The sequence below is a fragment of the Rhinatrema bivittatum genome, chromosome 6 (genome assembly GCF_901001135.1).
Source record: "Rhinatrema bivittatum chromosome 6, aRhiBiv1.1, whole genome shotgun sequence".
Taxonomy (NCBI): Eukaryota; Metazoa; Chordata; class Amphibia; order Gymnophiona; family Rhinatrematidae; genus Rhinatrema; species Rhinatrema bivittatum.
The window spans coordinates 327,298,237-327,422,917 of record NC_042620.1 but is presented as its reverse complement, the minus strand read 5'-3'; the positions used below and the strand labels follow the sequence as shown (position 1 = coordinate 327,422,917).

Here is a 124,681-nt window from a genome sequence, read left to right as displayed (position 1 = left end):
AGCAGGAAAGGAGACAGCACTCCCAGGAAGAGCTTTAGTGGAGGCTGCTCCAAGCTCGGATCCAAAACAACGGGAGAGATAATCTCCACTCTGCAAGGTACTGTGTGGCGTGAGCAAGGCAACATGGAGGAGGGAGGAAATCGTTTGAGGGCAATTGTCAGCTGGAGATTGGGATTAATTCTGCAACAAATACACTAGACGGGATCTGGACTGCCTTAAAATCTATAGAACAATCTATTAAATCCCTTTCCCAAATAACACTGGATACTAGAGAACAAACTATAGCAAACAATAAGTTAATAATGACCTTTAACACAAAGATGGATGGACTTGAAAAAAGAGTGGACTTAGAGAAAGTTCAACAAAAATTAATAATATCTGAAAAAATAACGGGTAAGAGACGAGGGAATAGAGAATTCATTGAGAGCCCATAACTTGAGGGTATTGAATTTTCTGGTACAACAGTTTACTTCCCCCTTGGATATGTTCAGATTTATATGAATCAGGTTTTGAAGATCCCAGAAGCTGCAACACCGGTGATTGTAAAGGCTTATTACTTACAGCAAAAGGACTTAAGATCAGAGCAAGCCACAGTTGGACCTCAAGTGGAGAATTTGGACTTAAACTTTCTGGAAACCTCTCTGGACTCAGAGATCAATATAAGGAAGCCTATGCTTATTTCGTTTGCTTTTCTTTCTGAGAGAAATTCTATCTTAAAAAATGTTTCTTAGAAATAGACAGGCATCCTTTTTTGGGCATCTTATTTGGATCTACCCTGACGTTATAAAAGTAACCCAGATGAGACGAAAGGAATTTCTCTCTATGAGACCCGAGGTTGTCCAGCTAGGTGCTAGCTTTATATTAAAATATCCAGCAAAATGCTGTATAAGATATAGAAATTTACAATATGTTTATACAGAACCAGACCAGCTCAGAGCCTTCTTACGTGTACCCACCCGCAAGAAGCTCCTGTTGCCCCCTCAGAGTAATAAGGCCATAGCACTAGTGGGCAGAGTCTTTTCTTTTTAAGTAATTGAATTTTCCTAACCTGACGCTCTTTCTGCCTCCCCCCCCCCTCCCTGTTCTTATAATTTAGTTGTTAGATACACTGAAGACAAATGTATTGATTATATTTTTTTCTTCTTGTCATTATTGTACTTTGAACAACAACTTATTTTCTGTACAAGTGTTCTTGGGTAAATTTCAAAATTGAAAATAAAGAATTGAAAAAAAAAAAATAAAGAAATAGTTTTCAGCCGACCAGTTGTGCAACCACAGGAGAAGTCAAGCTCCTATCACTGACACCACTCCTTGAGCTACAGAGCGCAGCAAATCATAGCCTGCATCTGCCAAAAGCACCTCTCCTGGCTCTAAGGACGGACCATCTTCACCAAGAACCTCCTGGGCATAGCGGGTCAAAACCTTGCCCGCACCACCATACAGCAGCAAGCAGACACCTGCACACTAGGGCAGCCACTTTTGGAAACTGAAGTTTCTCTCTCACCTTACAGTCTACAGGGTAAATGCCTGCCAGGGTCCTACCCTCTTAAAAATTCGCCTCTAGTACACTCCACTCCAAATCATTCAGCTCCTGAACCGCTTCATGAACAGAAAAGAATCAGGACGCCTTCCATAAACTGGCCATAAAAAGGTCTTTCTTCTGCAGCACTCATATCAAACTCGGCTGCCTCCGTTCCCAATGCCTTCAGCATCAGAGACAAGCCTAGCAACTTGTCACAGTGGGAATAAATGTACAAAGATCCTGTGCAGCACCATGTCCTGGTTATTATCTCACCTTCCTCCAAGACTACGTCTGCTAAATCACCAAGAGAAAAAGCAGAGTCACCAGAAGAGTTCTCCGAAACAGCAATATCCCCCCTCTCCCCTCCAGTGCTGGTCATGCCTCGGAGGGGGAGACTGTGGTCTTGGGCATTTCTTGCTCCTTGGGGAGGGTTGCCTCAGCTGAAGTTTTTCTCTTAACCCCAGACACCTTTCTTCCTGAGCTCTGGAAAAAAAAAAAAGTGTGCAGACCTTTAAAAAAGAAATTCCACCCAAAAGAATGACACCAGATCCATTCCCGGCATCATAGGGTTAGATAAGGAAATCTCAGCCCCTGTGGAAATAAGTAAAAGGGGTGGGGGGGGGGAGAGCTCCTCCCCCTCTCTGGGAGATTCCAGAGGCTCCTCCCTTCCTCAGGTGTCGTCCTCAGCTGGCCTCCTCCATTCTGGAGGAAGAGGCACCTGCAGCAGTAAAATCTGTTGGCCAAGTCCCCTTGAGCCTCCCAACACTTTGGCACAAACTAAGAGAGAGGCTGGACTGGTCGCATGCAGCAGGCAATGCAAATGAGAAGCCTCTTCCCATGCTTGCTGCCTGGTGATGCAACTTCCACACGCAGCTGCTGAAAATCAAAATGGCACCCATGCTTCTTTCTGCTGCACAGGAAGTGCGTGTAGGACTCTGCCAGTGAAACTCACTCAGAAGCGTGGGCAAGAGTCTCCAGCTTGAATTCAACTTCCCCAGAGAAGATTCGCCGCTGCTGCCGGGAGGCACCTGTAGCCCTGAGCCATGCCTCTGGAGAAAAAAAAATGCTTTCTTTGAAGTACCCAAACACAGCCGTCAACTGGAGAGGAGAAAAGCGTAGCAGAGGGAAAAAGGAATTGAGCCTAAAGCTTCCTACCTCAGCTGGAACAGTTGAGTCTGCGAGAGAAGGGAGCTAACAGGCCTTCGCCACTGAGCTCCTCGAAAAGATTCAGGACCAACTGCTTAACTGAGGGAGGACGGCATACTATCACCTCAAGGAGTCTTCCTTCCCCTGTTGCACTCCTGACAGGCCTATCTACTTCCACAGAAGGTATGCATGTCTGCCATCTGCTGGGGACAGAGAATACTGGCAGGCTGTCTGTGCAGCATCAGCAAATCCGTGATCTCTGTCTCCATCTGCTGGCAGGATTGCATAACTCGCCAAATATCCGGCTATGTTTAGCGGCCGCCACTTACCCGGGTAAGTATTTACCTGGTTGAGTAGATAACCGGATATTTTGGGGGTGGGCAATGAGTAGATAGAGGCTGGGAAACTTAATCTGGTTATCTTAACTGGATAAATCCCTAAAATTCAGCCTTACCCAGTTAAATTAACTGAACAAGTTAGAGTTGCTCAATAGCAGGAGTAAAGTCATCCAGATATAACTTATCTGGCTAGCTAGAACTTACCCGGTTATATTCAGCAGCAAATCCGTGCCAGTAAATACCCCCTAACTTATCCAGATTACGTTCTATCTGGATAATTTATGATAACCAGATAATCTTTGAATATTGGGCCCAGCATGTTGAGTTTGTACAGCTGTCAGATAGCCTTATTCTGAGTAGCATAGATAGGAACAATTTGGCAGACGGGGTGGGCTAAATGGTCTTTACCTGTTATCTTCTACATTAATGTTTTATTTTACATTTGCTTTCAGCAGGAAGAATTGTTTTCAAAGCATCCAGAGCTATATATATATATATATATATGAAAACCACTTTTTTAATAGTATATATATATATATATATATATATATATATATATATATATATATATATATATATATATATATATATATATATATATATATATATATATATATTAAAAAAAAGTGGTTTCATTACGTTATTCCGTAATGAAACTGCCACAAACCCATTATTAACCCTGTACTAATCAATCAGGGTGATTCATCTGCAGCACCAGGCTCTTCTGTTACAGATTATCAATTTTTTATTTTTTGTAATGAAAACCACTTTTTTTTCTTCACACACAGTTTTCTCTGACGGTACAAGGAAACAGTACATGGCAAACACTATAGATCTATCCACTGCCTCATGCATGGGGACCTTCATTTTCAGATTTTAATTTTCCTGGGAATTTCAATGTGATTAAATAAAAAAAAAAAATTGGTGGAAAAGTTATTTTTTCTCCTTTATTATAACACTGAAATTCCCAGGAAAAATAAAATCTGTAAACAAAGGTCCCTGCTCAGGCAGTACTTAACGCAAACTCCCCAACTGTGCACCACAGCACAATCACCAGCTCACAAAAAAAAGCAGCACTTACCTGCAATCCTAAATTGAAGTAATACTGCAAAACTTTAGGGTCTGAAATTTAAATAAATAATTAGAAGGGAAACAAATACAAGCTTTCCATGCCCACAGAAAGCCTTTCATTAGCAAGCAGCGTACAATACATTAGAGCATCACAGTAATTATGCGAGCCATAGGATATTTAATGAGGAATTCTACCCTACTGAATGACGTTAGGAGCTATAGCATGGTGCAGACCCCCCCCCCCCCCAAAAAAAAATTCCTAAGTCCCATTCTAGGAGCAGAAGTGTTTTCTGACAAAGGTAAAAATTTACTACAAGAAAAATGAGAAATTACTACTTACCTGATAATTTCCTTTTCTTTAGGACAGTCAGTTGAATCCAGAACAAAGTGGGTTATGCACCTCTACCAGCAGATGGAGACAGAGCAATCTGATGTCACAGTTGCCTGCCAGTATTCTCTGTAAAAGCAACTGTGGACAGACTAGCAAAACACGATTAAAAACAGATAACCATTTCAATACTCAGCCAAAAGGCAACACTGAGCTCAGACAAGAAATTATCATTAGACTAGGGACTGAACTAATTTACCAGTAATCCCTGTAATACACAGTCACACAGGAGGACCACACTACAATCATTCAGCAGCCAAGAGAGGGAAGCTGGATTCATCTGACTGTCCTAAAGAAAAGGAAATTATCAGGTAAGTAGTAATTTCTCATTTCTTAGCATCCAGTCAGATGAATCCAGAACAAGCTACTCCCGAATAGGGCGGGAGGCTGCCCGCGGTCCAATTAAAACCACACGTGCAAAGGCTGCGTCTTCTCGGGCTTGCACATCAAATGATGGAAAAGGGTGGTGTAAGGAGGACCAAGTTTGCATCTCGGCAAATGTCAAGAGACAATTTCCGCACAGGCTCAGTAACTTCCAGATATCCTGACAATGTGTTTCTTGACATCCAAGTGTTGCAACAGATGATACTCCTCTACATCTCTCTATCTGTCCAGAGACGGGAGGGGAGATGGACTGACTCAAATGAAACTGAGTGACCACCTTCAGTATAAAGGAAGGAACAGTATGCAGCTGTATTGCCCCCTGGATTCACCCAGAGGAATGGTTCCCGGCAAGACAAGGCCTGCAGTTCGAACAAATTGCCACAAGAAACACCATTTTCAAAGTCAGTAAGCGCAAGGACAGAGTACGCAGCGGTCTAAACTTAGGGCCTGCCGAGAAATCCAATACCAAATTAAGACTCCATAGGAGCGTCGGAAAACACAAAGGAGGGTGAAGATGTTTTACTCCTTTCAGGAAACGGGGCCACATCAGGATGAGCTAACAGAAACCACCATTCACCTGACCTCTGTAAAAGGCAAGAGCCACCACCAGTACCTTTAATAACTGAAGGCCAAGCCTTATTCAAGCCATCCAGCAGAAATTCCAAAATGAGCAGGATCTTGACCAAAGAAGGAAGAGTACCTCAATCCTCACACCAGGCCTTAACACTCGCCAAACCTGCATTTAGGCCAAGGAATGGAGAACTTTCTAGCTCTTAGCAAGGTAGAAATCACTGCCGCATCAAGCGAGCCCGTTCAAGGGCCATACTGTAAGAAAAAATCAAGTCAGATCTTCGTGAAGAACAGGCTCCTGCCACAGCATGTCCCCCTTGTGCTGGAAGATGAAGAGGAGAGTCCATCAGGAGCCTCCACAGATCCACATACCACGATCTCCTGGGCCAATCTGGAGCTACCAAGAGCCATGGACGAAAAGCATACAGCAACTTGTCTTACAGCCGCTCCTGCACTAGGGCATCAATCCCCAATGACTTCAGCTCTCTCCTGCGGCTGCAGAACTTTCGCATTGCGCAAAGTCCCCAGCAGGTCTAGGAACGGGAGACCCCAGTGATCCAGAATCAGTAGAAATGCCTCGTCTGACAATGCCCACTTCTCCTGGGTCCAGACTCTCCCTACTGAGAAAGTCTGTTCTTACTTTACTTTGTCTTTTCCTGCTACGTGCGAGGCTGAGATCATCTGAAGATGCACTTCTGCCCATTCCATCAGGTGATCTATTTCCTGTAACATTAGTTGGCTGTTGGCTCTTGGTACCTCCCAGCCGATTGATGTATGCCACAACTGTTGCATTGTCTGACATTATCCGGACCGATCGACATGCGGCCTGTCGCAGAAATGCAACATGCTAACCGAACCGCCCTGGCTTCCAGATGATTGATGTCCCCAGAGAGACACTTCATTCCAGCGCCCTTGCAAGGTCAGCCCCCGACAGTGAACTCCCCTGCAACAGGGCAATCACCTGGGGAGTCACCAGGCAGCTCTCTTCCAGCAACTTGGCTCGAATCAGCCAATCGTTCAAATATGGGTGTACTAGGATCTTTATCCTCTCTCAACTCTATCACAGCTACTACCATTACCTTGGAAAAGGTCCTGGGAGCAACGGCCAGACCAAAGGGCAGTGCCCGAAACTGAAACTGACACCCCAGAACTGCGAACCACAGAAAATGTTCTAGTTAGATGGGAATATGAAGATACACTTTGGACAGATCCAGAGAGGTCAGAAATTCTGACTGCACAGCCATTATCGCAAAGGGCAAGGTTTCCATGCAAAAATGTTCCACTCTCAGATGACAGTTGACACCTTTGAGATCCAGGATGGGATAAAAAGGGCAGCAGAAAAATAAATAGAATATCGCCCCATATTTTGAGACATGGGCACTGGAACTACAGCCCTCAGACTGAGAAGCCTTGCCAATATACCCTCCCACTGCCTGCTTCTTCTGCAGGGAGTCTCCATGAACACATCCCGAGGAACACTGGCAAACCATCACATATCCTTCTCGTATCACCTCCAGGACCCACTGATCCAATGTGATTTTGGCCCATCTCTGACAAGAGAAGCATCCCCTTATCTCTTTTCCCAGCGATGGGTCGGCAAACCTTCATTGGGAGGCTTGGGAGGTCCCACTCCCTGAGCCTGCGCCCCTTCTGGGTTGTCTGAAAGGTCACTCCTCTATAGTCGAAAACGTGCCCTCATGTTAAAAGAGCGTGGCATTTGCTTCTTATCCTCCCGGCAGACGAGGAAGTACTTACTGGCCAGTTTCTCCAACTCGCTCCCTAATAAGAGTGAATTTGTTGGTTAGCCTTGGAGGTCGCATCGACCGACCAATTTCTCAGCCATAACTGATGCCTGTCGGCTACTACTGAAGCTACCCTTCTGGCTGAAGTATGAACCAAATTACAGCCCACATCCACCAAGAAGGCAGCAGCTGGTTCCATAACTCCCCCCCCCCCCCCCCCCCCGAGTCATTGACCTCCTGGGAGAGAAGCAAAGAGCGAGCGAGCCAGCAAGGAACAAGAAGCGATCTGCAAGGTCATTCCCACTGCTTCAAATGCTTGCTTAAGGATAATCTCTATCATGACTATCCTTCAAGGCCACGCCTTCTTCCACGGGGAATAGTGGTCCACTTGGAGACTGCGCACACAAGTGCATCTACCCTTAGAAAACGTAAATCGCTCTTACCACTGGATCCAGAGGGTACAGGCCTTTCAAAATTCAGCCCCCTTTGAAATTAGCCTCTGGGATGCCTCACTCGAGATCAATTTATTTTTGACTGGCCTCCATCACAGGAAAAAAACAAGAGGCTTTACGAAAGGAAACCAAAATGGGATTTCTCTTTGGCTCAGACATGGAATCTGCCCCAGGAACCTCGAGCAGCAACAGAGGCGTGCGTCTAGCTGTGTTTTGTTTTGTTTTTAAGATGCCCAAAAATTCTAGGCATCTCACACCAAGGCGTCCCCCTAGGATAAGTGCTGCACAGAAATGTGCAACTTGTGCACACAGGTAAGCATGTGGCCACTAAAGGAGCGGCTTAACTTGGACGCAAAGACTACAAGGCCCGACTAAGCATTCAAAAACTGGACACACAACCTGGACGCCCAGCTAGATGCACAGATTGAACAGACAATCCTGTAGAGGTCAGCCTGTACAAAGCATGCAAAAAGCCATTGAGGCCTATCACATTACGCAGCGAAAAAGCCTAGCCTACAGAGGCTGCTTAACCCGCCAGGCTAACCCACGTCCCTCGACCTCCCATGGAGCAGGATGAATGTCAGAACAGCTCGCTGAGCACAGAGACCAGGGGAAGGAGGAAACCTTACAATAAATACCCTCTCTCTCAGTCTCTAATTTTTTTTTTTTTTTTTTTTTAAAGATTACATGAGCTTTGCCTTACCTGGCTGAGCACAGAGGAGGGTCTCCAGCTGTGGGGGGGGGGGGGGGGAGAGGGCATATACCATCACCGCCGCGCTCTGTTTCCTGCACCGCCGGCTGAAAAACCAGCTACCGGACGAAGGCATTTATCTGAGGGACCACGGAAATCAGCTCAGGAGTTCTCGACTGGGGGAGGGACCATTTAGTATCACAGCAGGAGAGCGGGGCAATTAATTTTCCTTTTTTTAAATTCTCCTTCTAAAAGCTGAAGCAATCCCCAGTAGGGAGATGCACATCCGCCATCTGCTGGAGACGGAAAATAATGGCAGGCTGATGTCACTGCAGGAGTGTATATACTGTGACATCAGTTTGCTCTGTCTCCATCTGCTGGTAGAGGTGCATAACCATTACTTGTTCTGGATTCATCTGACTGGATGCTAAGAAAACAGCCCTTAAATTAGATCAGAAAGCAGAGGCAGAGTTTCTAAAACTGTCCTGGTGGTGTCTATGGGAGCTTGTCCTAGGTGGCATGTTATAGCAGCTGTGGGCATTTCTTGCCAAATTCCTATTAACTGACCCCGGAAATTAAGATCATAGGGGTCAATATTTAAAAAAATCTAGATGCCTAATGCAAATTTTAGGCACCTAGATTTGCAAAACTTTCTCTCTGTTCACCGACATTTAGCTATTTCTTTTCAGGTACAGATATTTAGAAACCTAAAAAGGTGGATGGAGCATGTCAGGCAAATTAGGCACTCAGTGCTGAATTTCCAGAGCTAAGTCCCCAACCCAGGCACCTATATCTAGGACAAGATTTAGCAGGCCTACACTTGGCCTCAGTCTCACATTTTCAGCCTAAAAACTTAAAATTTCAGTTCTTAAATTCCTATCAAACTTCAGGCACCTAAAGAGAAGCGTCTTCCTTGACAAGAGGCCCACAATCTCCCCACGCCCTTCAGCATGCAGTGGAACCCAAATTTGTACCATCTGACGTGGTCATTTCCAGCTCATCTCTGCATCGTTTACAGTCATGGGTTCAGGCCAAGATTTAGGGAACACAATCTTCCTGCTTACCTCAGACTTCTACACAATAGTAAAACTCCTAAACATCAAAAAAAGAGACTACATTTTGACTATTCTCTCTCTTTGCTGTATGCGTGTGGCACTAACTACAAATCTCAAAGCACCCCCACCCTGACAAGAAAACCACAGCTCTGAAGGACTGATTCATTGCCAGCTATATTAGATTTGGGTTTACATGGGCATGTTTAAACTAACCTATCGGATTCGCCAATTCAAGTCTTATGCATAGTCCAAAATGTTGGACCAGATTAGGTAGTCATACTGTGAAAGAATTAAAAATATAGAGAAAAGCTCAACTCCTTTGGGGACATTTCACTTCTCCATATCCCCTTTAGAATATTTTCAGACAGCGTTATCAGATTACAGATTATGTCCTGCGGAAGGTACCTTACCTCGGGGGAGATCATTGCCACTGGGATCGCAGGAATATGGCGGTGGTGGCGGCAGTGGGACGCTCCCAGGATCCACCGTCTCATTAGCAGGAGGTGGGGGTGCTGGAGGAGCGGGTAAAACGAGAGGGGCACCGACGGCAGCACTGGTTTAAAAAAAATAAAAAATATATTCAGTATCACGAAGAACTGTTGCTTAAGAGGACAAGGTGGGCAGTTTACTGAGGTGTCACATGCATTATATTTTATGGCACAAATTTCTTAAATAACTTTGCGTGCAAAACACTGCTTTCTGGATTTAATGTTTAGCACACTATAATGCGAGAAGTAGAAGCTAGTGACGCCTGCCCTGAGCTGTGAAAAGAGAGACTCTGGGCTAGTTTGCCTTGTTTAAGGCTTTAAGCTGTTGGGGTAAGGGCGTTGCCAGATTAGTCTATGCAACTGCCAATACGGGCTGATGCAATAATTCACATGGACAATGTGATTGGCTAATTGAGTGTTTCCAGCAGTTAAGATTTACGATGTGTGGCCATATATGGGGTCTGCTGGGCAAGTGAATAAATCAAATGCTAGGTAAATGGTGCAGTCAGACTGAACTGTTAATCACAATATGCAAAGTGTAGAGTCTAAAGACTTCAAAATGACGTCTCTCCGTGCTCTCTTGAACATTTCCCAGTAGTGTTATCTATTAATATGTTACAACTATCTTGGAGTAGGAGGTTCCTTTATGACAACATGAGCAATGACAAACGAAGGCAAAAAGACTGCAGGTACAACAAGCAAATGGCTGGAAGGAAAAACAAATTTGAACCTTGGTTTTTATACAAGTCCAAATGAAAGACCAGAACACATTGTGGAGTAGGAGCTCAATATGAGAATACAAGGGAGCACAGTCAATCAACCAAGCATGAACCATACCCTAGTACTCAATCTGCACGAGTGTAAACGTAGAGCGCTTTTATTTGGCACAGTGGTGTGTATTACCCACCTGGCCTGAGCTAAGACAAGTTAATACAGTATAGGATATTAATTTTATTATTCTGTTACAATAAATCTTTATAAAAGATCTGACCCAAAGAGATCCCCTGACCCCTCAAAGTTCAAGCCAAAGGAATGGATGTTTTTCATTCCTGGGAGAAGAAGAGAAATAAGGAGAACCGTAGCACCAATCAGGATACTCCCGGAGGAAGTTGGATAAGACATAAAATGTTTATCGGGCTGATTGTGTAAAGTGCGCTCGGCCATGTGCACTATTTGACACGTGGTTGGGCCGCGTGCTTTCAACATGCGTCTATAACCCCTTATACCGTAAGGGGTTAGCATGTTGAAAATATCCTAACGATATTAAGTCAGAGGAAACCAAAAATGTTAAAATAAATAAAAATGTGCCAGCCAGTCTGGTTAGGAGAAACGGACGCTCAATTTTAAACGGCATCCGTTTTCCTAACCGATGATTGTTGGTGGGTTCGGAAAACAGACGCTCGTAAAATTAAGAATCCATTTCCTGAACCCGCTGACAGAGTCCGCTTTCCTGGACAAGAAGGTGCTAGAGGTGTGTAATTGTCCCTAGTGCATCCTTTTAGCACAACCCCTCTTAAATATAGGATTGCACGTCCAGGAAAGGTGGCTGGGTGCTCATTTTCCCATATTTCTTACTGAATCAGCCTGTATGTATGACATATGGATTAAGGGATGCGTAATATGGACTTTAAATTGTCATCTTGACCAATTCAAGTATTATATCCACCATTTTGGGGGCGGAAACTCCAAAACTGCCCTTAAATTAAGATGGGATATGGAAACAAGTATCAGATAAAGCCATTACAGAGTCACTGATTTTTGGAAAAAACAATTATGTAATGGACTGTACAGAATAAAGAACTTGTACATTGCCATTCATTTCAATGTATAATCAGTCATCAGTAAAGTTATACTGAACTGCATCTCAGGTCCAGCAAGATTATAGATATTAGAGACTTAGGACAATGCTCAGGGTCCTGGAGAGAGAGTAATTCCTCCTGCGGCCCCCACCCCCAACCAGAAAATCGTGGAGAAGGAGGGGCTAATGGAAGGTATAGGAAGTGTGAACATAAGCAGCCTATAACGAGGAGTACTCTTGGAGGGATAATGGAGGACACTTGCAATCCTTGAACAGACAAGGTAGGTAACAACCTAATTCCTATTGTGCCCTGCAGTTTCTCACAGCTAGGACTACACAGGTTAATCTGCTGCATACCCCAGAGTGAGGCTTGGCATGCATACTCCCCCGCCACTCATCACAAGAAGGAATGTTGTAACATTCTGCACTGTGATTGGTTAGGAGGCAGTGACTTGCGTTATCATTGGTTATATTGCATCAGTTCTAGTGGGGGATATACCTTATCCGGATAAATTACGAGGAATATTCAGCGACACGGTTGTGCCACTTAATATCTGCGTATATTTCGCTACTTGGCCAGAGAAGTTATATCCGGCTGAGTAAGAGTAGATCTATGGCTGGTCTAACTTATCCGATTACTTAACCAGAAAACAGCAAATACGGCTACTTATCCGGCTAAGTTAACTGGAAAGTAGTGCCGCCCTGATTCACCATTGCCTGCCCACAAATTGACAGAGTAAAAATAAATAGCCAGATAAGTGACTTCTCCAGCTATCTAGCAGCCGCTGAATATAACTGCATATTCAGCAGTTCATTAGATAGCTGGATAAGTCCTGAGTGCAGGTTGAATATCGGGCTCCTAGAAACTTGTCTAGATAACACTACTTTACCTATTGGCTATATGCAAATAGTTTTTTTTCTGTTCATTATTCTATTTGTTAATAAACTCTTTAGTTTGTTAACTCTGTGATTCATCATACCAGCATGTTTTATATTTAGTCCTGTAGGTACAACATTTGTAGGAACTGTGAGATCCCTGAGCTTTGTGGGGTGTCTCAGTGTCCCTAGAAACCACTAGGTGATAACTCGCAGGCAGGGAATTTGCCTACATACAAACAGAATCCAGTTGGTGGGCAGGAGGTTGCTGGTGTAGGGTGCACATGGACAGGTAGGCCTGAAGTGTGCTATGGACCCTCCAAATGTCCACAAGGTTAACCAAAAATGGTGGCCAGTGGTGAGATATTAGGATCAGTACGTGAGCTAAAGTGAAGCTCAGCACCTGCTATGCGATTCAAGGTGGTTTTTGCTCTGCAACCTCCAGATACAGAGCATAGCAAATGACTGCAACAACAGTGTTAGTTTGATTTACTGAATCGCTTTTCTACATTAAATCAAGCAATGCACAATATAAAAATCATATACATACTATTCAAACACAATACAAACCAAAACATTCACCCCATTCAGTTCTTGTTGGTAGAGTTACATAATCATCTGAACACAGCTAAAAGATGATACCGGGCAGATGGCAAACCGTGGCTACGAGGCTGTGGATATGCCTATGCTAGCAAGAGGATATCCGAATGCCCACAGTGATCTGAAGTTTCTGGAGCCACTCATTCCGGGAAAGGAGTATCAGAATATCCTGAGATCAGACTCCTAATGGCGCAGGCCCAAAACGTAGCAGGGCCTGGCACAGTGTCAGCTGAAATCTAGGATATCTACACATAACTGCATCAGGAAGAACAATATATTTAAGAAAAAACATCTTTTGCTTTAATGAACATAAGAACATAAGAAAATGCCATGCTGGGTCAGACCAAGGGTCCATCAAGCCCAGCATCCTGTTTCCAACAGTGGCCAATCCAGGCCATAAGAACCTGGCAAGTACCCAAACTAAGTCTATTCCATGTTACCCGTTGCTAGTAATAGCAGTGGCTATTTCTAAGTCAACTTAATTAATAGCAGGTAATGGAGATAAAGATCTAGTCCTTTCCGTCTTCATATCAATCCCATGCCCAGGTGCAAGTGCTCTTTGGCCCAAGTGCTGGGCAACAATTGGATAACGAAGAACCTCCAGGAATAGAAAATGAGGTGATATCTGAAAACGGATGTAGTCACCCTGCGTACCCAGAAACCCTTAAACATTATCAGAGGTCATAAAAGGAAGCTGATTCTGCTGGGAGACTCAAAGGAACCAATTTGGGTAATAATTTTGATGGGGACAACAATTAAATGCTTTCCAGGATCCTCAGCTAGTAGAAATGCCAACCAGTAGTCAATGCAATTATAGAAGAAAGTAGTATCAATGTTATCATCTATCTGGGGACCAATGACCTTGCTAGACACGTTATTTTGCAGTTCAGAAAGATTTCCAAAACCTGGGGATGAAGATTAGAGACATGGCAAAGACTACTTCCTTTTCAGATGTTTATCTATTCATGGAAAGGGGGAAGGAAAGGCTCTGCCATATAGATAACTTCAATGTTTGGCTCAACGCATGGTATATCTCAAGTACATTTGGTTACATTGGTGGATGGGGGCCATGTATGGAACAGTAAGGATGGTCTACATTTGTCCGGAAACAGGATGCTAAGTGAGAAATTCAGAGCATATATCATGAGGCATTTAAACTAGAAGGCAGGGGTGGCCATGAAATTGCCATGTCACCCCCCCCCCCCCCAAAGCAATATAGGAATTGGGAGAATAAAACAAAAAATCAGCTCAAAATAGCAGAAAAGATGACTAGGAAGAGCAGCAATCTTAGGGAGACAAGTTGGAAAGCTACGACCACAAATGCTTGTAGTCTGGGCAATAAAATCCCAGACCTGCAGGCCTTAATGGTGGAAGCGGAATTGAAGATAGCTGCCGTAACAGAGACCTGGTTCATTGAGTCTCGTGATTGGGATACGGCCATACTGGGCTATAACTTAAGGACAGAGAGGACAGAAAAGAAAGAGTAGCAGCTCTTTATGTCAAGCACAATATCCAAGCAACTGAACTGGAAGGAATGTGGGGGTAGAGATGCAGCATTATGGGCCATCCTGAAAAAAAAAATGATGGTGCATTCATTGTTACTGAAGTGTTTTACAGCCTGCAACTCGAATGGAAGAACTCAGATCTGGTTGAAGACATCCAAAAGGTGGGAAAGAAGGGAGACGTGTTGATTGTTGGAGATTTTAATCTGCTGGAGAATCCCTTGTATGGAATATACCAGAAGTAGAGAGACAGTGGGCGCCCTTCAAGGGGGCTCTGTTCAAACAAATGGTAATGAACCCACGAGGAAGGGAGCTACACTCACCTAGTGCTTGACCAATGCCGGGCGGGTGCCCACCTGAGCACCAGTGATCAATAATATTCTTTGATACTGCAAATAGGATACAGAGAGGTCACACAAAGACCCGAGTTTTGAATTTTAAAAATAAGGACTTTGTCGAAATGGGGATGTACCTGGAGATAGAATTAGAAAACTGGAAGAAGAGAGTTGGAAAATTGGGCCAAAGAGAGCAATTACAAAGGCAACAAATCTGTATGTTAGAAAAGTAAACAAAAGTAAAAGAATAAGAAACCGATCTGGTCCTCAAAGGGATGTGGCTGATAAAATAAAGGCAAACCAACCCCCCCCCCAAAATAAAAACTAAACAGCATTCAAGAAATATAAAAGATCCCAAAAAGGGGAACATAGGGAAGAATATCTGGAGAAGACTGAAGGGAGACGAAGAAAGAAAACAAGAAAGCAAAAAGTAAGACAGAAGAAAGGATTGCCAAAAAAAGTGAGATGACAAAAACATTTTTCAGATACAGAGAAAGGAGAAAGGTCCGAAGTGGTAAAGTGAAATTGAAAGGTGAAAAGTATCAATGGGTGGAGAAAGAAAGAAATGGCAGAAATATTAAACGAATACTTCAGTTCTGTGTTCATTAAAGAGGACCCTGGAGAAGGACCGTCGCTAGTTAACAAGAAACTGGAGGGGAGTGGAGTAGATGTAACTCCATTTACAGAAGAGAATGTATGGGAAGAGCTGGGGAAACTGAAAGTGAACAAAGCCATGGGGCCTGATGAGGTTCATCCCAGAATACTGAGAGAGCTCAGAGATTGCCGGTGGATCCGCTGTGTGACCTGTTCAATAGATCCCTAGAAACGGGAGTGGTGCCGAGTGATTGGAGGAGAGCGGTGGTGGTCCCGCTTCACAAGAGTGGGAGCAGAGAGGAGGCTGGTAACTACAGACCGGTTACATCACCTCGGCGGTGGGAAAAGTAATGGAGACTCTGCTGAAGGGAAGGATAATGAGCTATCTGCAATCCAGCAGGTTGCTGGACCCGAGGCAGCATGGATTCTCGAGGGAAAGGTCCTGTCAGACAAATCTGATGTTTCTGATTGCGTGACCAGAGAATTGGATCAGGGAAAACGCTGGATGTGATTTACTTGGATTTTAGTAAAGCTTTTCATACGGTCCCACAGACTCATGAACAAAATGAGAAGCTCGGGAGTGCATCTGGGGCAGTAATCCAAAGAGCTGTATGTGATGGGGGGGGGTGAAAGTCTAATGCACACTGACTGGGAGAGGGACCGTGCTGTGGTAGTGTCCGATGACCTGAAGACAGTGAAGCAATGTGACAAGGTGAGAGCTAAAGCCAGAAGAATGCTGGGCTGCATAGAGGAGAAGCCAGTAAGAAAAATGAGATGGTGATGCCCTTGTACAGGTCCTTGGTGAGGCCTCACCTGGAGTACTGCGTTCAGTACTGGTGCCCATATCTCAAAAAAGATAAAGACAGGAGAGGCGGTCCAAAGAAGAGAGTGACCAAAATGGTGAGGGGCCAGCATTGGAAGACTTGTGAGGAGAGGCTGAAGGATCTGAATATGTATATCCATTGAGGAGAGGAGATAGGATACAGACCTTCAGATACTTGAAAGGTTTTAATGACGACAATCAAACCTTTTCTGCTGGAAACAAATCAATAGAACTAGTGGTCACGTAATGAAACTCCAGGGAGGACGACTCAGAACCAATGTCAGGAAATATTTCTTCATGGGGAGGGTGGTGGATGCCTGGAATGCCCATGAACATGAAAACAATGAAGGAAGTCAAAGGGCATGGGATAATCACTGTGCATCTCCTAAAGGCAGAGGATGGAAATGTAATAAGAGCGCATGGGGGTAACTTGCTGGTGTGGCAGTTGCTACCCTTACCCAATAAGCCTTCATATTGTTGATGCAACTCCAACATTGCTCTCTGCTTCAACAGCAGAGGGAAAAGGGGACTTGGATTCAGACTGCAACAAGGGCCTCGACTTTTACAGTTTGGGGAACAAATAAACATGGGGGTAACTAAATGAGGCTTTTATTACCCTTACTTTTGATGCAGCTCCATCATTGCTCTCTACTTCCACAGCAAGGGTTAATGGAAATTGGATTCAAACAGTATCCGAAGGCTCTGACTTTTACTGCCTGGGAAACTGATAAGCACGAGGATAACCCGCACAGTGCAGCGGATACTGGCATGAGCTTGCTGGGCAGACTGGGTGGATCATTTGTTCCTTTTCTGCCATCAGTTCTGTGTTCCTACATTTCTGAGACACTTTCTGTGAGTCACTGGCATCAGCACTGCTCTAAGTCTACCAGGGTCACTGCACTAAGCAGCAGGCTTGCCTCACTTCACAGGCACAAGCAAGACGATGATGTGCACAAAACGTGGCTGGGCCCAGACAGGAGACTAATGTGAGCAGCATGGTCAGTTCATGGACCTTGCTTTTAAAAAAAAAAAAAAAAATCAACTTTTCCATCCAACTACTCTCACAGATTGGATGCTGTGCATTCTTTATGTAAAGATTAGTACTGTCTGTTTGTAGGAAGGATACTTAAGAAAATAAAAAAAAAGTCTCCCAATCTATTATTAAACTCTACAACTTCCATGCCATATGCACTAAGGATAGGGTCCCATTAGGCAGGCACCACCTCATCTTAAAATATATGGGCAATTGCATTTTGTAAGTTCAGCAGGCTGGTCTGTGGCTCTCTGGGACCGGAGATACTCTCTTAGGTTTATAGGCTACATTTATTTTTTGCTCAAGGCAGAATACAATCACTTCACATCAAGATTGATCTATGACGAGACGTGGAGTCACCGCTATCCTGCAGCTTTCCTTTACCAATAGTGGTTTCACTCAGCCTGAAGGCGGTCTTCAAAACTTTACTTTTTTTTTAAACAAAAGCAGCTGCATTTCAGTCTTAATGCAAACACTGGTCAAGAGTGCAAGAAAGCAAGCAAAGCAGGTTCCTTTCACTCAAGGTTTTAATTTCCTTCACCTTCTCTCTGTTTTATCGATGAACAATACAGGGAACCAAAGGTGTTAGCAACGAGGGTCACTCTCCCACAGAGGTGGATTAGGGGGCATATGCCAGGGGAAAGTCTCTATTGTGAAATGTTTCCCCCTGTATGGCCTCCAGCGCTACCACAACTTGACCCAACTGATGAAGATGTCATTTGCTTTCATATGGGCTGGTCAGTGCTGAAGAGGAGAAAGCCCCCATGAATTAGTTTATAAAGCAGAGTCGACTACCATTTCCCTCCAGTGGACATGATTTAGAAATGGTTTCCTTTCCATAATCAGATTATTTTTCCCTACATAGATTAGAGCAAACCTTTATAGCTCCACAGAGGATTAAACACATTATAAAAACACAGCAGGAACTACAGAGGTGCCTTGATTTTTAAGTCACTCGTGACCCAGTAAGAGACAACAGAAAGGCCATCTCCCCAGCTGCAATGTTTCCACTGGGGGTAGAGGAGCATAAAACTTACCACACTCCACCCAACACCAGCACCTTTCCCCCTGTGGCTTTTATCTAAACGTTTAACCTTTCCTTACCTCTTCCCTCCACGCCTGTCCCAAGCATGCCCAGAATCTTAACACAGGTACAGTTTTCTAAAGAGCACACTCCGGAACATGTGAAACCATAAACTCTCTGCACAAATCCACAATCACTTTACTAATTGATGTTTAAGGGATACACCTGAAGCTGGGCCTTCCCAGACCTCAGAAGCTAAATGTACAATATCTGTCTGCCCAGTGAGGGATATTATAATGGCATCCACTCTTTCCTGGGACTAATACAGCCATACAAGTCGTTAATCCATGACAGAGGAGGTTAAGATTGCTACCTGCTCATTTACTGGTGTGGTGGTGGTGGTGGGGCAGGGTGGAAATTCACAGAACCGTACAGATTAAATGCTGGATCCAGCCGGTCCTAAAGATAAGATAGCAAGAGAGCGCCATCTCCTGTTCACTCTTAGCTACTGCATCTCCCCAGGAGGCATTAGCTGTTACTGCAGGAGACTGCAACAGTTCACAGTCTGTTCTATTGGGATGGGGGGTGGGGGAATCCAAACTGTGAATCCCACCTCCTTCCCATATACCTCAGAAGTAGCAAAAATCTCAAACACTTCAGAATGAGCATAGGATGACCATGGTATTTTATAAACCTACATCTCAAGCACAGCAGCAGCAGTGCACGGGTGCACACTAAGGAGGCAGGAGAGGAGTCTGGCAGCAGAAAAAGGAGATGGCAGGACCCTTATAGGGACACAGGAAGGAGAATAGAGCGAGGAGGCAGGAAGAGGAGAACATAAGAACTTGAGTCAGACCAAGGGTCCATCAAGCCCAGCATCCTGTTTCCAACAGTGGCCAAACCAGGCCACAAGAACCTGGCAATTACCCAAACACTAAGAAGATCCCATGCTACTGATGCAATTAATAGCAGTGGCTATTCCCTAAGTAAACTTGATTAATAGCAGGTAATGGACTTCTCCTCCAAGAACTTATCCAAACCTTTTTTGAACTCAGCTATACTAACTGCACTAACCACATCCTCTGGCAACAAATTGCAGAGCTTTATTGTGCGTTGAGTGAAAAAGAATTTTCTCCGATTAGTCTTAAATGTACCCCCTAGTCCTATTTGAAAGTGTAAATAACTGATTCACATCTACTCGTTCAAGACCTCTCATGATCTTAAACCTCTATCATATCCCCCCTCAGCCGTCTCTTCTCCAAGCTGAAAAGTCCTAACCTCTTCAGCCTTTCCTCATAGGGGAGCTGTTCCATTCCCCTTATCATTTTGGTTGCCCTTCTCTGTACCTTCTCCATCACAATTAATCTTTTTTTGAGATGCGGCGACCAGAATGTGCACAGTATTCAAGGTGCGGTCTCACCATGGAGCGATACAGAGGCATTATGACATTTTCCCTTTTATTCATGTCAACTTCAGGACTGCTGCGGAGTCACTTGCTAGGAGGCCCTTCACAAACGCGGGAAGGCTCCACTAAGGTTGCTAGCTCTCCCCCTCACAGAAAAACTGGGGTCTGTTGGCTCAGCACTGCTGACCCAGGAAGCCGCGGGACAACTTTTTTTTTTTTTTTTTAAACTAAAAACTTCTTAATCAGAAAAAGAAAATAACTGCCCCCAACGTTGGGGGATACTTTCCTGAACCAGCAGTCACGGAGAGGGAGCCTGCTAATACTTAGGATGGATCAGGTAGGGAGTTTTGGGCAGAGCTGAGATAGACGAATATGTTATTTGGCTAATGCTGATATTTGGACTTAGCCAAGGAAGCGATTCAGCAATGTTAAGATGTAAACGCAGAAGGTTTTAAGTTATCTGGCAACGTGTTCCCAAATAGCTAATTGGTGATATTCAAAGAATAACTGCTGGTTAAACAGTGATTAATGTTAAAAACCCCCACACACTGAACAAAACACCTCCCGAGCAGACCTTACATAACCTACCAGTGTTGCTGAGCATTGCGCTTTGATAGTAACGTCGGCAGCTTACGCCACCAGCACTGCCATCAGAGCAATGCTGGACAGACCGGAAGTTGGATACAAGATCCAAGCTGCCCGTAAAGCTTGGGGGGATGTATGAGGTGGCTCAGCAAAGGTGGAAGGATACCTGGACTTTGAGATGTACAACAAATATATAGCTGGTTAGGTTTCAAAAGTTATCCAGGTAGGCCTGGTGCATTGCCACAGACCCCAGCTGATGTCTTGTTTTCCTTTTGCTCCATAACAACCAGGGTTTCTTGAGTTCTGTTACTGGGTCTCCACCACCCTTTCTGTGTTTACTCCTGAGCCTGCTCCTTTGATTCTTACAAGAAAGACACTTGTTCTAGAGCCTCCTAACCTCAGCAAAGCATGTCTGCTTTTAACAATGTTGACCCTATTGGGATGTGTCTGTAGAACAAGCCACGCCCTTGGCAATTCAGTTGGTCAGGACGTACCTGGTCTTCCTACGGCAGCTGGCGTCACAAGGATGGGCTGCACGGCTGTTTGCGCTGGGACCGCTGACGTTACAGGGCTGAGGGCACCTGCCGAGGTGGAAGTGATGACTGGAGCTCCACCGGCATTAGCACAAGTTGAGGTAGATATCACGGTCGTGTTCACCTATGGAAAAGTGAGAAGAAAGCATTCAGTGGCCACACAGCTCTGAGAAGGGAGACCGCGCCAGCCAGAAAGATCAGATGGTTGGAAACGGGGGGGGGGGGGGGGGGGTTATGGAACTTCAGGTTTACCGAATGCTGGAAATGTATTTCATGTCACCACGTTGGACTGTACTAAGTTCGTTAGTTTTGAGCTATTAGGGCTTCCGTACTGCTCTCTGCGTGCGCACTTGACTCCAGATTCTGTGCGAGTTTACTTTATTCAACACAGAGCTGTAAATCAGCACTGCTTTTACAAAAGAGGAAACCTCCCTGAGTGGGAAGCGACAAAGGTTACTGGTGATGGAGCTTACTCAGAGGAGGAGGGTGCTGTGAGTGTGTGCCTCAAGGAATCAGTCCTGCAACATCTTAGTGAGCCGCATAGCGGAAAGGACATTCAGCAACGGTTTGTCTTTTGCAGACAACCACCAAACATGCAACAGGGTAGACCATCCAGGAAGGAGTGGCAAAACATGAGGAGGGATCCGGCAAAGCTCAAGGAAAGATCTGGAGACTGCAGCTAAGATTTAATGCTAAAAAATGCAGAGTAATGCATTTGGGCTGTAAAGTTTTGAGGGAGAGGTACAGTAATGGAGGAGAAATTCTTCTAAAACACAAACATAATACAGAATCTGGAATGACTGTATTTGATGATCTTAGATGGCCAAACAGATGCATAAGGCCAGAAAGATGCTTGGCTGATTAGGGAGAGGACTGGTCAGCAAGATAAAGGGAGGTGACGCTGCCCTTAGGTCCCTGGTGAGGCCTCACTTGGGATAACCGTGCACAGTCCTGGAGACCCCACCTTCAAAAGGATAGAAACAGGATGGAGCTGGTCCAGAGGGAGGCTACTAAAATGGTCAGTGGTCTTCATTCTAAAGTATATGAGGATAGACAAAGATCTAAACGTGTACACCCTAGAGGAAAGGCGAGATAGGGGAGATACGATAGAGACATTCAAATATCTCCCAAGGTTTTCCCATGCACAGGATGTGAGCCTTTTTCAATGGGAAGAAGGCTGTAGAACGAGGGGTCATGAGATGAGGGTGAAAGGGGATTCAGGAATAATCTTAGGAAATATTTCTTTACAGAGAGGGTGGTGGATGTGTGGAGCAGCGTCCCAGTGTAACTGGTGGAGACAACATCAGTATCTGAATTCAAGAAAAGCCTGGGATGCCTGAGGGAGTGCTGCGAATTGTAAAGGCTACACAAATTAAGTGGGTAGGCAGAACGAGATGGACCATCATGTTTCCACGAAAGCAATTTTAAAAAATGTGGTCTGAAAATGCTATAAATCAAACTGAAATGCTGAATTCCAGCAATTATCTAACCTGGAGATTTGAGATCCTTTTTTCTAAAAAGAAAATGGATTTTGGACAGATTCTGGTCCATCTGATGTAAACAGCTACACAGGAAGTAAAAAAGTGTCTTGAAGTAAAAGGATCAGGATGCCATGAATATAATGGTCAATACGTTAAGCACCTCACAAGCAGGTCTTGTATTAACCAAACTATGGCAAAAGGTTTCTGGCAACATCTGAAGTGGGCAAATAGAGGATGTAGCCTTGAAGAAAGATCTGAGCCTTAAGTGTGAGATAAATCTCTCACGTGGAGAAGGAAGAGTCTGCTACTCCGTACATGTAATGTGGGGAATCGTTAGCTGCACTCCAAGCCCTAGGAGCCAGAAGTTACATCACTAGGGATACCATGGAGTGGCTAGAAGTTTTGATATGTGCAGTATATCTGAGCTGACTTCAGAGAAAATTAGTCATGCGGAGGAACGCCACTAGAAAAGGGATTGCAACAGGTTCTTGAATTGGCATTGGAGAAAACTTCAGAGAAAAAGAGACAGAAAATAAAATGCTACCATTTTAAGAAAATTTGGACATTTTACAAGAGAGACTGCTATTTTGTACTTAAGGGAATAATCTTCAATACACAAAAGGAATTAAATATTTTTTCAGTAATGAAATGGATCAAAGCTGAAAAAAATAAAATAAAAAAAAATCAGAGCTAGAGGGTTGTTTAATGATGTGACCGCAGGATTCACCAAGCAGCAATATGCATTCCATGTAAAAAACAAACTCTATAGATCAAAAGAGAATTGACAAAGCCATTTTCAGTCGATTCTGGTGCCTGAAATCATTTAACTGGTCAGTGTGAATTACTCGATACTACACTGCAGTACAGGACAGATCTAACACAAATGGCAGATGGCACATCCAAGGAAGCTGTAGGATTAGGAAGTATTTAATTTAGGCCATATGGGGACTACGACTATGAAGCTGAAGATGTACTCTATGTATCTGAAGTAGCTGACAAGTCTCATATCTGTTTCCAAATTAACAGATGCTGAACTGAAAGTGATTTGTGAAAAACAGTCTTGAAATAAAAAAAAAATGGCAAAGAAATTCCGTTCACTGCATGAAAAGGCTGTGGCATTACCGAACGAACACCGAAGCTATACCAGTAGTGATCATGCAAATATTGCACAAGTATGCCAATCTGTGGCACGAACACTTTGCACATTTGAGCTATGACAAATCTATGAACAAAAGTGGACAAAATAAAAAAAAAAAACACGCAGGCGTTTATGCTATATGTGAAGGCTGCATCAAAAGATAAAACATTCAAGAAAAGAATTTGAGGCAAGTCCTAATCCTGGGGGAATTCTGCGCTACTGCGGAGCGCAGAATTTGCGCACAATTCCATCCTCCCTCCGACGCAGAAAATAGCACAGGAGACCCCGGCATGCCGCGGGACGCACTCTGTTCGCAGCGGCCAAGATGGAAGGCACCCCGTGTGCCGGAGGTGTGCTCGCTCGTGGTGAAGAAGGAAGGCCCCGGTGAGAGAGAATGTGCGTGCGTGAGGGGTGGGATGCTTGAGTGTAGGTGTCAGAGAGAGGGAGCCTATATATGAGGAGATTGTGAAGGTGTGTGAGTGTGAGAGAGAGAGAGAGAGAGAGACTGTATATGAGGTTGTGTGTATGTGTACTAGAGAGAGGGAGCCTATATATGAGGAGATTGTGAAGGTGTGTGAGTGTGAGAGAGACTGTATATGAGGGTGTGTGTATGTGTACTAGAGAGAGGGAGCCTATATATGAGGAGATTGTGAAGGGTGTGTGAGTGTGAGAGAGAGACTGTATATGAGGGGTGTGGTATGTGTACTAGAGAGAGGGAAGCCTATATATGAGGAGATTGTGAAGGTGTGTGAGTGTGAGAGAGAGACTGTATATGAGGGTTGTGGTAATGTGTACTAGAGAGAGGGAGCCTATATATGAGGAGATTGTGAAGGTGTGTGAGTGTGCGAGAGAGAGAGACTGTATATGAGGGTGTGTGTATGTGTACTAGAGAGAGGGAGCCTATATATGAGGAGATTGTGAAGGTGGTGAGTGTGAGAGAGAGACTGTATTATGAGGGTGTGTGTATGTGTACTAGAGAGAGGGAGCCTATATATGAGGAGATTGTGAAGGTGTGTGAGTGTGAGAGAGAGACTGTATATGAGGGTGTGTGTATGTGTACTAGAGAGAGGGAGCCTATATATGAGGAGATTGTGAAGGTGTGTGAGTGTGAGAGAGAGACTGTATATGAGGGTGTGTGTATGTGTACTAGAGAGAGGGAGCCTATATATGAGGAGATTGTGAAGGTGTGTGAGGGTGAGAGAGAGACTGTAATAGAGGGTGTGTGTTATGTGTACTAGAGAGAGGGAGCCTATATATGAGGAGATTGTGAAGGTGTGTGAGTGTGAGAGAGAGACTGTATATGAGGGTGTGTGTATGTGTACTAGAGAGAGGGAGCCTATATATGAGGAGATTGTGAAGGTGGTGTGTGAGTGTGGAAGAGAGACTGTATATGAGGGTGGGTGTGATGTGTACTAGAGAGAGGGAGCCTATATATGAGGAGATTGTGAAGGTGTGGTGAGTTGTGAGGAGAGAGAGACTGTATGAGGATGTGTGTGTGTGTGTACTAGAGAGAGGGAGCCTGTGTGAGGGGCAGTACTGAGAATGGGGTCAAACTCTGGAACTGGCAATAGAGTGGAAGGGAGAGTTACTGTCAGGTGGAGGAGTTGGGGCCTGAGGGGGCAAAGTGGCCAGGGGAGTAGGGAGAGCGAGTGGAAGGGACACTCTTACAGTGAATTTCTAGGGAAATTCTGCTCAAAATATTTAAAATTCTGCATCTTTAAGAAATAACTTTTCTGTACTAATTTAAAATGTTATTACTGAACTGTCATGTAAATTGTGTTATTTTGACCAATATGAAGTTTGCAGAATTTGTTTTGCGCAGATTTCCTGTCTATTAGCTCCGACTGGAGCTAGTAGACATGGATTTACGTGGACTGATGCGCCAGTGGATTCTATTGGTGATAGCTGGTGTATATTTATATTACTGCAGCCAGAAGCTGAACGTATTTCTCCTTAGGCACAAAGAAAGTTCTAAATACTTTCACAGACCTATGTACAAGAAGCTGAAAGTGGTCTGTACCGATAATGGAGAGTTTATCACAAAAGAATGAACATTTCATGCAGGCATATGGACTGCATCATGAGAAGACAGCTGCATATTTCCTTCCCAAAATAGAACTGCAGAATGTGTTAATCAAACACCATTAGAAGTAGCAAGCATACTGGCAAGTTATGGACTACCAGCAATAAGTACTGCGGCTCATGTTAAGTTACTGAAAGAAAAGTCTCCATAAGAACGGGCAAGCAAGAGGCACTGTTTCCCCACCCTCTCCTGGAGGCACATTTAACCAGTCAGGTTTTCATGGTATCCATAATGAATATGCATGAGATAGGAAATTGGTTCTTACCTGATAATTTTCATTCCTGTAATACCATGGATCAGTCCAGACTCCTGGTTTTGCCCCCCCTCTAGCAGAAAGAGACAGAGAAAATTCTAAAGGACTGATATATATAGCAGGGCGCCACCTACAGTCCTTCAGTATTGCTCAGTCACAAAGCAGAATGGATGAAAAAAACAAACTATATACTCTAACCTATATCCTTTAACTGGATCACTAACCCCAATTGGGAACAGAACCCGATGAATACGGAAAACAAGAGTGATCTGCAGATGAAAAAGTATACAATTGCTGAAAAGAGCTCTCCATTACCTGTATGTGCCAAGTGGGCGGGATCTGGACTGATCCGTGGTACTACAGGAACGAAAATTATCAGGTAAGAATCAATTTTCCTTTCCCTGTACGTACCCGGATCAGTCCAGACTCCTGGGATGTACCAGAGCTTTTCTTACCTGGGATGGGATCCTTAGAGGCCCGCTCTCAGCACACCTTCTCCAAATCCACAGACATCCAGGAGCCTGGACATCCAGACGGTAATGTCTAGTAAAAGTATGTAAAGATTTCCATGTCACCGCTCTGCAAATCTCCTGCGGTGAAATTTGCTGACATTCTGCCCAGGACACCGCCTGAGAACGTGTAGAATGTGCCCTAAGACCCATCAATAAGGGCTTGCCACACAACAAATATGCAGAATTTATAGTCTCAACCATTGGGCAATCAGTCTTAGACGCCACATTACCCCTTTTGGGGCCACTCCAAAGTACAAAGAGATAATCTGAGACACGAAAACTATTAGTGACCTCCAAATAATGCATCAAGGCCCTGCGAACATCCAACTTCTTTAGGTCCTTAGCAAAAGGATCCGACAGGTTCAAATCTGAAAAGGACGGAAGCTCTTTGATTAAGATGAAAAGAGGAAACAACCTTTGGCTTGAACGAAGGAACCGTTCGCAAGGATATTCCGGAGTCAGAAATCCTTAAGAAGGGTTCCCTGCAGGATAAAGCCTGAAGCTCAGATAATCTACGAGCCGAGGAAATTGCCACAAGAAACACAACTTTCAAAGTAAGATCCTTTAAGGTTGCGTGTTTCAAAGGTTCAAAGGGTGCAGCACACAAAGCCGTGAGGACTAAATTTAATTCCAGGATGGACAAGGATGTCTGAATGGAGAGTGTAAATGCTTTGCTCCCAGAAGGAAGAGACACACATCCGGATGTGCCGCCAATGCTCGACCCTGAATGGTACCATGTAAACAACCAAGAGCAGCTACCTATACCCTCAAGGAGCTACAGGATAAACCCTTGACTAAACCATCTTGAAGAAAATGCAAAATATCTGGCACGGACGCCTGTGTAGGAACAATATCACGGTCCAAGCACCAAGACTCAAAAACCTTCCATACTCTAACATAAGACAAATAAGTGGAAGTTTTACGCGACTGCAAACGTGTAGAAACCACAGTGTCCGAATAACCTTTACCCTTTAGATGGTGCCTCAAAAGCCATGCTGCTAGACAAAAGCAATCAACCTGGTCGAAACAAACGGGGCCTTGATGAAGCAGGTTTGGAAGATTGGGGAACCTCAGAGGAGCCTCCACCATCAGTTGACCAGATCCGCAAGCCATGGATGACGTGGCCACTTGGGAGCCACTAGAATGATGTCTGCCAGATGTAGCTCTATCCATCTGAGCACTTTGCCGATTAGGGGTAAAGGAGGAAACACAAAGTAGAACTTTCGTCGGCCAAGGAAGCACCAGAGCATCTACTCCTTCCGCTGCCGTGTCTGAGGCGCAGCAAAGAAGCGTGGAGCTTTGGAATTCTTGAATGTCGCTATGAGATCCATGCAAGGAGTGCCCCACCGGTCACAAATTAACTGAAAGGCTTTGTCGTCAAGTTCCCACTCTTCTGGATCGAGACAATGTCGACTGAGAAAATCCGCATGAACGTTGTGACAACGTTCACGCGGATTCACGCAATGTGGGACACCGCTATGCTGACCAAGTGCTGTTCTGCCCAACTGATGGAGCTTCCAACACAACAGACTGGCTCTTGGTTCCTCCTTGGCAATTGATGTAAGCCACCGTGGTCGCGTTGGACAGTACGCGGACAGACTTCCCCTTGAGGAGCAGAAGAAACTTCTGTAAGGCCAGTCGCACCGCCATGGTTTCCAACAGATTGTTGGACCATTGAGACTCCTCCTGAGACCATTTTCCTTGTACAGACTTCCTCAGACACACTGCCCCCAACTGGAAAGGCTGGCATCCGTAGTCACTACCGTCCAGCGCGGAACTACTAAGGGAACTCCGTGGGTCAAGTTGTCCGAAAGCAGCCACCAATCCAAACTGGATTGGGCAGTCTCTGTCAATGGAATGGGAAGGTGAAATTGTTAGACACTGGGTCCCATCGGGAAAGTAACGCCAATTGCAAAGGACGCATGTGAGCGAAAGCCCAGGGAACTAGATCCAACGTAGAGGTCATCGAACCCAGGACCTGTATGTAATCCCAAACTTTTGGAGGATGTTTGGACAATAACCCTAGTACCTGACCTTGCAATTTTAGAATGTGTTCTGACGTCAGGAAAACTCTGCCTTGTGTATCGAACAGGGCCCCCAGATATTCTAACAACTGGGAGGGAATTAGACGACTCTTGGACAGACTGACAACCCATCCGAGGGTTTGTAACAAATGAAGTACCCTGTGGATCACTTCCTGGCAGGGATCTCGACTTTGCTTGAATCAGCCAATCATCCAAATACGGATGAACCAACAATCCTCGCAAAGAGAACATCTCCCTGACTTGTTTAGATAAAAGAATGCCTTCTAAGGAAAAACAAAGTCCATTTTGTACTGTTCGACATTTGTGGTGTAAGTGATCTTTTTGGGATGGGGGTACTAAGGGCACATGAGCCAGCACCATGACTGGAAGGAATTGAGAATCAACCAAAAATGAGTGTCATGGACAGGACCCCCCCCCCCCCCAAGAGTCTGTTGTATTCAATAGTTTAAAGCAGTCTTCGGGCTTCCAGATCAACCACAACTTGCCTCACCTGAGCCAAGATGCCATTTGTCTTCATCTACAACTGCTTGGAATTTCCTCGCCCTCCCGTCCAGCCCAGCTGCAATCCCCTGGCTTTGAGAACTGGGCCATGCTTCCACCAGGACAGCCAACAGGTGCCTGCTGTTGCCCACTGGCTGAGATTTCCTGTCTCCCAGGGCTATGAACACTGCCTCTGCAGCGTTCCCCAGCAGACATGAAAAGCAAGCAGCCGGTTTGAGAATTAAAATCTGTCTCTTGCATAGCAAAAACTGACCCCTAATTCAGAATTTGAGTCCCAATTAAATTTTTAATTGGTGGAGAAAATATTTCTTCACACAAAAATCTTTAGTTCTGCCTCATGGGGGTTTCCTGCTAATATTTTTGAGTGTTTTAATGATTACACACTATTTTTTGTGAAATGGGCATCTGACAGTTTTACTTGCACAGAGGCAAGGGGTGATCGAGGAGTAATGAATGCACAGATTTCATTTTAAAAAATGTGCACATGTACTTTCCCGCAGGACCACATCTGCCACCAAGTCCCAAAAACTGCTCAGAGTTTGATAGTGAAAAAAGACTGTGTAAGTGTGCCCTCTACAGTCCTGCACTTTATACAGAGAGGAGAGTCCACGCACCCCATCTGGAAGCGCCGAACATCAGTGCATCCTGACTACCTCACACTTCTGCCACCTCTGGTGGTACACGTCAAGCTGTTTAATAAAAGAACTAACTCTGTGTGTCTGTGTTTAGCCCAGTACTGTGGCGCCTCATCTCAGTGGGTGTTAGTTTCACTATGATCCCGGTTTTCAGTCAACTAGTCGCTGCGGTGGTTTGTCCTACAAATCGCTTACTGTTTTTTGTTTCCCATAATAAGTTTCCCCCGGCAGTGTATTTTTTAGTATAATTTATCCCAGCGGGTGTTAGGTTCACGGCAATCAGACACTTTACAGTATTGGCTTTGCAATTTTCAATTTTATTCCGTGGTTGCCATTTTTTGAATGGTATCTCCTGAATATGTTTACGATCTATCCTGATAGCCATAATAGACACATTTGGTTCGCATTTGAATGTTTAAATAACTATAGGCGCCTTTAATGTTTTATTTGTTTTTAGGTTTTTGGCGGCACCAACTATCATAATGCCTTAGTCAGCCGCGGGAGTCAATTCTGGCTTTGCGTTGTATTCGTCCCGTTAACTTGGCGCTTTTTTGAACTCCTCATTGAAGTGGTAAGTGTGTAATTTGACGTTTATGAATTTTCCATTTTTTGAAGTTAAATGTTTTCTCACAGTGTCCCTTTGGTTCATGTGGTTGATCTTTTAAGCATAATCTAATGTGCCTGCCAGCATGCTGTCCTAAATAATAATGGGTTTTTTCTGTCCATACCTATTCATTGTTTGTACTGTACTTGATTGTTAGCATATACAGTGAAGTCTATCTGCTGGATGCAGATACCTGTGTGCATCCTTTGCGATAGGTATTTGACTTTTTAAGATGTACATTGTTCAATTTTTTATTTGGGTAGTTTTTTTTATCATTATTTAATCACACATTCTCTTAGATTGAATTCATACCTATAGGCATACTAGCAGTATACAAGTTTTGCCTTTTTGTCTTTTTAAGTATATGTTTACATTTTTGTATGACTTATTTATCATTTTATTATTTGTTGCTATATATGGCTTTATATGTCTAAAATGTTTTTAAATGTATTATTTGTTTATATATGTTTTTGTGTGTGTTTTTATTAGCCCCTAAAGCAGCTCTATTGAGCGAAACTCGGCCTGAGTCGGGCTTTTCTGATGCTTAATAAAGAATTAAGAATCCGCGGTGTTTACCAGTTCTTTTCTTACCTTCAAGCTAATAAAAGAACTGTTTGTGTGTCTGCGTTTAGCCCAGTACTGTGGCGCCTCACGGGGCTCCTCCCCGTGGGGGTGGTCATCTGCCTCAGTACCCAAGAATCCACCCAAACACCACTTAACCATAACACCCACAGGCTCCAGAGCCCCATGGAGAACCTGAAAACTTGCATTTAGGGTAGCATTTAACCCTAGCTGAGATTTTAATTGGTGGGGCTAAAATGCATCTTTGAAAGAATGTCAACCTATCAGGAAGAGAGACCCTGTTATAACCATTTCAGACCTAGATTACGGACACTTGACAATTTATTTCAAATATCTGATCACTTGGGTTTTCAGTAAAAATGAGAGTCTATACAGACTAGAGATCTCAGTTGCTAGTTTCTCAGTGTACCACACAAAGCGTCAATATACCACTTAGAAGAAGCCAGTCTCACCTGCTGGGAATAGCTGTATGTAACAGGTCCATCTGGAGATGGCACAGATTGAGGTCCACCATCCTGAAGAGACTTTACAAGCAAGCAATATTGCAAAACAAAAAAGAAAAGGATGACATAACATGTAGAGTATTCTCAACCCTTGGGAATTAAACGTTCATATGCCCAACCCACCTGGTGCCTCTGCATCCCCTAAGGCACTTCCACTCCGCTCCCTCCCACACCACAGCTGTTAGGAAACCAATGGGAGAAGAGAGCCAGGCCGATAGAGGGACCAAGTTTGTGTCTATTCAGAGTCCTGTGCGCCATGAAAGGTTGCAGGCGGATTTAATTCCCAATCGTGCTGATCAGCTAAGGGCAGGGAGATAAGGGAGGAGGTGGTGACCACATGTACAAGTCAAGAGCACCACTTGGTACTTCCAAGTGATCTTCTTGTGGGATGGTACTAGTACTCTTGCTTAAAAAAAAAAAACAACAAAAAATCAAATATGTGTTTTGCCTTTAAATGGATTCTCTGCATCAAAGCATGAATATAGGGTAATCTTACTATTTGAGAACACACACAATTGCCAGGAATGGTCATTGCTAATGAGCATGAGTTCAATAACTAACCTTTATCCTCAGGAAACACAAGAACTTTGGGGGTCAATTTTCAAAAGAATTTAGGCTCCTAACGTTTGTAGTTAGGCTCCTAAATTGGCGCTTTGGAAAATGTACTAGGTCTGAGTTCCTAAATTTAAGCTTCTAGGTTTTTTTTTTTGTTTTAATATTGGCCCCCTTAATTTTCTTTGATTGTATGAAGAAATGCACTTATGAAGTACTTGCACTGCTGCTTTAAGGCATTTACCCCCCCCCCCCAGGGAAGAAGGATTCACCGTCCCTTAAAATACAAAATTTCCCAGTCTATAAACACATGCACTTCTTACCCCCCCCCCCAAATCCCTCCTGCAGATCTATTTCTATTAAGAAGTGGGAGCAGGTCTGGGGCAGAATCCACTCATCCTACGGGCGACAAGAGGCTTTATAAATGCCACTAGTAAAGATTAGACTTCAGTAACTCTTGTCCATGACACATGAAGTTCACAGATTTTTAAACTGGTCCCATCCAGGGAACACAGACGTTGATATTTACAATTTCAGAGGGAACCCTTAACAAAACATTTTCTACCAAAGGATCAGTAAAATCTTTCAGCGGGCGGCCTGTTGCGGATTGATGAACAAAACTTACCAAATTGGTTGAAGACTCTGTAGTGCCATACAACACTGGAGTTTCAAAGCCAGAATCTGTGGAAGCAGAGACATTTTCAGTAAACCACAGGAGTTGCTCAACAGAAGGATTTCTATACTATCAGCCAACTTTGCCTCTAATCCTCGTGGATCACACTTCAGACCCTCCCACACCCAGCTCTCTCTCCCTCTGCACAGGTCAGGGACTTGACCACCTAAGTCGGCCACTGGCCAAACTTTTCTGCCTCCTCCCACCCACCTGCAGTCAATCAGCTGAGCCCTGAGACTCCATCAGTTGAGGAAGTGGAGGTAAGGCACAGAGCAAAGTATGAGCTGCTTGTTCCTTCCTGGCCTCCTACTGCTTTGCTCCTGCCTGCAGCCAATTAATTGAACACTCAGGTGGGGGGGGGGGGGGGGGGGTACCGAGCTTGGGATTTCAGTGCCTCTTACCTCCAGGTATGAGGAGAAAAAAAAACAAAAAACCAGACAGCTGGTGGAAGCAACATTGTAAGAAATAGGAAGGAATAGGAAAAGGAGGCCTTATAGGGATAATGTGATGGAGGAATAGGAGACGGTAGACAAAGACAAAAAAAAAAAAAAAAAAAGGGCGACATGGGGGGGGGGGGGAGGAGGATTCTGCCTGCCCCTTTTGTCAAGTTATGTGAGCAAGAATAGTGCAAAAACCTCCTACCCGTAAATATTAAAAGGGAATACTGGGAGATAGGGAGAAAAGACAATCCTACTGTCTACTGGCAAAATTATCAGCCACCCCCCAAAAAATGTAACAATTTATGTTGAGAGTACTTGGCATATTTATGAAATTCAGGAATGGTGGATGCGGGGGTGGGGGGCAGCACACTGGGACACTGCACAACAGCTTGAAGTAGATAAGGAGGAAAGGAGGAGGAGGAGGAGGAGGAGGAAGGTGGTAACTCAAGTGCCCATGCAGACTGCATTGATCAGCACTCTAGGATCCAAAATGTCAGAGTCCACTCCCAGTCTCAACTTGAATCGCCAGACGAAAACCCTTGTAAGGCCCAGAATATTTATGACACATGCACCCATCAGAGTTGCACTAACCTGAGGCAGTGTACATATAGTCTCCATGATAGTCTCCTAGGAAAAGAAGCAAAACCAATCCGTTTCAGTAGCAGGAACACGACTCCTCTGCAAGCCTCAACACCGTTACAAGAGCAAGGCAAAAAGTGGCAACACCGATACCCATCGTTATTGTAAGCTATAACCTTTTAAAGTCTGCAAGTCCTACAATCTTTACATTTTAAAAATGAATTCGGCTCACGCGATCCAAAAATTAACAGCACCATAAGCTGAACTCCTCCATTTAACACCATGCGTTTTAAGGCTTCTTCAAAGCAAAAACTGCGTAGACAGCAGCTTAAGCCTCCCTGCACTGTTCTGTTACCAGAAGTAGGGGACGCATGCCGAGGCTCGGCTTTGGACATGAAAGGAGTGTGTGGAGTTGTGTTTGAGAGGAGTTGTGTGCCTGGAGGTTGGCTGTGGCGGTATATGGTGCACGTGGACGTTGGCTTTGAAAGTGCCTTTTGGTGCTCTCTCAGCAGGTCCTTCGTTTACTTTTCCCCTACCTTGTCTGGGTTGCTGGTGCTGGAAGGGTGAGGGTGGGGCTTTTGGAAGGGAGGAGTGGTCTCTGGTCAACATTCTAATGGCTTCCCACAGACAGAGAGGGTTTGGTTCTCTGAAAATACTGACCCGTTTCTAGTTTCCAAAAACTCGTCCAAGATGTTCATTTTCTTCCTTTTGGAGAACCATTTTGCCTGATGGGCATCAGCCCCTTTATTTTAATAATTTTTTCCCCACATTCTGTCTGTTGGAAAGCAGAGAGGCCCCTCCTCTTAGGTGGGGGGGGGGGGTAATAAGGCAGCTCAGTTTCCTGACACCTAGAGACATTACTTTATATTGGGCTTGCTGCAGGATTCCCACAGTTCCTCTTGCCACCAGCATTCCAGAAACGAGACTAAAGCTGGAAATACAAGGATGCAGTAGTACAGTAAATGAGCACTTAATCAGCTGGCCCGAGACTCCAAAAACAGTTTGGTATTTGAGTGCAATGATGTGTATTGTTAGTTAAAGCATGTTTATCATATCTTGTAACTTTGTGTATACATTTCTGCAAAGATGTTTTATGATGTACTATGTTTATTTATTTTTATTGTACACTGCTTTGATTTTATATTGAAAGGCATAAAGGATTTAAAAGATCTCAGGAGCAGGTTGGTTCTACTGCTGCCCCACTCTTCAGAAGTGACACAGATCATTTTGATACCATCAAGCAGTGTATTAACCAACCCCTTTAGCTATATTTATTTAACAGCTTTTAATATACCGGTGTTCGTGCGAGCACATCACGCCGGTTTACAATGAACTTGAGAAAGGAGGAAATTACAAAAAACAGGGAGTGGGAGATGGAGCAGGAGCGAAAAGAGGGGGGAGAGAGAGGGAGAAGGTAAAGGAGGAAAGACAGCAGCTGAGAAGGTAAAGGAACGTAGCAGTATTTACATGAGAGACTGATTAACGAGGGTTAAACATTGTCGCTTAATTACAGCGGTTAATGAGGATATATAGATTATATAGAGGATATATATGGTAGCTTATTTTACAGCAGTTATGGCAGGTAATAAAAAGAAAACTTATTTAACTTTTAAACACACAGGTTGTACATTTTAACTTGCTATAGGTTTTAACTAGCTATAAGTTTCTACTGGCTCTTCCTAGAAAAGGCAGAAGTTAACTGCAGGCTCCACCCAGCTGTAACAAAAGATGAAAGAGAAAGGAAATCTGTTTTTAATCCCAGATACAAAGCAGGAGTCAGTGACAGCAAAAATCTTGCAATCTTACATCATCAATTGGGAATCTTGATCGCTTTCATTACCTTTTTTCAAAAAGTACCCTTTCCCATCCGCCAAAATTATTAGGACACACGTGAGCTTTCGCAAACCCCCCCACTACTGTGCTCATGGACAACACATCCTTTAAAAGAAACTCCAGCCTACAAAGACCCCAGTATTTCAGGACCAATAGATCTTGTAGAATCCCGCACTCATTGATGCTCATCTGAAATGCCCACTTGTGCTTACCAGCATCACTGGGCTCGTCCACCTCCTCCTCAGAGGAGGTCATCGTTTGCTTGACAGAGGGGATGGAGTTTGGGCCTCTTCTTGCTACCCAGATCCTGTTGAGGTAGGTACGATTGAAGTGGGGGGTGCCTTGACCCTAGAAGACCAAACGGTTTAGGAATTCGTTTTTACCAGTTACACAAGTTTAGGTGAAAATATTTTACAGGTTTATTCCTTTCTGCTGAGTATACACAGTAATCTAACTGGAGCACATGCTAGGTACACATTTGTCCAGATTTGCACATTTAACTATTTGTAAAAGTAAACTATGGGGATAATTTTCAGAAAGGAAAATTGGTTCTTACCTGCTATTTTTCGTTCCTGTAGTACCACGGATCAGATCCAGACTCCTGGGTTCTGTCCACTCACCAGCAGATGGAGGCAGAAAAAGTTCCAACTGACTCTGCCCCTTCCATGAGGTGCACCTACAATACGTCAGTATTTAAATGTAACAAAAAGAAGAACTAAAAAACCCAACTAAGTAGCTAACTGCTTTATAAACTGGGAGAACATTCCAATAAGAACCAGATTCACTGACCCAAACTGCAGCAGAGCACCTAACATATACATATGTGAAAATACTTATCTGCAAAGTAAACAAGAACGAGCGGACTCTCCTTTATCTCCAAACTGAAATGGCGGGACTCTGGACTGATCTGTGGTACTACAGGAACGAAAATTAGCAGGTAAGAACCAATTTTCCTTTCCCTGTACATACCTGGATCAGTCCACACTCCTGGGATGTACCAGAGCTCCCTTTACCTAGGGTGGGACCCTGAGAGTCCCGCTCGGATCACCGCATCACCGAAACGCCCAGATCCTGGAACCTGAACATCCAGGCGATAATGTCTAGCAAAAGTATGTAAAGACTTCCAAGTTGTTGCCCTACAAATCTCATGAGTGAGCATGAAGACCAGATGGAAGCGACCGACCATGAAGTAAGTATGCCGAACCAATAGCTTCTTTTAGCCATCGGGCTATCGTAGTCCTAGATGCTTTGTGCCCTCTCTTGGGACCGCTCCAGAGCACAAAAGATGGTCCGATATGCGGAAACTATTAGTGACCTCGAGATAACAATAGAGCGCGTCACACATCTAGCTTTCTTCAAATCTCTAGACTGAGGATGCGAAGGCTGTGAATCAGGAAAAGATGGCAGATCAATCGACTAATTCAAGTGAAAAGAAGAAACCACCTTTGGAAGAAAGGACAGAACAGTCCTCAAAGAAACTCCAGAATCTGTAATTCTTAAAAATGGTTCTCTACAAGATAAAGCCTGAAGCTCAGAAATCCTACAGGCCGAAAAAACAGCCACCAGAAAAATCACCTTTAAGGTAAGGTCTTTAAGAGTAGCAAACCAAGGACGTCTCGGCCATTCCGGAGCTACCAGAATCACCTCTGAGGGATGAGATCCTATGTGCTGAAGAATTCTGCCGATGAGAGGCCAAGGAGGAAACACAAAGCAGAATGCTCATTGGCCAGGGAAGAACCAAGGAATCGACTCCTCCTGCCCCTGGCTCTCGACGTCGACTGAAGAAGCGTGGAGCCTTGGAGCTCCGGAACGTTGCCATTCAGGTACATGCTTGGCGTGAACCACTTTTTGCATATGAGATGAAACACTTGCTTGGAAAGTTCCCACTCCCTGGGATCTAGACAATGGTGACTGAGAAAGTCTGCTTGAACGTTGTCTAGCCCAGCGATGTGAGATGCTGCAATGCGAAAGAGATGTTCCACCCATATGCTATCAACAGCTGAGCCTCGAATGCGACAGATTGGCTCTTGGTTCCCCCCCTTGGCAGTTGATATTTATTTATTTATTTCGAGGCTTTTATATACCGAAGTATATCGGGTTGCCTTCACTCCGGTTTACAAGATAACAACTTAATACAATTTGATAACACTGGAACGACTTAATAAACTTAACGGAGTAAGGGATGAGGTAAAAGGGGAGCAACGATTACAAACTGAAAAGAGCACTTTATAACAAACGGTGAAATCATTTAACGTGGGGGGACTGAGGGCAGAGCTCATAGAAAAGGTGCAAGGGTAACAGGGGGAAGGTTGTATCGGAGAGGAAGAAATGGGGTGGGAGGAGAGGTAGGGTGGGGTTCGAGAGAGACATGCGAAGGGGAGGAATGAGGTGGGAAGTTGTGGACGGCTTAGCCGACTCCATCACGGAAAGTTAGGTTGAAATACCAGGTTTTGAGTTCCTTTTTAAAAGATTTAATGTCACTGAGTGAACTTAGGTATTGAGGTAGGATGTTCCATAATTTGGGTCCTGCGATAGAGAAGGCTCTGTTCCTCGTGGTGGTCAGTTTGGCAATACTGGGGGAAGGTATGTCTAGGTTCATTTTGCATGCTGTTCTGGTAGAACATTGCGCTTTGTGAAGGTGAATCATGTCATTGAGGGCGGGGTTGGTTTCTTTGAAAATTGTGTTGTGGACAATTATCAGAGTTTTGAATTCAGTTCTTTGTGCTATAGGTAGCCAGTGGAGACTTTTCAGAACGGGGGTGATATGATCTGATTTCTTCTTGCCAGTGAGGATTCTGGCGGTGGCGTTTTGCAACATTTGGAGTGGCTTTATGGTGGATTTTGGGAGGCCGATCATAAGAGAGTTGCAGTAGTCGAGGCTGTTAAAGATCAGGGACTGCAGCACTGTTCGGAAATCTTGATGGTGGATAAGTGGTTTTAGGTGTTTCAGGATGTGGAGTTTCAGAAAGCCTTCTTTCGTTTTCGCTGCGATGTTCTTAAGTTTAGTTCATTGTCAATCCAGATTCAGAGGTCTTTTGTTGTGTTTTTGAGAGATATAAGCCACTGTCATCGCATTGTCGGAAAGGTTTCGGACTGACTTCCCCTGAAGCAGCGGTAGAAAGGCCTGTAAGGCTAGTCTCACCGCTCTGGTCTCCAAACGACTGATCGATCAACGAGATTCCTCCGGCAACCATTGCCCCGAACAGACCTGTTAAGACAAACTGCCCGCCGTCGTGACTACTGTCCAAACTGGAGCCTCTAGGTCCACTCCACGACGCAAATTCTGAGATAGGAACCACCAATCGAGACTGGAACGTGCAGAGTCTGTAAGAGGAAGGGGAAGATGAAACTGTTCCGACACCCAATTCCAGCAGGAGAGCAATGCTGACTGAAGTGGTCTCAAATGAGAAAATGCCCACGGAACTAAGTCCAAAGTGGAAGCCATGGAGCTTAGAATCTGTAGATAATGCCAGACTTTGGGGAGGAGACTTGGACAAGACCCGAATTTGACACTGTAGTTTGATGATCCGTTGTTCCGTGAGAAAAACTCCCCCGCCGGGTGTTGAACAGGGCTCCCAGAAACTCCAAGGACTGGGATGGTACCAAGTGGTTCTTTGCCAGGTTGACAACCCAGCCCAATGACTGCAGAAACTGAAGAACAAGACACAGTCAAGAGATAGAGATGTTCCGACTTCACTCGAATGAGCCAATCGTCTAGGTAGGGATGAACAAAGAATCCCTCTTTTCGGAGCTGTGCGGCTACTACAATCATTTTGGTAAAGATCCTGGGTGCCGTGGCGAGACCGAAAGGAATTGCGCAAAATTGAAAAGTGGTCCCCCAGAATCGAGAACCACAGGAACTTCTGATGGTCGGACCGAATTCCTATGTGAAGATATGCCTCGGTCAGGTCCAAAGAAGCTAGGAACTCGCCTTTGTGAACGGATGCCAGGACCACTCTTAAGGTTTCCATGCGAAACCTTGGGATTCTCAGACATTGATTGACTCTTTTTAGGTCCAGAACGGGACAAAATGTGCTGTCTTTTTTGGGTATGACGAAGTAGATGGAATAACGGTCCTTTCGTCGCTCCAATGGAGATACTGGCACAATGGCTCCAAGCTCTCTTAGACGATGTAAGGTGTCTCACACCGCCTGACACTTTTGAGTGTAAGAACATGGAGAGATGAGAAAACAGTCGCGAGGGCGCCGTACAAAATCTAAGGTGTAGCCTTGTTTTATCACAGTAAGGACCCACTGATCTGATGTTATTTTGGTCCACTCCTTGAAATAGAGAGAATCTGTTTCCTACTACTGAAACAGAGGAATGGACCGGCCTTATCTCATTGAGAGGTTTTCGCTCCACCAGAGGACTGGGAGGGACCAGGTCTCCCATAACGACGTCCTCGAAAGGACTGAAGCTAAGATTGCTGTCTAGCAGGCTGTTGCCGAAAAGAAGAACCTGAAGAGCGGGAGGAGCGAAACCTGCTGTTTCCTCGTAAACAGGATCTGGAAGATAACTATCCCCTTGTCCTGAGCCTATCCTCAGGCAGACAATGTACCTTATTTTCTCCTAAGGAATGAATCAAGTCCTCAAGATCCTTCCCAAAGAGAAGTTTACCCTTAAAGGGTAAAGATCCCAATTGAGCTTTTGAAGGGACATATGCAGACCAGTGTCTTAACCAGAGAAGTCTGCGGGCAGAGACAGCCGAAACCATTGATCTGGCTGAGGTACATAACAAATCAAAGAGCGTCAGCACTGTAAGCAACAACGGCTTCCAAACGCCCAGCTTGAATAGCCTCGGACTAAGAAAGAAGAATTATTCTGCAGGAGCTGAACGCAGCAAAATCCTGCTCTTAAAGCAAAACTACTGCACATAGCAGCTTGGACTCCAAGAGCCGAAACTTCAAGAATCTTTTTAAGTTGAACCTCTAACTTTTGATCCTGAAGATCTTTGAGAGCTGTAGTACCGGTAACCAGGATTGTAGTCTTTTTGGTAATAGCAGAGACCGCTGCATCAACCTTGGGAACACGCAAAAGGTCCAAAGCATCCTCAGGCAGAGGATATAGCTTATCCATGGCCTTGCTTGCTGACTGTTAATCCCAAGTCAGGGGTGTCCCATTCACGAAATAAGTCTGTAACTGAAAGATGAAAAGAAAAAGACCGAGTGGGACCACGAAGACCAACCATGAACCCATATGAGAATCCTCTAGCTGGGAATCAATTCCCAACTCCTCAAGAATCGCAGGAATGAGAGGAAGAAGCTAATCCTTCCTGAAGAGGCAGACCACATGAGTACCCTGAGAGGGCAAGGGATCTTGACCAGCAGCAGAATCAGGGTCCTGAGGAGAAATGTCGCTTGGGTCCCCCTGGTCTGACTGACGTATCAGAAGAAGTGTCAGGTATGTGCCAAGACACTGGAGTCCTAAGAGAGCGTTTAAGCTGGGAACATCTATCCCCTGCGAGACAATGGTACTGAAAAATGGTACTACAGGAACGAAAATTATCAGGTAAGAACTAATTTTCCTTTCCCTGAATGTACCTGGATCAGTCCAGACCATGGGATGTGCCAAAGCTTCCCTACAAAGGGTGGGACCCAGACAGTCCCGCTCGAAGCACTTGCCGACCAAAGGAACCAAAAACTGGAGCCGGAACATCAAGATGGTAGTGATGAGCAAAGGTATGAAGGGATTTCCATGTAGCCACCCTACATATTTCTTGCGGCGACACCGAATGAGACTCCGCCCAAGAAGTCGCTTGAGAACGTAAAGAATGAGCTTTTAGGCCCTCAGGAACTGCTCGGCCCTTGCAAATGTAGGCCGAAGAAGTCGCCTCCTTCAACCAGCGAGCGATCGTAGCCTTAGAAGCTTGCTTCCCCCTGTTGGGTCCACTCCACAGGACAAAAAGATGATCGGAAACCCGAAAATCATTAGTGACCTCAAGATATTGCAATAAGACTCATTTGACATAGAGACGACGAAGATCACTATTACCAGACGCTGCGATATCCTCTGGTGAAAAAGAAGGAAGTTCCACGGACTGGTTAACATGAAAAGACGAGACAACCTTAGGTAAGAAAGAAGAGACGGTCTTGAGAGAGACGCCCAAGTCACGCAAGTAAGGGTCTCTACGGGAAAGACGTAACAAACCATGATAGGTTCTTTCAGAATTCCGTAGGGTCCATAAATAGCCAATGAGAAAGAGAAAGTCTTTCAACCGCCATTTAGACGCTCAAAAGGATCCGTGATTTACTGCTTGGACAACAAAACAGAGAATACTTTGAGCAGTGTTAAAACATTCGAAGATTCTTTTGAGAGAATAACCCCTGAGGAAGGTGCTAAATTGAAACTTGTACAGGTTGGGACTTTCATTTGTCACGAAGAAATATTGGACATAAAAAAGAAATACTCTCTAAGCTAAGAATCTTCATTTTGGTGGTGTATATGATGCAGTTTTGCACAATAGGAGAAAGTTTGCACACACATACTTATAAAAAATGAATTTTATAGCTAAAATTTATACCATATATAAAAGATAGGATGGAGGTTTGTTTGATTATAAAAGAATATAGTGAGGCATCCTGGATGGAGCACACTGAACAACATATGAAACTACCTCATTCCATTCAAAAACTTTTTTCTAACTTTTCACTTTATAAACAAGAGTGTATATGGCAATATTCTAAAGATTGATTGGATATACTGTGGAGTTTATGTTTAAAATGATGAGTTTCAACCCAGCACAGTGATCTTGATTGAGTAGATATTGATCCATGACTATAGCAGGAAGGCCAGGGTGTAACTGAATATGGGTCTGCACTTTGGGCACAAACGAAGGGGTGAGCTCCTTTGTTGTGCTCCTTCATGTGTACGCGCCTAACAGTACAAGCACCTACAGCATCACCACCATAGTGAGGATTCTTCATTGGTGGGTGGGCAGGTGCAGCCTTCAGGGCACTGGCATCTCCTTCCTCTCTCTGGGGAGGGGAGGGAGCATCCTTCCGGTGTTGCCCTGCCAGTGGTTCACCCTGCTGGTGGAGAAGGGTGGTGTCAGAGGCCTGGCAACTTCCGTGCCGGCTGTGCTGGATGGCGTTGCCGCAGCAACGAGGATTCTTAATCAGTGGGCGGGCGGGCGGTTTTAAACATAAAAAGGTTCATATTCATCCTCTATTAATGAGGTATACATTATTCAGTGCATGAAACTGATGCTACACTAGTTGGGAGGAGCAAAAAAAAAAAAAGGGGAAAACTACATATCCAAAAACTTCATTAAAAAGATCAACCAAATCAGTTACAGTTAAGAAGTTCCTGTGTTAAAATCTACCAGAAGATCAGCTAGCAACAAGAGACTTACAGTTAAAGCCGGGAAAGCTGTTTCGTCCCCCTCTTCAATCTCATAGTAAGTGATCGTTTCTTCCAGACCTCTGGGCTCTTCTCCATTTTCAGGGACAAAACCGTACTGGCATTCCTTATTCAGGCAGTGCATCTGCCTGCGACTTCGGCTGTAGGACCTAGAGTTGGGGAGGCAGAATCACACCAAGCGCTAGAGGTAAATATGGATCCTCGCTATCAAGGGTGAGAATTTTGACGACTCTAGCGACGTGGACACCTATCTGTCAAGGATCAGATAGACCACAATCCCTCGTCACACAGCCCATCCAACTGCTTCCGGTCACTGCTGACCTGAAGGAGACCAAACCTGGTGAAGCTCTGCAGATCTTCGGCAAGTCAGTAAGTCACTCCCCCATTTTTGGTTTTCTGAGTAATCAAACTCGGTACTGCAAGTTTATAATTTTAGTGATATTTGCCCTGTTTTTCCAAGAGTAATTCTCAAAATTGTATCCCGATAACCAAAATCTATTGAAAAGGACAATAAATACTCCTTTGCTGTACTTCAATGCATTTGAGCACATTGCTAACACTTGCCTGAAAACCCCTTAGAGCTTTAAGTAACAAAATCTCTCGAGATAGAGGTCAACAGGGCAATTCTTATCTTCCAGAAAATCATTTTAAAAAGCCAGTCAAAAAGCATTTGATGGCAAGAAAGAATCACTTTAAGAAAATGGAAAACATTGGGGCTACACAGTGAAAACTAACAGTACCTTTTCACAAATTCTTTGCACAATAAGAAATGCTCCATGCGTAATACATTAAAAAAAAAAAAGATCTTGTTTCTGCAAAAAATATTCCTTACCACTAACCCTCAAGTGACTCTACTGGTCATTCTACGTATCATTCTTACATGGAGTCAGGAGTCCACAGAAAAACAGAATACAAGTAATATCCAGAGTCACTGCGTAGACTTGCATGCGAAATTTCTGCGTTAGATTTCAATTTGTTTTTTGTTACATGCGCTAAGATTTCCAAGCTGACACTTACCGGGAGCGGTAGGAATAATTGTCGTAACTCTGGTAGCATCTCTTTCCTGGGCTGGGGTAGAACGCTACTTCAGGGCCAACCATGCCGTGCCTGCTTATATACCGCGGCGAGCCCCTACGTGTCCCAAAGCAAAGAATGGCGCCATTACTCCATTTTCTCTTATTCTGAATTAGCTATTTTGATGTTCTAAAGCCATTGCTGCTAAGTAAAGGATTACAAGAAACTGGAGATTTCAGTGCCTATACTCCAAATATACAATCATGTTTTGAATTTTAGTAAAATAAGTTATACAGAAACAAAAAAAAAAAAATGTCTGTAGGTAAGGACCCACATTCCTTCCTTTTTCAATGCCATAGACCAGGGGCAGCCAACTCCAGTCCTCAAGAGCCACAAACAGGGTTCTGGTTTTCAGGATAGTTGTAATCAATATGCATGACAGATTTGCATGCAAATCTATCTCCCATCATATTCAAATTATGCCCCCCCCGTTTGTGGCTCTTGGGGACTGGAGTTAGCCACCCCTGCCACAGACTTTAGTTGATCCGTGCATCCTGTAACTATTAGTCAATTACTTTTTTTGGGGGGTACTTAAAGAAACAATCCCCACCCCCACAAGTCTCTTCCTTTTACTGCTCCTAAGCTTCGCAGGAAGACCTCCCCCCTCCCTCGAAGACAAACACCAAAGCAAGCCGCCTCACTTGAGAAGAGCCATACCTGGTCAGCCCGTACCCGCGGCCATGCCTGTGAGGAGACTGCGGAGGGCGGTAGTGTTCGTAGGATGCCAGGTTTCCAGGATTCTGGGGACAGTGGATGGGAGAAGAGCGCCCGGAAGGAACGTTATGCTGCAGCCGCGGTGGGAGAACGGGCATGCCTCTAGTGTAAGCCACCGTCATACAGACTTCCTTTCCTCGCGCCTTCTTGAACAGCCGCTTTCGAGACTTCATATCCAGCTCTGCAGTTTCACAAACGGACAACGTTAAGAGCAGCTGTACTGGGGTCCTGAGGAAGGCTTATCCTTTGCAAGCTGAGATGCCATTAAATCAGACCAAACACAGAATTACAACATTTTGGAGAGCTTGTTGGTCTAATACAACGGTCAAAAATCCATCCAAGGAAAAGGTTGATTTTATATACTGCCTTTAGCACTAGGACGAGGATACGAGATAACCTTGTACTAAACTCAATACAACTTGCCCCTCCCAAGATTCATAAGAACATAAGAAATTGCCATGCTGGGTCAGACCAAGGGTCCATCAAGCTCAGCATCCTGTTTCCAACAGTGGCCAATCCAGGCCACAAGAACCTGGCAATTACCCAAACACTAAGAAGATCCCATGCTACTGATGCAATTAATAGCAGTGGCTATTCCCCAAGTAAACTTGATTAATAGCCGTTAATGGACTTCTCCTCCAAGAACTTATCCAAACCTTTTTTGAACCCAGCTACACTAACTGCACTAACCACATCCTCTGGCAACAAATTCCAGAGCTTTATTATGCCTTGAGTGAAAGATTTTTCTCAGATTAGTCTTAAATGTGCTAATTGCTAACTTCATGGAATGCCCCCTAGTCCTTCTATTATTCTAAAGTGAAAATAAACGATTCACATCTACTCGTTCAAGACCTCTCATGATCTTAGACCTCTATCATACCCCCCTCAGCCATCTTCTCCAAGCTGAAAGTCCTAATCTCTTCAGCCTTTCCTCATAGGGGAGCTGTTCCATCCCCTTTATCATTTTGGTTGCCCTTCTCTGTACCTTCTCCATCGCAACTATATCTTTTTTGAGATGCGGCGACCAGAATTGTACACAGTATTCAAGGTGCGGTCTCACCATGGAGCGATATAGAGGCATTATGACATTTTCCGTTTTATTAACCATTCCCTTCCTAATAATTCCTAACATTCTATTTGCTTTTTTGACTGCTGCCGCACACTGAGCCGACGATTTTAAAGTATTATCCACTATGATGCCTAGATCTTTTTCCTGGGTGGTAGCTCCTAATATGGAACCTAACATCGTGTAACTACAGCAAGGGTTATTTTTCCCTACAGTGAAGGCATTTCTTCAATACTGGTGATGCTCAAGCACTCACAGAGCTGGCACCAACCATAGGTGTCAGCTCTGTGATATCAGGGAAGATATTTTAAGTTTTCCTTCCATATTTTTATGGCTTTCCTTCCATAGTTTTACTAAGCATGGTTTCCTGTCTGAACTTCCCTGAACACAATTTCTAAACCCTACAATTTGGGAGCATTTCTTTAAAAAAAATGAGAACACTAACACACTTATTACAAGGAGGGTTTTTTTGTGGACGTATGATTATGTAAAATCATTTTACAGGCTTTTTTGCTTTACAAATAATCTTTTAGGCCAGGCTTATGACAACATCTGAAGTCCTTTTTCATCTTAAAAAAAAAAAGTACTATTAATTACTCACCAGTTTGTATTTTGTTGAGTATTTTTTCAAGTTTTTTTTTTTTGTACCTTGGGGTCTCAGTTTGCTATCTGATTAACTTAGCTACACTGCAAGGGCACTAACTTGATCAAACAGCTCATTCGAGCTGCACCACAATTGATCTGGATATCCGTTTCAGACAACATCCAACAGTCTGGGTAAGCAAGCATCGGGGTAACTTGCTTGATGTGGCGGTTACAACCCTTAACCATTAAGCCTTTGATGCAACTCCAACATAACTCTCTGCATCAATGGCAAAAGTTTGAATCAGTTACCAACCAACAAGATCCCCGAACTTGGTGGTCGGCGAAACAGATAGGTATGGGAAAATAAGTGTGAGAGCTTGATGGGCAGACTGGATGGGCTGATTGGTCTTTTTCTGCTGTCATTTCTATGTTTCTATTTCCTGAAACCAAATGTAATCTTCCTCCCCCGCTGCCCCCCCCAACTGGTCCCTTAGAAACCCAGGGTACTCATTTCTTTAGGTATTTCCCTATCCCCAGAGAGTTTGCAATCTAACCCCTAGATTTATCATTTTGCTATAAAATTGTGAAAAATAGCACCTGTGATAAAAAAGGGGCGTGGTTAGAGTAATTTTACTGATACCGCATAGCTATCTTACCAAAATGCACATTAAATTCGTCGCACCCATGATGTTTTCACATCGCAAGCCCAGACAGGCTTTTAATCGCACTTTGGGGGGGGGGGGGGGAAGAGAAAGAGAAAAGAGAGAAAGAGAAAGAGAAAGAGAAAAAGAGAGAGAAAGAGAGACTAGGTCAAGAGTACATTGTACAAATCTACTCTTTATCACTCCAAATCACAATTATTACCAATTCAAGGGAATTTAGGCTTTACGGTGGATGATAATGCGGCAGATTTTCAGCGCTGGAAATCTAAGGGTGCAGCTGCTGCATATTTTGGAGGGTGGTGGTACGATTCTGTCTTTTCAGCAGCTGAAAAATAACTGCGCCTTGAATAATAGTTTTCTTATCTCCAATTATTACACTACGCAGTTTTGTTTCCAGTGGAAAACTTGGGACTTTTTAAAAAAAATTTTAACTCCCTAGAAACAGTTCACACACATCAAGAGGCAAATAAATCATCATTTAAACTAAAAAAGCAAGAGCACTGGAGATTTAGAAAGCAGCAATTTAAAATAATGAAGATTAGAAAACAAAAATTAAGTGTTTGCTCCTGGGTAGGGACCAGAATCCGTCCCGAGAGTTTGTTAGAGAGGGGGGAGGGATACAGAGGGAAGGACTCAAACTGGAAACGGTGCCAGAATGCTGGAGGGCAGATTCTGGTCACTAACAGCGCGCCATGGAATTAAAGAAAGAGAAAAAAAAGGTTAGGCTTGTTCTTTTTCCCTGGAAAAACCAACAGGGGTGGAAGGTGGGCAACTGCCCAAATGCCCCATTACGAGAGAGAGAAAGAGGCTTTACAACCGTGCGATTCATTGCTGGAACTGCCATGCTGCAGGGGTACAATGCCATGCCCTGCTCTGATTTTTATTTTGGCAGGGATGGGGGGAAATCGGGTCTGTTGGCCTGGTAAGATTTAAATATATTCCCACACACACACATTTAATCAGCTGTACTCTGTATCTAACCGGTAAAAGGTTGAATGGATGACTTTAGGGCTGCTCTGAGGCAGGCAGGTAACCCAGATATTCAGCGTTACCCAGTAAACATAGCCAAATAAGTCTGACCCGCCCTGAATGCTCTTCAAGTTATCCGGCTAATCATTTACCAGAAAACTCTGGGGCATTCAGACAGTTAGAAGAGTTAAACCCCTTTCTCTATGGACCTCATGATAAATAGATTTTTTTTAATCTGTAATAAAATGTGTGATTCCCATACTTGATGTATTATTCTACCTAGCACCACAGTTCTCCTCTCTGTGGGGAGCATTTGCTATTTTATGACACGCTGCAAGATTTTTCTGCAAAATGTGCTTCTGTACAGCCTTCAGGATTAGCGGCAGAGGATTACACATCAGCTCCGGTACAAACCCATTTCTGTGGCGTAGCCCATCTTCTGGTAACTCCCTCCCTTCCTGGGAGTGCTGACGTTCCAGGCAGGGACAGGGGTCACTTGGGTCACAGGCTTCAGGTTCACAAGGGGGATGATATGCCTACAAAACACATTCCATAATAATCAGATCTACTAATTAATGACTTTGCAGTCCTGTGAAAAGATGTGCAGTGTACGTGCTCATTTTCTGTCTCTGCATATTAGGGATGTGTAGTTCCCAAATTTTCAGTCTGATTCGGTTTTTTTTCTTGTCAGAGGAGTATGTGGGAGGAGGGGAAGGATTTTGTCTAAATTTGATTCATTTACATTTTTTTTATTCAGTTTGTCAAACCAAAAAAAATACACCAGAAAAAACCCACTTAAACTGCTAACAAAAAAAAAAAAAAAGCTTCCAGTGGCCATAGCTGGGTCATCCTGAACCCAAGATTGGCCCTGTGGCTTGGTCCCATCACAGAGGCCTATGACCAGGCCCTCCCAATATCTTCTCTGACAGCAGCAGTGCTGGGTGTGTAAACGTCCAACGTAAGCTCATGTTTCCAGCACTGCCGCTGTCAGAGCAGAGGTTCCCTCGCTCCCGGCACAGATAAATAAGGGACTGATTGGGATGGGGAGACTCCCTGAATCTTCACCGTGGGTGGGTGATGGGGGAGAAGGTGGGGAGGCAACTGAACCAGACTGGGGCCCGGCATACGATGCTGCACACTCTCAAGGGTGTGGGTGGGTGGGTGTGTGTGTGTGTGTGTGTGTGTGTGTGTGTGTGTGTGTGTGTGTGTGTGTGTGTGTGTGTGTGTGTGTGTGTGTGTGTGTGTGTGTGTGTGTGGCATACACAAAATCGAGCGTTCCCCTTTTACTCTGAGCTAATATTAAATGTGTAAAGGTTTCTGGCAGCTCTGCCTCCTCAGAACCCACCCAGGGGACATACACTGGTGCACAAAGTAAGATTCGTGGGGAGGAGACATTCACCCCCCCCCCATCGAGAGAGCATTCTGAAGGTCCCGAAACCAGCGATGCTCCTGCCGTGCACCCCAGCACCGCCCTTCTCCTGGCTACACCGGGCCCAGACTTACTTTTCTGCCAGCTCTTCGATGAACACGGTCACAGAGTTGCTATCATGGCCGACTTCCTGAATATGAGAGTTGTAATACCTGCCCCCTGCTTCCAAGCGCACCTAAGAGAATGAAAATACAAATATTTTATGACAATGCCACTGCACGGCACAGAAAGCATGAAATGCATTACTTACAATACAACGAAACCCTGCTTTTCTTGTTTAGTACGCAGTTATGTGCTTATACCTAACAGGAAAAGATGGTGAATAGAGCATACTGCAGAAATGTCCTAATGCACAGAACCTACTGTAAAGGAATGTGTATATTTTAGTACATTTATGTTTATTACAGTATGTTTTTTAATGTTTATTTTTATTTGGGGAGGTTATTTGTGTTTTATTGCATTTATAATATTTCTATGCTGGCTGTACCTTGACTTGGGCATCCTTTTGAAAGGTAAGCAATTTATTAAACAACTAAAAATGTTTGCAAACCTTCTAATTTGTGATTTTATGTGAAAACAGAATTAAATAGCAGGTAAGGCCTGTAAGGCCCATCTGGTCTGTCATCACCACTTTCCTCTGCAATGCCACAGACTCCACTTAGTCTCTGGTTTCCCGCTCGTGTCTCACAATTGATAAGACACTTCTGTTTTACTTTTAATAAGTTCCATGTATCCCGCTACCCAGACATTTCTCCTGGGGATGCAGCTGAAGGGGGCTTTTGCCCTATCTGGCTTCCCTGGTCGGCAAATTTTTGAAAATGAAATATCTGGTACAAACAGGATCTACAGGATGCACTAACCTGGCACTTGTCCCCTAAACAATACTGCCGCCCTGCAAACACCATGTACTCCATTTTCTGAAGTTCTACGAAAGAAAAAAACAAAACGGGGAGTTACCTACAGCAATATAAACCACACAGCTTTTCTTTCCCCAGTCCATGTAAACCTGTTGCTTTGGGACCTCAGGATGTCATTGCAAGGGAAAACATGCTGCCCCTTCTATTCTTAAATTCCTACAACCCATGGGACCGGGACTTTAATTCTGAGCTGCAGCTGGGAAAATCCATCTTCTTTAGAATGACTTTAGGGACCACCCCCAGTCCCTTGTCCCTGCATCCTCCCCCAACACACCAGGGTGTTCACGGCAGTCCAGGTTTAGTTGTGCATAAAATGTTAACAGAGGAATGGGAATTAGCAGCAGTAATATTAATCTGTGGATGTTATATTGTGTTAAACACACGCGCAAAAGATTAGGAAGGGATCAAAGCAAGGAACTGTCACCTAGCTAGAGAGCTATAAAAAGCAAGGTGGTGACCGGTCAGAAAGTGCAACGGCATGTGCTCGAACAAGACCTGTTTTTAACAACGGCCGATAAAACCAAGACGGTACTGACTTACTGGCAAGTTGTGACAAGTATGATGATAACTATGAGAAAAGTTACACTAACTAATGAGGAAATGGTAACACAGAATACCAGTAGCTTCCAGTACACCCCAGTTTATTTTGACTCGTAGAAGCCTCTTAAATTTCAGAATGGACCATGATCTTCAACTGGGAGCCTGCACGCTGCAGGGGAAGCTGCAGTAGCAAACTTAGCCTATTTATTTTAGTTACACCCGCCTATTCCGAGGAACATCCAAAGCACCGTTCACCAGCCAGGAACATACGTTATAATCACCACAGCATAAACTGCACTTTAACATACAGCACACTTTAAAACTAAAATCAAAACGGCATAAAAACACAACCCAGTAGAACTCATGACAATCAGAATCAACAAAAAACACAAAAGCTTGAAGCATTTCTAATGCTCAGGGGAAGTCAAGCCTTCACCTTTTTGTGAAAAAGATTAGAGAAAAATCTCAATTCTCTCTCCTAGAAGCCTGTTCTACAATATAGATGCAGCAACCAAAAAAGACCTTGCCCTAATCTGCACTCCTTGTATTATCCCAAAGAATGGAACCTGAAGGTCTGAAGATCTTAAAACTCCACATGTCAAATAAAGTGGGCTCTTCAGCTTGGAGAACAGATGGCCAATGGGAGATATAATAGAGGTCTATAAAATCAGAGGATTAGAATAAGTAAATGCAAACTGGTTATTCTTTATTTTTTGATAATACAACAAGGGAGTACTCCATGACGTTAGCAAGAAGCACATTTGAAAGAAATCCAAGAAAATTATCTCAGTCAATGCACAATTAAACTCTGGAATTCATTGCTAGAAGATGTAGTTAAGGTAGTTCGTGCAGCTAGGTTTAAAAATAGGTTTGGACAACTTAATGTAAGAACATAAGAAGTTGCCATACTGGGTCAGACCGAGGGTCCATCAAGCCCAGCATCCTGTTTCCAACAGTGGTCAATCCAGGTTATAAGAACCTGGTAATTACCCAAACACCAAGAAGATCCCATGCTACTGATGCAATTAATAGCAGTGGCTATTCCCTAAGTCAGAGCTTTCCAAACTTTTCATGTTGGTGACACACTTTTTAGACAAACATAATTTCACGACACGGTAATTCAGTCTACTAGTAAACCAGAGGTTAAAGGTTAAACGAACGAAACATATTTCGACAATTTATGTATGTTTCCTTAAATATATACATAAATAAAATGTTTCACGACACAACCTCTCTCATGAAAACCTTAAATTTATATTAAAAATATATATTCCAAGATTCATGTTATTGTTATAATTTATGAGAAACAATAATAAAACAAATTGTCTGTCCCCCCACACACTCATCTCTCTCCTCCCCCCAGCACATGTCTGGCCCCCTCACACTCATATCTCTCCCCCTCAAGCACATGTCTGTCCCCCCAGCACGTTTGCCCCCCACTCACTCATCTCTCTCCTCCCCCTCAAGCACATGTCTGACCCCCACACACTCATTTCTCTCCCCCCCAGCACATGTCTGACCCCCACACACTCATATCTCTCCCCCTCAAGCACATGTCTGACCCCCACACACTCATTTCTCTCCCCCCCAGCACATGTCTGGCCCCCACACACTCATATCTCTCCCCCTCAAGCACATGTCTGCCCCCCCAGCACGTTTGCCCCCCACCTCACTCATCTCTCTCCCCCCAGCACGTCTGGCCCCCACACTCATGTACCTCGTCTTTTTGATTGTTGCCAGTTAAGTGCTTCACTCCCTTCCATGATCACCAGACACTGCTGCTTGCAATCAGAGCTCCTCATGGCCAGGCCTCATCGGCAGCAGCAGCCAATGCAAGGATGGCTGGGCTCGTTCCACCCACCAAGCCCCCCAAAAAAACGCGATAGACAGCAAAAATCACCCAATAAGCAACCCATAAACTGAAAAAAAAAGTGAATCTCTAGAAAAAAAAAGCCCAAACTCGCATCAGAGTTGACCGGGCTTGCGCGACACACCTGCACACTGCAGGCGACACACTAACGTGTCCCGACACACAGTTTGGAAAGCTCTGCCTTAGTGAACTTAATAGCAGGTAATGGACTTCTCCTCCAAGAACTTATCCAAACTTTTTTTTTTTTTTTTTAAACAGCTACACTAACTGCACTAACCACATCCTCTGGCAACAAATTACAGAGTTTGTTGAGTGAAAAAGAATTTTCTCCGATTAGTTTTAAATGTGCCCCATGCTAACTTCATGGAGTGTCCCCTAGTCTTTCTACTATCCGAAAGAGTAAATAACAGATTCACATCTACCCGTTCTAGACCTCTCATGATCTTAAAGACCTCTATCATATCCCCCCCTCAGCCATCTCTTCTCCAAGCTGAACAGCCCTAATCTCTTCCTGGAGAGAAGTCCATAAACTGCTATTAATCAAGGAATAGCCATTGCTTATACTGGCATCAGTAGCATGGGATCTATTTAAAGTTTGGATACTTGTAACCTGGATTGGGCGTCTGCATAAATATTAAAGAGTATGGAGAAAGGGGGAAGAGGGGAATCCTTGGGGGAAAGGATGCAGCTACGTGCTGAAAGAGAAGGTAACCCTCCCCAAACCACTGCCTGCATGGATCTGTGTGTCAGAAAGGAGGTTCTCCATGGTTCATCTCCTACCCTACTGTAATCCAGCCAGAGGGAATGCTCCAGCAGATCAAAATGCTGATGAAAGAGCATCATCACTACCCAGACCCTGAAAAAGATCCAACGCTTAGGTCACCACCATCAAGTCACAGCTCTCTGTGCACTAACTATTCAGCCTCCAACCCAAGAGCAACATCTCAAGCTGCTTCCAACAAAACAGTGCACCCAAGCAAGGGCAAAGATGTTAAAACTGAAGCTCCCTGCACGGTAGTTTGTCAAGAGAAAGAAAATGGGGAAAATGGGCACGTGAAAGAAAAATGTAGAGCACGCCAGTAATCCTCCCCAGCCCCGGGATGATGCAGCACAGTACTACACACTCATAACATTTACTTATCAATATTCCACTTTTGAGATACTTCAGAACAGATTACAAAATTTGGAAAAAAAATGTTTTCAATTACCTTTACGACTGTCCAGCCAGACATCAAACTCTACATTCCTGTAAATCTCTGGATCCAGGGCTTTTAACACCTTGTAGGGAAATGGCATCTTGGAAGGGTTTTCTGAAGACTGAACAGTAGTCAAAAGTTGTATGAAAACTGAGATGTGTTTTAGGTGTTCAGAGAAACTGTGTGTACTGGCGTGGTCAGAACTACATCTCCAGGCTGGAGATCATTCTGCCCAGCCAGTACATGACTTCTCTCTTATACCATAAAATGACACCGTTTGCAGCGATGAACTACTACAATCTTCATGCACCTAGGGTGGATCCGGCACTTAGCAACGCAATGCCCTTTTCTATTCCGCCTGTCTGCTGCATCCATGCTATACTTAGGGCCGCTGCTCCCCATCTTGCTTCCTTAGGCAAACCAACAACTACTGTGCTGTCCCCCCCCCTTCCAGTGGTAACTGTGGCCCAAGCAATGGTAATCGGAGAAAGCATGGCCTGTGAACCAGCACACGATCCATCGCGTGCTGATCCACAGGCCATGTGAAAGGCCTGGTCCACAGGCCTTTCCCCAGAGGTTTCCTCACTTAGCAGGAATGTCAACCCCCGTGCTGGCTTCACAGGTCCCACACTCTCACAGCTACTACTCCAGTTATGCAGCACTGTACAAAAACACACAGTCCCTGCTCTGTAGAGCTTACAATCTAATCAAGACAAGCCTACAGGCAAAAACTGTCTCTAGCACATCATCAACTCACACCTCCCTCCCCTTTTCAGGCAGGGAGAGAGGATGGAAGGGTTGGCCAATTATATCCCTATAAGAAATAATTAAGGTTTCTGCTTCAACGAGGAGAGGGAGGCAATTCTGAAACTTGCATTCATACAAGGAAAAGCTTGAAACTCTGGCCAGCAGGGGACAAGGGGTGGATTTGCAACCTTTGAAGTGGGTGCAAAAATCCATGCTGAAGGTGTAGCCCGATGAAGCTCTCCAGCATCTGCCACTCCCCCACCATTCAAAGCTCTCTCACACATCCCCCTCCATGGCTCTCATGCATCCCTTCTACCCCAGTTCTCCCGTCTGCTGTGCAACTCATGACAGTACAGCCCTTGGGGAGAAAACGGGTGCCAGAACGCTCAATTTTGCATTTCTGACCAGGCAAAGGGCATGAACCACTTCCTCACATCCCTTCCTCCCTTTCCTTCCACATTCAGCAGCCCCTGGCTGCATTCTCCTGAGTAGAGGGGGAAAAAAAAAAAAAAAAGTCAGCTGCAGGACATAAAAAGCAGCAGCTGAAGTCTGCCTGCTGATCCCCTTCACCATTAGAAAGAGCAGGTTCTCTGGTGCAGCTCCCCAGAATTTACCACCTTCTGCACCCTTGTTGTTATACTGCACGCATCCAGGATTACTGCAGCCTTTTCATGCAGTGCACTTTTACAAGATCTACCATATCGACCTAGCGTACTACACCAGAGCTCACTCTGGATACCAGAGGCGCTTCTAGTTCGTAGATTCTCAAAAGAATTTAGAAACATCTATTCATTTTTATGTTTATTAGTAACATTTCTTTTCTGCTTATAGCACTTTTGTGCTCCAAAGCAGATTCAAGCATGTGTACATATAACATCAAGGCAGACGCCACAGTAAAAGAAACAGACAATTCATTGCTCAACCCCCATAAATTCTGTGTGTTGAATCTTTAGGAAGTATATGGAATACACCTCTGAACCAATGGGCTTTCAGGTGCTTCCTAAAAACAGATATCAATGGACTTCTCTCAACTCCAAAACATAGCTGGTTCCATAGTGTCAGACTGACCACGGAGAAAGCCCAGGAGTGTGTTTGTCTGCAGTTTTGCTGGATTTACAGGGGGAATTGCTGCTTGATGGCCATTGGAAAACCAGAGTTTATGGTACGGCATTTACACCCTGATCGCCTGTTCCTCTGGTACTCCAAGCTGCCCTCTCGAGACTAGCATTACAAAGTTTAATCCTCGTTTTATTTAAAAGAGCTGGGAAAACAGGTTTCTCCATCTTGTGCAGCGGAAATAGACCAAATGAGGTCCCCTGCATGGGTTAGGGGGGGAAAAATGTAAGATCAGGCAGAGGACGCTGCTTGGAAAACCTCAGCTAATGCTGCTTCTTTCTGGTCAACAGATTCCCAGCATTGAAAACATGTAAAAGCCATAGCTGTAGCATCAACCCTTGAACAAACAAAACACATGAAAAATTACGAGTGGAATGTCGCACCTTCATTTCATCAGTTGCTTGCTTGCTTTTGTCCGGCAGATTGTCAACATTACTCCCATCCCAGTCTTGTACTCTGCATAATTTAAAATGAACATAGACAACTTGTAAAACACATGCCCATAAAAATATAAGATCTGATTCAAAAAAATATATATATAATTCAACTTTAAAAAAAAATTACAAAAATCAACAGCTCATTCTAGTCCACATATTACAGATGTTAAACACAAACTGCTAGAATTATCCATATTTTTACCACAAAAAAAGGCAGCTTAAGAGGTCAGTATTAACCAAGCACACAACGAGGGCTTTAGAGGCTGAGAGAAGGTTACAACTCTAACCTAACTCATTTTAAAGCTTATTTTATTATGTAATCTATTCAATGTCATTTACAATTCTTGACTTTTTCATACAATTGCTTTTCACTTTTCTGTTTAAGCTTATTTTATTATGTATACATCCTGTTTTATTTTTTTTCTAATTTCATGCGTATTGTAATGTTTTATTATACATCGCTATGATATGCCATAGTAAGAAATAGTGATTCGTTAAATAAACTCCTTCCAAATACTAGTATTTATAAAATGTCAATGTGCACTGTCAGCTGAATCTCAGTTCCATTCTTTCTGATAAAAGGATTACAGGTCTGTTTGGACATCTGTAAATCCACATCTGAAAATCCATTAAGAACAATTGCAGCCATTTTTCCTTTTCACATGAAACAGTTCCAGTCATCAAATACCAACTGTTCTTCCTTCTTTGGGTATCAGGTTCAACGGGAAAAACCATTGTGTTGTAGCCAACAAAACAGGGATATTTATTTCACCCCATTTTATAACTCCTCTCTACCAGTACCCTCCCCTTCTCAAAATCTAGCTCAGCCATCGCAGTAGACCTTGGCCAAGAAATACAGGCCATTGCTTGTGCCATAACCTGGGGGGGGGGGGGGGGGGGGGGACACGACACACACGAAGACTGAGCACAAGGTGGCACCACCCTACGAGTACTGCCTTGGTACCCAGCCTGAGGAGCTCAGCCCAGGTGTCCTGCATGCCACTGCGCAGCACCAACTCTGAGCCAGGTCAAGTGCCACCGGTCTTTATATAAATACATGTCCTTGAAAAATCTGAAACAAAGGGTCAATAAAAAACAAAAAAATAACTAGTCTATTTAAAAAAAAAAAAAAGACCACCTTAAGATTTTTTTTTTTGTTTTGACCCTTTATATGTTTAAGAGAACATGGCAACTACTCTCTATCCAAATTTGGAAGATAAGCTATCAGTGAGGAAAGCAACCACTCTTCCCATTTAACCAGTTCCCATCAGGTACAACTTTTCTTCTTTCAAAAAGGAGGCAGAACGTGTACAATACCTATATTCAGATGGCGCTTTGTGATCTCGCTCTGGCAGACAGTCATAGCCGGCATCCTCGCTCCCGATGGAGGTACTGTTTCTGTTCTTCTTGGCGCCACTCCGGAAGAGCTCGATCGCAGACCTCAACTCTTCCTCATCCACCGCAAACACGTCTTTGTACAGAGTCTCGTACAACACAGCTGGCAAACCGGACATTACATCACATTACTATGGTATAAAAAGATTCTACCTCCAAGAACTCTCCGCTCCACCTGAAATGTGATCTACAGCCTCACACACAGAATCTATTAATTCTGCCTCTAGCAGACACACACGCTCTGCCGAGAAGTGAAACCTGACCACACACTGTGTGATGTTCATCATCACAATGGCAAACCATTTACTTTACCAAATACTTCAGAACTGAAAGTTCCTTCCATCACATTTCCACATATCACCACAACTCATTATGTACAATTCTATCCTGTTTTACTCGAGGATTATTTGCAGCTTGTGATTACTTTTATATTGATGTACTAAGCAGTAGTACATAAACTATGAGATCCTGACTGCTCCAAAACAATCGTCTAATGGTGACTGGGTTAGCATCAATTAACAGAAACTTAGCACTAAGACTGGACAATATTTCTCACACCCGTAAGTATTTATGACTCATTATGGTAACACTAACACTTTCAGCTGACAATTCAAACTCAGGCATCACACACGTTAACACTTAGCAATAATTCTAGTGCCACCAAGAGCCAAGCTTCTAACCCATACTAATCCAGGTGATGGCAGTCGAGTTATACCTCTTTCCTTCAGCCTTGCAATACATCATTATTAAAAAAAAAAAAATGTGCCTCGGCAACCATCATGGTGATTATGTTAGACACTGAGCGAAGAACAGTTCTTCACTCAATGTCTGTCCACTATAAAATTAGGTAATTAAACAAGGTGTAAAATTCCAAGTGTGTGAAAAAGTTACAATCCTTTTTAAAATCATAAAACCAGACTACACCATTACAGTAAAATTGCCAATTAAAAAAATCTTACACACTTAGATTACAGTACATGTTCCAATTCCTTCTCTGCATTTTTACTTTAAAGAAAATAAGCTATACATTTATGATTGTACAGCACATTACTCTTAACTAGCTTTTTAAGTCAATTTATTCAATTTATGCAATAAAGGACGTTTCTCATCTGCTAAATAAAAAATGTTTTTTTTTAAATTCCTGTACCTTGGCATATAGCAGCATTTCCTTGAAACTGTTTGGTGAACACGGAGTCATAATGGCCATTACTGGAAGAGCAAAGCAAAATCTGCAAGAAAAAGTGGTTCATGTGCCGTCAACACCATCTTCTGTACTGTCACGTCATACCATTACCACCGCACAGATGGATCCATGTGCATCTACAATCTCACAACTGAGAAATGTGCTACTGTGTTTTCATCCCGATTAAATCTATTGCAGATAATTTTCAAAAGGTTTTATGCATGTAAAGGAAAATTGGTTCTTACCTGCTAATTTTCTTTCCTGTACTACCATGGATCAGTCCAGACCCTGAGTTATGTCACCAATCCAGCAGAGGGAGGCAGAGAAACATTCTACTGACTGACGTATACCCTTGGAGCACCACCTGCAGTCCATCAGTATTGAACAGTATCAAAGCAGAAATGTAACTACTAAAATACTAACTAGCTATCTAAACAGCATAACGAACTTCCAACTCACAAATCCTAAATGGAAGCAGAATCCCCCCAAACAATCTTGGGAATAAACAAGAAAAACATTAAGAAAAGTAGACAGCATGAAAAGCGGTTTAAAAACCAAAACAGTGAACAAGCGGACTCTCCAAAAAGATAATTGTGATACACAGACATAAAAGGGTGGGCGTCTGGACTGATCCATGGTACTACAGGAAAGAAAATTAGCAGGTAAGAACCAATTTTCCTTTCCCTGTACATACATGGATCAGTCCAGACCCTGGGATGTACCAGAGCTGATTTAATTGGGGTGGGACCCAGAGAGTCTCGCTCGGAGAACACTCTCTCCGAAGGCTGTCGAACTTGGAGCCTGGACATCTAAGCGGAAATGACGAGCAAAAGCGTGTAATGACTTCCAAATCTCCTGAGGAGAAACTAATTGACATTCCGCCCAGGACGTAGCTTGCGACCTAGTGGAATGAGCTCTCAAACCTTCAGGAATATCTCGACGAGCCAGAAGATAAGCTGATCGAATTGTCTCAACCAACAAGCAATCGTAGCCTTGGAAATATTATGACCCTTACGAGGGCCACTCCACAAAACAAACAAATGATCAGACAAACGAAAACTGTTGGTAACTTCAAGATAATGCAACAGTACTCGTCGCACATTCAATTTCTTAAGATCCTTAGAAGAAGGATCCAAACCAACAAAAAAGACCACTTAACACCCATCCTGCGGAACCTACATTGGCTCCCGATCAAATATAGAATCCAATACAAAGTCTTAATGGTTATTCATAAAGCCTTGCACAATCTCACGCCTCTCGACCTCAATATCCCTCTTCGTCCCTACGAACCCTCCAGATTAGAGCTGCTTACAGAAACACGCTCTACACCCCACCTGCCAAATCCTCTCTCAGTAAACACAGCTAGCCCTCCGCAATGGAATGCTCTCCTGCCTGATCTCCGGCAAGAAAGATGCACCACAACCTTCAAAAAAAAAAAAAAAAAAAACACTCAAAACTTGGCTTTTCGGTCAAGCCTTTCCTTAACCCACTAAGGACCTACCCTTCCCTTGAGGCTCGTCAACATCCGGACTTGCTCTCAAGCTCTCAACTGTTGTCTCGTTCACCTGATCCATTCATAGCATTGAAAACTCTCTCCCCAATTCTGATCCTAATTCTTTTATTGTATTTTAACTCTCTTATCTCTATTCACTTTGGATTATGTTCTCCGCCCCTCCCCATCCCCCTCTCTGGTTTTGGTCCTTTTCCACCCTGCTTCTTGTTTTGTTCTCTCTCATGACGTAATTCCTCTCACAGTTAACTTTGCTCCCATGTTAGTTTCCTCAGTTATGAGACATTACAGTTCCTTGCTATACTGAAGAGCCCTGCACTTATTTGTACCCGTTTGTTTCCCAGTTTATTTATCCCTGTTCTATGTAATGCATTCGTTTATGCTTGTTTTGTTTCATTGTAAACCGATCTGATATGTTCTTTGCACATGAATGTCGGTATAAAAAAAGTTCTAAATAAACACGGAAAAGCAGGAAGCTCTATTGACTGATTTAAATGAAAAGAAGATACTACCTTAGGTAAAAAAGATGGTACAGTCCTTAATGAGCATCAGAAATTCTAAGAAAGGCTCTCTGCAGGACAAGGCCTGTAACTCCGAAATTCTACGAGTTGAAGAAATAGCCACAAGAAAGACCGCCTTCAACGTAAGATCTTTCAAAGTCTCATGTTTAAGGGGGTTCAAAGGGGGCCGCACACAGAGCCCTAAGAACCAAGTTCAAACTCCAAGCAGGACAAGGGTTCCGAAACGGAGGACGTAGATGTTGTGCGCCCTTGAAAAAACGCGCTACATCCGGATGCGTAGCCAAGGATAATCCCCGAACCTTATCCCTAACACATCCAAGCGCTGCAACTTGGATACGTAAGGAACTGCAGGACAAACCCTTGGCTAACCCATCTTGTAAAAAAGATAAAATATCCGATACAGAAGAGTGAACCGGATCTAATTGATGCTCAGTACACCATGACTCAAAAACCTTCCACACCCTCGCATAAGCCAAAGATGTAGACTGTTTTCTAGAACGTAATAAAGTAGTTACCACAGCATCTGAGTAACCTTTATCTTTAACCGACGACTCTCAAAAGCCATGCCGCTAGAGAGAAGTGTTCGACCTCTTCCAGACAAACCGAACCCTGAGACAGAAGGCACAGCAGATCCCAAAATCGCAGGGGACCGTCCAGAGCTAGACTGACCAGGTCCACGAACCATGGACAGCATGGCCACTCCGGAGCCACTAAAACAATGTCGACTTGCTGAACTTCTATCCGACACAGGACCTTGCCGATTAGAGGCCAGGGTGGAAACACAGAAGAACATCCTTTGGCCAAGGAAGTACCAGAGCGTCTACTCCTTCCGCTCCTCTTTCCCTTCTGCGGCTGAAGAACCGAAGGGCTTTGGAATTCTGAAATGTGGCCATGAGATCCATTGCCGGTGTGGACCATATGTTGCATATCATCTGATAGGCTTCCTCGCACAGTTCCCACTCGCCTGGGTCGAGATGATGCAGACTGAGAAAGTCGGCTTGAACGTTGTCTACCCTGGCAATGTGTGAGGCTGCAATACTGAGCAGATGTTGTTCCGCCCAGGCGATCAGCTGTTGTGCTTCCTGCACTACCAGGAAGCTTCGGGTTCCTCCCTGGCGGTTGATGTACGCTACCGTGGTCGCATTGTCGGAAAGAATCCGTACCGACTTCCCCCATAGGAGAGGTTGAAGAGCGATCAAGGCTAAGCGTACCGCTCTGGTCTCTGATTGATCAACCACTGCGCTTCCTCTTTGGACCACTGTCCCTGAACACATGTTCTCTGACATACCACTTCCCCAGCCTGAAAGACTTGTGTCGGTAGTAACCACAGTCCATTCCGGAATCTCTAGAGGTACTCCCTGCTGTAGATTCGCTGATCATAACCACCAATCTAGGCTGGAACGAGCAGTCTTTGTAAGAGGAAGGGGAAGGTGGTATAGTTCCGAAACCGGATTCCAGCGTGAAAGCAATGCAGACTAAAGTGGTCTCATATACGCAAAGGCCCAGGGAACCAACTGCAGAGTATTATTATTTATTTATTTTTGTTTTTTTATATACCGATCTTCTTGCATTGGATGCAAATCAAACCGGTTTACAGTGAAACAATTCAACTTGTCTAAGAGCATTACATGGAACAAAGAACATGGAACAAATAAGAGTGCTTGTGAGCATTACATAAACAACTAGGAACAATTAAACATTTGAACATTTAGAAACCTTTGGTAACAATTCTTATACAGAATGTGAGTAAATGTGCCATTAATGTTAAAACGAAATCAGGCGAATGATTGTCTGGATTGAGAAGGAATACTGGGACGGTAGAATGAGGGCAGACACGGGGTATGGAGGATAGGATGGAGGGGTGAATAGAAAGGAAGGTGTAAGATAGGGGAGGATTTAGGGGTGAATTAATAACATATAGAACCAAAGTTGTCGTGGGTAGTACATTGTGGGCCTTCAAGGAAAAGCAAGGCTGAATAGCCATGTTTTCAGTTTTTTCTTGAAAGAAATCTGGCAGGAGTCTTGTCTGAGTTCTGGTGGTAGGGTGTTCCAATGGGTAGGACCTGCGGTGGATAGTGCCCTATTACTTAGCGAGGTTTTGACTTGAGGGATGAAAAGGGTGAGACCAATTCTGTTGTCTACCTGAAGACTGCTTAGCTGGAGGAGCTGAAGGATGAGAAGAACGAAATTTTCTGTTGGATCGAAAAAGAGGGCGAGATGAGAAAGAGCTTCGAGGTCTAGGTCGGTCTTCTGGTAATTTGTAATCTTATTCTCCCCTAGGGACAAAATTAAATCTTCCAATTCCTTACCAAATAGTAATTTTCCCTTAAAGGGTAAAGCCCCTAACTGAGCTTTGAAGGATGCGTCAGCAGACCAATTCCTCAACTAGAGGAGTCTGCAAACCGATACTGAAGCAACAATAGAGCGAGCCGAGGTCCTAAGGAGATCATATAAAGCATCTGCGCTGAAAGCAATTGTAGCTTTCAGTCTACCAGCCTGTACAACTTCCTCTTCAGAGAGGGAAGAATTGTTTTGTAAAGCCTGGACCCATCTTAGGCCAGCTCGCAAAGCCAAGCTACTACACATGGCCGCCCATACACCGAGAGCAGAAGCCTCAAAAATTCGCTTAAGCTGAACCTCCAGCTTATGATCCTGTAGATCTTTAAGAGCCGTAGCTCCAGTCACTGGAATAGTCATTCTCTTAGTGTCAGCTGACACAGCAGCATCCACCTTAGGAAATTTTAAAATTTCCAAAGCCTCCTCAGGTAATGGATACAATTTTTCCATGGCTCATGCTACCTTGACCTAATTCAGGAGTATCCCACTCCCTGTACAAAAGGTCAGTGAGAGAAAGATGAAAAGGAAATAGATGTCGTTGGACCCCTAAGGCCAAGTAACACTGGATTAATGTTACCCATCCGAGAATCCTTTGCCGGAGCCTCCAGACCCAATTCCAATAAAATCGCTGGAATTAAAGGACTAAGTTCCTCCCTTCTAAACAGATGGACTACTTTGGGATCATCCCCATCCGTAACGTGAGGGTCTAAACTAGAGCCCAAAGCAGGGTCTCCATCAAGACATGCTCAGAATCCTCTGAAGAAGAAAAAATTGACTGATCCGGACCTGGATGAAGGGGACGCTTCGGAGCTGACTCAACTCCCAAATCCTTAGATCTAGTCCTTTTGGAGGAGCGTGGCTTTAAACCCTGTCCAGATGAGAGACTTATGTTTATGAAACTTCCTAGATTTGTAAGCTTTGCGAAGAAAACAAATAAAATATCCTGAGAATGCAGAAGAAGAAGAATTTGGAATCTCCTCCAGGCTGTCATCAGATAAACATGCCCCTGTATCTCACGGCTTGTCCCCCCCCAGGGACCGCCGGCTGCGGCGACAATGGAGGCGGGTCCGAAGCACCCCGAATAACTTGCTGTGTCACCGCCCTCAGAGAAGATAAAAGCGCTTGAGTTCCAGCACTGCAGCGAAATAGAACCGGGGCAGGGGAGCAGCCGCGCTGAGGTTTCGGGGCCGCACGAGGTGGCCAAGTCACTTATTTCACCGGCAAACTAGACGAGCCTTCCCCCCCCCCCCAGGGAGGCAGGCCGAACAGAGACTCTCTCTGGAGAGACGCGTGCGTGCGTCAGGCCGCGGCTTTATAAAGAAAACGGCGCAAATTAAACTAAAAATTAAAAGAAACCCTGGTGAAAAACAAAGGCATGGGGGCCCACCGAACACCGTAAACCACGATACAGCTGTCAGAAAATAATTTTTACCTGACCAAATGGCGCGGACCCCAGGAGCTGCTCCAATAGGGTGAGTGAGCCGGGTCCCCTGGTATCACCCCTGCCAGGTGTGGTTGTTGGGTTCAAACCTCCCCAACTCCTGCAGCCTCAGAACCAGGAGGGATAAGTCCTCCCAGGACTTGGCAACCTCCCGGGAGGCAGTGAAAACGGCTGAGAAGAAACTTTTTTTTGAAATAACAAATGAAAAGAACAGCCTCTCTTAAAGAGAAAAAGAAAGCCACCAAAATTTAACTGCTAAACTACCTAAAAAATAAGCCACCACAGGGTTAGGGACGTCCACCTCTGCTGGGAGACAGAGAAATACTGAGGGACTGCAGGTGGTGCCCCAGGGGATACCTCAGAGTCATTGGAACGTTTCTCTGCCTCCCTCTGCTGGGTCTGGACTGATCCAGGTACGTTCAGGGAATGGACCTTGCCTATTTGTGCACAGCTCATATAGGACCCCCACCACACTGTATATATACACACACACTGCATGCCACAGCACCCGTCTACATCCCCGCCTTACAATCACAGGCCCCTTACCTACCCTGCAACACCACCCTCTTCCTCATAAGTCTGGCCCCCACAATTCACGGCTCTTCATGTTTTCTATCCCACAGATGTAAGCTACTAAGAAACCCCTGCACCTCCCTCCGGGTACGAGAGTAGGGGCTGAGAAATAAAGCCCGGTAATAAACAAACATTTGTGTTTGGTGCCGGTCCTGCCAGATCAAAAGGTGTTCAACTGAAGGGGCTGGGAGTGGAAGAAGCAGCGGGAAAGGTAACAGTAAAAATCAATCAGTGCAGCGACCTGAGCTGCTGGGGGGGGGGGGGGGGGGGGAGATAGGGGGCTTCAGTCTCACAAGAGCGCATCCCCCTCCCCCAGCTGACACTTCAGGGTCCAGCACTTCCTCACAAAGCACCACCACCACTTTTCTTCATTGCTATATTTACTAAAAATGGTGCTGGGATTGCCATGCAAGTCCATCTGAATGCCCAGAAAGACAAGGTGAGCACACACAAGCAAAAATATATATAGCATTTACCTTTTTCTTGGACTAATGTAATACAACAAAGATATATATATATATATATATATATATATATATATATATATATATATATATATATAATTTTTTTTTTAAACAGACATAAAAAAAGATTAACTCTCAGAGACGGGGGCGGTTTTGTTCTTGTAACTGTGCAGTTTCCTCATTTTACTTCCAGCAGAGGGACGCTTGCCCTTAAGACACTGCATTTGGTATTTATGGAAAGGAGACTACACCAAGCGCCTTGCATTTACCTTTTCTTCAAAGCCATTGTCTGTTGCATAAGTGGGCGGTTTCCCAGGGTAGCGATACAGGATGAAGTCTCGACTGGAAGCAAAAGAGAAACAAACAGCCTATGGACTCCTGAGCTAGAGCTGTCAAACTGTTATCCTTACCAAGGGACAGGAATTCCGCCACATGGCACATCTAAACGAACACCACATCCTGCAATGCACAGGGACGCATCATACTAACAGCCATGTGCCGTGCATCAGGAAGGACTCAGTCTACAAAAATGGCTCATCCACGGACAGTAAAATCAGAAGTGACAATGCAAGGGTCACCCACTCAATGCAAGGAGTTCATTTTGCTTCTGAGGAGGTCAGATCTAGATACCAAGGCGACTGTCACCATCTGGGTGCTGCGAGCTCCTTCCCAAGTCAGAGAGCAGGAGGGGGCAGAGCGAGGGCCAGGGGCCACAGCCCACCATCAACATTTCCTCAAGAACTCAGTTTAAGTCATTATTTAAAATCTCTACAATCCTAGGTGAGTTATACAGTGACATGCATAAATACATTAACAGTTTTTATTTAATGGTCCAGGGAAATTTCACGTATTAGTCCTGAAAGATTGGAGGCCACATGACTATTGAAAGAAGAAAAATAAGACAGACTGACTTACTTATAAATCAAAGACAGGGCATTTATTTCCAGCTGACCAGCACTTTCCTGCAGGGAAAAGAAATTCAGATCCAAGTAGACTTGATGGCAGAAAACAGAAGACCAGGCTTCTACTGCTCCCCGTTCAACAAGACATCGCTATCTCCCAAGGCCAACTCAACCTCAGAGAACGGTTAACTCTCCTCCCACAGCTCACATTAAATTCTCCTTTACAACCCAAATATGGGTCATTGATGTGCTTGTGCCAGCCTACGTGAAGCCATGCCCGCCCACACTCAAAATACCACGGCATCAGTTACTAAAGCCATCTGACAGCCAAATGTATTAATCAAGAGAGTGAGTTCTAAGCCTCATTGGTTTCCTCTCAGAGTGACGGAGTCTTTCTATTGCCATGAACTCTTATTTAGTTCTCAGCCCTCGCTGGTGGGGCCCGGATGTCTCTGGAGAATGGTCACACGGGGCCTTTCCACCCCCAGGCCACCGGTCCAGTCAAAATGGCCTTTGTGAAATGGCCTCATTCCAGTTCGAGGGGCCACATCAGCAGCGTTCACATACACACCAGCTCCTGTCACACTTCTGCCGCACACCCCCTCGCTGTCCTTCTGACTGGGACAGATATAGGATTCTGCCGCTCCTGGGTGCTTTCACACACCACCCACCCCACCTCCTATCAAGGTCTGCTGAATAAGATTCAGCAAAGTTGGAAGGCAGGAAACCTTGGCTCACCTGCAGCCTCTAAATGCCTAACACCCTAGGCACAGACATAACAGGTACCTATTGATAAAACCAGGGCTGGGGACACAGCAAGACCCCTCTCTAAACACCTCCCCAATGTTATACTCTCACCAAGGGCTTCTCAAACTTGACTACTGTACCCCTTTTTAAGCACTGGAGACGTCTTGTGTATCCCCTACTTCACAAAAATTCAAATACTAGACTTTGGGAGGTTTCCCTACCTTGGGGCCGATGCAATACAGCGAGCTCAGCCAAGCGCACCGTTTAACCCACGTAGGACGCGGGTTGTGATCCCTTTATGCTATAAGGGGATTAGCGCCTCCACAACTAGCGTCTAACGCGCTGGGAAACTAATAGCGCGCATCGCATGCAAATGCACGATGACGACGCTATTAGTTATTCACTCCACATGCAGTGAACAAAACCAAAAAAATGTGCATCCAATGCACACATTTTTGCGCTCAGAAAGTAAGGCCTGCCCGGAGCGGGCATTAATTTCTGAGCACCCCCAAAAAGTTGTACAGAAAAGCAGAAAATACTGCTTTTCTGTACATCCTCCAACTTAATATCATATGGCAATATTAAGTCAGAGGAATGAAACATTAAAATACATTTTTTTTGAAAGTGCTGGTGGTCAGGTTCAGGAAACGGATGCTCAGTTGACCAACGCTCATTTTCCAAATCCATGGCTGTGCGCTGATTAGGAAAACGGATGCCGATAAATTCAGCGTCCATTTTCTTAACCGGTGGTCAGCCACGGCCAGCCGACTGCTCCCAGACGCCGGTTATCAAGGAGGCACTAAGAGCATGCAATCAACCCTAGCGCCTCCTAATGATCCCTAATTAAAATACTGCATGGTGCCCCCGGGAGAGGTGCCTAGGGGCTCATTAGGAAAGTGGGCGCTGAACACTCGGTGCCAGCTTTCAGCACATTTTGTTTTTGCATCGGCCCCCTTGATTGCAACGTTCCCCCTCCCCACCATCTTGGAACCCCCCCCTTTGCATCCATCTCAGATATTTCTTTAATCTCATTTCTCTCCAACTAATGCTCTCTAGCTTTCTCCCATTTTCCACTCTTTCACTTTCCCTATTGATCCCTCTGAGCCCTCCTTTTCCCCCATTTCATACTTTCTATCTCCCTGACTCTACCCCACTCTTTCCAGCCCTCCATTTTTCTGACTCCCCTACACCTCCCAGACCCTCTATTTCCCCTTTCTCCCTACCTCTTCCCCAATACCTCCAAGCCCTCCATCTCACCTCCCTTCTCATGATCTCCTCCCACCTCTCCCCAACTTCAAACCGTTCCATCTTTGCTCCTCTGCATCTCAACTGTGGCGAGGAAAGCAGCCACAGAGCCATGGGCCACAAGCACAGGAGCAGTGGCGCTCCGGAGAAGCCACCGGCTGCAAGACTGAAGCAGAGGGACCATGCTCTGCGGGAGGACAACCAGGGCTCTGCACCCTCTCAGCCCTGCGCAAGTGGCATTCCCAATGTGATCGGGCGAGCAGGGGCAGCCACGGGAGCACAATGCTGTCCCCCTGCCGTGCCTGCCACCTCCGACCTGCTTGCTTTATTGACCTTCAGTTCTATGCATCATGGAGGAGAACTGTGCACAGTCAAACAGGTCTCCTGAAATTTAAAGAAAATTTAAGACGGAGCAGGTGTGGAAGAGTGGCAGGCACTATGTTAATGTACAGTATTTTACTGAAATCTACCTTGGGATCATCCAGTCGCTCCAGGTACTTTTCAAATGGCCCTTCAACATACTAGAAAGCAAAACAAAACCATGAGCTCGAGTTTGCTGTTCTTTAAGAATTACATATTGCTGATATACACAGTGCTGCAAAGGTTAAACAGGTCAATGGTTATCACGCCCCCCCCATAGAGCATGTTATCTAAATGCCTGAGCGCAGAACACACATGAACTGTTCCAATCGTTTACAGAGACGTGGAGGTCGCTTCCAATGGGATGGGAAAGTCACAAAAGAATCAACTTTAGACAACATTGACTATTGGTTCATATGTTCCAGTATCCACAACCCAACTAGCCAAAAAAAAAATAAAAGTTAAATGTGGAAAAACAAAGATGGAAATGTAAGACAAGTATGCAACAGAAAAAAAAACCAAAAACAGCTGCTTAAATGATTGTTTCCCAGTTGTGGAAAATTGAGATTCTTGAGCCAGCTTTTTACCTTATGTATGCATTCATTCTAGGAACTCGGAGAAAGTGGTGTGGTAGCCAGGGCAATCGGAAGGGGCAAGTGAGACAGGGCGTCAGTACACCATCAGTAACATGCATAGTAAGCTCATGAACTGTGCCAGACGGGGACCCCAGCAAAAGACCAGGGTGCCCCGCCTCCAGATTGCCCAGCGCTGGGCCTGGTGGTAGCCTTCTTACGACCACTTTATCTATCGAGTTTTATATACCATCGCTCGTTTCACCATCACAACGGTTTACAAAGTTTCGATGTTTAACAGGGTGTCCAAAAGATTCATGCGATTGTTAACATAGATATTGTAGGCTTTATAGCCGTGGTTCGGATGTCAAACTATACAGGTTCAATTATGTGATCTATTACTTGCTTGCATTGGTTCCACGTTCGCATGGGGCCAGTAGGAGAGGAGTAGTATCTGAGAGTCATTGGGTGCTTTGGTAAACATCCAGGTTTTTAGTTCTTTTTTTGAAGGTTTTTAAATTTTGCTGTGTTCTGAGTTCGGTTGGGAGGGTGTTCCAGAGTTTGGGACTTCCTAGGGATATGGCTCTCTTCCGAGTGGAGGTGAGTTGTTTGGAACGAGCAGGTGGAATCTTTAATAGACCTTTGTTAGCTGAGCGGAGGTTTCTGTTTGGAGAGTGTAGTTTTATAGATGTACTTAGCCAGTTTGTTTGTTTTTTGTATATTATTTTGTGTAATATGGATAGTATTTTGTATTCTATCCTGAATTTTATTGGGAGCCAGTGTAGTGATATAAGTGTAGGAGTAATGTGATCGTGTTTTTTAGATCCAGTGAGTACTCTTGCAGCTGAGTTTTGGGGGATTTGGAGTGGTCGGATGGTGGTGAGAGGTAAGTTGAATAGCAGGGGGTTGCAGTAGTCCAGGTTGGAGAAGATAAGTAGTTGAAGGACTGTTCTGAAGTCGTTGGGAGAAAGAAAAGGTTTAATACATGGAAATAAAAATCAAGGCAATACCTTATGCTTTCCAGCATATGGAAATGTTAAAATTTTGAAAAAAGGAATGGGTGTCCCAACGCATCAGTCTGTAGGCACAACAAAAAAAAAAGAAAAAAGAAAAAAGGGACAGAAATTCACCAAGTTTTGCATACAGGAAAAATGTGGGAAAATCTTGAAAACCAGAATCAATCACTGGTATCAGAACTCAGCCTCTGAAACAAAAAAAAAAATAGATTCCCCATTGATTACAATGGGAAACTGTTCAAACTATCTATTGATTGCATTTTTTGAGATGCTTCTCTAAAGAAAGCTCCGCTTATAAATCATACCAAAATAAACATATCCTTAATAAAAATTACAATAAAAATGTACAACACACAATGAAACAATCTAACTCACATTAAAAATAAAGCAATATAAGACAAAAGACCCTGATAAATAACATTTACAGGCCGATTCAGTAAAGTACGCGGGAGAGCAGACGAACGCCCGCTCTCCCAGCGCACGCACCGGTCACTCACTGGTGTGCGCGATTCAGTATTCAAGTTAGGTGGTGCGGTAGAAACGGGGAAAAGGAGGCACTAGGGACACTAGCGCGTCCCTAGCGCCTCCTTTTAGCCCGGAGCAGCGGCTGTCAGCGGGTTTGACAGCCGATGCTCAATTTTGCCGGCGTCGGTTCTCGAGCCCGCTGACAGCCAGGGCTCGGAAACCGGACGCCGGCAAAATTGAGCGTCCGGTTTTCGGCCCGACAGCCGCCGGCCCAATTTAAATTTTTTTTACCCTTCGGGACCTCCAACTTAATATTGCTATGATATTAAGTCAGAGGTGCACAGAAAAGCAGTTTTTACTGCTTTTCTGTGCACTTTCCCAGTGCCGGCAGAAATTAACGCCTACCTTTGGGTAGGCGCTAATTTCTTAAAGTAAAATGTGCGGCTTGGCTGCACATTTTACTTTCTGTATCCCACGGGAATACCTAATAGGGCCATCAACGTGCATTTGCATGTTGAGGGCGCTATTAGGTGCCGCGGGTTGGACGCGCGTTTTCCGCCCTCCTCTTACTGAATAAGGGGTAAGGGAAAACGCACGTCCAAGGGCAGATTAACAGTGCACTCTGGAGCGCACTGTACTGTATCGGTCTATAAGTTAGCTCTGTGTACATAAAGAATGCTAAACCAATAATTTAGAGATGTTTACTAAATAATCCTGCTAAAATAAGCAAGAGTCTTCATAAAAAATCTAAACTAATAGTTTTAAAAGCTTCACTAAAGAGTTATCTCCTACATTCTTTCTGAAAAGTTAAACTGTTAGCTGACCTGCAAACCATACAAAATGCCTCACCTCACTCTTTCAGGCACAGAGAGAGAGAGGGCAGGAGAATAACAGTGGATGTCATAATGCCTCTGTATCGCTCCATGGTGAGACCGCACCTTGAATACTGTGTACAATTCTGGTCGCCGCCATCTCAAAAAAGATATAATTGCGATGGAGAAGGTACAGAGAAGGGCAACCAAAATGATAAGGGGAATGAAACAACTCTCCTATGAGGAAAGACTAAAGAGGTTAGGGCTTTTCAGCTGGGAGAAGAGACGACTGAGGGGGGATATGATAGAGGTCTTTAAGATCATGAGAGGTCTAGAACGGGTAGATGTGAATAGGTTATTTTCTCTTTCGGATAATAGAAGGACTAGGGGGCACGCCATGAAGTCAGCAAGTAAATATTATTCTCAAGTTGGAATGTTATTTGTAAAACACTGCTGCTAATCCCTATGTTTATTGAGCACTGTTACGAAATATTGTTGAATGTGAACCGATGTGATGTTACTAAACAAATGTCAGTATATAAAAGCTACAAATAAATAAAATTTAAAACAAATCTAAGAAAATTCTCTCACTCAATACTCAAAGCTCTGGAATTCATTGCCAGAGGATGTGGTGATGGTAGTTAATGTAACTGGGTTTAAAAAAGGTTTGCTATCTAACTCCTTTCTGGTCCATCCCGAATATATTCGTCAGAAAGCCTATTGTATTCTGTTTTCTCATCCTGAAAGGGGTTAGTTTTTGGGTAATTGCCAGATACTTGAGACTTGGATTGGCCACTGTTGGAAACAGGATGCTGGGCTTGATGGACCCTTGGTCTGACCCAGTGTGGCCTCTCTTATGTTCTTAAATAAAGCAACTGGCAAATGCTTACACATACATTCAACCCCCTTGTTACACCCCTACACAGAGACAGGGAAAATAAACGACAGAGCTTTTCAATTCATCTTCCCCCCCCTTCTCAAATACAAAAAAACCCACTCAACTCCCCCACCAAAACATATCCAAAAAATAAACCCCACCCTGACACCTACACAGCCATACCCTAAGTAAAAAACCTCAGCCTCTCCATCAAACTCCTCCCCACCCACCTGCACAACCCCTACCCAGGCTAAAAAATACAAACCCTGGCTGCCTACTGCCCTGTACTCCTGCCCTACCTACACCCATACTCTCCATTCCCTCTCCCAAACTCCCCACCCCCCCTTCCACAAAAGATATTTTAGAAAGCATTTCCAACGCCAGGTCTCTGCATGCTTTCCCTGCGTGCTAGACTCAAATATTCCTTGGCAAAGCTTTCAGAGACCAACACGCCTCCTTCTTCAGGTCAGCGCAAAAGATGGAAAGTCCCCAACAGACAAGTGAATCACAGATTACACTACAACTGTGACTCGAACAGGAAGGGTGGACGGACGCGTGAATACAACGGGGGAATGATAAGAAGCGACAGATAAGTATGTCCGGTAGTGCATTAAAAAAGGGACTTCAGAATGGACTAAAAAAAAAAAAAAAAAAAGAAGGACTTAACAGGTACTTTTTAATATCAGAAATAATTTTACGGCCTATGTCACCTTATCACCACTCCAATTTAACAACAAAAATACTTCCATTATGGTAATAAGACAGGATGAATGCTGGCAAGTTTAACCAGACAGTGGAGAGGACCTAGATTTATTCCCATTATGCAAAATAAATCAGGTCGATTAGTGCACACTAAATGAATTGTGCGACATATTCAAAAACTACCACCGAGATGTAGATACAGCCACACTTAGTAAAACAGAATGGAAGAGGGAGCATTTAGCAGCACCTAGGTAAGATCAATTAGGAAAATTACACACCCTAATCAAACTACAGGAACTTCAAAAGGGAATACAACAGTCTCAGCTATTAAAAGCCCCTGGGCCTCCCGGCAGGACTTTAGAAATTATTATGGGGTGCAGTGTACCGCGTGTGTTATGGAAAACTATTGGGGGAGGGGAAAAAAAAACACAGATCTGCATAGGAAGAAATCCGTATTTTAAAGGTCTGGCATCGATACCTCTCCGGGCTAGAAGCATGGTCCTGAATGATTTAACCAAGCAAGTGGTATTCATCCTGGTCCTCGGCCTCTCTCTGCAATACTTCACCTCCAGGTTCATTCGTTTGGGACAGAGGAAACGGGAAGGTGAAGTGTTGTGCTGGATTTAAACATTGCATGTTTGATCCATGGCAGGTAAGAGAGTCACCCGCTGTTGATTTTATGAGCGGAAGAAAAACAAAATACCAATACAAATGATTTGATCACCCTCCCCCTACCACTGTATTATATAACCAGTGCTTTGCTCCTATTTTCTGGCAATGCTAACAATCCTTCCTCGGGTCAGAGGAAGAGATAACTCCCAAACACTGGTCAAGAAATGTATTTAGTCCAATAAAGGAAATGTGTTTTTGTTTGTTGGATAAGCTACTGTCCCTGCATTCAGTCAAGCAAAGAAAACTCACTGCCACAGAAGACAGGAACCAGCTCAAGGGGCAGGATATCTGTGGTAGCTGCAACCAAAATCGTACAAGTAACACAGCCTGCATCCCTCTTACACAAGCACTGCAGGAAGAGGCTCTCACCGATTCAAAGCACTGCTGATTATCCCTCATGTAGGCAACACAGGCTTTTCTGATGCTCATGTGGTGAATCTGGCAGTAAAACAACTGAAAAACAAAAACAAACCAGACACAGAGTAAGCGACTTAAAACAAAGAATGTTTCCTAACAAATAATGCAGCTCTCTTGCTCACACTGAAATGTTTTGGAGGACTCTCAGATTCTAGCAGTGTAAGAAAAATGTTTCTCAACCACTGGTCCCGGGCATCGCCAGCATTTTATTTTATTTTTTTTTGCTGGTCAGCAGAGTGGCAGTCATTGCAGGAGGAAACAGACCCATGCCGCAGCTGCTATCTCTGCTGACACGCGGGCACTACTGGCTCCCACAGCCACCAGTGGGGCATTCTCCACTGCCCTAAACCTAGGCCGAAATGTCCCGGGCGCTGCACATTCTGCTGTGGGTACAGACTGCCTGCACGCCAGCTTTTCACTACCGCCAGCAGAGTCTGCTGAGCCCAGTGGTCATGCTGAGTCCTACACTGCCCCCCCAAAAAATAAAATAAAATCCCCAAGGGGTTGCTGGCTATGCAGCAACAAAGGCTTCTGCAAACATCAGGCTCCTTAACAGGACAGCATCCGTCTCCCACCACTGCCAATATTTACAGCGAGACCACCTGGCGTCTTCCCCTTCACTGCAGGACGGCTCCTTGTGTCATAATTTTTGTAATTAAAACAAGGATGGCTCTGTTAATAGCACAGGAGAGACTTCTGAAATAGGTGTGTGTGTGTGGGGGGGGGGGGGGCTGCTTCTTTCCCCCTTCTGCAATTTTAGCTAGGGAGAGGACCCCCCCCCCCATGCTCTTCGGACATTGAAGGGAACGCCTCCTCCCCCATTTCAGGTGTTCCCCCCCCCTCCCTAAAGGCTGAGAAACCCTGTTACAGAGCTGTGTACAGGCGGTGGCTCCACCATACACGGAGCTGTGGTGCACGCAAGCATTTCCAGGAGCTGAAACGTGGAAGCAGAAAAAAGTCAGGCGCACTCCTAACATTGGATGCTTTTGTTGGTTTGTTTTTTGTTTTTTTAAACAGCTGCAAGTCGCATCTCCAGGCCACCTGCCCTCTCCTCTGCCCTGGCATGCGGAATAGGGGAGCCCGTAAAATCTGGAGAAGGAAGGAAGAGCAAAAGGTAGCCAAGACGATGGCCTACGCAGAGCAGGTCTGCTGCACTATGAACAGGGGTGGATGCTCCTGCCAGGATGAGAGCCACAGACCAAGCTCTGCGGCTGACAGAAATGATTCCTAATGGCTCCCCCACGAGTCAAAGGGTCGATTCCCACTCTTTCCACAGGTGAGGCGGCACCGATCAGGAGGGGATACTTCCAAGGTATCCACCGAGATGAGGTCCCTCCGCGCCTCTCCAGGCTTAACATTTTTACAAAAATGAAACATCTTTGGGGGGGTGTTCAGTGTGATACCGAGGTAGTCTGGGAACATAAACCGCTTGCAAAGGATGTGGATAGCAAACGAGTGTGCACCAGCACAGGATTTCTCCCACAGAGCTGTGTTACCAGCCGCAATGATGGCCATGTTTTTATAGTTTTAAAATTTCTCCATAAACTTTAGAAACAAGAATGTTGGAAGGAGCAGAATCCCAACAGGAAACCGCCTGACAATACCCAGAGTCTTTCCTGCTCCAGAAAGAAGCAAACAGAGAAGGAAGACAGCAACAGATTGGGGGGGGGGGGTGTCTTGTGGTTAAAAAAAACAAATTCTCAGCCCAAAGGGCGGATTAGCAGGCAGCGTCTCCTCCTGATGCAGGGATGTGCTACCGCCTCTCTCATGAGGGTCAGCTCGGCCTATGGTCATCCTGAACTGCTTGCACCAGGGGGTCAGCAGCCCTCTCTGTTACAAGCTAAAGGCAAGGTGGTGCCGAGTTATTTAGGGGGCGTGAAGGTCATGCACTGGGAGCGGGGGCAGGAAGTGGCAAAATGGATACGCGGATAGTTACAACGCCTGTCCCGGAGAAGCAAACACACAAAAAGCAAACCAAAGCCTGGCTTGCAGGATCTGCCGAGCCCCAGGCCCGTTTGGGCTCTGGAGGGCGTTCACAAGCCCCCGGCCCCTGGGTCGTGGCTCCCGGGTGCTCCGGGTCGCCTCGCCACCTGCCCCCCCATCTCACGCTGCACGAGGGTCCCAGGCACGCGCCCCAGACATAAGAAGCCCCCCCGGGCGGCTCGAGCGTGTGCACGCCAGCTCCCCTCCTTTCCAGGCCAAAAAAAGGGGCTTTTCCTGAGGGTGCAAGAGACGGTCCCGGGGAGGGAGGGAGGGCAGTTCCTGGGCTTGCAAACCCTCCCTCCTCAGAGTCCCGTTAACTGGGGAGAGCGGCGACCCTTAGCGCCCGGGGCCGGACCTCTCCTTATTTTCAGGGGTCCTGTCCCCCTCCCCCTCGGGGGCCCCTACCTGCTCCGAGACGGCCCTGAAGAGGCAGGAGGCGTCCTTGGCCGTCAGCTTGCGGTACAAGCCCAGGCTGCTCAGGGACTCGTCCATGGTGACCTCGTTGAGGGACTTCTGGCCGAAGTACTTCTTCCAGCCCTTCTGCATGGTGGGGGCAGGGGGCGTGCGGCGGCCGCTCCTCGCCCGGCTAAGTGCCCCTCCCGCCGCAGGTGCGGAGCCTCCTCCCCCCTCCGCCAGGGGGAAGGGCCGCGCGCGACGCCCCCAGCGCTCCGCGAGGGCTCCGCGGCTCTCACCTGCCCCTCGCTAATCTGCGCTCCCCTAACTGCCCCTTCTTCCCTTTGTGGCTCTGAAATCCTTCTGCAGCCAGTGCCACCCCCGCCTGTGAAAGGTAACCAAGGCAAGAAAATCCAAACCATTTTCCCTGGGCGTCTTCCGTTATTTCAGGTGTTGGAAATAACTGAGAAGATTGATTGATTGATTGATTTACACTTAATAGTAATTAAAAACAAACCTGCACATCTAAGGCCTTAAAGGAGGATGCCGGGCCCAATTAGACAAAGACACTTTTTAAAACAATTTTTGTAACTAAAAACGAAAACTGTAATCCAATAAACCCCATCAGCGACTGAGAAACTTAGAAATTCAAGCATTTTTTAAAATTCAGAACCAGCTGAGGCCCAGGAGGTCCAGCTTGCAAGCTCAAAGCTTTGCTAGCAGGCCTTCCAGTACATGAAGATTGTGTGCCGCCTTTCATGCTTTTGTGTTCATTTACCCTTGCCTTTTCCACTGGGCAGAAGATAAATATGTTGAAAGTAAATAAATACTTTAAAATAAAAATACAGTGTTCTCTTGGGATTTGGGAACATGTTATTCTTCAACTTGGAGACAAAGCAGATTGATACTTTTTTTTACATTAAAGCTTACTAGATGATGTCCTAAGGGAGGTGGTAAATAAAAATACATAAAAAATGCAAACAAAAGCAAGCATAACAAAATATCCAAATTACAATAACAGAAAATCACAAGTAATCACCATGCACAGCATAGGAAGCAGTGACTGCCTAGCCACCTCTTTCTGTGAATTATTTCTTTCCCTTTTCAAGTTCCCAGGACAGTTCTAACTTTGCTGCTATTGCTGTGATGTAGGTTAAGGAACAAAGCTAGGGTCAGAAGTAGTTGGCATTTCCCCCCTAACCACAAAACAGGGGGGACTCTTTAGTGCGTGTGGCCCCAAGTCAGAAAAATGCCTGTTTAGTACCTGGAATAAACTGAACTCATGGTGCTATCTGAAAGCAACTGCAAACATGACTGGATTATTCTCATTTTTCTGACCCATGCGTGCAAACTAATAGCATTTACAGGAGACTCCTCGCTCTTCTCGGAGTCTTTGCAGAGCCTGCCATAGGATTCTAGTAAGGAGGAGAAATCCTCCCTGTGTACAGTTAACCTTCATTTCCTTTTATGTGGAGTTCAGATGCATTACTTATAGAAGAAGCCACAAGGCCATGAACACAGAAAGGATCTGTTCCAGGCAGGGCTAAAAGCAGAATCTTTATACAAATTACTCAAGGTTTTTAATGCTATTTGTGTGGTGTTTTTCAAGATTTTTTTTACTACATCATTTATGTATTATTATGCACATGGTTCTGTTTTATTTTAAACTAATTTACCTTAATTTTGTGAGATAACATTTTTGTTCTTAACTGAAATTATACCAGCTTCAAGCAGGAATCAGTATACTCATTGTGTTTAAGGGCAGCCAAAGTAGAAAGACTTTTCTTTTGTTAAGCAGGGCTGAATTAGCTATTACAGGTGGATGACATCATCCAGTGTCACCAAACAGACCTCTCATTGCTAGTAGAGGTTTTGCTCTACTGAGCATGTGCAGGAATTCCCATTTGGGTCCCGCCTCAATCTTTTTTCATCCAAGCACTAGCACATACATGGAGTGAGGGTAGTGAGCCTTTGAGCCGCTGTTAGGTTTAGACAGCGTATCTTATGCAAGCACAAGCTCGGCCTTAACAGGTGGCAGCCGATACACCACGGGACTAGATCTTCTGATTGACCAGTCGCCCCTTTGGATTCAGCCTGCAGTTTCTGGTGGCTGGCAGGGCTTTCCAGGCTGGGTACGAGGAAGGTAGAAGAAAGCAAGGTCAGTGGCCAGGCTGAGGTCAGGGCAGGCAGAGACAGTAAAGCGAACTCCAAGGTCCAGGCTGAGGTCAAGGCAAGAGAAGTCAGGCCTGAGGGAGAAACGCAACAGAACAGATAGGAGAGGTCAAGGCTGGACTACTGCAAGGCAAGAACACACAGAAACAAAACTAGGAACACACTGAAGCAATTAACACTGCAGAACAAGCAGGAGATCTGTTTCAAAGGCATTGAGTAGTAGTTCTGAGTTTCCTTTTATACTAGGCAGGATGTGATATCATCTGTGCATGTCACAGGAAATCCAGCCAGCAGAGCTCAAGAGTTGCAGGAAGTTCAGCCATGTTCCTTGGATGCAGCATGATGCCAGAGGCCCTTCAGACTAGAGGTGAGAGGTGTCACAGTTACCCCCCGTCCCCCCCCACTTTAGGGTTTATGGGGAAAGAGCTGGTGGAACCTTTTGGTTAAGAGAGGAACTTAGACAATGCCCACTGGTTTCCAGGAGTACTTCTCTGGACCATATCCCTTCCAAGAAATCAAATAATAAAAGTTTACCTTGTAGTCTTTTGAAATTTAATTCTGGATCAGGATCTGAGGAGACTATGGTGCTTGTCTTTCCATTTAAGGACCATGGGCTTCAGTAATGAAACATGGCAGGCATTGTCGATTCGCAGGGTAGTAGATAAGTTACGTTGGTATGCGACAGGTCCAGTCTGCCTCAGGATAGGATAAGGACTGATGAAACGGGCACCAAATCTATTAGAGGAAAGCTTTAGGTGAAGGTTCCTCGTGTTTAACCAAACCACAGTTCCTGGTGAGAACGGAGGTGATATGTATCCAGGGCTTGTCTGAGACCGTCAGAGATTGGCAAAATCCCGATGGGAGCTGGTGGGATGGCTTGTTGCAGGGGGCAGTTGGGACAGGAATCCACATATGCCCAGATGTCCTGGGTCATCTGAGGCCACAAGTATTGGCATGAGTAACGCTGTAGTCTTACGGACCCCTTTGGTGTCCACCAAGCCTAGAGTCATGGCCCCATTTGAGAACTTTCTCTCTAAGGCGAGTGGGTACTATCATTTTACTGACAGGGATTATAAAGGAGATGAACTGTGGTTTGATGCTGGTGGTGGAGGGATCGAATGAGCAGGACTGGGAAAGGCCAGGTGGAAGTCGAATCTGCTGAAGAACTTGGACCAATGAGCCTGACAGGGATTTAGTCTGTTGACCTCCTAGAGGTAGAGGAGATTCTTATGATCAGTAGTAACCGTGAAGGGGTGTTTGGCTCCCTCCAGGAGGCGTCACCATTCTTCAAGGCGAGCTTGACTGCCAGAAGTTCCTGATCGCCAATTGTGGTGTTTTTCTCGGCAGGTGAGACTTTTCTGGAGAAAATGAGAAAGGGTGAAGTTTGCCATCAGATGCTGCTTGTGACAGAACCACTCTGGCTCTAATAGAAGAATCATCCACTGTGAGGAAAAAGGGTCTGAGTGCTGAAGAACAGATGCAAACTCAAAGGCCACTCTGAGTTGTTCAAAGGCTCGGACTGGGCCAGTCCTTAGTGAATGCCTCTTTGCAGGTAAGAGGGGCAGTAAGCACAGAGTATTTATTTATTTATTTAAAAACTTTTATATACCGGTATTAGTATGCATACATCATACCGGTTTACAATGTAACTTTAAAGGTAGAAATTACAATGAACAGGGAGGGCGAACAAGGAGGAGTATACAAAGAGCAGGAGGTGGAGGAATTAAAGCAATAAATAAATAATGGGGAATGAATTGGTGATGATAATTCATGAACTCCAAGAAACATTGCAGTGCATTAAGTCCCATGGGCCGGGGCTAATCTCTAATCGCTAAGGTCCATCTTCAGCCTTGTGCTGAGATGCTGTACCCTAGAAAGGGCAATTCAGATTGTTCAAAAGAACATTTTTCCAATTTTGCATGTAATCTGTTCCCACTGAAGATGCTGGAGGAGGGTTTTAGAGAAGAATAAGATATTGTCCAGATAAACCAGAACACATGACTACTGGAGGTCTCAGAACACATCATTTATGAAGTTCTGAAATACCATAGGAGCATTGGAAAGTCCGAATGGCATGAGTAGATATTCATAATGCCCGTCTCTAGTATGAAATGCAGTTTTCCATTCATGACCTTCTCTAATCCTTATCATATTGTAATCTGCACGAAAGTCCAACTAGGTAAAGAGCTTGGCATCTTGTAATTGATCGAACAGCTCAGAGATGAGAGGTAGCGGGTATGTATTCTTAATCATGATAGTATTCAGTCTGTGGTAATTGATACAGGGTCTAAGATAATCCATCCTTTTTGCAAACAAAGAAAATTCCCGCTCCTGCCAGTGAGGGGGCAGATGAAACGTTGTTCTAGGTTTTCCTTAATGTATTTAGACATTACCTGGATCTCTGGGACAGACAGTGGGTATATTCTTCCCAGGTGGCATTTTTCCACTTAGAAGATCGATAGGGTTGTCATATGGCTGGTGAGGGGGAAGAGTTGCCGCATGTTTTTTGCTAAACACATCCATGAAGGCCGCATAGGCCCGAGAGAAACCAGAGGGCACCGCACGATCTGAGAGTGCAATGGTTGTAGGTGGGACAACAGAGTGAAATCAATGCTGAAAGCAGTAGGAGCTCCATGTCTGGACATCCCCCCCCCATGTACCAATCCATGCTGAATCCATGGCAGGCCTAGGACCACAGGGTTACCATATCTCCATAGAATGTCATTTGTTCATGGTGAAGGAGGCCCTCCCTGAGGGTGATAGATTGGGTAACAGCAATGATGTTCCCAGGTGGGTGTTCCCCATCCACCAAGGAAATGGTGAGCGATTTGTACAGTAGATCCATGGGAATGGCATGACAACATACCCCGCTGCACCTGTGTCACGGAAAGCATCGGTGAAAACAGCTTTGGTGTCTGTTTTAAAATAGACAAACAGGACAATCTGAGAGGGGGAATCTGTTCTAGGGCTGCCTACCCAGCTAGCCCTAGGCTTGCAGAGTGTCCTGGTTTCACCAGACAAGTTTTGACATAGTGCCTGGAGGCAGTACAATAAATGCATAGATTCCTGAGCAGACATCGGCACCTTTCCTCTTCCATCAGCCGAGAATGGCCCAATTGCATAGGTTCCTCCTGTGTGGATGCAGGGGTGGATCTTCTACCACAACCAATAGGGAGCACTGAAACCTGGGAGCCAGACATAGTACCCTTCAAGAATAATCATGCTTCTGAGATCTCTCCTAGAAACAAATGTCGATCTTGGCACAAAGGGAGCTCTGCAAATTGAGGGAGGTTGGATTCTCCCTTCCATCAAGTTTGTCCTTGATCTGGGAAACTAGGCCCTGCCATAGTATGGCAGTTAGGCTGTCTTCATTCCACCGTGGCTCGGTGGCCAGAGGCCAAAACTGAATGGCGTAATGCCCCACCATCTGCAACTCTTGACAGAGACACAGGAGGTTGACCGGAGCGGAAGACAACCAGCCCAGTTCCTCAAAGACCCTCCATTCAATATTATGTTGTTTCTCTCCCATAATGGGGATGCTCAGGCGAGCACCGGGCCAGTGAGGAGGGCGATGACTTAGGATATTTTAGCCCGGTTAGATGGGGAAGCTCTCAAATTGCAGTTCAAAAATGATTTGGCACTGGTTCAGGAAGCCTCTGCAAGTCTTAGGGTTTCTGTCTTAATATGGTGGAGGAGAAAAGCATACACCTGACGTCACAGTCACAGGTTGTTGCACTGGGGAAATCTGTGCTACGAGTGGTGGCTGTGCAGCAAGTGATGGAGTTCAGGTGGTTGCCTAGAGTTTGCTGGAGCACCAGAGAATCAGCGGTGCTCATGACCTTTTGTAATCTGTCACGTAGTGAGCCCTCGGCCTGCTGTTAAGTTTATGCAACCTATCTTGTGCAAGGCGTTAGATAGGCCTTAACTGGCAGCAGCTGATATACCACAAAACTATATCTTCTGCTTGACTAGCCACCTCCCTTGTGGGTTGAGCCTACAGGTCTTTCCAGACTGGGCATGAGGAAGGTAGAAGCAAGCATGACTAGTAGGTGGGCTGAGGTCAGGGCAAGCCGCGAGCAAAGCGCAGTCAAGGTCCAGGCGGAGAGCAGATCACGAACACGCTGAAGCAATTAGCTCTGCAGAATGAGCAGGAGACCTGTTGCAAAGGCACTGGGTGATAGTTCACAGCTTCCCTTTATACAAGGCAGGATGTGATGTCATCTGTGCCTGTTACAGAAAATCCAGGCAGCAGGAACTATAAAAGGGCTCAAGAGCTGCAGGAAATTCAGCCATGTTCCTTGGATGCAGCATGATGCCGGAGGCGCTTCACATCCCTTATTTTCTTAGAACATTTCCAAAACTTTATCTTTAAAGTTGCCTCGCTGTCTAAGGAGACTCCAAACAGCACTTTCCAGTGCTATCGTTTCAAAAAAGATTTTTTGTCAGAATGTTTTCCAAGAAAAAAGCCACAGTAATTAGGTTTAAAGACTGTGTGAGTGACAGGAAAATGGATGGACATGAACTTTGCTACAGCTGCCTGTGTCCAGACCATGAACGTGCATGTTTGTTACAGTTGTGGATGGATATCTCCGTGCATGCAACAGAGCCTGCAAAATAAAGGAACTCTTGTAGAAGTCGCAGTAAGTCCTCTTTCCGAAGTGCAGCCTTATCTGCCTCACCGGGAAAAGAGTCCAGCACCAACTCCTCTAAAATATCTCCCCCTCTAGTAGAACTAGATGCATGGTGGCTATCTTTACTTAACCCAAATCCTTTGGGTTAAGTAAAGATAGCCACCATGCATCAAAGAAAAGGAGGTGCCATTCTGTGGAACCACTGGCGCATTGAGCACCAAAGAAGCACATAGGTACCGTCCACACACAAGGCGCCTTCAAAACCTTCGGCACTGTACACACACAAGGCTACATCGGTGCCATTGAAGCATAAGTCACTGGCGCCATTGACAAGGAAGTCTTCAATGCATCAAGTCCCAGAATATTGATTATTGACACCTTTGCCCATTAAATCATTGGAAGCATCGATGCATCATACTGCAAACCTTCCATCGCAATTAGATGCTGATCAGGACAAGCTCTTCACTAGACTAGAAGGGGATATGATCCCCTTTGCACCAATTAGGACACTCTCACTATTTAAATTGCTGTCAAAATCAGAGGCGTACTAAGGGGGGGGGGCAAGGGGGCAGTCCGCCCTGGGTGATAACAGGAGAGGGATGCCATTGCTGCGGTTTCATGGCAGTGCGTAGAAGTAATGTGCTGGCGGGGTTCCTACTCTCTGCCAGCAAAAGTGAGTGCCACTGTGGTGACGCTGCCCTTTCCCCGGAGCCAGTGGCAGAAGAGGCTCTGCTCTTTAGCCAATGGCCGAAGAAGAGATCCAAAATGTGAGTGAGCGAGCAAGAGATTGGCCCTGTGAAAGTGAGTGCCTGTGTATGAGAGGGTGTGTGTATGTGTATGTGTGTGTGTGTGTGTGTGTGCGTGTATGAGAGGGTCTGCGTGTGTGGGGGTGTGTGCGTGTATGAGAGGGTCTGTGTGTGTGTGCGCGTGTATGAGAGGATCTGTGTGTGTGCGTGTGTATGAGAGGATCTGTGTGTGTGTGGGGGTGTGTGCGTGTATGAGAGGGTCTGTGTGTGTGTGTGCGTGCGTGTATGAGAGGGTCTGTGTGTGTGTGTGTGTGCGCGTGTATGAGAGGGTCTGTGTGTGTGTGTGCGCGTGTATGAGAGGATCTGTGTGTGTGCGTGTGTATGAGAGGATCTGTGTGGGTGTGTGTGCGTGTGTATGAGAGGATCTGTGTGTGTGGGGGGGTGTGCGTGTATGAGAGGGTCTGTGTGTGTGTGTGGGGGTATGTGCATGTATGAGAGGGTCTGTGTGTGTGGGGTGTGTCTGCGTGTATGAGAGGATGTCTGTGTGGGGTGTGTGTGTGTGGGGGGGTGTGAGCGAGTATGAGAGGGTATGTGTGTGGGGGGGGGGTGAGCGTGTAAGAGGGTATGGGGGTGTGTGAGCGTGTATGAGAGGGTGTGTGAGCGTGTTTGAGAGGGTGTGTGGGGGGTGTGTGAGCGTGTATGAGAGGGTGTGTGTGGGGGTGGGGGTGTCTGTGCATATATGAGAGGGTATGTGGGGGTGTGTGCGCGTATGAGAGGGTCTGCGTGTATGAGAGGGTGTCTGTGTGTGTGCGTGTATGAGAGGGTCTGTGTGCAGGGTGTGTGTGCGTGTATGAGAGGATCTGTGTGTGGTGGGGTGTGCATGTATGAGAGGGTGTCTGTGTGTGGGGGTGTGTGAGCATTATGAGAGGGTGTCTGTGTGGGGGTGTGTGTGTGAGCGTATATGAGGGGGGGGTGTGTGCGTGTATGAGAGGGTGACTGGGGGTGCGTGTGAGCGTGTATGAGAGTGTGACTGTGTGTGGGGGGGTGTGTGCGTGTATGAGAGGGTGATTGTGTGTGTGGGTGTGTGTGTATATGTATGATTTAATTTAAAAACTCTTCTATACCGTCGTTAAGTTAGATAACCATCACAATGGTTTACAGAAAGGCACAATAAAGAAAAATATGAGTGGTATAGATTACAAATTAAACATGTGCCATCATAGTACGGTAACATTAGTACAATAAATTATTTGTTTAAGTTAAGCTTATCTGTTTGTTAGGAAATTGTGAAGTGGTTCAAATTGTGTGTGGGGGGGTATGTGTACACGTATGAGAGGGTGACTGTGTGTGTGTATGAGAGGGTGTCGGTGTATGTATAAATGGGCCTGTATATGTGTGAGTGCCTGTGTGGGTTTCTGAGAGAGTGCGCCTGTGCATGTGTGCCTGTATTTATATGTGTGAGAGGGGTTAAAATTTGTGTGCTCTCCTCCAGTCCACAACAATCTCAGGATGACTAGAAATCTAAAGTTACTAGGTATGGGGAGCAAGAGATTTTTTTTTTATCCTTGTTAGTTTTAATTATTAGATGTGATGAATTTTAATGTGGACAAGTGCAAGGTGTTGTTTATAGGGAAAAAAATAACGCTTGCTGTAGTTACACAATGTTAGGTTTCATATTAGGAGCTACCACCCAGGAAAAAGATCTAGGCATCATAGTGGATAATACTTTAAAATCGTCGGCTCAGTGTGCTGCAGCAGTCAAAAAAGCAAACAGAATGTTAGGAATTATTAGGAAGGGAATGGTTAATAGAACGGAAAATGTCATAATGCCTCTGTATCGCTCCATGGTGAGACCGCACCTGGAATACTGTGTACAATTCTGGTCACCGCATCTCAAAAAAGATATAGTTGCGATGGAGAAGGTACAGAGAAGGGCTACCAAAATGTTAAGGGGAATGGAACAGCTCCCGTATGAGGAAAGGCTGAAGAGGTTAGGGCTGTTCAGCTTGGAGAAGAGATGGCTGAGGGGGGATATGATAGAGGTCTTTAAGATCATGAGAGGTCTTGAACAAGTAGATGTGAATCGGTTATTTACACTTTCGGATAACAGAAGGACTAGAGGGCATTCCATGAAGTTAGCAAGCAGCACATTTAAGACTAATCGGAGAAAATTCTTTTTTTGATTGTAGAAATCGATCCTTTGTAAACCGTTGTGATGGCGAAACCGAGCAACGATATATAAAACTCGATAAATAAATAAATAAATACTCAATGCACAATTAACCTCTGGAATTTGTTGCCAGAGGATGTGGTTAGTGCAGTTAGTGTAGCTGGGTTCAAAAAAGGTTTGGATAAGTTCTTGGAGGAGAAGTCCATTAACAGCTATTGATCGTTTACTTAGGGGCGGATTTTAAGAGCCCTGCTCGCCTAAATCCGCCCAAATCCGGGCAGATTTAGGCGAGCAGGGCCCTGCGCGCCGGTGAGCCTATTTTACATAGGCTCACCGGCGCGCGCAGAGCCCCGGGACTCGCGTAAGTCCCGGGGTTCTCCGAGGGGGGGCGTGTCAGGGGGCGGGCCCGGTCGTCGCGGCGTTTAGGGGGCGTGTCGGCAGCGTTTTGGGGGCGGGTACGGGGGCATGGTTACGGCCCGGGGCGGTGGCCGCGCCCTCCGGACCCGCCCCCAGGTCGCGTCCCGGCGCGCAGGAGGCCCGCTGACGCGCGGGGATTTACGCCTCCCAGAGGGAGGCGTAAATCCCCCGACAAAGGTAAGGGGGGGGCTTAGACAGGGCCGGGTGGGTGGGTTAGGTAGGGGAAGGGAGGGGAAGGTGAGGGGAGGGCAAAAGGAAGTTCCCTCCGAGGCTGCTCCGATTTCGGAGCAGCCTCGGAGGGAACAGGGGTAGGCTGCGCGGCTCGGCGCGCGCCGGCTATACAGAATTGATAGCCTTGCGCGCGCCGATCCAGGATTTTAGTGGATACGCGCGGCTCCGCGCGTATCTACTAAAATCCAGCGTACTTTTGCTTGCGCCTGATGCGCCAGCAAAAGTAGGCATATTCGCATAGTTTGAAAATCTACCCCTTAGGGAATAGCCACTGCTATTAATTGCATCAGTAGCATGGGATCTTCTTAGTGTTTGGGTAATTGCCAGGTTCTTATGGCCTGGATTGGCCTCTGTTGGAAACAGGATGCTGGGCTTGATGGACCCTTGATCTGACCCAGCATGGCAAGTTCTTATGTTCTTATGATTCCAAGGAGTAAATGGGTTCCAAGCTGCTGATCCCAAGAATAAGAAGTAGATTTATGCAACTCTACCTTAATAATGGTTAATGGACTTTTCCTCCAGGAGCTTGTCCAAACCATTTTTAAACACAGCTATACTAATAGGGGTAGATTTTCAGACCGTGCGAATAGGCGTACTTTTGCTGGCGCATCAGGCGCCAGCAAAAGTACGCTGGATTTTAGTAGATACGCGCGTAGCCGCTAAAATCCTGGATCGGCGCGTGCAAGGCTATCGATTCTGTATAGCCAGCGCGCGCCGAGCCGCGCAGCCTACCCCCGTTCCCTCCGAGGCCGCTCCGAAATCGGAGCGGCCTCGGAGGGAATCCTCTAACGCCCTCCCCTCACCTTCCCCTCCCTTCCTCTACCTAACCCACCCGCCCGGCCCTGTCTAAACCCCCTCCTTACCTTTGTCGGGGGATTTACGCCTCCCGGAGGGAGGCGTAAATCCCTGCGCGCCAGCGGGCCGCTAGCGCGCCGGGACGCGACCTGAGGGCGGGTCCGGAGGGCGCGGCCATGCCCCGGGCCCGCCCCCAAAATGCTGCCGACACGCCCCCTAAACGCCGCGCGGCTTGGGCCCGTCCCCGACACGCCCCCCTCGCCAAACCCCGGGACTTACGCGAGTCCCGGGGTCTGCACGCGCCGGTGCGCCTATTGAACATAGGCGCACCGGCGCGCAGGGCCCTGCTCGCCTAAATCCGCCCGGATTTGGGCGGATTTAGGCGCGCAGGGCCCTGCTCGCCTAAATCCGCCCGGATTTGGGCGGATTTAGGCGAGCAGGGCTCTTAAAATCCGCCCCATAGCTTTTACCACATCCTCTGGCAGCAAATTCTAGAGCTTAATTATACATTGAATAAAATAATATTTTCATAATAGTTTTAAATGTATTATCTAGTAACTTCATTGTGTGTCCCTGGTCTTTGTATTTTTTGAAAGAGTAAACAACTGATTAACATTTATTCATCTATTCCACTCCTTTTATAGACCTCTATCATATCTCTCTTTAGCTGTCTCTTCTCCTAACCTCTTTATCCTTTCTTCATAGGAGAATTGTCCCATCCCCTTTATCATCTTGGTCTCCCTTCTCTGTACCTTTTCTAATTCTGCTCTATCTTTCTTGAGATGTGGTGACCAGAACTGCACACAGTACTCAAGGCGAGGTCACACCTCCTTCCTTTCCTAATAATCCTCAGCATTCTGTTTGCCTTCTTGTCTGCTGCTGCTCACTGAGCAGAAGACTTCAACGTATTATCAATTATGTCACCTGGATCCTTTTCCTGAGTGGTGACTCCTAATGTGGAACCTTGTATTTTGTAGCAGTAATTTGGATTATTCTTCCCTAAGTGCACCACATTAAATTTTATTTGCCATTTCCAGGCTCACTCTCCCAGTTTTGCAAGGTCCTTTTGCAATTTCTCACAGTCCTCTTGGGATTCAACAACTTTGAATAATTTTGTGTCAGACAAATTTGATCACCTCACTTGTTCCCATTTGCAGGTCATTTATAAACATATTAAAAAGCAGTGGTCCCAGAACAGATCCCTGGGGCGCTCTACTATTCACCTTTTTCCATTGGGAAAATTTACCATTTAGCCCTGCTCTCTGTTTTCTATATTTTAATCAGTTGGCAATCCACAACAGAACACTTCCCCCTATCCCATGACTTTTTAATTTCCTTAGAAGTCTCTAATGAGGGACTTTGTCAAATGCTTTCTGGAAGTCCAGATACACTATATCAACTGGCTCACTTTTATCCACGTCTGTTTATGCCCTCAAAAAAATGTAGCAAGTTTGTGAGGCTAAATCCATGTTGGCTTTGTCCTATTAAACTATGCCCATCTATATGTTCAGCAATTTTGTCCTTTATGATAGTTTCTGCCATTTTGCCTGGCACAAACTCACTAGTCTGTAGTTTTCTGGATCCCTTGATCCCTTTTTTAAAAACTGGCATTACATTGGCAACCCTCCAGTTTTCAGGTACCATAAGCCAACCTATCCAGTCCATCACTGCCTTCTTCATCAAGTCACCTCGGCTCCTTGACCTGGCTAACATTTTGCTACCCTGACTTGCCTTACAGCCTACCCAAGCCTCCTGTTTTGCCTTGTGGCCTACCCAGTCTTTCTGCATTGCCTTGTGACCTCTCTTGGACTCCTGTCTCACTCTGACCTCCCAAGCCTCCTTGCCTTGTTCTCTAGTCTCCTAGGCCTCCTTGCCTTGCTCCCTAGCCCTCTCTGCTTTAACTTACAGCCTCCAGGCCTGCTAGATTCTCCTAGCCAACCTTCTACCTATTAGATTTGTGGACCATTGGACTGAGGTGGAGTTCACACTGCAGCGAGGAAGCCTGCATGTCCCCATCGTCAGCTGGTGGATCCAAATGAGGCACACACCCAACTGGATCTTTGCCTATACCAGCCTACATTCCCCTCAGGTGGAGCCTTCGGGTGCCAGGGCTGGCAGGTCTTAGGTGGGGCCTGTAGTGATAAGAAAGAGATTCATCAAGGACAGATATGTCACAGGTGAATCCGGAAGCAGGCTGGGGGTCAGTGGCAGGTGGCATTCAAAGTGGTCCAGGAAGCAAGCTGAGGTGAATACCGGGCATCCGTCCAAAGGGAAGGCGGGACCGATAGGCCGGGCAGGAAGGCAAGGAGCAGAACAGGCAGGCAGACAATGAGATGTGGGACACTGAAGAAATGGCCATGAGAACTGAAGAACAAGGACGAGGAATGCTGGAACTGAAGATGAAGACACAGGAACTAGAGAACGAAGATGCTGAAGCAACTCACACTACTTAGCAAGTAGGAAGACCCGTTGTCGAGGTGAGGAGATGCACCAGAGGCCTTTTATAAGCCTCTCTCTGTGAGGTCATCAAGGGGCACCTTTAAATGAAGAGCCGTCAGGTGCATGCCTTTGGGAGGCCAGGAGAGAACATTGGCAGCATCCCACTGTGAAGACCATTGACAGCGTCCTGCTGCACCAAGGAGCAGCATCCCGCCATGCTGGGAGGGAGAGCAGCTCGGCGGCGTCATAGAGCACCTGATGAGGCCAGGCCAGATGGGTGAGTACGGAGATTCATGGGAGGGACCTGAGGACCGCCAAATGCAATAGTGCCCTGTTGGGCTTCCCTGTTCATTATTGCCTGTCCTTGTCTAGTCTAGTCCAGTCCTGTGTTTATGTAGTGGGTAGGAAAATTGGAGATTTTGTCATAGAAGTTTTACTAATAAGTCTGAGAATAAGCAATAAAAGCATGCAAGATTAGAGTGTGCATTAAAGAATATATATATACACAAAAATACTTCCCCTCACATTTCCCCAATGTGAGTCTGATTATATCTTTGGAAAAATGGGAACAGAGCACGATGGGAAACCAATAACAGCCCATCAGGCACTTCATTAACCAGTTAATGTCCAAAGCTATTCTTCTGAGCTGTTCTCTCTCTGATTTCAAATAGCTTGTTCTTTTTAAGTTAATTCTTCTGAACTTTGCGCTAGTTTCTTCTCTGGGCTACTCCCATGTGCTCTTGAGGCCCCAACTGTCTGTTCTTATCACATCAGCAAGCAGTTAGGTGCGGCCAAGTGGTTACTGTCCTGTTTTCCTCTAACTGCACAGTTAGCCTCCTAATAGCTGCTCTTTAATATATCTGATCTCATGACTTATTTTTGTTACAAGCAAGTTAAGAAAAATTGCATTTTTATTCTCAGAACCTATAAACCTATAAACTAATAATATCAGTGATTGCTTCATTACTTTCTCTCGCAGTACAATATTCTTCACGCAAGCCAGCTAACTGCTTGAAAATGTCCCACACCTTATCTAGTCCAGTCCAGTCCTTGTTCTGTCTTGGGCTGCCCTTGTCTGTTTCCCAGTCCTTGCCCTTGGCCCTGGTTCAGCATATACACCATACCCAGCCCTAGCCTGTACTCTATATCCAATCCCCAGCCTGAGCCTGTACTCAGCCGTGTCAGTCTCCAGCTCCTGTCCCGACCTCAGTATCAGCTCAACCTCCAGCCTTGTCTGTATCAAGCTTCTGCCCAGCCATGGGTGACGAGGAGCCCTCAGAAGAAACAAGGTCGTTGCAGGTTCCCAACCCTGTGACGGCAAAGAGGAAACCCTCAGAAGAAGCGTCACAGGATCTCATCCCCGCGATGGCGCAGAGGAGGGCTGGAGCTGCAATGTTGCTTGTGGGATCCCTTCCCCTCCCTGCGGCGGTGGAAAGGTGCCTAATGAAAAGGCTGTGTGTGTGTGTGTGTGTATGGTGTCGAGAATGGGAGCTTGAATGTATAGATGTAGGTGAGAATGGGAGCCTGGGTGTGCATAAGAATGGGAGCCTGGGAGAGGGGTGAGAGAGTGAAAGCTTGGGGGGGGGAGCATATGAGAGTGAGAGCTTATGTGTGAGAGGGAGGAAGAGAAGAGACCCTGAAAAGGAATTAGGAAGTGAGTGACAAGAGAAACATGGGAAAGAGAGAACAGAACCAACTGATCAGACAACAAAGGTAAAATATATATATATATTTATTTTTATTTATTTATTTGTATTTTTCTATACCGGCATTCACGGAGTTCGTATCATGTCGGTTTACATAAAACAAGGGGTGAGAAATACATTATAACGTAAATAACTAATAACATAAGAGAATACATTAAAAAGTAAAACAAGTGCATGGAAGAAAAAAGTTACAATAAAACGGGGGTCATTCTAACTGGGATTAGAGTTATATATTTTGAGATTTTAGCAAGTGGAATATGCCACTTTTGGGAATGTGCATTTCTTATATTTTTGTATTTTTCTCTTTCTTCAGTATTCCACTGATCAGAGTCTGGTTTCTCCGGCTTTCTATTTTGCTTTTATCTGCATGTTTCTGTTTCTATTTTGTGGTCTCTTATTTCTATATTAGGTAAAGATCAGTCTCTGATTTGCCTGCATGTGTGTGACTGAATTCTGCTCGCATGTAGTTTCTCTGTAGCAGTCCAGCATGTTCTGTTATTCCAGTAGGTGATGTAGGGCCTGGGGGTAGTATTTGCATTGCTGCCTTTTCATAAGGTTACTGTTATTTGAATCCTGAGTCCTGTGACTGTATGGTAGGGCAAAGCTCTAGATGTCTCTTTCTTTGCAGGAGTTTGTGTTTCTTCACAAAATAGCACTACGATGTTCTATCATACGAGTTTCAGACTCCTCTTGGTTTTACCAATATATAACAGCGGACAAGGACACCATAGCCCATATATCACACCTCTTGACTCACAATTTGTGACAGCTTTCAATCTAAAATTGCCTTTAGCAAAAAACGGTAACATGTCTCCTTCAAAAGATTGGTCACACTGAGCACTTTTTACAAGCTTGGTGGCCCAAACTGATACCATCACTCTCAGATCGTATATATATCAACAAAATCTGAGTGAACAAGGATGTCTCTAATGTTTTTACCACGTTTAAACGCAAATCTTGACCTAATCTCTATCGTTATGGGTTGGCAGCTAACCTCCATTTGATTCGCGGGTGGTTCCTGGGAAAATCCCATTTTATTAATGTTCTAGCTGAAAACACTTTTACCAGACCGTTGGCTTTGAGCTTTGTGCTTATGAGCCCCAGAACTAAGCTGTCACCTTTGCTGGCCACTCACCCCCTGATTGCGCCACTGAGGAAAACGTGGATACAACTTACCCACTACTTGGAGATTCCCCGTCATTGCACGTATCTCACTTCCCTTAGAGGTAACTTAGACTTTACCCCTAGGTCCACGACGGCATACTTTAAGATCTGGTATCACAAAGACATAACGCACTTAGGTCATGTAATGGATGATGGAGGTACTCTCTTGTCTTTTGACAGGTTACAGGAATTGTACAATCTCCCTGGGTCCCATTTATTTGGATACTTGCAACTTAGGCATTATTATCAGTCCTTGGGTTCCCCGGATCAACATTTAGCAGCGTTTAACGTACTGAAAGATTTTTTTCAATTTGACCATCAAAGCGATCCATCTCTTTCCATTTATTACAGGCGGTTGGCCCGGGGTAGCACTCCGGACTCTTACCAAGTTTCTGTTAACCGCTGGAATCGAGAGGGAGTATTTTTGTTAACCCTATTTTTTCCTCGAGTGTGAGGAGTATACTTCCTATTATGGGCAATATGTACTTCCAGGAGATGCACTTAAAATTTTTGTATAGGGCATATCTCTCGCCTCATGTTGCCTTTAAAGCTGGCCTCACCGATGGTGATCAGTGTGTACGCTGCTGGAAGGGGACGGGGACCCTGTCTCATGTGTTTTGGGAATGCTCGGAAATTCAAATGTATTGGCGGCAAATTGTGAGTTATTTAGAACCATTGGTGGGGGTTCGTCTACCGCTTTCCCCTTATCTCTGGTTATTTCACTGTATCACACGCCACTTAGTGGTGCTTCCGGGTCTACGAAGCCTGCTTAAAAAAGCTGGTTTAGTGGGAAAGAAAGTTTTGCTTCTTCATTGGAGTGATACGGAACCGCCCTTCTTTTGGACGTGGAGGATTCATTTTCACAAATTGATGCAGATGGAGCAGCTTTTCGCCCGCAGTTCGCCTAAACGCCGGAAATGGTTTTTGAACACTTGGGACTCCTACATACAGGCATTGCCCCATAGGGCTAGAAGTCTGGCTCTTAATGATTGAAACGACTTTCTGGAGAGTATACGGACTTTACTCTTTTTGGTTAAACTGGTCTCCATATGGGAGGGGGGGGATAGGGGGAAGTTTAAAGGGGGGGGGGGGGAAGGCTGGTCATGCTTACTTATAAAATGGTGTGCTAGTTTCAATTCCAGCATTATATTCTTCTTATAGTGTTCACCTTGAAATTTATTTGTTTACTTGCTGCTTGTTTCTGTAATACTTGTCTTGGTACACCTAATAAAATATGATTACATAATAAACGCAAATCTTGGAATCTCCTGTAAACCTTCATGTAATTTCAAAATATGCCAATATTTTTAAATCACATTCTGTACCCTATAGACTTGTGCTGAAAATGGCAACACACATACTGTTCGATCTTGATCTTGCACTTCTTGTGCAGGCTGGAATAGCAAGTCCCGATTTATCCATTGGGCACGTTTATAAGCCTTCTTGATAATATGTAATGGATAGTCCTGTTGTTGAAAACATTTCATCATAGCTTGGGCTTTTATTTTATACTGCAATACATAAGAACATAAGAAAATGCCATACTGGGTCAGACCAAGGGTCCATCAAGCCCAGCATCCTGTTTCCAACAGTGGCCAATCCAGGCCATAAGAACCTGGCAATTACCCAAAAACTAAGTCTATTCCATGTAACCATTGCTAATGGCAGTGGCTATTCTCTAAGTGAACTTAATAGCAGTGGACATCCGAGCATAATCGCCTAAGCCTCAAAAACTGCCCAAACGGTAAATTGGTCCGCAAGTGATATGGATGGCAACCAAGAGGAGTCTGAAAACTCGTATGATAGAACATCGTAGTGCCATATCTAGGGGTAGATTGGAGGCACCTCTAGTACAACATTGTTTGGAAAAAGATCATACTTTTGCTATGTTGAGGTTTGAAGTGATTGAGAAACCCAGTCCTTGCAATCGTGGAGGTAATTTTGACAATTATCTCATGCAAAGGGAACAAAAGTGGATATACTCTTTTGATACAGTAACCCCTAAAGGCCTTAACAAAGAAATTGATTGGTCAGTTTTTTAGTAACATCAGCGTAAGGTAGTGTTGAGATTGTATGATGGGCCAGTTAATTTGTGATGGTGATATTGAACTATAAGTTTCTGGTGATTATTTCACCAGAAGCCATTGTGTTCTATATTGTTGTATATGAGTGGCCAGATTGCATGATGGGTTAAGTAGTTTTGGTTGGCATCATTGAACTACACATCTTCCGGTGACGTATTCCGCTGAGACCTTTAAATTTGATAGGCGGCTTTGAGGGAACGGCGTAGATGTTTAAACGCCATGTCGAGATCCTGAGAGATGTTTGATTCCGTCCCGGTAAGTTGAATGACAACAGTTATTTTGGTGTTTTTTAAGATCTATGTGCACCTTGCTATACGAACAAAAGTTAGTAGCGGGGTGGCATTGAGATTGCAGTGTGTAGTAAACTTTCCCGGTGTGTTTAATTGATGGTTGGAGGAGGTCATACCTTGATTTAATATGTGTGTGTTTTTATGTTTTTTAGGATCTATGAATATTTTGCCATTACTAAGAAAAGCTAAAGATCTGTTCCCCCTGAAGAAGACTTTTTATAGTCGAAACATGGCCCATGTTGGGTTTGGGTGCTGAGTGATCCCTATTTTTGGCTAAGTATTCTTTTTGTTAATGTCTATGATTAAGCTGGTACACAGTGGCTGAATAGATACTTGGATAGTTATCAATCTTAGCAGTTTAATAAATAATTATTTAAGTGGATGTTGGGTAAGGGTATATGATGAGACATGAGACAATAAATGATTAAATAAATCTTGCTCAGAAGGCTGAAAACTGCCTGCGGCCCATTGCGGGCGAGAGACAGCAGATTAAATCATTTTTGAGCATATGCCTATGATATTGTCTCTAGTCTGTTATCATCATTTGTGGTAATAGTTGAGATACTATTTCCCTCTCTAAGTTCACTTTGGTCAGAATATCTTAAATTTGACATGAAAGGCTATACTTAGCATTGGTGAAATGTGATCCCTTTGTTATCAAGGTCGCTGGGGAACACATAATTCGCAGTATAATAGTCAAGCCCTGCTATAACCAGATTCCTTAGTATGGCCTTTATTTTGGGACAAAAAGACAGTGCAGAGTTGAAGATTACTCTCAAATTTCTAGCTTGAAGAGAAATTGAGATTGGCTAGTTGCCTAATTGATAGGTAGCAGGCAAGTCGGCTAGCAATGATCCAAAAAACTCCACCTAGGGCAGTTGGTAGCCAAAATAGCACCCTGGGCAAAGGTTGCTTTCAGCGCTTCCTTCCCTTGCCTGCTCACAGACTGACAGACTAACTCAAAACTGGAGACAGAGGGAAATGTGTGAGAAATAAAGAGGACCAGGGATGGTGAGGAAAAGAATGGGAGATCAGGAATCTGGGAGGGGAGAAAAAGAGAAAGCAACAAGGGAGGTTCTGTGATTGAGGAAGTAGGAGGGACATGGGATTGGGTTCCAGAACCTGGGGGATGAAATCCAAGATGAAGGGACAGCAGATCCAAATTGGGGTGGGAAGAGGAGGCAGGTTGCCCTAACATGCTGCAAGCCTGTTCCCCCTTCAGTCCTCTCTCTAACCTCCTACCCAACCTGGCATACAAACACCCTTGGGCCCTTTAGCTGATCCTTTCCCATCCTCCAGCCTCTCACCTCAGCTCTGGCTAATCCCCTATCCTCCCCAAAATGTGCCCCTATGATCTGCGGCTTCAAGCTCGTGCCTTCCCCTCCTATCCTTGAATGAGGCTGGATTAGGAGCACAGTATTTTTTTTTTTTTTGCTCTATTTCTGGTCCAGGCTCACCCCTCCCTCCTGTTCCCTGTACGCTGGCAAGGAAAGGAGGACCTGGATCAGGATGCAGAGGACCATACCTGGGAACGTTTCATGTCGAATCACCCTGAGATTTTTGTCAATTAATGGAGTGGGAAGGGGATGAGTGTTAGGCCCAGGCAGTATGCACACAAACCTTCTCCTCTTTAATACACGTTCACTCTCACTCACATACATACATACATGCTCATTCTCACACACGCATGCCCTCTCACACATGTATTCCCTCACACACACACATGCCCGCTCATTCTCTCCTGCTCTGAACCCACCAGCTGCAGTAGTGTAAAAGGTGGACTAAGTGGTAGGTTATTACGTCACAGAATACACAACACACTTATTTATAAACATAGAACATAAGTCTGAGAATAAGCAATAAAATCATACAAGATTAGAGTTTTGCATTAATAATATACACAAAGATAGTTCCCATCACAGTTTCCAGTGTGAGTCTTATATATCTTGGAAAATCGGAAGCACAGCACTGGAGATCTGGAACAGTTCAAGAGGTACTTTAATATCCAACAAGCTTTTCTTCAGAGCTGTTCTTTCTTCTGAACTAACCAGGCTGTCTTGACTTTGGTCTTTTATGCTAATTTTCTTGATCTATGTCCCAATTTCTTCTCTGGGCTACTCCCATATGTTCTTGTCATCTGCTGAAGCTTCAACTGTCTATGCCAATTATATCAGCAACAGTTAGATGTGGTTCAGTTGCTGATGTATTGTCTTCCCTGATATCTACACCGTTACCCTCATAAGTAATTTCTTGTTAATATAATCTGATCTCATGACTTGTTTCCTGTTACAAGCAAGCTAAGAAAAATGGCATATGTATTACAGGCCTTATGTCAAGCAATTACACTAGCAATATTAGTGATCTTTATCCCACTAATTTCTATTGCGTTACAAAGCTCTTCACGTAAACTAAATAAATCCTTAAATAATTTTTCCACAAGTAGCTTCTTCCTTCGGCCCATGCAGAAGATAAGCCTTACCTCCTCCTCCTCCTTCAGCCGCTTTGACTGCCGCTGCCTCTTCCCCTTATAATGGCCACATGGACCAGTGAGAGTCATTTTCCTTCTGCCCCTGCAACCGGCTACACGGGCCAACGAGAATGTTCTTCCCGCTCAGCTGATGCTGCTCCTCCACCTTTCTGCCTGCGCAGGCCCCAATGATTTCCTCTTCCAGGCCCTGCACAAGCATTTCTTTGCTGTACCCAGAGTTTTGCAGGATTGGCCTGGAGACCCAGCAGTTCCTTCAGAATTCCAGTCTCCAGGCCAAATAGAGAGAGTTTCCAGATATGCAAAGGACTATTCTCTGCTGAGTGAGATTCAATATAGCTGAAAGGCAGCAAATCTTCAGCTAGCTTGATGCCTCCACATTTTTGTCACCCTAGGCATATGCCTAGTGTGTTTGACAAACCCAGACCAGTCCAAAAGCCCTGAAAACAGTGCACACAAAAGGTCCTGTCAGAGGTGTAGATATAAAAAGAATCAGAGTTGTGGACACAAAGAGTCAAAACTTTTTTTTTTTTAAGGTTTAAAACAAAATCAAGCCATGGTGAGAGGCAGTACAGGTTTTTATTTGTACACACAACAAATATGAAAACAAAGTGATTAAAGCACCTATGGCTCTGAGTTTGTATGAGTGTGAGGATCTGTGACTGTGATTGCTGTCGCTCTTTGTCATTCGATTCATCCCAAGAAGCTGCTGCTCTGGGCAAATGCACTGTTTACACCTCTGTTGCACCGGCCCTGAATCTAGTTCCCATAGCCAGCGCTGTTGCAAGAGGTGGGAGGGTCTGCCACACTATTGCCACCCCACCCCCAGTGTCATGAAATTATGTTCTGCACAGCTGTTCATCTGAGGGGGACTCCCACCTCCACTGCTCCAGGGTGGTGGTGGTGTCCGGCAATGGCGCACTCACAGCTAGGTGACCCACTTTTACTCTTGGAAGAACAGAGATGAAAATCACGGGACTTATACAAAAAGTTAGTATGCAAATACCCGATAGGGTTTTCCTTTTAGATGGTTCTGGAAAGAAAATCTCTCCTTTTTATCTGTCACTACAACAGAGAAAGGGTGGAGAGTCCTATGGAAACTGGGAAAAAGCGAGGTACAAGAACAAAGGATCCTCCAAAACGAAAAAAAAAAAGTAAATCCTCTCAAAATGGAGAGAAATTCCAATAGGAGACAAAAGACTGAAACATTAGCAAAGTCTCCTACAACACTGCAATGTCTAAGAATGGTTTCTAGAGACAAACTGTCTGAAAAGATTTGGTAACGAGAAATGTGAAGAATTAGTGCTTAGAAAAATGTAAAAGAAATGTTATTGGTATGCTTATGTTAGATTTTGATCAAGGGTAACTTAAGCGAAACAAGAAGAGGTGTGAACGGATGGGGGATATGTGGAGTGGGCCCTGACCAAGAAAGCCAGGGTTCGGTTCCCATGCAGGGATTGCTCAAGGCAAGGAACAAATAAATGTGATGATTAACTTTTTGTGGCTTGGGTGTCTGCAGAGCTGCATGCTGTGTGCCAAGGACTGCGAGTTTGATCCCAGCTTGGAGGAAGAGCGAGGGATACAAAAAAGTAGGTACTAGGCAAACTTTTAGAGGTCTATAAAATGGAACAAGTAAATGTTAATCAGTTGTTTACTCTTTCAAAAAGTACAAAGACCAGGGGACACACGATGACGTTACCAGGTAATACATTTAAAACTAATAAGAGAAAATGTTTTTTACTCATCACATAATTAAGCTCTGGAATTTGTTGCCAGAGGATGTGGTGAAAGCTATTAGTGTAGCTGCGTTTAAAAAATGATTGGAAAAGTTCCTGGAAGAAAAGTCCATTAATCATTATTAAGGTGGAGTTGCAGAAATCCACTTCTTATCCCTGGGATCAGCAGCTTGGAATCTTATCACAGGAATTGGCCACTGTTGGAAACTGGATACTGGGCTTGATGTACCCTTCTTCTGACCCAGTATGGCAAGCCTTATCATCTTCTGTTCTTCTATTTTTTTTAAGTTTGCGAGGGACATAGTGCATCTCGGTAGAGATGCTGGGGGAGGGGAGTGGGGCGGGATTAGGCGGCTTCCCTACTGGCTGTTTATAATTTTTTTTTTAATTCTGCAAAGGGCAGGAGAAGATTTATGTTGTAGGTTTTCCATTGGGTAGGAAAGAGGGGAGGGATTATTAAGGAGGAAATGGGGCACTTTGGAAGTGGCAGATAACATGAAGATACAAAGAGACAGCAAACCACTGCAAAAAAATGAAATAAAACCATGGACAGCCATTGACCCAACATAGATTTTGGGTTAAATGATGCCTTTAATATGTTTTTAAGTCCTTTATGAATATCTTTAAATATTCCAGAGCATCGGTCCAGCAACCAAAAAGGCTTCTCTCTTGTCACATTAAGATATGCAAGTTTCACAGATGGTGATGATTCAGAAGAACTAAAATAAATCACTGAAGCTGGAAGATGCAATAACGCAGACTCACAAATTAAAGAGTAGCAAATCACCCGGACCAGACAGTATATACCCCAGAATTCTGAAAGAACGCAAAAATGAAGCTGCAGATCTGTTACTGGTAATTTGTAACCTATCAATGGGATCATACGCCGTACCTGAAGACTGGAGAGTGGCCAATATAACCCTGATCTTTAAAAAGGCTCCAGGGATGATCCGGGAAACTATAGACCGGTGAGTCTGTTTTCAGTAAAGGGAAAAATTGTGTAAACTATTCTAAAGAACAAAATTACAGAACTTATTGAAAGACATGGTTTAATGGGACACAGTCAGCATGTATTTACATAAGGGAAATCTTGCATCACTATTCTTGCATCACTAATTCCTGCTGAATATTTATCATACTATTACCATTCACAACTGTGTCATATTTATTCATTTGATTACCTATGTACCGTTTCATAGTCTTATTTTTTCACTTGCTATTCTAATGTATCAATAGGCTGAAATGTAAATATTGTGCTGTTCAATTTCTCCCCTTCCATCCCAAGTTTATTTTCCTTGTTTTTTGTAACTTTCCCTCTCCCTTTTTCTGATTCACTGTATTTAAAGTTCAAGGTTCTTATTGAAAATATTGTTTTTTACGTTACGTTATGCTTTACACTCCTTGTTATTTGTAAACCGGGTTGATGTGATGCCTATCATGAAACTCGGTATAACAATAAATAAATAAATAAATAAATAAATAAATAAATATTCTTCTACTTTTTTGAAGGAGTTAATAAATGTGGATAATGGTGAGCTGGTGGAATCTCTAAGGATGGAAATTCCATGTGTGAAAGGGAGGAGTATAGCAGTGGGGGTTTACTACCATCCACTCCACCAGGATTGTGAAATGCTAACAGAGATTAGATAGATTACTAAGCATGGAAACAGAATAATAATGTGAAATTTCACTTACCCCAATATTGATTGGGTGGGTCTTATCAGGGCATGTCAGGGAAGTTAAGTTTTTGGCTACCATAAATGACTGCTTCATGGAGCCCTAGAACTGACAAGGGGGGAGGGTGGTTACTTTAGAACTAGCTCTTACTAGAATATAGGATCTGGTGCAAGGGGTAACGGTGGTAGAAATACTTGGCAATAGTGATTATAATACATTCAAATTTGAGATAATCACGAGGGAAAATAAAACTAATACAATAACATATCTTTAAAAAGGAATATTATGATAAGAAGAGAAAACTAAAAGGAACAGTTGCAAGTGTTAAAAGTTTGCATTAGAAATGGAGAATGTTTAAAAACCACTATCTTGGAAGCTCAGATAAAATGTATTCCACAAATTAAAAAAGGTGAAAAAGAATACGCTTTTACCAACATGGCTAATGGGTGCAGTGAAAGAGGCCATCAAAGCCATCTTATAAAAAATGGAAAGCAGGAACAAATGAGGAAATCAGGAAGGCACATAAGCACTGGGAAATTAGATGAAAAACATTAATAAAGTAAGCTAAGAGAAAATTTGAGGAGAGTCTTGCCAAAGAGTCAATAGCTAATAATAAAATATTTTTCAAGTATATTAAAAAGAAGAAAACTGCAAGAGAGTCAGATGGACTGTTAGTTAACCAGGAGATAAAAGGAATATTCAGGAAGGAAAAAGTCAAAGCAGAAAAACAAAAAAATAAGTTCTTTGCTTAGGTTTTTACTGAGGAGGATGTTGGTTCAGGCCCAGATTTAAGCATAGGCAACTGGCTAGAGTGCCAGATTTTGAAGGCACCAACTATCCAGGCCAAAGAGAAAACTGCTTTCACTTGCTTTAGGGCAGTGTGATACTCTGTCCTGTGGGCACCAAACTCTTAAATCCTGTGTTGGGTACATATATCCATGCCAGAATCATTCTTAGTAGGTGATGACGCAGAAGAACTAAAAACAAACAATTGTGAATCTGGAAGAAGCGCTAGAGCAGACAACACATGCCAGTATTACAGTGAACATGCATATTTAACCGGTGCTGGAAAGGCTATATTGAACAGATGAATCTGTAATGCCTTTTGAAAACGATTTGAACTTTTATGCATTGGATCTCTGATGGTAAAGAATTGCACATTGATGGAACGGATATTGAAAAGAGCGTTTTCCTAGTTATTGCGAGGTGGGCATGATGTGCAGATGGTATGGCAAGCAGTGATTGTGATGACGAGCGTAGTGTTCTGGGTGGGGTGTACAGCTTGAGAGTGAGGCAGATCCATGGTGAAGTGACATTAAATAGGTTATGGATAATGACAGCAAATTTATATTGGATACGTTGTTGAACCAGGAGCCAATGTTGCTGCTGTAAAATTGGAGTAATATCTGATGTCAATAAGCGAGCAGCAGACATTTGTACCAGTTGCGTATTGGGGAAGGTCTGCATAGAGGGTGGGATGAATTAATGCTTGGAGAACTGTCTGAAAACCCGAGGAGTTCTAAAGGATATGAAAGATGAAGTTACAGACCTGCACCTGGTAATCTGTAACCTATGATTAAAATCAGCTTCATACTGGAGGATCGTAAATATAAAAAGAGCTGAAGGAGTGAGCCAAGTAAATACAGAACGGCGAGCCTGATGGCGCCAAGTACAATGGTGGAAGCTATTGTTAAGAACAAAATTACCGGTCATATAGATAAAAAGGATTTCGCAAAGGGAAGTCATGGATAAAGGATGAGCCAATCAACATAGTGTCCTTGGATTTTCAGAAGGCAAATGATAAAAGTCCCTCATGAGAGACTCCCTAGAAAATTAAAGTGTCAGGAGGCAATGTCTTACTTTGGAGTGGGTAAATCGTCAGTTTTACCAATGGAGAGAGGCCCAGTTCATCACGGTATTTTTCCCATAGACAGAATGGGAGTAAATCAGGCACTGTCGGGCGGATTTTAAATGCCCTGCCCGCATAAATCTGCCGGATTTACGTGCGCAGAGCCCCGGGAGGCACGCAAGTCCCGGGGCTTTTTAAAAGGGGCGTGTCGGGGGCGTCGCCAAATGACGCAGCGTTTCGGGGGCGTGACGTGGCGTTTGGGGGGCGGGCCCGGGGGCGTGGCACCGGCCTGGGGGCGTTCCGGGGGTGTGGCCGCGCCCTCCAGAACAGCCCCTGGGTCAGGTCTTGGCGCGCCAGCAGCCCGCTGGCGCGCGCAGATTTACATCTGCCTCCGGTAGGCGTAAATCCATGGATAAAGGTGTGGGGGGGGGGGTTTAGGTAGGTGAAGGGAGGGGAAGGTGAGGGGAGGGCGAAAGAAAGTTCCCTCCGTGGCCGCTCCGATTTCGGAGCGGCCTCAGAGGGAACGGAAGCAGGCTGCGCGGCTCGGCGCGTGCAGGCTGCCCAAAATCGGCAGTCTTGCGCGCGCCGATCCCGGATTTTATAAGATACGCGCGGCTACGCGTGTATCTTATAAAATCCAGCGTACTTTTGTTTGCGCCTGGTGCGCGAACAAAAGTACACGATCGCGCAATTTTTTAAAATCTACCCCTAAGTTTGTATCCAAGGTAATGGAAGGTAACATGACTTGCCCATGGTTTCAAGGAACAGGAGCAGAATTTGAACCCTGGCCTTCCTGCATCACAGGCCGACGCTCGTAACCACTAGGGTTACTCTACCACTCAACCCTAGATGATTCAATTACCTGTGATAAACTGCTGGCAGCATTTCGAGTGCCAGAAACAGGCTGCTGCAACCTGTTATTATTCTGCTGAGATGCTGCATATATTTTTTTAATTTTAGTCTTTGATTTAGCTCTAATTCAATCCTTTTGAATCTACCTCAGACTAGAATTGCTAAGCTGTTGCTGATCTCTGATTTCATGCTGCCATCCTAGCATGGGAGACCCTGCCTTGGGTCTCCCATGCTAGGATGGCATGGGAGACCCAAGTGGGTAATAAATAAATGAACTATCACTGCCCTCCACACATACTAATATTCAAAATGTAACTCCTGGTCAGACATGGACTAAAGTTCCTAGGGCCGATGTTAATCTATTGGGCTGAATCTGGAGTTTATGTTGGCAGGGTCCTGTATTTGGGATTTGTGCATGGATCAGGTTTCTTGCACAGAAATCACGTTTTACACGGGATGTGTGTGCAGTGTTTTAATCTGCACTAAGCCCTTGTGTGGACATTTTTTAAACTCAGTGCATTTGGATGCAGCGTGAGTTGTTATTTTTAGCACATGTCTTCCACTCATGTTTTAGGACATCAGCCCCTTTGCTGGACTGTACTTTTCCTCTTCCGTACAGATCTTTAACACAGCGGTTCTCTGCAATTTCTACAAAGTTTGGTTTTGTACTTACTGTATTTGGAACTAGCACTCTTCTCTTTTGTTCACTTTATAATCTTCCATTTGTTTTTAAGGATTTCCTCTTAGATTTGCACAGCTGGGAACAGAAGAGGGAAATGTATGAGGTGCCCATCTTGCATGGGGACTCTACAGCGCCTCCGGGCGCATCTCCTGTTAGGACACTGCTACTTGTCAAAAACCTGAATACTTCTGCTTGTTCTGTAGAATCCATAAAGAATTTAGATGGACCGTAGCCCATAATTATGATTTATGCATTTTATGTACATAGGACTGTACATTTTTTAAATCTGTACCTCTACAAGTAACAATAATGCTAGGCACAATGGCTGCTGTGATCAGCAGAAGTCAGTCTCTCCGATAGCCTAGCAGGAGGCTTGCAGTCATGTGTAGCATCCTCTTGAAAAGCCACTTGGACAAGAGAGGAGTCCTCCTAGAGGACACACCTAGAGCCGCAGAAAGTCAACTTAGTACAGGTTGTAGAGATAAAGAAGATGGATGTGTCAAAGTTTGATTCCAAATTTATCAACAACAAGGTCCCGCTATTGTCACAGAGACAGCATTAGCGCAAAATGCTAATGCTTTTTCTTTTGGTATTTATATGGCACCAATGAAATCCCTCCCTGAAGAGCTTTAGAATCTGAGTGGATCCCTGAGGCCGAGAGAGATGAAATGATCTGCCCAAGGTCGGAGCAAGTGGTAGAATCAGGAGCTGAAGTCCGGTCTCCTGGTTCCCAGGCCCTCACTTGCTCCTTGAATGCTTAACACCGCCTCGAGTCTCTGCGGCACTGGTCTCTGGATTTCCTTTCTGCTGCAATCTTTTCTTCAGCGCATTTTTAAATCTTCATCCCACGCCTGTTCTGTGCTTATTAGTCAAATCCTACCTCCTTATCCAGAAATGCGGCAAATTTTTCCGGCTGTCCTGCAGGGAAGGGCTTCAGGGAGGAAAGGTCCATGGACTGTAAGGTCGCCACAAGTGTGCTGGAACCAAAGGGAAACACAAAAGGACAGGTGAGCCACATGCTGTATAAATATGAAACTGCTTTACATCATTTTTCAGAGGCAATGGATTTATTCATACATTACATTAAAAAAAAAAACAGATAATAGTTGACTGCTTAATGGTGCCAAATGAGAGGGGCTTTTCTTATTGGAATGGAAAGGGTTCTTCCTTCTGCCTCTATGCTAAACATTGGGCGTACAGTGAGAGTGGGTTATAAGCCAAAGAACAGCACTCAAAGTAGCTCCTCAGGGAGCTGCAACCTGCTGAACAGCAGCAGCATGCCATGCGGAGCTTGGCCTATACGTGGAATGAGATTAAACGAGTACAAATCCCGGTGGCTGAGCAGCATGGTTCTTCGATGGCAGATGCCTGCAAGATGAGTGCAGTACTCTCATCAGCTCCCTCCCTGTGTCATCTGCTTGTGCATATTTCAGGGCCATCCTTTCATTCATGCTCGAAGGAGTCAATTAAAATTAAGAAATCTGTGTCACTGAAAAGCAAGAACTTCCTGCTGTGTTTGCTGGCTCGCACACTCACCTCCCGAACACCACAACAGCAGGCCTCACTCGTGCGGCACGGGCACCACTATCCTCGCACCAGCCCTGCTCTCCTTAGGCGTGCGCACACGCATCGACTGCCCAGATTTAAAGGGCCCGCGGCAGGAAACAGACTGAAGCACCCTTGCATGCCGTCATAGGCTTCCGCCCTTAAAATGACATTCTGGACATCCAGACCTTGCCTCAGCAACAGGTCTCCTGCATTCCTGTAGCGCGTGTGCCAGCGGTCCTGTTCCTCGTCCCTTCTTCCAAACTTGCCTCGCCTTCCAGCCCAGCCTATCTTCCTTGTTCCCATCCTCAGTGCCTCCTGTGGGTGTCCATGTTTCCCTCTGGACCTGCCCACGTTTGATTTCCGCCAGGACAGATTACCAAGACTATAGTACCACTGACCTTACAGACTAGGGTCTTACGTGAAGAACAAATCAATCTCTACCTGTTACCCAAGGCAGTCAACGCAATCATTCTGGGCCTGCCTCGGTGCCAGAGTCACTAGCCCCACATCGACTGAGCAGCGATGCAGATTGCTAGGCGGGGCCCTAAATGTCATGAATACTTTATTATCAGTCTCTCCTGTGGTACTGGCCACCTCGACTGCCACCTCTGAATTTGCAGGTCTAGAACTACAGAACAGTGAATTGACTGATTTCAGTAAGAAGCAGGTGGAGATCCTCATTGCTTCTATGACTGTGCATACATCTCATCCCAGGCAAGGTTCCACTTTGAGGCTGCGCTTGTCCACACAGAAAATGTCTAAACACATTAAAGAGAATCTGGACCAAGGCTGTATATGTCCATCATCACCACCAGCAGGAGCTGAATCCTTTTTTGTAGAGAAGGATAGGTCATTCAATTATTTAAACACCAATAATGAAATAATCACGTCCCTATATTGACTATCGTGGCTCAACTAAATTACAAAAAAAAAAAAAATCGATACCCAGGTCCTCTGATCTCTAAGCTCTTTGCCTCCGGGACGTGCAAGTATTTATGAAGTTGGACCTCCAAGGAGCATAGAATTTGATCCAAATCCATCGTGATGACTAGAAGACAAGCTTTAACACCCGCGACAGACACTGTAATGCCCTTCAGGTTATGCAAAGCCCTCACATTCTTCCAATTTATGGTAAATGAGATATTTCAGGACCATCTATTCTCCCAGTAGTGGTCTACCTAGATGAATCCTGATCTTTTCAAAATCATTGTCTGAGCACCAACACCCTGTGAACATCACCTCTACACTAAGTTAGAGAAGTGTATCTTCAAGCAAGAACTCCCCTTTTTGGAGTACATCATGTCATGTCAAGGCCTTCGGATGGATCCCGCGAAATTAAAAGCCAGTAGGCCTCAAGGCGATTCAACGCTTTCTAGGTTTCACAAACTACTACAGACAGTTTATACCTGGGTATTATTCCACCTTGGCGGCTCCACTCATAGCCCATTACTAGAAAGGGTGCCGACACCAGGAATTCAACCTCAGATGCCATTCAGGCCTTTGAACAGCTAAAGGATTTCACCTTTGATACCTGCTTACAATACCCAGATCCGTCTCAACCCTTCATTCTGGAGATAGATGCCTATACCCTCGGGGTAGGCGCTGTCCTACAACATAACACTATGGGAACTCTCTTGATTTGTTCCTATTTTTCTAAGGCATTCTCTCCAGAAGAGAAGAATTATACAATCAGTGAATGTGAGTTGCTAGTTGTCAAACTAGCCTTGGAAGAATGGCAACATCTGTTGGAGGGGGCCAAGCACCAAATAACCAATTATATGGATCACAAGAATCTTGAACATTTGGCCCAGGCTCAAAGGCTGAACCCCAGGCAAGCCCACTGGTCATTATTTTTCGACTTCGTGTTGCAGTACTGACCAGCTGACAAGAACCGGTGAGCAGATGCACTCTCCTGGTCAATTAATATGGAGGGGACCCTGGAACCTCCACAACTCATTACTAACCCAGCCAAAATTGTGGTTGCCACAACATTCACAGTTCCTCCCAGCAAGACAGTGCTACCCCGATGCCTGCGTCAGAAGGTTCTCAAGTGAGCATGACTCCCGGCTATCAGGTCATCCTGGCATTACCTGGACATTGGAACTAATGGTGCAACATTATTGGTGGCCACAAATGAAAACCGATGTTCAACTTTATGTAGGGTACTGCACTAAATGCACCATGCATAAAAGTGTCAGAGCACCACCTTGGGGGTTGTTACACAGAACCCTGGACCCATATGGCCACAGACTTCGTTTGTGATCTTCCCTCTCCAGTGGCAATACCACCATATGTGTGGCTGTGGACAGATTCTTTAAGATGGCACATTTCATTCCCCTTCCTGGACTCTCATCTGCACCTGAGGTTATCAAAACTCTTTGTTCAACACATCTTCCACCTGCATAGGCTACCATGTCACATCCTCTCAGATCAAGGAGTTCAGTTTACTGCCCGATACTGGAAGTGCCTGTTCTGAAAATTCGGAATCACGTTGGATTTCACCTCTGCATACCACCCTCAAAGCAACAGACAAACAGAGTGGGTGAATCAAAGCATTAAGGTCTTCCTACAGGCCCAGTTATGTCGATAACTGGGCCTCTCTCCTTCCATGGGCCAAGTTTGCCCATAACAAACATGTCATACTTACACAGGATCTTCACCTTTATATGTAGTCTTTGGGCGTCATCCTCAAGTACCCAGACCGCTTCCTATTTCAGACAGTTGTCCAGCAACTATCCTGATGGGACAAGAGCTCCAAGAGTTGTGGACAAAGACTCATCTTCTACCGGACAAGGTGGCAGTATGTTCTAAGACAACACTGACAAGAAACACCACTAGGCACCTCAGTTGCACCCCTGAAACTTGGTCTGGCTTAGTACCAGGACCCTGAGGCTCAAGAAATTTGCTCCACGATTCATTGGACCTTTTCCTATTGACCGCCAGTTGGGCCCCATAACCTACAAACTCAGACCACCATCATCCTTAAGGGTCTATGACATCTTCAGTGTCTCTCTGCTGAAACCTGACATTCTCTCCTGGCCGGGTTAAGCGCTCGTTCACACCATTGGAATTAAGGCAGAGGAAGACATTTGAGGTTCAGGAAATCTTAGACTCTAGAAGCGTCTGCAACCAGTTGCCTGGTAAAACTCCGGCCCTGAAGAAAACCCTTGGGTCGGACTCCAATCTACGTCTCCCAACTTATAGCAAAATTCCACAGATGTTGTTTTCCTAATAAATCCAAGCCCAGGAAGTTGGGGAGGGGGCTTTGAAGAAGGGTACTGTTACATTTGCCAGCTCGCAGGACATCTCCATGAGCTAGCACACTCATCCCTGAACATCGCAACAGCAGGCCTCACTCGCGCAGCACAGACGCCATCATCCTCGCACTGGCCCTGCTCTCCTTAGGCATGCACGAGCGGCAGCCACCTAGAGCTGAAGGGCTCGTGGCGGGAAACAGGCCGCAGTGCCCTTAGATGATGTCATAGGCTTCAGTCCTTAGAAAGGCCTTTCGGACATCCAAACCTCGGCACAGCAACAGGTCTCCTGCATTCCCTGCAGCGTGTGCTGCCATCGTTCCTGTTCTTTGTTCCTTCTTCCAGTCTTGCCTCGTCTCGTCTTCCACTCCAGCCTCATCCAGCCTGTCTTCCTTGTTCCCGACCTCAGTGTCTCCTTGTCTCCCTCTGAACCGGACCTCTTGTCTGGACCTAATCACGTTTGATTTCCACATGGACCTGTTCTCTAGCCTGGTCCCACTATTGCTTGCTGTCTGCCACAACCTTGGCTCTCCTCCAACTTCCAGCTCTCTACCTTGTCTCTGAGGCTCTGGACTCTAGCCGCCACCACTGCCCTACAGAGCCACAAGTCCTGCTGGCCACCACAATCCAAGGGCCCAAACCTGTGGGGAAGGTGACAGCCGGTAAAAGTAAACTTGCAGACTGTCCCACTACAGGGCATGTTTTCCAGCTGACGTTGTGGGTCTCGGGAGCTCACCCTCGAGGCTGTGTGTCAACTGCACCATAGCACTAAGGGCTCACACACCCCATATCTGTTACAATTCCTGCTAGAACTAGAGGAATCTACTTTCCAGGTCATCTACGGTCCGCACATATAACATGGATCCGAACCACCCCCACCCTTCCCTGTCACTCTATGTCTTCTGGTGCGGTGAGGGCAGCCAACAAAAATATTATAAGGGAAACACATGGAGACACACACAGAGGGATCTCATAAGCCATCAGTTCCTTCAGAAAGTAGGACAAAGATCACAAAGTTAATAATAAAAAGAAGACGTTAACGCCCAAATTTTAAAAGCCCAGCGCATGTAAAAACCGAGGGATAGAAACATAGAAATGACGGCAGAAGAAGACCAAACGGCCCATCCAGTCTGCCCAGCAAGCTTCACACATTTTTTTTCTCATACTTATCTGTTTCTCTTAGCTCTTTGGTTCTATTTCCCTTCCACCCCCACCATTAATGTAGAGAGCAGTGATGGAGCTGCATCCAAGTGAAATATCAAACTTGATTAGTTAGGGGTAGTAATCGCCGCAATAAGCAAGCTACACCCATGCTTATACCTGTGTGACTGGGCCCTGCACGCAGCGAATGCATTTTTGAAAGGGCCCGGCGGGGACGGACGCCGTGAGGCTTGTGTCGGGGAAGCAAGCACCCTGCAGCTGGCCGGCGCTCATAGCCTGTTCCAAAGGAGCAGATAAGTTAAAAAACAAAAAAAAATAGGGTAGATAGGTAAGGGTTAGGGGTCCGGGAGGAAGGGGAAAAGGTAGGAAGGTTAGGTAGGAGCATAGGGAACTGGAGAAGGCTACCCATGTTGCGCGCGCAGGAACCCTATTTCACAGTATGCGCACACGCCAACGCGCACATGTTATAAAATAGCCACATCCATGGGCGCGCGGTGGGAACCACGCGCACACGGACACCCAGGCGGACTTTGTATTCTCCGAATGTATTCCATGCATATGTACACATTCCCTGGTGTGCAGCCATCGACTGCCACGGCTTGTATAGGGCTGCCCTCTACTCTATTTCCATCCCCCCCTAAATCCCTCTCTGTAAGGTGGTTGGGAGGTACCTGCACGTGCAGTACAAGAGATGTCCATCGCGGTGAAGCTGTTTTGCCAGTTCCAGCTGGTGGTTGCCCATCAGCTTATCGTTGATGACCACGATGAGTGGCTTCCCTTTCTCCAGGGCCTCCAGGCAGCTCCCAGCACCTGCGGGGTACATCCAAAGGTCAAAGCAGATCTACAGGAGTCAATGAACAGAGGAAAATAAAGATGCACTGGGGGAGTTTCTTTGCACTCTGCCTGGTAATATATCTATATTATACTTTATTTTACCTTTTTCCATTAAATAAATGGCTCACTTAACTTCAGCAGTAGAGTATGGGGTGTTTGGTTTTTCTGTGCACACACCCAGGAGAGTTTCGTTATGATTAGTAGTGTGAGGGCTCAAGTTCACCTTGGCCCATAAGAACATAAGAAATCGCCACACTGGGTTAGACTGAGTGTCCATGAAGCCCAGCATCCTGTGTCCAACTGTGACCAATCCAGGCCACAAGAACCTGGCAAGTACCCAAAATTAAATAGATCCCATGCTACTAGTGCCAATAATAGCAGTGCCTATTCCCTAAGTCAGCTTGATTAATAGCAGTTATGGACTTCTCCAAGAACTTCTCCAAACCTTTATTGAACCCAGCTACACTAACTGCACTAACCACATCCTCTGGCAACAAATTCCAGAGCTTTATTGTGCGTTGAGTAAAAAAGAACTTTCTCCAATTTGTTTTAAATGTGCTACTTGCTAACTTCATGGAGTGCCCCCTAATCCTTCTATTATCTGAAATTGTAAATAATCAATTCACATTTACCTGTTCTAGTCCTCTTATGATTTTATAGACCTCTATTATATCTCCCCTCAACAGTCTCTTCTCCAAGCTGACCATCCCCAGCTTTTCCTCATAGGGGAGCCGTTCCATCCTCTTCATCATTTTGGTCGCCCTTGTCTTCACCTTTTCTAGTGCAACTGTATCTTTACTGAGATGCAGTGACGAGAACTGCGCACAGGACTCAAGGTGCGATCTCATCATGGAGCGATGCACAGGCATTATGACACTCTCTGTTTTATTCTCTATTTCTTTCGTAATAATTCCTGTTTGCTATTTTGACTGCTGTCACACATTCAGCCAACACATCCTGCCTATTTAAGCACACCTACCAGAAGAGGTACATTTGCGCAGCCATGGAGTCGGGCACGCTTGGTTAATGTTTGCAGGAAAAGCATGAGCGGTTAATTCAGCTGGTTCTGGCTAGCAGCTTCACCAGTGGCCCTGGTTAAATCTGCTTCTCACACCTTGACGTGCCTTAATCTGTGCCTTTAGCCCCGTTACCTTATCAGAAATTTTTCAGCAGAAAAGCAAAACAGGTAACAGGCGGGAATTCGGATACTTCTGTACGAATAGCTCGCTTATTAGTTTTATTTTACTAAACATTTAAAAGGTGGTGATCACTGGGTTCACCACGTCAATAATTTGCCCTACATTGCAGCTACAATTTTGAATGCGTTGTTCTTTAAGTTAAACATTTTTGTTTGCTTGATTTGTGCTATGGCTGCTGCTCATGGGCCCATCGAAACTCCTCAAAACCTATCAATGCTTTTTATTTATGTATTTATTTTGGCTTTGTATTCCTAAAATTAAGTGGCCAGCATTTTATTTTTGACAGCAGCCAGTCGCACTGCATTCAGCACAGGCTGAGTTTTGGGTTGGGTTTTTTCAGGCCGGTTGCCTCTGCTGAGGCCGATAGGTGGCAGCTCCTCTCCGTTCAGTTTTACTCTGCTTCACACAGCTCAGCACATTCATCACTGCCTAGCTCGGAGTTACATCGCACCTTTGGGATAAGCTCTGTGTCTGCACAGAAATAAACTACACAGTCTCTCTTTTTTTTTTTTTTTTAACTTATTTAAAATACGGGCGGTAGGGGAAACTGGAAAGACATTAATGGAATAGGAGATACCTGCTTTACAGTCATCCGTCATGCAGAATAAATTCTATAATAGCTTAACAGCACCTTCAAAGCCTTTATTTCAGCTCAGACTGAAAAATGCCTGCCATGGGCACGTGTTGTCTTTGCATGGTGCTATTCCACCTTCAAATGAAATGCTTATTTTAGAAAGTTTATCGCTCTCCTTATTTTCAGGGCTACACTTTTCTGGCTCTCCAAGGCTCAGCTTGCTCTTAATATCACTCTTGTGGGGCCAACCCAGTGTCTGAACCGATAAGTGCTGTGCACTGCCTCGCAGAAGGTCCCCGGATCAAATTGGAGGGCTTTTCCATCCCTAGGTCGACAGGCGCTGGGGTTGCTATGGCAACAACGTTGACAGCCCCAGGAGAGGAAAGAAGATGGAGTCTCACTCATTGCTTAAGGGTGACACCTGATGGCCGGATAGAGGGTCCTGGCCCTGGGCCATCACTGGAGTGACGGGACTAAATGTGAGCTGGGAGGGGAATAAAATGGAGGGGGGAGGCAGGAAATAAATCCCCAGCTAGTTGTGAATGAAGATTCGAGGCACCAGATCCCAGCCCTGGTTCCGAGTGAGCTGGAAGTACAAAGAGGCAGCAGGAAACTGCCCAAGTCATAAAACAGCCATTGCTCTAGGAGGCCAATGTAGTAAGCTTTGTGTTGAAATTTAGCAGTTTCTTAATGCACGTGCTAAAAATGTACTATTTGCAGTAAGCTAACAGCATGCTAGCGCAGCGGGTAAGCTAACAATAGGCTAGCGCAGCGGGTAAGCTAACAGCAGGCTAGCGCAGCGGGTAAGCTAACAGCAGGCTAGCGCAGCGGGTAAGCTAACAGCAGGCTAGCGCAGCGGGTAAGCTAACAGCAGGCTAGCGCAGCGGGTAAGCTAACAATAGGCTAGCGCAGCGGGTAAGCTAACAGCAGGCTAGCGCAGCGGGTAAGCTAACAGCAGGCTAGCGCAGCGGGTAAGCTAACAGCAGGCTAGCGCAGCGGGTAAGCTAACAGCAGGCTAGCGCAGCGGGTAAGCTAACAGCATGCTAGCGCAGCGGGTAAACTAACAGCAGGCTAGCGCAGCGGGTAAGCTAACAGCAGGCTAGCGCAGCGGGTAAGCTAACAGCAGGCTAGCGCAGTGGGTAAACATCGGGGGGGGGGGGGGCGCGTAATAGTTAATGCCTTTACCCTTAGATTTGGATGGGAGTGTGCTAAACTGTACACACGGTTTCTGCTCACAAAATTTGCCTCGGGAGTAAAGTTTGCACACAAAAATCTGTGCGCACAGCTGTGGGTAAAACTGCATGCTGTAGCGAGCGCACTTTCATTATATCAGCCTGTGAATGACGGGGTCCCTACGTGCTTTACCGGCGTGGCTAATGATCAGGTCTGCTCTCCCCATATCCTCGGCCAAGGACCCTTTGTATCTGAAGACTTGCACTGTGAAGGCGGCACTGCTGGAAGGCTCGGGCTCCACGCTGCCTTTACCGATCTGGAGAACCAGCTCGTTGTAGCCGAGGCTCCTTAGTACCTGCCGGCATGAGAGAGAATAAGATTAGGGAATGAGCAGCAGTCCGCCTGTCCGAGTCCTTTCAGACCTGGGTAATCCTGTGCCTTCTGAAGTGACACAAAAATTCGCCCTTGTTATGGGCTGGATCATTTGATCGGCTGCAACGCTTTTGCATTCTCTGATGAATGCTTCTAGGCGCCTGGGGGTAACCTCTGGTGATGTCGGGATACGACAGGCCGAGCCACGCATACCCAGGGCATCCTGCGCAGTGCGCCTTGCGTGTTGCACAGTGGTTAAGAGGGAGACATACAGGATCAACCCACACGCATTTCCATAGGGGGGTGCGCCAGACACGACTTCCAAAACACAATCAAGGTAGTCGCTAATTGGATGCCTTCATTACCATCTGCTTGTGACCCTCTTGGGGGGGGGGCATGGGGAGGGGGTGTTATGTGTATAGTAAGCTCTCGTGCAACTGCATCGCATCAAAAAGATGCTGGGACTAAAACTTGAAGACGGTCATTTTAAAACGCGTGCGTATTCGCCCGTACAGGCACATATCAGCGCGCGAGCAAGGATAGCCTGGAATTTTTAAGCGTGCACACATACGTTTTAAAATGCACCAACCGCTTGTCAGTATGCTCCTAATTTTAAGAGGTTACTCGAGCACAGTTTTCCCATTAGTCCACCAGTTTGTCCAGTTAATATCAATGGTTCTTCGTCCTGGATGCCCCCAGTTGACCCGGACCCCTCACCCTGTCCTATAAGCCTTACAACAGACTTCCTCCTCAGCGGGAGCAGCAGTAAAGTTAGGCCGATACCTTTACCTACGCACGCCGTGGTTCTTGGTTTTAAAATTTGGAGTTACGCGCATGTTGGCCCCGCCCTGGAATGCCCACGTCCCACCCCCTTATTCTCACATGCACCCAGGTACATATGTGCGTGTTTTGCAGCTTTTTAAAATGTGCATTACTCGAACACGCAGCTTTGTGCAAGCAAGGCTTTTAAAATCGACCTGTATACATTAATTACTTTTTTTTTTTTTTTTTAAATAAACATATTTCTTTTGCCTGTCCATGTTCTTGATAACTCTTGAAGGGCTCCCTCTGAAACTGTCTAGAAGTTATTAGTATACAGGGTGTTTCACAATGATGTAAGCTAACTACAAACTCCAATCCCTGATCTAGAATTGTACACCACACATCTCTGTAAACAAAACTTTCCAAATTTTCATGCATAATATCCATTAAAGAGAGGTTGGCTCCTTGCCCCCTCCTCTGTATATAGTATTTATTCTATTTTATTGCACTTTATATATTTATTGCTCCGCTCACCCCTTCTTTATTTTCCTACTCCAAGTTAAGGCTTCCTTGTTATAATGTAACTGTATGCTCTGTATCTCTTGTTGATTGGTTAATTGTATATTCTACTTAGTTCATTGTAAACCGAATTGATTTGATTTGTATCAAGAAAGTCGGTATATAAAAGCCTTAATAAATAAATAAATAAATAAAATGTGAAACTGGGTCCATCGCAGTGAAACACCCTCTATATCCGGGTGGCAGTCTGGCATTAGCTCCTAAAACTGGCTGGGAGGTTATGATTTTGAAAGGCTGACGTGCGATAGCTGCACGAGGGCCGAGGCAGAAGGTGGTCGTCCCGGGCTGGCGGGACAAAGGAAGCCAACACGCCAGTTAAGGCTGAGCCTGTTATTAACAGCCTCCCCCATCCCAGAGCGTTTATCCGTCATGCCCCAGCCTTTCAGAAATGTACATTTTCAGAAGATTTTATAAGTCATTGCACAGCCTCTGGCTAAGTAATTTTAGGGCTTCCGACTGCTACAGATGAGGAAAGACAGGAGCCTCTTCATGTTGAGGTTAAGTAAGGTTTGTTTTTGGGTTGGTTTTTTTTAAGGGTTGATGGCCTGGACGTTTCTCCTGCTTCATTTTGTGATTCCAGCTTAAATCAAAAGTGGCTGTGGCTCGAAAGCCTTCGTTCTCAATTTCCCCCTATTTTTATGTCTCCTTTCCATCAGGAACCCAGCTTATGTGGGGTCTGCCTAGCCACTCGGTTAAGCTGTGGAGCTGCCCCCGCTCCCCTCCCAGAACAGGGCCTGTGAACACCTCATCCCCAGCCACCCCAGAGACTCAGGTCTCCCGCAAGGCAGTGCAGCGTCACGCGTGTGAATGCTGACCTGCTGTGTGTAACATGCCTTGAGCTCGCTTGGAAAAAAATGTGCAATAAACAACGATGCTCTAAATATTATTACATACACACACAGTATGCAGCCTATAAATATATATAGTATCCTGGAAAGAACTGTAGGGAGCGTAATTATGCTACAGTCTGCTCTGCTTAGACACGGGCAGCTGAGCTTCTGAAGTCTAGGAATAAAGGTTTAATTGACACAAAGTTGCTCCTTATAAAATGTTTATTTTTCTAAATTTCAGAGCTTTGCTGTTGCTGAGAAGTCTATTTTGCGACTTGATTGCAACTTTCCAAGCTCCTCTGCTGCTCTTGGATTTGTAAGAGATGTTATGCGGGCACCTCCCCTCCCCCGCCCCCATGCATCGTTGGCATGCATGCATGCGTTTCAGCAGATGCTCTCTCACCATATGCAGACTCACAGCGAGGTCACCCCTGGCTGCAGGAGACCTGGATTCTGCTCCTGGGGGTCTGCTGCAGAGGTGGCACTCACAGCCACTACTGGGAAGGAGTCTCCACCATAGCAGAACCTACTGGCTGGCTTCAGGTTCCGGAGGGAACTGGGTCGGTGGCCCCCAGCCATGCACTCTTATTCTGATGGCGGTATTAGATGGAAGGGGAGGGGGGGGGAAAGCATTTTAAAATTGGGGGAGGTGAGGGTGAGCAAATCTAGGTTATGTCAAATGAAAGCTCATTGCAATTTAGCCCAATTCAGATTTGAGCTGGAAGTCCAGAGAAGCAGGAAGATACTGAAGGGCAAAAACCCCTCCCCCACGCAATAAAACCCCTCAACAGCCCGGTCCCTGTGATCCCCTTTAGACTCTCATCCGGTTCTGGTTGTCAGCATAGCCGATACAGTTTCCTGCTTATGTATTTACTCCTGGGCGTGAATTCTGTGCAAAGAATTTAAAAAATGCTGCACCCATTTAGAAATTCTGAGGCTGCATTTGTTAAGGTAACACAATATAATCCGTCTTTCAGTAATCAATTAAAATGTTTTGCATGGCATTTAGATTATTACTCAAAGATGCATAATTTTTTATATTTTGGGGTAGAATTTTCCCACCATAAGAACTGTTCCCAAAAACGCTCTCGCCCTCCTCCAGGCTTGATCCTCCCCTAGCTCTCTCTCTCCTCGAGCCCTTTCCAGAATTGATGTCTCATCGATACCCCCCCTTAGTTTACTCTGGTTTTAATGTTGCTATAAAGCCTATTAAAAAGTGGTTTACAATGTAAATCATAATTCCCCAGCTCACTCACATCTTCCCCCTCTCTCTCTCATCCAACCCCTCTCCCCAGTTCTCTTTGATTTCCCCCCCCCCCCCTCATCCAGCTTGCTCTCTGCCTCTTCTCCCAAGTTCTCTCTCTTTGATCCCCCTCATCCACCTTCCCCCCCACCCCCAGCAGGCTTGACCTCCACTTCTCTCCTACCTTCCCTCTCCTCCACAGCTCTCTGTATCTTTCAGGTTCCAACAGACTCCTCTTCCCCCCCCATTACTCCTTGTCTTTGGGCTGCACAGACAGAGGTCGACGCTGCAGCCTCCTCTCTTCTGGCTTGGGAGAGCCAGCACTGATTCTCATCTGGCAATCACAGGCAGAACTGCCGCTGCTCCGCCTGGGCTGACACTGATAATTCTTCTCTTCCTGTCCACACACGGGCCGATACGGTAAAATCGCGGGAGAGCGGGCAAGCTCTCCCGGCACGCGCACAGGCTATTCTCCTGTACGCACGATACAGTAATTTAATTTATTTAAATTAGGCCCGGTGGTAAAAAGAGGTGCTAGGGACACTAGCGCATCCCTAGCGCCTCTTTTCGGACAGGAGCGGTGGCTGTCAGCGTTTAACAGCCGACACTCAATTTTGCTGGCGTCGGTTCTCGAGCCCGCTGACAGCCACGGGTTCGGAAACCGGAAAAATTGAGCACCTGGTTTTCAATCCGCCAGCTGTGGACCCATTTTAATTTTTTTTTTTACTTTTTTAAACTTTCAGGACCTCCGACTTAATATCGCCATGATAGTAAGTTGGAGGGTGCACAGAAAAGTAGTTTTTACTGCTTTTCTGTGCACTTTCCCGGTGCCCAGAGAAATTAGCGCCTACCTTTGGGTAGGTGCTAATTTCTGAAAGTAAAATGTGTGGTTTGGCTGCACATTTTACTTTCTGAATCGTGCAGGAATACCTAATAGGGCCATCAACTTGCATTTGCATGTTGCGGGCGCTATTAGGTTCGGGGGAGTTGGGACGCGCTATTACCCCTTACTGAATAAAGGGTAAAGCTAGTACGTCCAAAACGCACATCCAAATGCCGGCTAACAGTGCATTCCGCACTGTTAGCCGGCATTTGGATGCGCGTTCCGCACTGTACTGTATCAGCCTGACAGGCTGCGGATGCCTTTGCTGCAGCTTCATGGTCCCTGTGCCGACTTCTGCAAAGCAAATGAATTGTGTGTTGCGCAGAATTACCCCAGGAGTATGTTTTGAACACATGGTAACAAACACATACAGGAGGTTGAATTGGCACAAATTTGAAACTTGTAAACAGTAGCATGCAGTCAAGATTTTAACAAAAAAAAAATGCAAATGCAGCTGTGTCTTAGCTCTGTCGACCTCACAGCCAGTCGGCTTTTCAGGATATCCACAATGAATATGCACGAGATAAATTTGCATATACTGCGTCTCTATGCACATTCATTGTGGATATCCTGAAAAGCCGACTGGCTGTGGGATCTGCAAGACAGGTTTAGGAAGCCCAGGTGGATGATGGGTATGCGGATACAGCACATGAATATTAATTTGAAATGGCTACCCCTTTACAAAAGACTGAATATAAATGCTAAATTAATGGTGGCTATCCTGAAAAGCAGACCTCGATGAAGGTCCGGGGGGGGGGCCTGACTTTGGGAGACGCTGTCCTGAGAGATCACCGGGCGCAGAGCGGTGTTCCCGGACTCACCCCCCCCCCCCCATAAGCCAGCCGGATTTTCACGGTAGACACGAGGAATATGCAATGGACAAGCCCCCCTCCCCCCGTATCCTACCCGGACACTGGCCTCCTCGGACACGCAGGCTATTAACTCGTCGAAGCTGGTGGTCCCCACCGTCACGAGGACGGACCTGACCATGCCGGCGAAGTCCTTCCAGCCGGAGCCTCGTCCAACACTTCCGGGTGGGCGGCGTGCGTGGCAGCTCCCGATTGGCCTCCGAGGCCGGTGGTTGCGATTGGCTGACGAGAGGCCGCGTGCCGGCTCCGCCCCCTCCCATGTTCCTGCCCTCGGTGGCTGCGCGAGGACGCTTCGTGCCCCTCTTGCATTTTACATCCGGAACGCTGAGGTTCCCCCCGATGTTAATGCGGTTTTCTGAGTTTCTCGTAGCCTCTTGTGTGCGGATTGCAAACACGAGGAGAAGGGACTGGCCCCTCCGTGCATTTGTACAGTGCTGCGTACGCCTTACGGTGCTGAAACGATCAGCGGTGTCTGGAGGTCACAGTAACCGACGTTTGTGATGGGTCTGGAGTCAGGCTTCGACCCCAGCTAGTGCATTCTTATAAGAATAATCAGAATTCAATGTGGTCTTAAAAACATTTTCAAATGGAAATATTAATAGTAATGGAGCCGTTTTCATTTGCTCATCACCTGCCTGGGTTGAGAGGCTGGGCGTAGTGGCCCTGAGGATTTTTAAGCGCTGGTATTAGGAAATGTAAATATCAATAAGGAAAGGAAGTATGCAGGGGAATATGATCGGGATGGGGGAGAGAATAAGCACTTAAAAAAAAAAAGTTGCTTAAGTGAAATCTGACCTGGGAAATTAACCTAAATTCACAAAAATACAGTTGTACTCTTAAGTTTACATACCCCTGGCAGAATTTGTAAGATGGGTAGCATTTTAAGAAAACATGAGTGATCAGACATAAGAACATAAGATATGCCATATTGGGTTAGACCAAGGGTCCAGCAAGCCCAGTATCCTGTTTCCAACAGTGGTCAATCCAAGTCACAAGTACCTGGCAAGCACATTAGATAAATCACAAGCTACTATTGCTTATTATTTACTGTATAGCAGTTTATGGATTTATCCTCTAAGACGGTGGTTTTCTACCTTTTTTCTGCCGGGACACACCTGATAGATGGTTCTCACACACGTGACACACTGACCATGTGACCGTCATGGGGCTAAATGTAAATATTCTGCATCCTCAGGAACCCCCTCTGCCCCCAAAAATGGGTGCAAAGCAGAACTGGGGCATCACCCGTACAAAAAAAAAAAAGATTCTGGTTCTGATGAGATCTCAGTAAAAGCAAAACAAACTCCCTTTACTGGCAGGCACAATACCCCTCCTTATGGAAAGACAGTAATTTACCATTAATGCATGTCCTATTGAGAAAACATAACAAATAAGATTGATACAAATGCCTACATGCTAGTAACATCTCACACCTCGGTCACACACACAGAACTGACCTTCACCAAGTACAGAAAAACCACAAATTATAAATATGGAGACAGAAACTGGAATGGAAAACTAAAAAAGCCACTCTGCATGCAATGCAAACCTGGAGAAATGGGAAGAGAAATATAGCACTTAACATAATCCCAGGATCTGCAATAATGCACACAAACTAACCTGCACAAAGTTACATCTGCATTATACAATAACAACCCAACTTATGAAATGGCAATACTACAAATATTAAACCAGGCCCTAAACACTAATACACTTCCTATTAGGAAAACAGAATAAGCCAAGTTGTAAAGCTATACTAATAAATGTTACAAAACAGCTGATGAACAGAATAACATCCAACAATTAAAAACATAAAAATTATTAAAGATTGTTCAAATATCAAAATATTTCAAAACAGCAGACACATCACATAAAACTCAATAAGTAAAATGGCAGTCAATCAAGAAAAATAAACTTAAAAAGCCACCTTTACTTACCCTCTCCAGCAACTCTCCTACTCCTTTCCCTTGCAGGCAAATAGCACTCACCAGAAGCAATGAAGCTCTGTCCTCTCAGTCCTCTTCCTTAGGGCCCACAACCAGTCACTCACACACTGTCTCACAGACCAGTAACCTCCCTAACCCGTCTCTCTTCTTCTCACACACACACACACACACACACACACACAGTCACCTCCCTGTCCAGGCTCTGTCTCTCATGAACACACACCAGTCACCTCCCTGACCAGTCTCTGTCTCACACACACACCAATCATCTCCCTGATCAGTCTCTGTCTCACAGACACACCAGTCATCTTCCTGACTAGTCTGTCTCTCTCAAAGAAACACATCACCTCCGACCAGTCTCTCATTCACACACAAATGCTCTTGCTCCCATTCTTCCACAGCCCACAAAGCTGCCACTCACGCACCCAGGCACCCATTGTTCCACACACACACACACACACACAAAGCTGCCACCCAGGCACCCATTGTACCATACACACACACAAAGCTGCCACTCACACACCCAGGCACCCATTGTACCACACACACACACAAAGCTGCCACCCAGGCACCCATTGTACCATACACACACACAAAGCTGCCACTCACACACCCAGGCACCCATTCTACCATACACACACACAAAGCTGCCACTCACGCACCCAGGCACCCATTCTACCATACACACACACAAAGCTGCCACTCACGCACCCAGGCACCCATTCTACAACACACACACACACACAAGTTCACGTAGAGCCTCTTCTCATTGTTTGGCCCAATTAGCCTGGCCTCCGCTTTTCAGCCGTCGCTGGCCCGGCCTCCGGTGGGGGCACTCCCCTACTAACTGCATCGGCCAGTCTGCCCCTGGGGAGAAGGGAAGCACAAGTGGGGCAGTGGGATACCGGGAGCTGCGACACACCTGCTGGTGCATCGCTGCTCTAGGAACATTTCCAAACCTTTTTTAAACCCAGTTACACTAACTGCTGTAACCACATCCTCTGGCAATGATTCCAGAGCTTAACTATGTGCTGAGTGAAAAATAATTTTTTTTTTATTTGTCTTACATGAGCCACTTGCCAACTTCATTGGAGTGCCCCCTGGTCCTTCTATTATCTGAGTAAATAACCGATTCACATTAACCTGTTCAAGTTCTTTCATACGGGCCGATACAGTAAAAATCGCGGGAGAGTGGGCGAGTGCCCGCTCTCCCGGCACGCGCACAGAACACTCTCCTGTGCACGCGATACAGTAATTTAATTTATTTAAATTAGGGCCGGCGGTGAAAAGAGGCGCTAGGGACACTAGCGTGTCCCTAGCACTTCTTTTCGGACAGGAGCGGCGGCTGTCAGCGGGTTTGACAGCCGATGCTAAATTAATTGAAAAAACAGTACAAAAACAACTAGCAGAGTACTTAGATAATAACATCCTTTACCCCTCACAGCACGGCTTCCGTAAGCACTATAGCACTGAAACACTCCTACTCGCACTAACGGATAATATACTAAGAGGTTTCGACAGCGGAAAACAGTATATTCTGATATTACTGGATTTATCAGCGGCATTTGACACCGTTAATCACAAAATACTAATCAAAAGGCTCGAAGAAATAGGACTACAAGACAAAACAATCACATGGTTCAGATCATTTCTAAAGAACAGAACTTTTCAGGTTCAAATTAAAAACACTCTATCCGAAAAGATCACCCTAAAAACAGGAGTCCCACAAGGATCAGCACTATCTGCTACGCTGTTTAATATATATCTACTTCCACTATGCCATCTCCTCGCCGGACTTGGAATCATACACTACATCTATGCTGATGACATCCAATTAATTTTCCTATAGATGAAACTATTGAAAAAACAATAGGTTTAGCCATGATGTATCTGGACATAATAAAGCAACTACTAAACCAAATGGAGCTGATAATCAACATAGACAAAACCGAATTCATACACTTAGAAAGGAAAAGCATGAAGATCACACAAACTCCAATAATTCTCAAAAACAACCAACAAATTGATTTAGCCGAGAAAGTTTGCAATCTAGGAGTAATAATTGACACTGAACTAAACCTAAAACAACACATATCAATAAAGGTAAAAGAAGGGTATGCTAAACTCATGATACTCAGAAAACTTACACCATTACTAGCTCTGCCAAACTTCTGTACTGTACTTCAATCGCTGATATTCGCAAGCACAGACTATTGTAATGCCTTACTACTTGGCCTACCCTACACTACAGTAAGACCACTGCAAATTTTACAAAATGCCGCAGCTCGAATTCTCACTGGAAAAAGCAAAAGAGATCACATAACAGATACACTTGCCTCCCTACATTGGCTACCCATAGAACAAAGAATACAGTTCAAAGCACTGTGCTTAATACACAAACTTATCCATGACGAAAGAGCAGAATGGCTGAACACAGCACTTAGAGTACATGTCCCACATAGAAATTTAAGATCAGCAAACAGAGCACTTTTAACCATTCCATCTGTGAAAACAGCAAGACTTACCCAAGTTAGAGAACGTGCACTGTCTCTAGCCGGCCCCGCATTATGGAACTCCATACCCCTTGACATAAGACTTCAGAGTAATCATAAACTTTTCAAAACACAACTGAAAACCTGGCTTTTCAATCAAGCTTTCAAGAAAGAGAATGACACAGGCAATTAAACAAGG

General features: G+C 45.1%; 1 protein-coding gene across 1 annotated transcript; it reads right to left on the bottom strand.

Annotated features, from left to right (window-relative positions):
- Window positions 1-3,995: 3,995 nt before the first annotated feature.
- ALG13 (ALG13 UDP-N-acetylglucosaminyltransferase subunit) lies at window positions 3,996-120,217 on the bottom strand. Its single transcript, XM_029607981.1, has 26 exons — window positions 120,082-120,217; window positions 114,699-114,861; window positions 111,398-111,536; window positions 105,632-105,740; window positions 76,650-76,946; window positions 74,214-74,297; window positions 68,839-68,889; window positions 66,390-66,436; window positions 65,744-65,816; window positions 58,593-58,674; window positions 57,368-57,548; window positions 55,997-56,069; window positions 53,763-53,871; window positions 50,088-50,152; window positions 49,302-49,402; window positions 48,213-48,334; window positions 44,460-44,697; window positions 43,746-43,859; window positions 42,721-42,877; window positions 35,582-35,717; window positions 33,549-33,584; window positions 32,470-32,525; window positions 31,242-31,313; window positions 20,917-21,079; window positions 9,770-9,912; window positions 3,996-4,128 (listed from the first exon to the last, which is right to left on the bottom strand). The coding sequence occupies exons 1-26, from the start codon at window positions 120,163-120,165 to the stop codon at window positions 4,096-4,098; spliced, it is 2,928 nt and encodes a 975-aa protein (XP_029463841.1). The 5' UTR covers window positions 120,166-120,217; the 3' UTR covers window positions 3,996-4,095.
- Window positions 120,218-124,681: the final 4,464 nt, after the last annotated feature.

Coding starts and splice junctions, on each gene's coding strand:
- ALG13 (XM_029607981.1), bottom strand. CDS start 120,165: ATGGTCAGGTCCGTCCTCGTGACGGTGGGGACCACCAGCTTCGACGAG. Junction 50,153..53,762: donor CTGGCTGGACAGTCGTAAAG/GTAATTGAAAAC, acceptor TTTCTTTCGTAG/AACTTCAGAAAATGGAGTAC. Junction 21,080..31,241: donor CATACAGCTATTCCCAGCAG/GTGAGACTGGCT, acceptor ACTTTTCCATAG/GTGAACACGACCGTGATATC.